General features: G+C 41.8%; 1 protein-coding gene across 2 annotated transcripts; it reads left to right on the top strand.

The window, feature by feature from the left end:
• The first annotated feature begins 3,624 nt into the window (after positions 1-3,624).
• On the top strand, positions 3,625-112,151 carry PRDM6 (PR/SET domain 6). 2 transcript variants are annotated; one of them, XM_027546978.1, is made up of 8 exons: positions 3,625-4,164; positions 4,681-5,272; positions 14,355-14,662; positions 79,956-80,083; positions 83,623-83,747; positions 94,752-95,094; positions 103,964-104,140; positions 111,146-112,151. In XM_027546978.1, the coding sequence occupies exons 2-8, from the start codon at positions 4,696-4,698 to the stop codon at positions 111,258-111,260; spliced, it is 1,773 nt and encodes a 590-aa protein (XP_027402779.1). In that variant the 5' UTR covers positions 3,625-4,164; positions 4,681-4,695; the 3' UTR covers positions 111,261-112,151. The 2 variants fall into 2 exon arrangements, with proteins under 2 accessions (XP_027402779.1, XP_027402780.1); XM_027546979.1 differs by lacking the exon at positions 3,625-4,164 and having other exon boundaries at positions 4,303-5,272.
• The last annotated feature ends 32,028 nt before the right edge of the window (positions 112,152-144,179 follow it).

A 144,179-nucleotide genomic window follows, 5' to 3' on the forward strand; every position in this document is an offset into this window, starting at 1 on the left:
AGAAGCTGCTTGTTCCCTTAGGAGTGGGGAGCCTCCTTGGGACCCCAGGTCTGGGCAAGTTGCAAAGCTCCTCTTTGGGAACGTCATAGGGGTTGGAGGTGGGGTGGGAGGTGGGTAGTCTCCTTTCAGAGGTTCCCCTCTTTTGCCTGCACTCCCAAGTCCTCAGTTAGGTGGCTCCCCCCTTCCGAAAGAATGGAGGGATGGCGTTTTCAGAACGAATGTGAATGAACAGATGTAAAAGTAGGGAAAAGCACTGCTAGAGGCAGAGTCCCTGTGCAGTTTGGATGCCACGTTTTCAGCCAGGTGTTTAACAGCAGGGTAGAGGCATCTGTCCACTAATCTGGCTAAATATACAAAGATCCTTCCTGGGTCCAGCCTCCTTTTTCCTTTTTTTCCTCCCCTTTTTTCACCTGCAGTCCCTCCCACCCCCATTCATTTCCCAGGAAAATAAATCTCTGGGAGGAGGCCAGGAGAGTGGATCTCAGAGAACCTTTCTGAATAAATGTCTGTATTAATGAATTATTAACTCAGTCACCCATGACCTTAAACCTGGAAGAGGGAGCATGGAGGGCAGAGAGGAGAGCTGCTGAATTCTTTATTGGAGTCCTGTCAAAGGCAACCGACCATTTGTTCCCCTCCTCCATTAGGAAAAAAAAATTTTTATATAAAAGGCAAACTTTAAAACTGTATGTCAAACGAAATCAGATAGGGAGTCCCCGGGAAAGAATTCTCTTTTTGCTTTTCTGCCCCTTCTTGCCTCTCCCTCTCTGCCCTTTCCCCATCCCCACCCACCAGTTCCCCCTCCAAGCTTAAGGGTCCAATGGCTTCCCAAGGATAATTTTCTGGGGGAAAAAAAATGCTCGAGAAAATGATGAATTTGGGTAGTTAATTTATCGATCCTGGCTCCTCTTCCCACTTGTTTTATTTTAGAGGTCATTAATCAATGAAGAAAAACACCACCGTGTCCCCCGTTTGCATTTAATACACTCACGCTCCTTATTTATTCCTCTGGAACAAATTCCCAGCAAATATTCACCCATCGATTTGGGAGCGATGGATTTTTATAAAGGTTTGATCGCTTCCTAAGTGATCGAAGTGATTTGTTTCATTGGTCTTCTAAATAATGAAGACCAGGGGTGCGGATTTGAGGGGGTGCAGGCCGGTGGGCTCACTTTTTTAAAACTTCCCAGACATGACAGGGTGGTCTGAGACAAAGAAGTCCGCGGAAAACGGCCCGGAGAGCCTGCTGTCCCCGGGTAGCAGCAAGTAGGCAGCGACGGTGCGCCCCGGGGTGGGACTGCGCTGACCCTCTGCCCCAGCTAAGCCCCTGCCGACCTCGCGCAGATCACGGTGGGAGCTAGGGCCCCGCCCCACCTCACGGGCCTGCTGGGGAGGCTCGGATCCCTGCGACCCTTCCCTCGAGAGCTTTTCGTGCGCTCCTGGACTTCCCGACCTTCTGAGCGCCCCCTTTAACGTTAACCCACTCCTTTAGCTAACCCTTGGTTCCCTAAGACCTTTGGGCCCTGGGTCCCTTTGTCTCAAGACGCGAGCACGCTGGGGCCGCTGCGGGTGGAGGGTGGTACTCAAATCTGGCAGGTCAGGAATACCGCAGGGGAGAGGAGAAGGAGAAATGGGCTCGGCTAGTTTCTACTTCTCCCCGTGCCCCCAACCCCCGCGCAGCAAGAGGAGCCAAATCTCCCCCCATGGTGTCCCAGTACACATCTGGCGTCAGTCCTTCCGGACTAGTGTGGTCAGGAAGATGCACTTTGTGTCTCACTGACTGGGGTTTGAATCTGCCTCCATCACTCATTAATGTGACCTCAGGCAATCTACCTTACTAAGCCTCAGTGTCCCCATCTGTAATATGGGGTGAATGATAAAGCTTTCTCCGCGTGGTTGCAGGGCGGACTTGAAGCTTCTTCCCGCGCCTGGCCTGTCGAAAGCTCTCACAGACGGTCAGCTAGTCTTATTAGGAAGGGAACTCTCGGGCTTCCCAGAGTGTGGGCGGCAAGAGGCCTTGGGAGTAGTTGCCAGTAGTTGCCAGTTCCCAAATCCTGAGATTTTGAAGTGTGTTTGGAGGGCAGTTTTAGGAGGAGTTCTTCGGGACGGCTAGTTCTGGGGACCGAGCACTTGTTAAGTAGCGGGTTTGCTCAGAAACAAGGAGGCGGCAGGACCGCTGCTGCAGTGTCCGGGCGCGGAGCCTCGGTGCTGTCTTTGTTCCAGAGAACAGAGGAAAAGAATATGAGAAAGACAGTATGACTCTTCTCCCTTGGCCCAACGGAGGCTGCTCTTCGGCAGTCCGCGGGCAGATGAATTAAAGGGGCCTGGCCCTTCCCCCTCTCCTCCCGATGGAGTCGTTCAAAGTCGGTGGAGACTGAGTGACTCGCCTCGGGGGTCCACAGCACCGTGGGTTTTCCCTAGCGGTGTTTGCCTTAAACTTGGGTACTATCAATCTATTCAGGGATGACTGATGACCTTGTCACGGCGACGCCAGTCAAAATATTTTCGGTCCAACTCCGTACCAACCAGCACCGAGGCATCCTGCGTGAGACCGGACAGAGTCTAAACAGCGCGTTTCCCAGGCTCAGAAGAAATGAGTGGTGGGAAGACAAAAAGAAACAAGCGGAAATCAGGAAAGAATGGCTATTAATTGTTCAGAGTGGCAGGTGCTAAATAAATTGGTTTGTTTTTGCGGGGTGGGGGAGATGAATGTTATTTCTTCTCTGTGAGGTATGGACAGAACTCCGGTGATGGGAAAGCGCCCGAGCCGGTCCGGTGCCCTCTGCCTACCTGACTTCTGTGAATGCCTTATAGAGCTGGGGGTGGCGGGTGTCTAATCCTTGGATGTGAAACCATGCCTGGAAGGGCTGCCACGGTCTGAGGCGCGGGGAGGAGGTAAGATGGGGGTGGGGTTGCGCTCCCACCCCGTACCTCGAACACCAGGTTTTGGGGGGCGAGGGTCCCCTCCGGGGCAACCCCGGGCAGCCAAAGGCAAATAAGCCTCGCCTGTGTCCGGAGCACTTGTACCACCAGACGTAGCTCGGGATACTTGCCTTGCATGCCAAAAGGGAGAAGGAGCCAGCCTCCCAGGAAGAGCACTCGAGAGCGGGTGGGCTGAGGGCTGGGCCCTGTGAGACTCCACTGCAGCCTCCTTTCAGCCCCGCGGCCAGGCCTGAGTCCCGCCAGGACCGGTGCCCTTTAGAGACCCTCTCGGTCTCACGCCTTCCACCTCTCAAAGACAGCCTTCTCGATTGCCGACTGAATTTCATTCCAGCTTGCAACCCACCCCACCCCGGACTCCCCCTTCACGCCCACCTCCACCAAGATTTATGTTAGAGATTGCGTGGCGGGCTAGTCGACTCTGGCACCCAGCAGTACTCCTGAGAAAAACTGAGCCCGGCAAAAGCGCAAACCCACTGCCGGGACTTGGTCCCACTCGCCCGGCCGCGCGCGCTCGCCCGGATGCCGACACCCGAGCGAGTGCCGAGATGCGTTCCGGTTTCCGCGTTTCCACTGCTTCCAGGACCAGGGCAGTGAGCCGGCACCTAGAAAAGATATATCATGGGCAGAAAGAGACAACAGGCGAACCGGAGACGTCACGCCAAAAAAAAAAAAAAAAAAAGTGGGGGGTGGGAGGGCAGAGGGGGTATTTGTGCGAGAGAGGCGCAAGATCTGTGTGTGGATACACTCGAGTTAGAACTTCCTTCTTCCCTCTCCCCTCCCCTTGGTTCTTCTGGCCTGCCTCCCGCCTCCCCCCACCCCCATCTCTCCTCTCTCTCTTTCTCTCTCTCACACACACATGCACACACACTTGTATTTTGTGCTGTCGTAAAACCCACGTGTCCAGCCGGGAGGCTGCCAGAGCGTGGAGCGGAGGAGCCGGGACGCGGCAGCGGCCAAGAGCCCGCCGCCGCTGCTCGGTCCGGCGCCTTGGACCGCCCCGCACTCCCGCACTCGGAGTAACTGCTCTCACGCCGTCCGCAGGCCTCCACCACATCCCTGGCTTGTGGCCCCGGAGGGTCCCGGGGAGCCGGATCTCTAGCGCTTTGCTCCTGCGCTGCCCAGGGGCATGTAGCGTACCGGGGGCACATACTCTCCTGCACGCTCGCCAAGACAGACACACGCACGCACGCACAAACCCGCCAGGCAGCTCCGAGTTTTCCGGTAAGCGTGGCTCGTCTAGGGCTGAGGGTCTTGGGCCGCGGAAATAGGAGGCTGGAGGTCTCGCGCTGGGGGCGGGGGGGCGGTGGTGGGGCGAGACTGTCCCGCCTCCTGGCGCCGGAGGCCAGCGCGGCTCAGGCTCAGGCGCTGCGCCACTCGGGCTCGGGCTCGGGTCGGCTTCGAGCGCCGGCAGAGGGCGGGGGCTGAGTCCTGCCGCGGAATTCCGCGGGGAAGCGCCCTCTCGCCGGGCTTCGACAGCGCAGGGTGGGCGCTGGGCGCCTCGGGCCGGGAGGCAAGGCAGGGTGCACACAGCTACCCCCGCGCGACGCCGCGGCTTCAGAGTAAACTTTGCGCCCCAACCGAGTTGGGAAGAGGGAGCCGCCAAACTCGGCTGCCGCCGGCGGAGCCAAGGACTCAAACTCTTCGCTCCAGGGTCTTGGCTGAGGTCCTCCCCTCCCCTCTCGCACCAGGCCCTGAGTCCGGCTCACGCGCACCCATCTCTTTGCCCTCTGTCCCCAGCTTGAATCGTTGGACATGCTGAAGCCCGGAGACCCCGGCGGCTCGGCCTTCCTCAAAGTGGACCCAGCTTATCTGCAACACTGGCAGCAACTCTTCCCGCACGGGGGCGGAGGCCCGCTCAAGGGCGGCGGTGCCGCGGGTCCCCTGGGCGCACCACAGCCTCTCCAGCCACCGCCACCACCGGAGCGCGCTGAGCCCCAGCCAGACAGCCTGCGGCCGCGGCCGGCCTCGCTCTCCTCCGCCTCGTCCACTCCGGCTTCCTCCTCCACCTCGGCCTCCTCTGCCTCCTCCTGCGCTGCTGCTGCCGCCGCTGCCGCCGCCGCCGCGCTGGCCGGTCTCTCGGCCCTGCCGGTGGCGCAGCTGCCGGTGTTCGCGCCTCTGGCCACCGTCGCCGCGGAGCCTCTGCCCCCCAAGGACCTGTGCCTCGGCGCCACCTCGGGCCCGGGGCCCTCCAAGTGCGGAGGCAGTGGCGGGGACGGCCGGGGTGTCCCGCGCTTCCGCTGCAGCGCGGAGGAGCTGGACTATTACCTGTACGGCCAGCAGCGCATGGAGATCATCCCGCTCAACCAGCACACCAGCGACCCCAACAACCGTACGTAGCAGCAGCCCGCGCGCTCTCTTTCGGGGAGCTGGCTCCGTCGAGCGCGGGCGCCCGTCCAGGAGGCGCATCAGATGAAGGGGACCCCGGGTGGTTGGCTGTCCGGACCGCGGGCCTGCACCTCCCTGACCACTGTGACCAAAGTTTTCTGGATTAGAGAAGGAAGGAGAACGGCTAGAATGGCGGGGTGGCCCCCATGGGTGTCCTCTTCCCCCTACTCTCATTCCCTGCTTCCCAGTCCCGAGTCTTTAAACCCAGGTTTCCCGCGGACCGAGCAGTACAGATCGCCTCCCTGCCGCGGCATATTGCGCCCGGCGCCGGGCGGGTTCTAGCAGCGCGCGATGGGAGTGTCCCGGGACCGGCCTGGTCTGGCCTTCGGAGGGACAAGACAGGAACTCTCAGCGGTTCTAGGGAGCGTGGATACCAGGGCTGATTTCTCCTCCTCTCTATCTTACCTCTGGGGTTAACTGTGTCAGTTCATTTTCCTACCGTGGGGTTGTCCGGGGGACCAGCCGGGAGCTGCTGGCTGGCCGAACCTCTAGTAGGAGTTTTGGATGGCACTGGATCAGTCTCTCCCTGCAGGCAGGCATTATTCTTAAGTTTACTATTTATTTTAGGAAAGAAAGAAAAGAAAAAGAAATGGCAGTTACTTAGTGAGAAAACATTTCTGATTTCAGGCCAGAGTCGTTTCCTGCGGATCCCGCATTCTCCGTGCACCTTGATCCTGCAAACATTTACAGTCCGTAGCCACGCTTGTGGGCTCACACATTGTTTTTTGTTTTTTTTTTTAATGAGGGTAATAGTAATTTAGTATAAGAAGCGTATTCTTCTTGTCCCCACGTAAACGGAAAATGCCTAAATTAGCATCCGTTTTCTTCTAGCGTCCCTTCCTGTATTCACAATTTCAAACCCTTATCACAAGTGTAGTTCCATTTTGAGGCTTTGAAGTAAAACTCTAAATGAGCACCAAAAATGTATTATTTATGTTTTATATCCGATTCTTTTTGGTCATTTCAGAAGTTATGCTATGTTTACACTTTCTGTGTTGGGATAAGTTGCAAATACACTTCCAGAGACCCCCAGGAGAGAACATTAAAGCAGGTTAAGAAAGTGAGGCTGAAAGCAGTTCAGGATTTGAAAGAGCAACACTCAGCTACTTTCTTCATCTCATTCCTTCACCTAGCTTCTCTGTCAGCAAAGTTGCTTACAAATGTGTATGGTCATTCTATTTTGATCATGTCCCTTCTTACAGAATGTATACTAACCTGCAATCTTCTTAATTCGTTGTAAAAACAAAATAACTACAGGTTTTGGTTAGTGAAAGGACTCCCAAATTTATTACTTTGATTTAAAACACTGGGAATGACCCTAGTGATTGAGATGTATTAACCTTTTCATAATAGTTGGAGATAATTGTTTCAATGGAGATAATTATTGTTAATAAGATGAGCAGTTGTATTTACTTTTTTCCTTTCTAGGGTCTGAGGCTAAAGTATTGGGTTTACAATGAGGGTTTCGATTCAAATTTGTTCTGCAGTTAAGGAAATTCTTGTATTTCAGAGTTCCAGAAAATGCTACAAAGCTATGTTGTCTGAATGGACTTAAAAAAACAAAAAACAAAAAAAACTTATCGACTACTGAATTCCTTGATGGTGTTGTTTTCAAAGCATTTCTATAAAAAAATATTAAAAGCTAATACTTTAGTAAAAAGGTATTTCTTTCAGTGAAGTATAGTCACTGTGGGCTGAGAGTGCTTCATCAAACTTGCAGACTTTCTTCTGAATTAAGTCAGTGCTGGAAAAGACACCAGCAGTGCACCCCCAAAGCCCTGTCTGTACGCTGAGCTCCCCATAGTGTTTACAATGCAATCTTGAGGTTTAATGCATTCTCATCAGAGAAAAACCTGGACTTATCAGAGAAAGAACTGGGACAGAGTCCTAATTAATAATATGACTGTTAAACCAGTTTATTGTCTCGGTACCATTTTTCCTGGTTGGAGGAAATGAATTGTAATTTATTTAAATTATTCCTATTGTGTTAATATTCTGATATCTCCTTTTGAGTGGACTGGACTGCTCCAGTGGGCAAAGTGCAGAGGCAAAGACAGGAAAGAAAGGAAGTCAGATTCCCCTATTAGAGTTACACTTCATGTTGCTCTCTAATTAAAAGGCAATTGAGAAAGAAAATAGAAAGCTGAGGTGGGTGGCTGTGTCATGCCAGGAGACCAGGTGTGCCATGCTTCCAGGAACTTCTCTGGGCAAGAGTAAGCACTCATTTGAAACCAGGAGATGTGTTTTACAAAGACAAAGTGAGAAGCAATTGAGTTTAATCTAACTAGAGGATCAAAACACATCAGAAATGCATAGAGTGGGAAACTTTTTTTTACTTGGCAGGGGAAGTTGATATATCACTTGAAAGATGGTGAAAAACAGTTTCACCCCATTCCCAAGTTGTATGTGGGTGGGGGTGGGGTGAGAGATGGACAGAAGGGAATCACCTATTAATTTATCATGCACAGATCTTTGTAGTTTTCCTTTTAGTCTATTGCCCTTTCCCTCTAAAAGAATTCTGTGAAGTGACCACTCAGCATTGCGTCGTTTTTATTACTTTGTATGTAAAAGGGTATTGAGTCGTTTTGTCTTTGTTTTTTTTTTTTTTTTTTTTACAAGGCAAAGGTGCCTCTAGACTTGTCTTTTCCCTTTAGAAGAGTTACTTGCCTGGGATCACCAACGCAGTAACTCCTGCAAATCCATCAGTAGCACTCCTTTCACTTGAAACTGTATTGGCATCTATGAGAACTGCCATAGGGAAGGCATAGTGAAGGGTGTTGCAGCTCTGTTTCACACATAAAAAGACTGAAAAACAGCAGAAACTATACAGCCTAGCCCGGTGAGCTCTTCTAGTATATATCTAACTCTGTGTATGAAGTTATTCTATAATTGAAGTACACTTTCCACTGAACCTCTCAATGCTTAGTTGCCTCTTCTTGCATCTGTTTAAAGTCAGGTGGGACTTGTGTAAGGTAAATGGGAGATGGGGGATCTTCCGTCCTCTTCCTGTATTACTGCCCTCATTCGCTGACAATTTGCTTGACGCCATTGATTCCGTCAGGCTCTGTTGCAGCGGCAGCCTCTTCTTGGATTCTGGGAGCTCAGTGCGTTTGAGACCCTGTCACTTTTCTTGGAAGGTATTGAGCAGCAGCCAAGCGGCGCGCTGAATGCTTGTGGTTGTTCAGAAACGGCTGGCCGAGCCACTTTGCTCTTCATATCTTTTTAATTTTTGATTAAGATCATCCTCCTTTCTACCTGGGAGAGAGGTGGGGGTTAAGCCTGTCCCGGGTCTCTCTGCGGAGAATTGAGTCGGGGCATTCCGCAACTTCCCCAGCAGGAGGTCTCTCTCTCTTCAGATATTTCGGGTAGCCCTGCTGTGCAAGGAACAGCGCTGGGAACAGCACTGGCTGGAGCACAGGTGTAGGAGTTGGGGCCCCTGTTGAGTTGAGGCTCCCCTGTTGGTAGCGCCATCCTTTCCGAGGGTTTGGGGAGAGATACTGGAGGGAGAAGGAAAGCTGGGGTTTGTTTAGTTGAGAGGTCAGGGCGAAGAGATAAAAGGAGAGTGAGTGTTTTCTGACCTTCCCTAATCTCTTCCCACCCAGTTGGAAAACGCAGGTCCTGTTTGGGAAGCTCCCGAGCCCAGTAACCCAACCAGTGGGATTTTCCTGACACCAAGACACACTCGCTGTGATGGCCTCACTGTCAATGGCCCTCGAGCGACTTAGATTTCAGACCCGGTCCTCGGTGGGAGGGAGGCGGCTCGGCGTCAGTGTGTGGGCTTTTGTGTCGTTCTCTTTTGCTGTCTTTTTGTGTGCAGGCCCAAGCCCCATCCCGGAACACACATGATTTAGCTATTTTACATCATCCGTTATCTAGTGCTCTGAAACTGAGCATAGAGCCATATATTAGATTGAGGTTAGGAGAGGTGGCGACTGTTTATTTAAGGTGATAAAATGGTCCATCAGCAGTAATCTCCATCGATATGTGCCACCAGGAGATGAAGGATGAGGGGACAAGCCACAATTAATTGCCCTATAGTTTTGTAGGAGAGAGTGGAGCCGGCCCAGACCCGCTTCGATCTCCTCTTGCGCCTCCTATTCATCATCTTCGCATTGTATATGGCGGCCTCGCAGGGGCAGGGGCCGGTGAGGTTTATCTCTGCGCAATATTCTCTCGCCCTCACACACTGGCTCTCCCATTTAATTTATTAATACAGTCATTGGGAGACAAAAAAAAAAAAAAAAATCACATTTCCTCTTTCTTTCCCTCCCCCTTTTGTCTCTCCCTCTTGGTCCCAGGGCCAAGCCGGCAGCCAGGCCGAGCAGGGGAAGCCTGACGCGGCTGTGATTCGCCGGGAAAGCTTTAAACCCGCCTAGGAAGAGTCCCGCAGAAGGCTCCCCGAGAGCTGGGCCACCCCGCGGAGGCCGAGACCACGCTTGGCGGCTCCCCTCCCTGGCCTGCCTCGCCTCTGGATCCGCTCGCTCCTAGTCCCGGTTCCGGAAGCCTAGAAGACCCCTTCCCAGGGGAGGAAGGGGGCCGGGCGGGTGGTAGGAGCTCCAGAGTACGGGTGGTGGCGATCACGTCTGGTCTTGTAAGAAAGCCGTTCGCTGGCAGCCAGGGGGGCGAGGACTTCCACATTCCGGTTAAGTGTTGAGGGGCCCGGCGTCCACCCCGCTCAAGGTCCATCACCATCCCAGCCAGCCGGCGGCTGGGCGCGGAGAGGGCTGAGAGGAGAGTGCGCGCTGGAATCGGGCGTCGAACCCACGTGCGGGAGACTCCCGGCCTCTGCACTCCACCGGCCCCAGGCCCCTGTCGGCTGACCCCCTCGGCGACCCTGAGGGTCCGCGCCACCCCCCGGCCCACTCCTGCCACGAAGCAGGCGGAGCTGCCAGCAGGCGGCACTCCCGGGGCCGCGTCGCCGTCGCCGGGCAGGGATCGATGGGCGCCAGCCCCGCGGGGCTTGGCCTCAGGACAGAGGGCGGCGACCTCGGCGGTGGTCGCAGAGAATTTATAGCTCAGCAGTTACCACGGTCCGGGCGGGGAGGCAGGGTTTTCAGCTGCTCCCCGGTTCCCTGTCCCGAGCACGCGTGATGGCAGGAGAAAGCGGCGGGGAGGCTCTGGGGAGCGAAGGCCCAGCGTGGCGGGCGCGTCCCCAGGGGCCCCGCTCCGCCTGCGCCCACACGCGCCTGTCGAAGGGCCCTGGAACGCTGTATATTTCACGTTTCCTAGAATGAGAAATGAGATACCAGAGGACTCTGGCCTCCTTTGCCCCTTTTGCCTTAAAAGAGATCCATTTTCAATTACAGGAGCCCCACGTGCTCTTGTAAAAACATCCAAACAGTACAGAAGGATAAGGAGCGAAGAGTGAAAGTCGGTTCTTCACTCCACTTGGTCTGGCCTTTTGAAGTCAGTGGGTGAACAAGTCTTTAACTTAGTGATACCTCCTCCTCATTCAGAGACCAATAAACAGGAGCTTTAAAAGATCTGTTCAAGATAGAGACCATGATCTCATATTCCCCAGTGCTATAGTGGCATTTCCAAATATCTTGCTTGGAGAGTATACTATCTCTCACGATCCTAAGAGACAGTAGGAACATTTGTTTGCCTCTTCTTTATGAATACAAGTGGACATATTATGTATTGTTTGGCCTAGAATGCTGTAACATGTATTATATATATATAATACCTATGTATTTTTTATATGTAGTTTAGGCATCTAGCCCACTTCTCCCTCAAATCTTTTCATGTAGGTGTTGGTGGCTTGCTATCTAGAAGACACTAGAAGGTGTTGCTGGCTTGCTATCTAGAATGTTTGTCCACTTGGGCCACATTTGTCAACCCCAGGTAATCAGTTACTTGTTTTAGCCATTCTTAGGCTCCTTTGGGACTCTTGAGACATAAGTCAGAAGTCACGTATTTTCAGTGACAGAAGCTGTTTGTATTAAGAAACAGTATTGTTAGGATTAACATGTATTTTGACGTAATTGGTCAGCTTTTGGGGTGGAATATTTTGAAATAGCATGAAGTCATTTATAAATGATGATAACTTCTATTGGATGGACTAACGACAGTGGACTGGGATTGCCTATCCTGCAAGTATTCTTCTACATATTGGCAGAGCCTCTGCTTGTCACTCTGCGGAGTGCTACTATTGTTTTAACACTTCACGGAGACAAATGAAAGTTCCTAAGTTGAAGAAGTGCTTTAGAGGACATCTTTGAGAAAGGACTAGACACGCTCTATCATGCATAACAAAAAACTGGAATATGCTTGTTGTCTGTGTGGGTGGTGGCTGAAGTTGCCACCTTTGCTCCTTATTTTATTGCTGATGTAGTTGGTATGATGTTACAGGTTGTGGTTATCTTGCAGGTTGACAGAATCTCTGGTATGGACTGTCAGGGAGTGAATACCAAATGCTCTTTCTTCTCACACTTTGTTTCATTGAGCCAACTAGAAAGGAAAGGTCTGTTAATCAAATCCCTGGGGTGATTTATTTTTACTTTTACGGGCATATTGCCTTTGCTTATTGTCATTTGTTTTAAGCTATTTTTGCTAAGGTGCTGAAAGGCCATTTCTGAAGTTAGGCACTAAAATTCAAAATTATGGACATTATCATCTTACTTTTCAAATCATCCTAAGTTAAACTCCCCAAACCCCAGAGTGTGGAAAAGGGAGAAATCTGTTTAATTCCATCATGCTACAACAGTTTTGTAGCACCCCCACCCCCCTGCTGCCAAATAGTGAATTCAGTGAAATATTTCAATTCTATTGACTGAGTTATAAGTTTGAATATAAAATTCTCCTGGCTTTCCTTAATCTTAGATCTCTAGATTTGGAGGCTTTTAGAGTCAGGTGGACCTGCTGGTGAATCTTTATCTGCCCCTTTCTAAGTTTCTGGTCCTTGGTTAAGTTAGATTGCTCATAAAGCCTCACTTGCCTCATCTGCAAAATTGGAATCGTGATATTACAATAATATAGTGGCTGTTTGGTTGAAGATGGGTGCCTGGCACATAGTAGGCAATTGGTAATTGTGAGTTTTTATTGTCTTTCTTTCCATGCCCTCTTCCTCTTAAAGTTTTTGTTTTCACAATCAGGAACTTGAGAAGGTGTGAGAAATGAGTACATTCTGGAGGAGTTGAGAGTACCTCCCTCCATCTAGGCCCCAGGGTCAAAAGCATAGCCTGGCACAGTTTTGATGGTTAGTTTGTGTTGCTGAAAGAGGGGTCCTTTGTGTGACGGCAGTCCAAGGGGCATGGTCACTTCACTACCTGCAGAAAGAGGTTGCTGCGTTCCACTTGAGAGGCCTGGGGACACCCTCAAGAAGCTCCAAAGGTCCCCTCATTCTCTGGGCTCTTTGGGGAGAAGTGTAGGAGGAGCCGGCTGAGGGGAGGGCATGGAGGGCTGGAGCCCTTCTTCACTGAGATAGGATGCTCAGGTAGTCAACCTTCAGTTCACTGTGAAGCAATTGAGGAAAACAGGGGCTCACTCACCAAGCTGGGTTGCCATCAGATGTTCCTCGAAGGTTGCTCCATGACTTACTTGTCACGAGTTCTTTGGGCATTTCAGTTGTTCTAGCATGGATAGAGTACACCCAGGGCCATCCACCAGGACTGGCTGTGATCAAGGCTGGGCACAAATGTCCAGAGGGTGATCCGTCGCCCAGTGCTGGCGCATCCGCTGGTGCCCAGCTCTTGCCATTTCTGCCAGTCGGGGCTCGCCCTACATCAGGCCCAGTGCCACAGGGCTCTGCTGCTCAGGGGCGCCGCGGCTCCCCAGGGAGGCTGGGCCAGAGAGGCCGGTGTCGTCGGCGGGCGCCGAGACCGCGTCCCAGAGGCAGGTCCGCCGAGCCGGGGCGCAGACACGGCGGCTCCGCCAGGCCCATTAATAACCCGGAGGGCGCTGCGATCCGACAGCATGGTCGCCGCAGGCCTGCTTCCCGCGGCTGCCGGGCCTGTTCCTGCCGGGTTTGAGTCGAGGGATACCGGGCGTTCACGGCCGGCCGCCCCAGAGGGTGTGGTGTGTGTGTGTGAGGCCGCGGGTGTTGGGGGAGGGGGTTGGGAGAGGGGTGGTCCCCTCATGCGCCGGCTGCTCTGAAAGCTTCACTAAAGCTCTCACTTAGTTTATAACGTAAGGAAAAAAAATCGCATTTAGCCTCGGTATTAACCGTCTGGGAGGGATTTGGGGCCCTCTCCAAGGAAACTTTATCTTCATCATTAAAGACCCATTATTTTGATCATTACATTTGCTGTTTGTTTTTTTCTCGGGGGGGGGGGCTTTGGAGAAGAGCTTGCACGCAAGCACAGGGCACCCCAAACCCGCCAGAGCATCCCCCCTGTCTCCCACCGGCTCCAGCAGAGCCGGGGACACCGCGCCAGGGCGCCCTCTGTGGCTGGGGTGTGGGACTGCGGCTCCACGGGGCCACGGCCGGCTCCGCCCCTCGCATGGACCTTCTCGCGGGAGCAGAGCGTGTATCGAGGACCCGGGGGTGGCGGGTAGGGTCGCCCGCCTGCTCTGGTGATTTTGAAAATCTCTTCGTAAAGAAAGGAAAACCAAACATAGCCAAGATTCCACCAAGGTAGAATCTCTCCGCGATTCCAGATGGGTCGAGAGACACTTTCCTCCTGGTACAATGATAAACACACCTCGAAACACGACGCAGAGCGAGAGTAGAGAAGAGGGTGAGAAGGAGAATAGGGAGGGAAGCGGGGCAGAGGCCGGGAGGAGAAGCCGCCAGCTGTCCCGTCGGTTCCTTGGAGACGACGACGCCATCCGAAGGCTGGAAGACGGCTCCGGAGGCTTGTGGAGGGCGCGCGGGGTCTCGACCCGGTACCAGGCGGGTTTGGCACGGTGAATTCCAAGGGAGAGCGTCTAGTCCACCTCTCCCCCTGCTCCCAGTGGCCTCGGCGCCCTCGCGGCGTCACCTCCCTCGCAGGTGGCTCACCCGGGCGGGGAGGCTTGTTGTCTCGGGGTTTACCAGGGGTTAACCCTCTCCCTTTCCTCCCCTCCCTCTCGCGTGTCTCCGGCAGGTTGCGACATGTGCGCGGACAACCGCAACGGCGAGTGCCCCATGCACGGGCCGCTGCACTCGCTGCGCCGGCTCGTGGGCACCAGCAGCGCCGCGGCCGCCGCGCCCCCGCCGGAGCTACCCGAGTGGCTGCGGGACCTGCCCAGGGAGGTGTGCCTGTGCACCAGCACCGTGCCCGGCCTGGCCTACGGCATCTGCGCGGCGCAGAGGATCCAGCAGGGCACCTGGATCGGGCCCTTCCAGGGCGTGCTCCTGCCCCCGGAAAAGGTGCAGGCCGGCGCCGTGAGGAACACGCAGCATCTCTGGGAGGTAAGTCTCCTGGCCACCCAGGACCTTGCCACCCGGCAGAATCTAGGCCCATATAGAGCCTCCCTTGTTCCCCAGAGGGCAGTGGAGACACGATTTCTCTGGTCATGCAAATATCTGGTATTTGCAGCTCCTGCAGAGAAAGAGGTGCCCATAGCAGCCCAGCCAGGAAGCAGCCTAGACTTACAGGTTTCTGAAGATGGAATCACCTTAACAAGCTTCCAGTCCAGCTGCGATAGATTTGACCCTTGGTCTCCCTTGATCTTGAGAAAAAGAGAAAACACCTGAGGAAATAACAGAGGAGGTTGGGCATTGGGATGTGAACTAGGCGAATTTTGTGTCTTATTTTTAAGCTCTTCCAACACGTTTTTGTGTTTGTCCACTGGGCAAGAAGGAACATAAGCATAAACAGGAAGAAGGAGAGTCAGGCTTATTTTCTCCAATACAGACAATTAGGTAAACACCGAATGTGAGAGACTGTAACACATTCCACAACTTTCAAAGTGCCCAAAGTAAAGCAAGACTATATTGTGAATCAGAAATCACAAATTCTGCTTCTTCTCTGAAAAGGTACAATTGTTCAGATAGAAAATCATACTGTTCGAAAACTCTGAAGTGGTTCAGTGTAATGCAATTGATAGAACTTCAACGGTACAGTCTTACCTGATGCTATTACTTAAAAATCAACAATGTATTTGAAAAATATTAACCTGAGATTTGTCTCAGAGCTTCATAGTTGATTACCAAGGTCCATTCTGAAAGAGACACCCCCACCAATTTTGGATATTCCTACCATGGAGAGTTGTTCGTGAAAATAAGGTGCCATAAGTCTTACCCTTAAGCGATATGTAAATCTGACCGAGACCAGGGAATATAATGGAATAGGATTAGCCAGAAAATAAACATTTTTAAATGCCAGGGGCCAAGTTGGCATGGACCTTAGGGCTCCATTAATGGGTCATTTCTGCAACAGCCTGAACCCCACACTTGGCTCAGTATCCTGCAAGATGACTGTTTTCATTGCAAGCTGCCCTTTAGTCACTAAATAAACTCATGGGATTCAACAATCTGCTCAGATTTTTGCTGAGCACCTTCTCTGGCCGGCACAATGACTTGGTCTCCGGAACACTTATATGACTGTTGGCAGTGGGCTACTATGGCTTGTGTCTTCAGAGCCACCTTTGATGGAGGAGGAGCTAAATCGATGAGCTCATAGAGAAACAGCCCAAGATGACTTGATGGTGGCTGTTGGGCTATGTACCATACAGTTTCCACTGGTGCACTGGGCCCAGGCTCCCAGGTTCCAATTCACACCTAAATTGTTATTGGAAAACAGTTACATTTTCAGTCTTTCAGATTAGGATTCTTGAATGAGGGGAACATAGAGACATATTTCTGTTACTAAATAGTGCTTTTTTAAAAACAGTTTTATATAGGGAAATGGGGCAGGAGAAAATGGTTGATACATTGAGGCAAGTTAGACATTAGCATTTTGGGGTAGGAAAAACTGAGAAGTGGGAAATAAAGCCTCTGGTTCTGAAATGTTTCCTAGTTGGTTTTTGTTTCTGACTAATTAGTTGTAACCTCCAGTGTGGTTTAAAGTTTGCAAAACAATTCCAGGCACTTTTCATGTTCCAGTGGTGTTATTAGGAACACTGTACCATACAATTGAAGGTCTGCCAGTACTTTTCTGAGGAAATTGTAAAGCAATTGTTTAGTGTACAGATTTATTCTATCTGAAGTGTTAAAAGTGAGAGCTATTATATTGCCCTCTGATGCCTTGAGTTCAGTGCCTGTCTATTTTTAGAGTGTTGGGGACAAAGCCACAATCATGTAAAAAATCCCATAGTTTATTGTCGTTGTTGGTTTTCGTTTTCCTCAAAGGCTTTGAATGATTGAGATGTTGGCAGGAAACCACTCTATAGGTAGAATGTGATGATTTTTATCAATATTGAAAACTATGGAGTCTTTTTTCTGTACCTTTACTTGTACTTGATGAAGTTAAAATTCTGTTGCAGTGGAGGCCAGGGAATTTCATTTGCTGTTGGTGGTGATGCTTGGGTAGATAGAGTGAGTTTCGTCTGTTGCTTGAGGTATGTGAGTTGAGTGTGTTGGGGATTGGTGCATAGACTTGGTTCTGTGTTTAAAAATAATACTTGTTGGGTTTATGCTCGAATGGTCTACTTCTAAAAAGGACATAATCTGTTTATTTTTATCATCTGTAAGAATAGTTATAATGACAGTCCTTTACAGGACTGAAGAAATATTAAAACTGTGACCACATAAAATGTATCAGACTTCTGGGAGATCATATAAAATGTGACTGGCTGAGGTCAGGTAACAGTGCCAATGTCCATTTGTAAGATGAAATACTTTAACAGGTTTCAGATTTTTACTAGTATAATTACTTTTTAAAATATGAAGTATAAGTTTATTTTTAATTTTTAAGCATTATGATTTATTACTTTTATGAAATGTGACTATTTGGATTAAGTTACATTTATAACAAAATTCTAAATGTTGATTTGTTCCTCAGGCTTTAGTCTTTCCTTTCAAATCTAGATTTTATTGTGAAAAAAAAATTTTAATTGCTATATTTTTTATATCAGAAAGAATCAGTAATTGGAATACACTGTAGGTCTATAGAAACTCTTGGCAATAATTGTTTAATGACTCATGTAGTAATTATCCATTTTGAAAACATACTTTTAAAGATATCTTCTAGAATACAGATCGACATAAAGCAGATCTTGAAAAAATTAAAAGAATTGAATCATGACTATTGCATTGTAAATGTTAACTGGAATCGTTTCTCACATTTTTTCGTCCCTTGCTGATGAAGAAATGTCTTTATATTTAGAGTTCAATACTCAGGTCCTGATGGATCTTACTAAGGTTACTTATCTTTATTTCAGTACAATAAATGGACTGCTAATCTTTTCCCATCACTGTTTCCAAGTAGATGATGGATTTTTGTTTCAGTTTACAGTTCGTTGTTTTTAGTGTGGTTGTACTTTATTATACACATGAAGGCTTATTACAGAAACAGATTCACCTTAGTTACTCCTTTTGTTTAATTTTTGAAAGCTCTATTTCTTGTAGAAAAATGACTCTTTTTTAATATTTAAAGTATATCAGCTATGAAGAGCTTGATTGGTTTGTAAGTGTGATGTCATCTTTTAGTTAATATTTTCTTTGGGTATAATACTGGTTCATAAAAATATAATTTTATGAAAGTTAAATATCATACCACTACCTTCATTATGTTTTGACTCTTTGGGGTACCATGGGAAATTCTAAGAATTTTTCTTTTTTAGCAATAATCCAAGGTAAAATTTTTTTGTGTGCCTTGAAGAGGTTAACAAGCTAAAAGTCAAATTTATCATTTTGGGGGGCCAATTTCTTTTAGAATCAGAATTTTAATGTATTTTACAAAAATAGCAAATTTAGATATCTTAAAATAGAAATATAACTGGATAGATTAAATAATCACTTGCCTTGCTTGTATACATTTATTCCAGCAAGACTTGGATGCATGATATATTTCTAGCTATTTGGCCATAATGGGAAAAATCTTTCTAAATGTTTTGCAAAGAAAACATAGTCTTTCTCAGCAACTAGGTCTTAGTGATGAGAGTGAGATAATTTTGTCCTAATGTGTTTTCTAATAAAGAAGTGAAAAGGCACATTTAATTCCAACATTTATGAAAACATTATCTCCATTATTAATGTGCCCCTTTTCCCTTGAGATAAATTAATCTAGTCTGCACATGGTTTCTCCTTTCTGCTTAACATCAGAATTTAATATGACTGGACCTGAGGAATGTACACAGTGTATACTTTAAATTCTACTGGAAGAAAATACGGAAGTTTAAAATAAAGTTACAGTTTAAGATAGGTTAGAATTACTCAGGCCTTTCAACTCAAAGTCTGATCTGACAAGTTTTAACAACATTGACAAAATAAATTGCACTTATTTTCACCCTAGAAAAGTTACTCTGTTAATTGAAATAATGTAGTAACCTGTTAGGATAACAGTCAAGGTATTAGAAATTACACTAACTTGGAGTACTCTGCAATACTTTGGAGTTAATTTTATAGAATTTCTCTTTGCCTAGGTTAATTTGGGTGTCTTATTTTCATTCTTACTATGTAGAGACTTTAATTATTTTTCTTCAGAAAATCAAGGGGGATAATATACAGTGGTCCTTTTTGTGGTTTGATTTTGTGCCATAATATTTTAGATTTAATAAGAGGTTTACTTTGAAGCAAATAGTCTATTTTTCATCATTACTATTTAGCTTAGGTCAAAAGACATTAATGAAAACCAATATTAAAAATATATTGCATGCAACTAAATGTTTATATTTCAAAGCCATCACAGGTAATTGGTACTAGAAGGAAATGAATTGATCTCATATTTTAAATGTATTATGTATGTTTTAATAAGTGACCCAGTTCCATATGTAGTACTGTACACATTTGTATATATTTAGATAGTAAAAAAGTCACTTGAAAAGAATAATTTTAAATTGAATAAAAGTAATTTAAAAATTCAATTAAAATTATTTAAATTTTTTCCAGTGATTGTACTGTAACTGTATATTCCATATTTTGCTCTATAGACATGGGTTCATTTTGGTCTGATTCACCAAAGTACCAGGGGACAGGATTATATAGCTATCACAGCTGTATTGAAGTAAAAGTTATGTTTCTCAGCAATTTATCATTTAATATAGCAGACTGTCATTTCAGTTTTGAACGTATTGACTTCATGAAATCCAAATATTCTCCTTCAAAACAAATCATAGTAATGTTACTATTATGTTTTTAATTATGCAGAGGAACAGCTGGTGTATCTCGTTGACTTTGCCTCATTTGATTTGAAGATGTCTTTTATAGTGGTGCCCATTTGATCGAGTGTGAGCATTTTGTAGTTTTACATAAACTGTAAAACCATCTGCCGCCTCTTGGAATGGTTTCCAGCATTGTGTTAAAAATAAAAACTTAGTACTTAAAGCTGGCTTTGAAAAGGTCATATAAAGTCCCAATACTCTTGGTTTATGTACCAAATGCCACCCTTGGTTTCTAAGTTCAAAAATGACTCTGTTAAAAAAAATTATAACAGCCATTTGGAAATTCTCATGTTAGTGAAGTTTAATCCAAATATACATGTGACTCTACAGTGTTTTACTTTTTTAGTTGCAAATGCTTTATAAAGAATGATGTATTCTATATCTGAAGGACTGCTTTTCTGATCAGTCAGTTCAGTTTATCTATTGTTTATAGATTGCTTCTTTTGATAGCATTTTGTCCACATGAAGAAAATAATTCCTAAGTTTTTTGTGGTTCACTGCATATTTTCTTACATTGTATGATTTTTTTTCCCACACTGGGAAAAATAGAGAATGGAGATTAAAATAGAGAATGGAAATTAAAATCAGAATTGCGGAGGTTACTGGACAGATGAAATCTGCTCTCCCCAGTCACTCTGTGGCAGCAAGTGATTTGATGAAAATGTGATTTAGGTAACACTGCATCAGAGAAACCTGCAGGGGAGCCTTTTAATTTTATGTGTCAATTAAGGCAGTTTTACTTATTCAGGGAAATCTATTGTGTTACCCAGAAACCATTTATAGTTGTTGTATAATGTTGTGAGTTTTAAAAAATTTTGATTGAATATGAAAATCTTATCTTTTACTCAGCTGAGAGATCGTGTCTACAGTATCAAAATCCTCTTTTCTCAGAGGGTAGATGTGATACTTTGGTGTTTGGCCATTCTAAAAAAAATGCAGTGCATGAAACCACTATGAGACCGCCTTGCTCCCCCTTCTTTCTTTCTTTCTTTTTTAGACTCATATATACTCCCAGATTTCGTGAGTTCAGACATTCCTTGTGTATTTACACAAGAAATACAGACTCTGGTATAACTACTTAGCATAAAAGCCAGAGCAGCCAGAGCAGAATATACTTTTCCTTGTAAGCATTTGCCACCTCACTCAGATAAGTTACAGAATTCCATTATCCAAATTGTTACACATGTGTGACAGAGGTTGACCTTTCGTCATGTCAATCCTTTTTGTGTAGGCCCCAGGCTCCAGCCTAATGGCTCAAACCCTGATTTACTCACTGTAATAAGGGCAGGAGGTCGAGCAATTGTCAGGCTGCCTGTTCGTACTCTTCTTGGAGCCTGGTTGAAGGCTGTTAACACAAAGCTTTTCAAAGTGAATTTACAACCAGCACCACTGACAGAGGCCAATCAGTGCACCATAAATGTCAGGTTAGTGAGATTGAGCAGTAAGTAAAGTACTGACAGCACACTATTGGCTGGAATCAATTGACCAAGGTTTAACTGAGAAGAGCAATCTCCTTGTGGTGCTCTTAGGGAAAGAGCTAAGTGTGCAGCCAGGGTTTCCAGGTAGGATCCGTAGGTTTACCTGTAAGGGTTGGGGTGTCATCCATTTGCCACAGAGCATCCAGCATCCTGGTGTTGATATGCTGCACAATCTGGGAGTTCAGAGTGGTGGAGCCTGCTGACTCTGAGTTGGGTGGTTAAAAAAAAAAGTCCCAGCATTAGAAAGGAGAGAGAGGAAAAAACCATTAAAATATGGGGCTGTCAAAATTGGGAGACACATCCAGTGTGTTACAATTCAGTGAAAGGTAATTTGTTCAAATTGCAAACTGTACCAGGGAATTTCCACCAAGGCACAGACATAAATAAGTCCACTCTTCCTGGGGCTTAGCAGGGTGAGACTTTCATGGAAGTCACTAATGAGTGATTATGGGTTGAGGGTCTGAATATCCATGAGATGTGGTTTCTCTACCAGACGAATGTTTTTATCATTTTGTGTAATGACAGCCTGGACAACAATTCATTGAGCTCAGAAGGCATCAGCATTAAAATGGAGGAATCCATTAAAATGCTGTATGCAAGGATTTATAAATTAGGCAATTTCCTTGATTATTGCAATCATTTACAAAATTGATTGTTCCAGTGTGGTATAGACAGATTTCAGCACTGATCATTGACAACAAGCACATTCTCTGATATCTGTAGCTACTGGTCACTAAACCAGGTCACTATTCCTCACCCCTCTGCTGTTCTTGATCTCAAGGTCAGGCAGACTGATTTTAAAGCAGCTTATAATTATGAAGTTTTTATTTGTCTTCAGAGGAGACTCACCTAGGCTGTGAGAGTAGGTAGGTCCAGGTTGCTCTAAAGGTTGTTACATTGTTTTTATATTTTAATTCTGAGTTGGGGGGAAGATATGAATAATCGTGATATGCTTCAGATCAGCAGCACAGATTTTGAGATGTTGCCAACTTAAATGAAAATAATTTTTGCAAATTGCAGCTGTAAATATTTGTTTGATTGAAGATCTTAAAGTCAATAATGTGTTTTATGTGTTGGTCCTTAGAGTTCTAATTATCCAATAGATATATTGTAGAGTCACTGGATTTTAGGTCAGTTAATTCTGGAAGGTATAATAAAGACATTGTTACAAGTGCGAAACACTCAAAATGCTGCAGATTTTCCTATATATGAACACACAGAAGTTCACTTGGTGCTTAATCACTAACCACAAACCACAGAGTTGTCTTGATTCCTGAAATATCAGAGATGGGCATGCCAAATGTGTCTGCAGAGCTCTGTCCAATGAAAGCTAGCCGTGCAGTTTATGCTTAGTACAAAATAACTTTAGCCATTTGTTTTCAATCATTTTGTTTTTAATCATAATTTTCCCCTTTTGGAACTCTAACACAAACTGGGGTTTGTAAAAGAATAACACTTTATAAAATTGTTTAACACTGTGGGGAAGGCAAAAAATTGTTCAGTTTGTCCTGATTTGAATATATAATAATTTGATCTCGAGGTAGTTCCTTGTTTTAAAGTGAAGATGTTACGTTGTGGGAAGGCCTGTGGCTTGTGGACACTTTGTACTTACTTAGGTACTGTCACTTAATACTGTAAATAAGAAGTTCATTTTCACTTTTAATTAGTTGTAAAATTCACTGCTTAAAAATTCAGTACAAAAGGCAGTGTTTTCAGTATTGTGTCTTGATATGATCTCTTCATTTTTATTTAAATATTTCTCTACACAGTATTCTGGTTTCTGTTAAGAATTAGAGGCCGTGTCACTAGATCTGTCTTGGGAGATCTTTGAATGAGGCACTCGGTTTTATAGATGTTTTTGCTTGTCCCTTTGCACATTCATTTGATAAACCAACACCTCATGCACATGTTTGTCAAATAATGATATGGGATTAAGCCCATTTTATTAAAATGAACAGTATTTTTCCCTCTCTGTGATCATTTTAAATTAAAGCTGCCTCAGATAATGAAGTGTCGTCTATAGAAACATTCAGTGTAATCTAATTCACTAGAAAGTTCTTAAGTGCTTTTTAATTGGAATCAAATTAAATGTAATCAAGTCATGTTTTCGGTATCTTGTAAAGCACTGGGGCCTTAAGTGTTGTTAGCACACTTGGGAATATTCATGTTTAGTGCAAAAGCAGCAGTACTAAATTCTGAGATATGCTTGCAAACTCCAAAATGGTAGATAACCCATAAATAAATTATATGTTAGAGTGTAATGTTTTTAGAACCTGTTGTGTTTGTCCCAGACTAATATTCAAATTCATTTTTGATATGCGAAATGCACAAATAGTTCCTGGGGCAGAGAATCCTGAAAAGTATTGGTCTATTGAGGAAAGCACTTAATTTCAATTTATTAAGATTAATTGCAATTTAAAATTTGGCCTGGGTAATCTACAAAAAAAAAAATTAATTATAAAACTTTAGTAGAAATGAGCTTTTCTATTAAAAATAATTTTTATCATAAGAAATTTAAACTATAAAAGTATAAACTAAAGGTAGCCATTAATGATGATTTTTATAATAGCCTTTTGAGAGATAATTATATAATGTGATATAATATACATTTGTTTGTGTATGCATTGTATATACATTGAATCACAGTTTGAGTAAAGATACGTTATTTCCTTAATACCACAAAACACATTTTTAAAGCAGCAACTAATGACACTATTTTCATGGAAGTTCCTGCAGATGTTTAAATTTGGCTCACCCATGAATAGATTTTGTGTCTAGTTCCATCCTCTGATCTCTGTATCTTTCCTGGTGGGAAATTTCAATCTGTAGACCCCACTGATACTATAGATGCATTTCTACTGGTATATTCATATGTTTGATAGCCCATCTTAATAAGACCAGAGCTTTTCTGGGATCTAAAGGAAGATTTTAATGGTCCTCAGGAAGAAGGAAAAAAATTTATTTCTTTTAATAGATCAAGGTGTTAACAAAAAAGAATCGGATCTCTTTGAAATGCTTTTCTAAGTAATAATACTATATTTATGTAGCTGTATATGAGACTTCAGGGAACATACTTAATTTCTTTGTATCTCTTATTTTTCCATATGGAAAAAAGAGCCATATTTGACTACTATGTAATTAGACGGGCAATATTTGTGATGTTTGTGTAATAAAAGAGATCTTTCTCTTTTCAGTTAGGGTTTTAACGATACTTTTTAAGACTAGTGGACTCTGCATAGAGTTATAAAGAATCACGTTATTTGTTAAACCAAAAGATTGTACATGGTAGACCATGATACATAGCTTGGATTTAATTACTATAAAATCAGGCTTAAAAAATATTTAAATACAAATTTATTTAGCACTGCTCTCAGGTAACAAAGGATTATGTGTTAAAGGGATACCATACAGTGTGGGGGACTTCCCTGGGGATGCAATGGTAAAGAACACGCTTGCCAGTGCAGGAGACACAAGAGCCGTGGTTTTGATCCCTGGGTGGGGAAGATCCCCTGGAGAAGGAAGTGGCAACCCACTCCCACTTCTTGCCTGGAGAATTGCATGGACAGAGGAGCTTGGCGGGCTGCAGTCCGCGGGGTTGCACGGAGTTGGATGCGACTGAGCGTGTGTGATTCACTTCTCACAACTGAGAATTGACTCCTGATGTGGAAGGGGATGGACTCAGTAAAATCACAAAGGGCCCTAAACCTGAAGGTGTTTTGACTCTGATCAGGAGCAAGTTGTTAGGTAGGTGTGCCCCCACATACTGAATTCTGAATAGAAAAACATCTCCATGCCCAGCGTATTGTGATTTGTCAATAAATATTAAATAGCAGCAAGTCAACATCATGGCACCTTTGCCACTGTCCATTAAAATGTGTGTGTAGCTGCTTGTGTACCAGTGAATACTGACATAATAGTGCATTGTACAACTCCTGAATATGTGTCAGTGTTAACCATAAAATGTATGTAAAGCGAGAATTCCAAGTGACAGAACAAGTTTTAATGAAAAAAGTAAGCATAAATGCTGAAACATGTCCTGGAGAGCAAAAACTACTCTGAAATTTGTATTTTTTCTAACATATGTTTACTGAATACTAACCATGTCTTTTATGGTATCTGGAGTTTTTCCTTTGGTAATCCAATGAAGGTGATAGTCAAACTATTTGACAACACCAGCTTAGACCTTGGAGAAGGAAATGGCAACGCACTCCACTACTCTTGCCTGGAGAATCCCATGGACAGAGGAGCCTGGTGGGCTACAGTCCATGGGGTCGCAAAGAGTCGGACACGACTGAACGACTTCACTTTGGCACTTTTCACTTAGCTTATACCTTGCGCATAAACCTGAATGCCTGTGATTGTATCTGTGCTCCATGGGCTGATATCAGCTCCAAAGCTAGACTAGCTAGCAGAGCTTTAGCAAAGCCACTAAACAGATAATCCATCATGGGTGTAAAGTTTCAGTTTTGAAAGATGAAAAAGCTCTGGAAATTGATTGTACGACATAGTGGATATTCTTCACTCTACTAAACTATGGTAACTTTTATAACATGTGCATTTTACCATAATAAGAAAGGAAAAATAACTCTATTTCCAGTGATTTTTCTTCTAGCTCACTGATTATTAAACTCTAACATCCATAAGAATCTCCAGGTACAGGGAGCTCAGCAAAGTTCAGTCTGGGAACCTGCTCCCCAAAGATTCTGATTCAGTCCTGCAGAAGGACTTAGGAACCTATTTTCTGAACCAGTGTCTAATGTGGTGCTGGGACTACACTTGAAGAAATGAAATGCCAGGCTCTACCTTTCTCTGCCTTACTCCTTGGTTGTCCGCTTCCCTTTCTGCTTCCTTCTTTGTCTTGGCTGCTCTTGAGCAAATCCAGTATCTCTTCAGCTTCCCTTCCATACCTGGTCTCATCTGTTCCTGTGTGAATTCTAGTCTTACCCTTGCTTTCATTTCTGCTACACCTTGGCTAATCTATGGGCATTTCCATTCTTCTCCCTTACCACCCACCCCCAAAATAGATAGATAAGTAGATAGATTAAAAAAAAGATATAAATATTACAGAGCTACTAACAGACAACCCTGGTAGCTCAGCTGGTAAAGAATCTGCCTGCAGTGCAGGAGACCCTGGTTTGATCCCTGGTTTTGGGAAAATCCCCTGGAGAAGGGAACGCTACCCACTCCGGTATTCTGGCCTGGAGAATTATGGACTGTATAGTCGATGGGGTCGCAAAGAGTCAGACATGACTGAGCAACTTTCACCTCACTTCAACAGACAGGAAAATGGACTTCCCTGATTTTCATCTTTTCTGTCTTTCTGAAGTCCACCTGACCAGGTATAAGGAAGCAGCCAAAAAGGAGAAGGCTCTCCACAGCATGCCGACTGCAGTGTATAATTAGCACCTCAGCAATCAGAGTGTGCTTCAGGAGGAGGTGGCCTGCTGAAAGGCGTTCGGTAGCTTCACAGGTCCTGAGTTCCAGCTCTCACCGGGTCTCAGCTATGTGACTGCAAGCAGATACCTTCCCTCCCTTGGCTCTTACCAGTGCTACATCCAATGGCACTGTCCTTTCTGTTTCTCCTGCCAGCCCCTTCTGTGCATCCAAGATCATAGAGAGAGGCCATATGCTTGCATAATATTTGCAGTTTGCAGCCAACTTTATCTGCAAATGTGCTGGTTGTTTTCGGTCTTCTTCAGGTTTGCATTTCTGCCGGTTGAGGGAGCATGCAGCCTGTATTCTGATCAGAGCTTACCTGCTCTTGTTGTTTCAAATGGTGCCACTTCCCACACTCATCTCTCTTGGATTGTCTATCCTCACTTGTCTGTGGGAAGTTTCCATTTAGATATCCAGATTGTTTCAAAATGAGTTCACTAATCATCCTCACCTCACATCTCCTCAAATAAGTATCTCCTTATGGCACCCCACTCCAGTACTCTTGCCTAGAAAATCCCATGGATGGAGGAACCTGGTAGGCTGCAGTCCATGGGGTCGCAAAGAGTTGGACACAACAGAGTGACTTCACTTTCACTTTTCACTTTCATGCATTGGAGAAGGAAATGGCAACCCACTCCAGTGTTCTTGCCTGGAGAATCCCAGGGACGGGGAGCCTGGTGGGCTGCTGTCTGTGGGGTCGCACAGAGTCGGACACGACTGAAGCGACTTAGCAGCAGCAGCAGCATTCCTAACTTACAGTGCTCTGGTTGTCCTGTTTGACCTATGAGCCCAACATTTTGGAGTTACTATAATGGCTTTTTTTTAAGATTTTTTTTTTTTGATGTGGACTATTTTTAAAATCTTTATTGACTTTTTTTTTTTTACAATATTGCTTCTGTTTTTATGTTTTGGTTTCTTGGCTGTGAGGCATGTGGGATCTCATCTCCCCGACCAGGGATCAAACCTGCACCCCCTGCCTTCAAAGGGAAAGTCTTGACCACTGGACTGCCAGGGAAGTCCCTGTAATAGCTTTGTAAAATATTTTTATTCCTGGCAACTAACAGAGTATCTGGCACATACAAGGCACTTAATAAGCACTTTTGATCTTTTTCTATTTTTTAGAGTTGGAGTTTTTATATGAACAAACTGGAGGATCACTCAAGTAAAAGTTAATGGTGCATACAAATTATTTTGTAAAAAAAATAATCAGTCTAAATATGAATCCTAAATTGTATCCTAGCTTCTGGCCAGAAATATCCATTACTGAAAGCCAAATATCCTCTGTTGCTAATAACAAATAAAAGAAGATTTCTTTTTATTCTTGAACTTTGTGACTCATTTGACAGTACTAAAATGTCTAAACAAATCTTATCTGTGACACTTTTATAAACAAGGTATTAAAAATTGCAGTGGGACATCTTAGACACAAGCTGCAGTTGGTGCTAAGATCCACTTTTAGAGTCTACTTCTGTAAAAAGTAAGGGGGTCATGATCTGACACGGGAAACACTGTTGATCTGACCACAGTACTAAGAGCTAATACATTTAAGCTGAGACTTTGTGCGAGGCGTTCTGCTAGGAGCTTTATAGGAACTATCTCAATTAGCCCTCAGAATCACCCAATAAGGTAAAGACTATTACAGTATTTTTCAGATGAAGACGCTTTTCAGATGAAGGAGAAGTAACTCGCCCAAGGTTTAGGTAGTCAAGGTAGGGTTTCCAGAGGGTGTGGGGTGCAGAGTTTTTGTGGCACCCCACTCCAGTACTCTTGCCTGGAAAATCTCATGGATGGAGGAGCCTGGTGGGCTGCAGTCCATGGGGTCGCTAAGAGTCAGACACAGCTGAGCGACTTCACTTTCATGCATTGGAGAAGGAAATGGCAACCCACTCCAGTGTTCTTGCCTGGAGAATCCCAGGGACAGGGGGAGCCTGATGGGCTGCCGTCTATGGGGTCACAGAGAGTCGGACACGACTGACTCGACTTAGCAGCAGCAGCAGCAGCAGTCTATAGCTATGTCTCCTGCCCCCTCCCGCTCTCAGACCTGAACTCCCATCATATCACACAGGGCTCCAGTCTCTACCCCAGACTTTGCCTCTGGACCTGGCTGGGAACACTCCCTCCCTGGTGGTCACTGCTTTGGTTTGTCAAATGCAGCCCAGCTATCTTCCCAGAGACCCCATAGCTCAGACCTTTGGCATACTTAGCCCAGGACTAACATACTTAGTCCATGTTCCAGGACCATGGACTTCACATTTATCATCCCCAGAAAATTTAACCTCCCCAGCATTCAGAGAAGTGCATTTATGGAGAAACTGCTGTGCATGGCACAGATATCATGAGTAATTCCAGTTGAGAACAGTGTCCAAAAAGTGCTGTTTGAAAGGAGAAGTTCCTGCTGGGAAGACCAGGGAAAGGAGGAGGAATTTGACCCTGGGACATAAATAGTTAATGCTCAGGAGTTAGAGGTTGGGAGAAAGGATGCTCCAAGGGGAGCGTCAGCCAGCCCCTGACAGTACTTACAAGTCCAGCTCTCCTCCCTCTGTCTGCTGCTGCTTTTTAAGTGGACTGCTTCCTATTCTGTGTCCTTGTGTTGCTAATTTCCACTACTGTGATTTTGCCTAGGCTGTTATTTCACCCAGAAGGCTTTTGCTTCTTATTCTGGTCAACCTGTACCTTTTACTTTTTTCCAGTTGTATCTTCATTGGGTGTGAATCCCACATCTGCACCACCCTTTCCACATTCTTTTTCCTTCAGTCCTCTCCTTGACAGTTAAAGCTTTGCTCTTTGCCTAATATTGCCCGCAGCCTCAGTTTGGTAAGCTCACACTTGGGACATACTTGGACTAAACCATTGCTTGTTGTTCATCTGTGATTCAGCTTTGACTGGGTGTCCTGTATTTTTATTTGTGAAAGTTCAGTTCAGTTGTCACTCAGTCGTGTCTGACTCTTTGCAACCCCATAGACTGCAGCATGCCAGGCTTCCCTGTCTATCACCAACTCCTGGAGCTTACTCAAACTCATGTCCATCGAGTTGGTGATGTCATCCAACCATCTCATCCTCTGTCATCCCCTTCTCCTCCTGTCTTCAATGTTTCCCAGCATCAGGGTCTTTTCCAATGAGTCAGTTCTTCACATCATGTGGCCAAAATATTGGAGTTTCAGCTTCAGCATCAATCCTTCCAATGAATATTCAGGACTGATTTCCTTTAGGATGGACTGGTTGGATCTCCTTGCAGTCCAAGGGACTCAAGAGTCTTCTCCAACACCACAGTTCAAAAGCATCAATTCTTTGGCACTCAGCTTTCTTTGGCACCCAACTCTCACATCTATACCAGACTACTGGAAAAACCACAGCTTTGATTAGATGGACCTTGGTTGGCAAAGTAATATTTCTGGTTTTTATTATGCTGTCTAGGTTGGTCACAGCTTTTCTTCCAAGGAGCAAGTGTCTTTTAATTACATGGCTGCAGTCACCATCTGCAGTGATTTTGGAGCCTAAGAATATAAAGTCTCTCACTGTTTCCATTGTTTCCCCATCTATTTGCCATGAAGTGATGGGACCAGATGCCATCATCTTAGTTTTCTGAATGTTGACTTTTAGGCCAACTTTTTCATTCTCCTCTTTCACTTTCATCAAGAGGCTCTTTAGTTCTTCTTCACTTTCTGCCATAAGGGTGGTGTCATCTGCATATCTGAGGTTATTGATATTTCTCCCGGCAATCTTGATTCCAGTTTGTGCTTCATCCAACCTGGCATTTTGCATTATGTACTCTGCATATAAGTTAAATAAGCAGGGTGACAATATACAGCTTTGATATACTCCTTTCCCGATTTGGAACCAGTATGTTGTTCCATGTCCAGTTCTAACTGTTGCTTCTTGACTTGCATATAGATTTCTCAGGAGGCAGGTCAAGTGGTCTAGTATTCCCATCTCTTTAAGAATTTTCCAGTTTGTCGTGATCCACATAGTCAAAGGCCTTGGTATAGTCAATAAAGTAGAAGTAGATATTTTTCTGGAACTCTCTTGCTATTTTTAATTTGTGAAATGTAGGATCCTATTAAGATGACAACTGGGGAGACACCTGATGGAGAAAGGAATGAACTGCCAGGGAGGCCGGTATGCCAATAGCATGGTGAGTTCAGAGGAGTGTGATGGGAGAGAAGGTCAGAGGTACCTGGGTTCAGGTAAATGAGACCATGGCAAAGACTTTGCATTTAATCCTGAGTGAGGAGTAGCGCAGGCTTGCTGTGTTTTAAAAGGATCACACTGGGTACCGTTTGGAGAACAGTCTTGTGGGATAAGGGTGTATGCCGGCAGGAGAAACTGAGAGGACAGGATTTGGCTGGAGAAATAAATTAGGAGTTGTGAGCATATGGCTGTTTAAATCTGTAGGGCCACTTGAGTTCAGCTGGGCAGTGTGGGAAGGCAGAGCTTTGCCTAGAGGAGGGCTATGACCTCTCTAGTTCTAGAAACCTCTGTGGATTGGATCTGCAGGTTGGCTGTGGATGAGGAGCCATGAGGTTGGGCACAACTGTGGATGCATCACCTTGTGTTCTTCCTGTGCCATTAATGGGGACTGTCCTTACTTTGCCTCTGTGATTGAGTGGCAGTGAGACAATAATATAGTGACTTAGAATGATGCTGCTGCTCTTAAATGTGTTGGAGTCTGTGAACCATGAGGCCACTATATAATACGTCCTAAATGCAGTCTCTACCAGGATCCTTCCTCAAGGAGATGCTTAACCTGACTTACCTACACATTCTGTGGAAAATGTCGTGTATGTCCTCTCCTCATCGTGAGGCATCCCCGTTCTCTCTTGTAATTTTAACCACGTGGTTTAGTTGCTAGGTCACGTCCGACTCTTTTGAGACCCCATGGACTGTAGCTCTCCAGGCTCTTCTGTCCATGGGATTTCCCAAGCAAGAATCGTGGAGTGGGTTGCCGTTTCCTTCTCCAAGGGATCTTCCCGACCCAGGGATATAACCTACATCTCCTGCATTGCAGGTGGGTTCTTTACCAACTGAGCCACCAGGGAAGCCCAGTTTTAACCATGCTTCTTGTGAAATCTTTATTTTTTTTATGGTTATAAGAGCTAAAAATTTATGAAGAGTTATTTGGAAAAATGCAGAAAAATATTTTTAAAAGGAAAGAAAAATGAGCTGAAATTAATTTGGTGTCATTCTTTCTTATTGCAGTTAGTTTTTTCTTTTATTATACAGAAGGAAGCATGCTGTTTGCCTTTTATCATCAAATCAATAATCATTTTCCCCATATTGAAAATTCTTTGAGTATACAGCCAGTAATGTTGATTGGTTATATACTGTTTAATATGGTTGTATCCAGTTGTTGAACTTTCCCTTTCTCCTTCTCACTCTCCTTTTCTCCTTCCCTCCCTTCCTTCTACCTTCTCTTTTTACTTTGAAAATATTTCTAATCATTTGATATCCCGAGTGTGTTGAATCATGTTTGCCAAAATACCTGCAGGAAAAACACACACACAGAGAAAAATTCCCTTTGTATACTCACAAAAATAATATTAACAATAGGAAACATTTGTCCTGCACTTTCTAGTTTATACGAGGTTTAGCCACCCCACCGGCTCACTGATTTTGTTGCTGCTGCCTCACGGAGGAGGCAGAGAGCTCTCTGTCCTGCCTGGTGGGAGTGGGGTGGGGAAGCTGGGGCCTGCGGGCTGCCTGCTCTGCTCCTCAGAAGGCCGGGCTGGTGGGGCTGGCTCTTTGACCCGAATGCTCCAGGGGAGCTTTCCATCTGTCCAAATGTTAGCCTAGAACTAGACGCCTCCACACAGTGATGAAATCCTTAACAAATGTAGTGAGAACACTGAACATAAGGGCTTCATTTTTTTTTTTCAAATTGCTTGCATTTACAGTTAATTCAATTTGAATTATAAATCACCTCCACGCGAATGACTCATGCGCTCATAATTATGAGCTTTGTTTTCGAAAATGTACAAAACAGAGAAAAGTTGGTTTGCATGCTCTGCCTTGCCAAGGTAGGATGGAACCAGTTTCCAACTGAGAAAAGGGTTTCTCATCTTTGTACATCTTGTATTCCAGGCCTAGAGTTTTATAGGAAAACAGAAATATCTTTTAAAAACACACTTGGATCACTGTCCACACTGGCTCTTGCAAGGGATCAATATGCAAATCAAACTTAACTGTGTAGCAAAGTGAAAAAAGTTTTTTCTATTTCAGGACATTTCTCTTCAGGCCACTTGAAACCCTTTTTCCAAGTTCTGACCTCTGGGATCCACAGAGGCAAATAGGTTAGGCCTTATAGGTTATGATGAAAGTGAGGAAATGGTTTCAGAAGTGAATCACTTTCATTCTCTTTAAAGGACTGGAGAGAAACAGTAAGGATATATTCAGAAAACAACCATATAAATAGATAATTGCTGAAATATTTGGATAATTTTGAGAATAAATGCAGGCTAACATTTTTGGACAGTTACATCAGCTTTTCATAATAACCCTGTCTCCCGGCCAGTAATTTCCTTGTTCTCCCTAATTTACTTCACTTTTCTGTAGCTGACTAATTCCTCGTTCCGTACCTCAAATAAACCTACTTTCCAGCCACCAAGTTCTGTTTGGAGACTCTTGTATAAGTTACCTCCTGTTTTTATGCACAAGCTGGTTCCCACCCCTCTGCCAGGGTGCTCCTGAGCCCTGATCTAGCTTTGGGCTTTCTGATGACTTTCCCCATGGGGCATCGAAGGATGCCTGATATCCCAACAGTTCGCTTAATTTTGGACCCAGGTCCAGAGTAATTCTAGAGTTATGCAACTTTTAAGAGTCTTAAGGTTTCTAATAAGGGGTGTGGGTACTGGGAGAGGGCAGTAAACACACCCAGCAGTCTCTGCTAGGGGGCTGATGGCTACGTGGTCACAGCCAAGGTTGGACTGCCCTAGAAGGCATGGGTCATTTGAGGTACCGTGGGTTTTTGACTTTTTTTTTTTTTTCCTGGCCGAGGGAGAGGAACGTCAGTGACTTCTACTTCTGAAAACTGTTTAGTAGCCTGGCAGGATGGAACTGTCCACGCTCTTAACTTTGGATCACAGCAAGTTTGTGTCTGGAAAGTGTGAAATGGGTGTTTTACAAATACATTCTAAAGGACTAGATAACCAGCAGGAAACAGGGTGGTTTCATTTTGGTGTCTCATCATCTCTCCTGTTTGGCTAGAGTCACCAATGGATTTTGCTTAGCTTTACCCTGCTGGCATAAGATATCTAATGGTGGAAGTTCTATTTAAATCTTGCCGAAGTTTCCAGAGCAGAGAGCTTCTCTCAAAGCAGCTGAAGAGAGTGTCGTGTAGGAATGAGTGTAAAGTCCAAGCAACATTTGCTTTGCATGCGTGATGATTAACCTACTGAGAAGTGGAGTGGGAGTTGTGGAGGTGCAGAAAGTGTTAACAGAGGCAAAGTTGGAAGAGTTCACAGTGTGACAGAGGAGAGCCACTTAGTTAGTCTATATATTTGATAGGCACCTGCCATGTGCCAGGTACTCACTATTCAGGGTTGTTGGAGGGTAGTGTTGTCTTAGAAAGACATAGTCTGTGCCTACAAAGTCATCAAATAACCTAGAAAGATATTTAAATGAAGCAACACACTGATTGTGAACAGTACAACAGATTGTGAACTGATTGTGAAAATCCAGAGTGCTAACTCAAGAGGGGAATGAAGGGCAGTTGGGGAAGAGAGTCATCTAAAGCCTCTGAAGGTGAAGCTGCTGTCAAGGCTTTCAGGGACAGGTGTAAGTGGAATAGTAACCAAGAGGAGAGGTGGCATTTCAGGTAGGCAGGAAAAGGGGTGCAAAAGGCTTGAGGAGGAATAAACTACTTAAAAAATTTTTTTCCAACTGCAGTATAGTTGATTAACAATGTTGTGTTAATTTTTGTTGTACAGCAAAGTGGTCCAGTTATACATATATATTTCCCATTGTGGTTTATCACAGGGTATTAAATTTAGTTCCCTGTGCTATACAGTAGGGTCTTGCTGTTTATCCATCCTATATATAATTGCCTGTGTTAATTCCAAACTCCCAGGATTCCCTCCTCCACCAGTCCCCTGGCAACCAGAAGTCTGTTCTCTGTGAGCCTGTGCAAGTTGCTTTTGTCAGAAAGGATCCCTTGATCTGTTGGTGTCTCTCAGTGGGGTGCTAGTAAGAAACAAAGCTGAACAAAGCTAGTAAGAAACAAAAAGGCATATCAGTGGGATTCTTGAAAACTGGTTGGAGAGTTGAGATTGAGGTGCAAATAGGAAACTCTAGCATTATCTTTAGAAGCTTCACTTGAGGAGGGCCAGTTGCAGATGAAGAGGATATGAGTTGGACTCTGCAGATAGTATTTTGACTTCTATGACTGTAGGTGATGAAAGTTTCACCAGCATTTGAGATCTTACCTTCAGTCAGACTGATAAAGATTTTAACAAAGCTAGGCACATCCCTGAATCCCAGAGAATTTCAAAGACTAAAGCACAGTTCATCATACACATGAGCTGTGGGTCAAGGTGCATAGCTCTCTCAGGGCAGTTGAATGTTGTAGTGTCCTAAATTTGGTATTTAACTCCAAGTGAATCCCAGGGACGGGGGAGCCTGGTGGGCTGCCGTCTATGGGGTCGCACAGAGTCGGCCACGACTGAAGCGACTTAGCAGCAGCAGCAGCAGCAGCAGCATCGAATTAGATGGACAAAGGAGTAGTTCAGTTCAATCGCTCAGTCGTGTCCGACTCTTTGCAACCCTGTGGACTGTAGCACACCAGGCTTCCCTGTCCATCACCAACTCCTGGAGCTTGCTCAAACTCATGTCCATGGAGTCAGTGATGCCATCCAACCATCGCATCCTCTGTCGTCCCCTTCTCCTCTTCCTCCAAGAGTGAGCAATAAGTAGAAGGATGCTTGGAAGGGGATTAGGAGCTTCTCTAAAACAGCAATTTTCTGTGTTAGAACCTTTTTCCCCCCCTTGCTGATAGTGTTCATGGTTGGGCCACACAGCTGGGGTGTGCTCTTCTGTTGAAACAAGGAGGTGTATCTTATGCTTTGTGACAAATGAATGCATCTCATTAGACTCACGATCTAATTATTTCTACCTTTATGATGTTCTTCAACAGACAGCACTGAGCTGTACAAATAGAAACAACAACAACAACAACTAGAAACCCAGCTGTTTAGGAATACTGGGTTGAAAGAGGGAGGGGCTGTTCACATGACACTTGAAAAAAAAATCTGTGTGATGTATTAAGTGGCTGATGTGTAGCAGGTAGCATTAACTGTTAGTACTTTCTACTTACCAAGAAACAAAAAGGAGAAAGAAACTAACCTAAACCATCCTCCAAACTAGTAAGAGTACTAAGGAATGCAGTTTTTAAAAATTAATTAATTTTAACTGGAGGATAATTAACTTTACAGTATTGTCATGGTTTTTGCCATACGTCGACATGAATCAGCCACGGGTACACATGTGTCCCCCCATCAAGATTAGGGTAGGGAAAAGCAAGATGATAGATTTTTTAAAATGAAGGAATGAGAATGAAATTGGTGATAAAGAATGAGGCGAAAAAAGAGGGCCTGGGCAACAAGATGATAGTCTGTGAGAAATAAAGAAGGAATTGAGAGCGCGGAAAAACGCCCATAAAACCCTAACGTGCACTTTCCAGGCTGGGCCAGGCTTACAGGCTTGTCACCTTCAGGGCCACAGCCAGCAGCTTCTGCTGTAATGGCAAGCCCTGCCCCCTCTTGGAATTAGAGGAATGCATCTGTTTGTGGCTGGAGATTAGAGTTCTGAGTGGGCGACTACCAAGGAAAGCTGTCTTTTTGGGTGGCCTCACAAGACATGCTTCAGACCCCAAACTGATACTTCTAAACTTCCTTCTCTGATGATCTATAATTTTCTGTTTTTAAAACCACATTGTTGGCGATGTCAGGGAGACCCCTCTCAGATGATCCATCCATTTCAGGCTAGCAGTAATATCTCTTATTTGAAAATTAAGCAACAGAAAGGAATTCAAGGGGGCAAGCTAAACGAGACATTTTAAATTAAAATATGTCTCAGCTTCTACAACAAAGTTAAGTCAGGTCTGTTTTATTCCAGAGCTTTAAACAAGGTGGAAAGATTATATTTTAATTCATATGTTAACATTTTTTAATCTGAAAATATTAAGTTAAAAATTATTTTTACAGGTTTTCCCCTCATCATGTCTTCTACAATGCCCGGCACACCTTAGCTATCTTGTGAAGAGTTATTGCTCAGTTTTTCGTTATCTTTCATTTTATTCAAGGCGTTTTTTGTTTGTTCTCAGTTTACCTTGTTCCAAAAAGATCTAAAATGACTCAGAGAGTCTACGTTTAGAGACAAATGTATTAGGGAGATGAAGATGGAAAATAGCAACAAATGTGAGTAATTTAAAAATATTCAAGGTACTCTTTTGGTGCTGGTATGTGTTGTATCCAGATAGTGTTGTTATGACATGATTAGCTGGTTTACCATCCCCGCCTCAGGTGCTCTGTTGTTTACTTGTTTATCGGATGGATATGATGTTACCAGGATGTGATGTTTTACTCCGTCATCTGGAGGCAATGTCCTACCCAGGACAGAGAGACACTTGCAGAGTTGGGCAGCTGGAAGTCTGTCTGTGGGGATCTGTCTGTGGGCTGTAGTTGACTGTACCTGTGCAATACTTTTTTTTATTAAATTGCTTTTTTTTCTCTTATAGAACAAGTAATTGATGTTAATTATCAAAAAATTTTTAAAAAACAGGAAAAAAATTCACTTCTCATAGCCCATCACCTGATAATGAACTCTGAATTTTATTTTATTTTTTTACAAACTCTAAATTTTAAATGTATTTTAAAGAAAATTATATATATATGTTTGTGTGTTTTATGTAAAAAATGTTTTGCTTAAAATTATTACCTAAACATGTCTGAGTATAATTAATGTTCTTTATCACTTTATTCAATATATTGTCCAGCAAATGGAGTCAGGATTAGTTTAACTGTTTCCTCATTATTAGGCATTTAGCTGTGTTGTTTACAGGTTTTCATTATTTTTGTAAACATATTAATATTTGTTACCATGGTTTGGACTTTGGTGTATTGGGAAATGACTTCTCTCCTACAGGGTTATTGATAATAATGAATAAGGTAATATAGGATAAATAGGTTCTTATTAAATATGGACCACATTTTCTTTACTTTTGACATAAATAGAGCTGTCTTAAGATCTGTGAGTTGATGTTTATAAGCATTAACTTACTGATGTTTTGAAAATGATAATTACAAAAATGTAATTTTCTTAACTTTATATTCTACAAGAGAGAGAGTTCCGAAAAGTTCTGAAAATTAGGTTCAATTTTGCAGATTTAGTCATTTTTAAATCACTAGGCCAGTGGGTTTCCAACCCACGGGGAAACTTTTACCCTAACTTTTCATAGAAGTTTAAACTCTACCCAAAGGAAGAGAGAACTCGTATAAGTCCTCTTGTACACAGCATCTGTTTTGAATAATTTTTCTTTCCATCCTTTTCCATTTGTTCTATGCCGCTTTTTTTTGGCTTTGTTTTAATTTTGCTTTGTATTTTTTGTTATTGTTCGGCTATTTTAATGCAAATCCCAGACACCATAGCATCTGACCTACAGATATTTTCTCTAAAAGATATAGATTTTAGAAACCCACATAACCATAATACAATCATTACACTCAGCAATATTAACAATAATTTCTTAATATTATTTAATTTCCATTTTCCCTCATTTCTTCCCACTTTTTTTTTGTTTTTTTTTAAACAACTGGTTTGTTTGAGTAACAGTGAAACCAAGATCTTCACATTGCACTTTGTTGAAATTTCTCTTAGGTCTATTTTGATTGTAACTGTTGAATAGTTGTGGGGTTTTGGTTTTGTTTTTTAATGAGAATTCTTGAATCTTCCCCTCTAGAAGACCCTAGAGTCTTCCCCTCCTGCATTGTGATCATCAGGGAGGTGGTTTAATGGTCTGCATTTTGTAGAAGCTCTAGCAGTGGTTCTGATGGAGAAACAACTTTGAGACTCTTGTACAAAAGAGTATCCTTAAGATACCTTTGGAGTTAATTTTTAGTAAAGGAGGAAACGTTTTGAAATATTAAAATAATCACCCCTAATTCTGTGCTTTATTATATAAATGTTAACTCTTTATTTATTGGATTTTCCCCAAATGAAAATTACTTTTTGTATGGATGATGATGATTGGGGTGGTTTATGATTCTTTTCTGGCATCACTGACTCAATGGATGTGAGTCTCAGTGAACTCCGGGAGTTGGTGTTGGACAGGGAGGCCTGGTGTGCTGCGATTCATGGGGTCACAAAGAGTCGGACACGACTGAGCGACTGATCTGATCTGATCTGATGATTCTTTTCATAATAAATTCTTTTTCTCTTGATTATTCCTCCTGATGGGTGTTTTTACTGTTTCCTGTTTAAAAATCAATACTAAAAATTTCTCAGTCTATTTGCATTATATCCTTGGTTATGTATCTTTGTGAAAAGTTTTTAAATGCGGATATATAGGGCAGTAAGAAGAAAATAAAAATTACCTATACTCTATTTAGAGCTAATCAGTGGTAGTAATTTCACTGTATTTCATTCCAGTCTTTTCCTATGGCAGTAGACTTTTTAAAAAGCAAAGTCTTAAGTTCTATTATGAACATTTTGGTAGCTTTCTAACATATGTTGTGATTTTTTTTTCAATATCTAAACATTCTATACTATAAATTTAATGACTGGTATTTAAGCATATGGGTGTGGTCTAATATATTTGTCTTGTTAATTTTTTCACTGGAATAGGTAATATTCTGTTAGAATTGTTATAGTTTTTTTTTTAATTATACATGATTGTTTTACTGGTTTAACTTTTTATTCTTCTAAGCTAAAATGTTTTTACCTTTGAAAGGCTTTTAATTTTGCCTAATTTGCCTTCAGGAGGCTTGTGTCAGTTTACATTCTTCTTTGTGAATGAGACAATATTTGTCCCCCTAACCCCTTATCTACATTGTCTTTATAAGACAATGCTGTTTGTCTATTATAAATCAATTATGTGTTCTTCCCTCATTGTATCAGTGGTTTTTAATACAGTACCTCATTTACACTCGGTTATGCTTTCTGAAGCACCTCATACCTAATGATTCAATATTAGGTCCTTTTGACTCTTGGAGTGTTAGGAAAGTATATTTTGGAGGTCAAAGATGCCACCTGTGGTCAGTTCAAAGCCCTCTGCTCTCATTTCAGGAATGAAGGATGATAGAACCATGCAGCTGGCTGTTGAAATTTTTTTTTTTTTGTCTAGGTTGATCATTTTAAATATTGCATTGTGACAGAGATAATGGAGTACCCTACTTCTAGAGGTGGGCTTCCCTGGTGGCTCTGCAGTAAAGAAAATGTAGGAGACTCAGGTTTGATACCTGGGTCAGGAAGATCCCCTGGAGGAGGGCATGACAGCCCACTCCCATTATTCTTACCTGGGAAATCCCATGAACAGAGGAGCCTGGCAGGCTGCAGTCCATGGGGTCTCAAAGAATCGGATATGATCTAACGACCAAACAAGAACAGCTTCTAGAAGTAGCTGTGTTTTGTGGATAAGCAAAATGAATCCAAAATAAATGAACGTTGTCAGATATCTTTAGGATCTTAGAGTCCAAGTTTACAGGAAACAATTTTTACAATTGATAGTATAGTTTTCATTTTTATTGCCTTCAATCTCCTTGCATATTTGTACCGATGCTATGATAGACATATGCTCTCTCTCTCCTCCCATGCAAACTCTCATACCACACTGATGTAGTTTGAAATATCAGCCCTGGATGACGTGGACTCTTAATATACCTTATCTAGCTTTTTTGGCTGCCATCAGTGCAATCTCTTGTGTCAGATGGGAGCTCTGTGGGCTATCATTACAGGGTGACTGAAAAAGGAATAACATGGAGAGACTGCTGAGGCTTGGATAGGGAAAGAGAGATCTGGGATCTTTGAATATTTAAAAATACTGGAGAAATCTATGGTTTGGAGTAGATGACAGTCTTTATTATTATTATTTTTTTTAAATGAAGCTCATCAGAGTGGAAAGAGCCAAGCCAGGGAAGACAGGATCCCCTGCAAATTTCAACTTGGCTCAGGGCAGGCCAGTCTTGGAGACTGACCTGCCAGGCTGGGCTGCTGCTCCTTCTGTGTTGCAGGCGAGTTGGGTTGTGCATCTCCATAGTGTGAGGCAATTGTTCTGAGCAATTTTGAACTGTGGTGTTGGAGAAGACTCTTGAGATTCCCTTGGACCGCAAGGAGATCAAACCAGTCAATTCTAAAGCAAATCAACCCTGAATATTCATTGGAAGGACTGATGCTGAAGCTCCAATACTTTGGCCACCTGATGTGAAAAACTTACTCCTTGGAAAAGTCCCTGATGCTGGGAAAGATTGAAGGCAGGAGGAGAAGGAGATGACAGAGGATGAGATGGCTGGATGGCATTACTGACTTAATAGACATGCGTTTGAGCGAGCTCTGGGAGTTGGTGATGGACAGAGAAACCTGACGTGGTGCAGTCCATGGGGTTGCAAAGAGTCAGACACTACTGAGTGACTTAACTGATTCAACTGAATCACACCAGAATACTTTTCATTTGTGACTGTTTATGCAGCACAACAGGAAGAATCAATCTGGTGATTTTCTAAATAATTATTTCCGTCTAGATGGCCAGCAGGATAACTCAGACGCCAATGAAAATGATTTTATCTTTAATTGTCTAGTGTAGCCACTCACATTGGTACAATGAATGTTGCCAAATTTTAGTTTACTTTTGTGCTGTTTAGACACACTTCATATGGTGCTCTGTTTTAAAAGACCTCAAAGTATTTTTATGGAAGTATTTACAGGAAGTTTGGTTTTCAAGGGCTAAGGCAAAAATATTATTACTCCATTGGTAAATACATTTATCCAAATCTGCTTTTTAAGACAATAGCCTAACATAGAGCTGGCATTAAATGAAATGATTCTGGTCTTTCACAGTTACAGTGTCTAATTCAGAAACTTTGCTGTTTTTGGCAGTCACACTGCCTTGATTTAGGTGGGGCAGGGATCAGGGGATAAAATGATTCCACCTAGGAGCAAAGTATACAAATTTGACAGCAGTGAAAACTAAGACATTGCCACATCCAGAACATTTATGGTTAAGACCAGGGAAGTCTGGAAAGTTAGGCAACTGTCATTTATTAATTTATTACCTTTGCAGCATACTTTACTTTAGAAGACTGACCTCTGAAGGGCTATATCTTCAAGCTCTGTATTTCTTCTCATCTAAAATACAGATACTTTACTTTGAGTTTTCTAAAAAAGGTAAAATAAAGGGGAAAACCATGCATGCTTTTGCATCCAGATCTGTTGAAAAAACTTTTTCCTCTAGTCACATATGTGTATCCCAAAGATTTGATGCTAGAACCTCATCATTACAAATATTTCCCTGGTGACTTGTGTGGACAACTTATAAAGCTTTTTTTTTTGAAACCTTGCATTGCAAGTACTGCCAGTACTCTACTCAGTGTATATAAACACACACACATGCACACACACATATACACATATACCCAGGGACTCTTAGCTGTGGGTGGGTGCCTTTTGTGCTGCTAACCCAGCTAGCTTATAGTACATTTTAAGTCTGATGACTCACAGTCTATTTGTTTTGTTGCCTCATTTAAATTGTGGTATCATAAATCACTCCATTTTTTTTAATCATTTGAGTAGCAAACACCCCAAAGCATTAAAATTAAACAATGTTAATGGGGATTTACTTTGGATGCTATTGTTTTAATATGACAAATGGCCATGCATCAAGCTGCGTAGCACAGTTTATTTATGCAGACATAATTGGGCCTTTGAAATGAAATATACAACGAGCCATTTGCCAAAAATTCAAAGTTGACTTGACATGGTCCCTCCTCCAATCTTACTCCTCCAGTGTGCCTATTGAGTTTATAGCAAAATGTAAGCCAGATGAATACTCCTGGGTGGGGGACATTATAATTAGGCAAGAAGCTACCTGATACTCAAAATGGAACATTTCCTCCTGCATTTATTTCTTTGACATATATATATATATATATATAATATATATATACATATATATATATAGATTGTGTGTGTGTGTGTGTATGTGACTTCTGGTGGGAGAAACTTGAAAGTCAGAAAATAATGCTTTTGGTTTCAGATGTCTGAAACAGATGCAATTTCCCAGAGTGTTCTCCATTGAAGAGTTCTGTGGTCTGAAGGATACTGGGCAGCCCTAACACACAGACGTTGGAAAAAAACTGTAGAATGATGTTTCTCAGAGATCGTGGGGAACAGGGTACATATGATTGTTTCCAAGTCCTTGTCAAGGACTTCTCTGTGTCCCTCTCTCTGTATGTTCATTCTGCTGTGCTTAGCTGTATGTTGGGAGGGGTAGAGATTTAGTCCTTCATTTATGGCTGGACACATGTTACTTTAAGGTCTTAATTACTTATGTTTTAACAGTTAGGAAGTAGGCACTAAGTTGGCAAAGGAGACGAATTCTGGGAATGAGGAAAGTGAAAGTGAAAGTTGCTCAGTCATGTCTGACTCTTTGTGACCCCATGGACTATACAGTCCATGGAATTCTCCAGGCCAGAATACTGGAGTGTGTGGCCTTTCCCTTCTCCAGGAGATCTTCCCAACCCAGGGATTGAACCCAGGTCTACTGCATTGCAGGTGGATTCTTTACCAGCTGAGCCACCAGGGAAGCCCAAGAATACTGGAGTGGGTAGCCTATCCCTTCCTGTAGCCTATCAGGAAGATCTCCAGCAGATCTTCCTGACCCAGAAGTCGAAACAGGGTCTCCCGTGTCACAGGCAGATTCTTTACCAGCTGAGCTACCAGGAAAGCCCCGAAATGAGGAACCAGCCTGCAAAGAATTCTCCCTAGTTTGTTTCAGCTTCTCACTCTTGTTCATGTGTAACTAGGCCCAGTCTTCCTCATTAATCTGAGAGGGATAGGATCAACAAAGGCAAAGAGAAGGAACAGGATTCTATGAGTTATGCCATGTTTGTGACAGTCTGTCTCTTGCTGGGAATGAAATGTCAAAGGACACCTCCTTTGTTCTTAGGTGACTGCTTAGAAGTCTGAAAGGAAGGGTTGTTGGCTATAATTGATAGTGATTTTCCTAGTGAAGATTCAAATATAGCATTTCTGTAGTAACAGAGATCTGAGACCTTTGGCAGTGAGCAGGGGGTTCTGTTTGGGAAGAGCATTTTCTCTGGGCTTAGCTAATTAGTTGCAGAAATGGTCTCATGCCAGCCAACACTATACCTGGGTTCTGGCACATTCTCAGAACTGGTCCAGTTCTTTTTAAGATATTACCAGTTTCTTGGATTCTGTTTTAACCAAGTTTTGTTTAGTTAAGCAAGATAAATTTCCTAGACAACAGGTGGTATATATTCCTACATTTTCTTAGAATGTAGAGAATGAGATTAATTTTAAGGAGAATATTCCTAGCCCATGACAGGAATATCCAAGTATTACAGCAAAGAAACATTGCAGATATTCAGCTGAGAAAGATTTTTAAAATTATACTCATAGTTATTAATAAGATTTTTGTGTTTAATATTGTAATACGAAGTGCTTTCTTCTGTTGGTGTAAGGAAAGTTACATGTTAAATGTTTGTTGTTTTGTACAGATGACTTAGCAGTAAATTTAACTGAAAAGCCAGGCTCCCCAAACATAGACAAAGATCCCCCCTGACTCCCAACACTTACGTTCCTGTTCATCAGAAGCACTGGGAAAATCTGACAGTTGAAGTGGAAAGAAAAAATAAAATCAAGAGGTTGGGAGAAAGTTCTCATTTCTAATCCTTGGAACTATATGTTTGAGGGCAAACAATCTGGTCTCTTTATGTAGCACCATTCAAAGAAGTAACTGGAGAAGTGACTGTACATTTGGGGTTGAAAGAATGAAAACATTGCTGGTAATGAGACTTAACCCTTTTCAAGGTTTGTTAACTTTTAAATCCATGCCAGAAAGGATCTATGGATGAAAATAAAGTGAAGAATTTTGATCCTAAAACAGAACTTTTAAAGAACTGATAGACTAAGGTATTTACCAAATAATATGTTAGTATTATGAAGCCTTTTAGGATCATATCAATTCCGGGATAGGGCTTCCCTGGTGGCTCAGATGGTAAAGAATCTGCCTGCAGTACAGGAGACCTGGGTTTAATCCCTGCGATGGGGAGAAGGAAATGGCAACTCACTCCAGTATTCTTGCCTGGAGAATTCCTTGGACAGAGGAGCTTGGTGGGCTACAGTCCATGGGGTCCTGAAGAGTTGGACATGAATGAGCGACTTTCACTTGGTATGTAAATAATCATTAAAAAAAAACAAAGTCCTCAAATTCTAGGCACAGTAAAAATATCTTAGGTTTTCGTGAAGTTTTACTGCTGCTGCTAAGGTGCTTCAGTTGTGTCCAACTCTGTGCGACCCCATAGACAGCAGCCCACTAGGCTCCTCTGTCCCTGGCATTCTCTAGGCAAGAATACTTGAGTGGATTGCCGTTTCCCCTAAATCTACTGAAATGTCTGGAAAAGACCTTGCATTGTAAACAAGCGCAACAACATTTGAGAATATTAAATAAAGGTTGTTGTGTGATCTGCCTAGGCATTTTTCTTCCAGTGCTGTATGAAGAGTGAGCCTTTATGTGAAAGGAGCTACGTGGGGTGGTGGACATAATGAATAAGGCCTTGGTAATTATGCAGGTTGTTCAAATCCTGACTCCACTTCGTGTGATTTTGGGCAAGTCATTTTTAATTTTTCTTAGCCTCAGGTTTCTCATTTGTCAAATGCGGAATACCAGTCTTATCTAACTTTGGTAAGAATTAAATATAACTAATTTATATAAATGAAGCATGTTGCTTGTCACATAATAGGTTCTCAGTAAATGTTTCCTTCCCTTTATTGCACTTTCAAAAAAAAATTTATGAAGTTCTGCTTCACTTTACATTTAAGCCGGAGAGAATCAGCAAATCTAGTATTTCAGACCTAAGCAATTCCTCTTCTTTCCTTCCTTCCTTCCTTGCTTCTTCCCTCCCTCCTTCTTTCCCTCCTCCTTTCCTCCATCCCTCCCTCCCTGCTTCCTTTCTTCCCTTCCCTTCTCCCCTCTGTCTTTCTCTCAATGGCCGTTAGCCCTGAAACATATCTTAAAGAATCAGGAAATCTTCAAGCATGGCAAATAACTCATTTCTTAATACATGCAGCAATGGACGTACGTTTTTGGATCAGACTCAGACACAGAGGGTCTTTTCTGTAATGAGTTTATTTAAATACTCTCTATTTATTTAGAGATTTTTCTTTAAAATGATTAAGTCCATGTGTTCCAGTATTAAGAGTAAAAATTGCATTTGAATCAAATGATAGTCAATAAGCAGTTACAAGGAGAAGGTGATGGCACCCCACTCCAGTGCTCTTGCCTGGAAAATCCCATGGACGGAGGAGCCTGGTGGGCTGCAGTCCATGGGGTCGCTGGGAGTCAGACACAACTGAGCGACTTCACTTTCACTTTTCACTTTCATGCATTGGAGAAGGAAATGGCAACACACTCCAGTGTTCTTGCCTGGAGAATCCCAGGGACGGGGGAGCCTGTTGGGCTGCCATCTATGGAGTCGCACAGAGTCGGACACGACTGAAGCAACTTAGCAGCAGCAGCAGCAGCAGCAGTTACAAATTCTCTCAAGAGATGGTCTGAGAAGTTGATACCACTGTAGTTCCACTTGTATTTCCTTGTTCTTGACAGCACGCAGTATTCCAGGCTACTACAGTCTATTCATTACGTTAAAAATTACCGTTATTAGTATTAACAGCATTTACCATATACCAGGCATTATTCTGTACACTTTGCACACGTTATGCATCTTAATCCTTGAGTCATCCCTCTGAGGGTGGTTTAATTGTGCCCATTTAAAGATTTTTTATTCATTATATTTTTGACTGTGCTGGATCTTTGTTGCTATGTGGGCTTTTCTTAGTTGTGGCAAGCGAGGGTCAACTCTAATTGCAGTGCATGTGCTTCTCATTGCGATGACTTCTCTTTTTGCAAAGCTTAGGCTCTAGAGAAGGTCATTCGGGCTTCAGCAGTTGCAGCACTTGGGATCAGTAGTTGCGGCTCACAGGTTCTGGAGCACAGGCTCAATAGTTGTGGCACGTGGACGTAGTTTCTCTGGGCATGTAGGATCTTCCTGGATCAGGGATCCTACCCATGTCTCCTACATTGGCAGGTGAATTCTTAGCACTGAGCTACCAGGGAAGCCCTAAGTATGTCCATTTTATACATCAAAAACAGGTATTAGGAAGCTATATCTATCACAATATGGTGGGGCATTGTAGTCATAAATTTTAATATCTGTATTTCTCAGTAGATTGAATAAAAGCAACTTGAGGTTACAGATCACATCTGACTCAAATGTCCAGCTGACCCTTGAGCATCATGGGGGTTAGGGATGCTGACTATGCTGATGTCTATCCAATTGAAAACCCACATATAACTTATATTCAGCCCTCTGTATCCATGGTTCTTCCCCATCTGTGATTTTGCATAGGGATTTCAACCAACCTTGGATATGTGGTACTGTAGGATTTACTATCACAAAATTCGTGTCTAAATGGACCTGCACAATTCAAACTGATGCTGCTCAAGGGTCAAGTGTATAACCTCAATATTTGATAAATATTTGCTGGATGAACAATGGTGGTAAGAGTTATTTATTATTCTGAGTGCTTACTATGTGCCTAGATGTTTTGCATCTAGAATAATCTAGCTTTGCATCTCAGCTTTGTCCTCCACTAGGTAGATTGCTTAGCCTTTCTGTGCCTCATGTGCATCAGAGGCAAACTGGGCATAATAACAGTGTCTTTTATGTAAGGCAGTTTGAGGATTATATGAGTTAACATATAAAGCTCTTAATGCCTGACACAGAGCAGGCAGGCTATAAATATTAACTATATCATTATTATTTCCAACCCAGGTGTGTCTCATTCCAAAGTATGCACTCTTTTCATAAAAGAACCTATATTTCTTTTTAAAATTATATACATATCTTTAAATAAAAATTGTGTACATTTAAGGTGTACAGCAGAGCTTCCCTTGTGGCTCAGCAGTAAAGAATCCACCTGCCAATGCAGGAGACATGGGTTTGATCCCTGGATGGGGAAGATCCCCTGGAGGAGAGCATGGCAACCCACTCCAGTATTCTTGCCTGGAGAATCCCATGGATAGAGGAGCCTACAGTCCATGGGGTTGCAAAGAGTCAGACACAACTTAGCAACTAAACAACAACAACAAAGGTGTGCGGCATGATTTATATATACATATGAATAGTGAAATGATTATATACTCAAGCTAATTAGCATGTCATCTCACGTAGTATTTTTTTGTGTGTATTATGTGCACTTGAAATCTGTATTTTAAGATATTTGTAGTGCTCAGTATGGTATTATTGAGTATAGTTATCATGCCTGTAGATTAACTTTCATGAGGTTATACTTAGAAAGCTTGGGGCTGGTGCACTGGGATGACCCAGAGGGATGGCATGGGGAGGGAGGTGGGTGGGGGGTTCAGGATGGGGAACACGTGTACACCCGTGGTGGATGCATGTTGATGTATGGCAAAACCAATACAATATTGTAAAAAAAAAAAAAAAAAAAAGAAGTGTTCACGTAGAGAGACCCAGACTTCCTTTGTCTGAGTAAGGAAGACCCTACTTACTCAAGCCAAATTCCTACCTTGCGGGCTTTTTAGGGCTGAGAAGCCCATTCATTAACACACGGGGTACATAAATGTAGAGAAACACCTCAGGCCTTCCAAAATAAGAATTATTGCTGGCTCAACCTTCACATAGGCTTCCCTGGTAGCTCATGTGGTAAAGAATCCACCCGCAATGTGAAAGACCTGGGTTCCATCCCTGAGTTGGGAAGATCCCCTGGAGAAGGGAATGGCTTCAGTATTCTGGTCTGGAGAATTCCTCAGACTGTATAGTCCATGAGGTTGCAAAGAGTCAGACATGCCTGAGTGACTTTCACTTCACTTCAATCTTCACATAAGTGGGATAAACAAATTCCTCTTCCAAGAAACAACAAGTTATGTGAGGTTTTTTGTTTGTTTCCTCTTCCTAACTTATCAAAGAGAAGTTTCCGAATCCTGGATGTTCTGTAAGTACTTTCTAATGGGTTTCCTTGTTTAGTTTTTCACAAGAGCAGGTATCTCATTCGCATATCTCCGGTGGAGCACTCTTAAAGTGTGTTGACATTTCAGGAAGCTTTGAATGTTTCTAAATGCATTGGTGTTTGGGGTTGAGTGGTTGGCCCAGACCCAGAGAAATGTGCTTGCATAAGATAGTTTCCAAGGATGATTGCTAATATGGTAAAATTGTGGTTGTACACATGTATGTATAGGTATCTTTTCCAGACCCCTGCCTTTCTCTCAACATCATTATTTTAGAGGTTTTAATTATTTATTAAGCATTTTCTCTCTCAGACATGTTAGATTTTGCTCATTTTTTTTTTTTTTTTTAATTTTGCCAACATGTAGATACTAACACTTTGGGCTTCCCTGCTGGCTTAGATGGTAAACAGTCTGCCTGCAGTGCAAGAGACCTGGGTTCAATCCCTGATTAGGAAGATTCCCTGGAGAAGGGAATAGCTACCCACATTACAGAATACCCACAGTATTCTTGCCTGGAAAATCCCGTGGACAGCAGAGCCTGGCGGGCTACGGTTCATGGGGTCGCAAAGAGTCAGACATGACTGAGCAGCTAACACTTTCACTTTCAGATATTTTATCTTTACAGTTGTTGAGCGTTGATAAACTCTTACGTATTATCTTTGGAAAATATTAGCCTGAAGGCTATTTTCTGACAAATAGGACATGCTGTCTATCCAATTCTGTAAGCCCTAGAAATGTACAATATCTCCCTAGTGAAGGGCCTTGTAAGGAGAGAGGACACGTTGATATTGATAACACATTTTCTGTTTTGGAAAGAAGATACAAAGGCAACGACACTAGTATGAGATGGCTATATATATGAAAGTAAAAAGAAAGTAATGACTTGATAGCAGAAATCGTGTTAATTACCTTTGCCATAATCCGCTTTTCCATTTAAAAAGAAGTATTTTTATAATCATAGGTTATGCATTTTGCCAAAGTAAAGAAAAAGTAGGAATCTCATATATATTCTCCCTGTTCAAACATGTAAGTTTCTCCTATAACTGAGAGAAATAACCACCTCTGATAGTCCTGGTAGTTTTCTCCTTTTAAAATAGAATCAGAGTCAGAGCTTCCATCATAGAAAAGGCAAAAAAAAAAAAAAAGTTCTGATAGCATATTACACCTTTTAAAGAAAAGGACAAAAGAACAAGACACAACCAAAATATCTTTTTTCATTAAAAGTCATAATTAGCATTGCAAATACAACCCAGAACTTAAGAGCTGTCACGTAAGGTGAACCTTTTGATAAATTGGATCTTGATATTTACAAAATCTATTAAAACACAACCAATAATGTGTTTGTTTATATGTTGACAAGATGATATACACCCTGAAGGTCAAGGGTGATGTGAACTGTTATGGTGTTCCTGTCAAAGTGGCTAAGAAAGGGGGGCGATTTAAAGAGTTTTGATGGAATAATGGCTTCACCAGAAGGGTGACAGCACAGGCAAACACCATCTTAAAAAAGTTCAATTGACTTGAAACAAAAATCTGTGATGTTTACCAATCAAAAAAATAAAAGGGAAAGTTTCTCTTCCTTCTGTAGCATGTTAAAAAAAATTGGCGGCTCAAATGGAAAACAAATAGTGAAATTAAACAGAAAAATATTGATTTAACTTCTTGGGTGGTTTATCAAATGCCACAACGAACTTTTCATTCTGTCTTGTCATTTATTAATTACCCTCTTTTAATCAAGCCAGTTAAGGATCACTTTACAAATTTTTGGGTTACTTCTGTATAAATAGTTTCAGCAATTCAAAATCACTTTGTCTTTTCACAAAGATCTTTCTCTCATTGTCAGCCAAGTTGTAGTTGTTATCTTCTTGTAGAAAACTCAGAATGTCTCTAAAAAATAAATGTGAGATTTACATAATGTTTTTCCTACCGTGATTTTATCACTGCATTTGTTAAAATCTTTTTACTTTTTATTAGTAGTTGTAATGGCCTTAGTTATGGGAAATACTAGCTCTAAAATGTAACACCAAAAAGAATGTGGATGCATTCAAAATCAGTTAAGTTTTTAAAGAGGTCTTTATTTTGATACTTCAAAGTAGCATCTAGAAGAAACTTGGGAAAAAATTATACATGTTAATTTCAAAGTAATATGTTAAACTTACTTTAATGAGGAGGGTTGGTACAGTCTGTTAATAAAATATGAATTTGGTATAAAGAGATAGATGTTTGCTCTCCTCCATCTCTTTAGAAAGGTTTTTAATTTTCATGTATTTTAAATTATAGTAGCATATAAAAAGTAATTTATGGGCATGTTTTAATTTATGTTTTGAAAGGACCTGAACCTGTTTGTGTTTGTCATGAAATGGATTCATTAAATGAAATTAAGCCAGAATAACTGTAAACAGACATAAACATTACTAACCTCACATCTCCACCAATCATTTTCAGTTAGGATTTCTGCAGAATAGTCATATGGTTTAGCTCCCAAGAATTAATTATCTGAGTACATTTCAATAGGTTGGTTCATCTCCAGTTACTGTTTAGCACGTGGAGATGTACGATGTTTGAAAAGATGTCAGGGTTTTAAGAAACTGATCACAAGTGCTGGGACATTCAACCTGCAGTGGTTGACACATTCAACCTCTGCAGGATTTGAGGACACCCAGATCATACCAAATAAATGCATGAAAAAAGCCAGAATATTCTTTCAGCAAGGCTCATCGATTCCTGTTCTCCTTAAGTAATTAGAAACTGTGACTGAAAACAAATCTCTATGGTTGTCTTGATTTAAAAGATCATGGGCATCCCAGAGGTAGCAATTATTGAATGGTTTATACAGGCTGGAAACCATAGTGAGGTAAAATGTATGAGAGTTTTTTGAAAACAATAAAGTTCTACACAAATGCACAGTGATGCTGGATGAACTTGGATGAAACTGTAAGCATTGAAAACATTTACTCATCCTAACAGAAGACGGGATAGAAGTCAGCAGTTTAGATAAAGTGTTCGTAGAACATCTTGAAGGCAGCGTGTGATTGTGAAACTCTCCATGCTGAAAAAGCTAAGGCCATTCGCCCGAACAAAACAAACCAAACCGGAAAGCCATCCCTGGCTCCAAGAGTGAATGCAAGAGTTTCTCCAATGATGTGGCTCCGCTCTGTGTTCATATCTGACAGCTGTATGTCAGCTTTGCATTAAAGACCTGTGGATTTAATAAAACTTTAAGGTGTATCCTTGAATGGTTGCTATAGAAAGGATGTTGGTAATGCAGCATTACCCCAAACCAACCTCATCTCCCTAGCTCAGAGCCCCAGAAACTATACATCTAAGCCACTAAACTATTACTAAAATTGATTAATCACCTCTGACTGCTTTGAAATAAAACAAATGATTTAAGAATTAAAGTTTCTGTATCCTATTATCAAACTCATTAAGTCATCTCAAACTGCTGGGTTTTGGATGAATTTCTAAATTCCTTAGAATCTATTCATGCACCATCACCCCACAACACACACACATACACACACATATTTATCCATGTTACACAAATATTGTAATAACCAGACCAATCCATTTGGGCAACAAAGTTCAACATAATTATTTTTGAGTTTTGTTACTTTTTTTTTTTTTTAACTGTCACATTGCCCTGGGATATTTTTTTTTTTTCAATTTTTTAAAATTACTTTTTCACTCTCACTAAGTGAAGGAAATTAAAGTATTAAAATTAAATTGCAGATAGTCTAAAATCTTACAATAAAAACGAAACTTCCTCGTTGGGCCAAGTCTCACTGTTCTGCTTACATTCATGGTTTTTAGAGGTCTCTGTGATGTGATAGCAACCAGGTTTCTTGTGAAAAATTTTGGGGAAGAGTTAAATTATAAGGCTGTGTTTTCAGTCTCTTCATACTCTGAAGTCAGACCTTTATCTCCTTTTGGAAATCATCCCTTTTAAGTTTTAAGGCAGTGATCGTATGACTACAACTCTGAATGTATTCCTTGGCACGTCGCATAGTGTAATGTGAACTAAGCAGGCCTTAAATGAACCACTTCTATTTTATTTCTGCTCTAATTGTTGTAATGTGTTTATAGGGTTCGTGTTGGCCAGGAATGACAGTGAAATATATAACATTGTTCGCCTAATACAGTAGACTGTTTCACGAAGTAGATACCCAAGAGGCCAGTCAAAGTGTTTCCGATTGTTATTATTTTCTGTTCTTCTGTAGAAAAAACGAACATGTAAAAAGAAAAAAAAAATAACCTAACTGCAAACTATTTTAAATAGCCAGTAAATCAAAGAGGCTGCGCATTAGACTCTACTTTGGAATATTTCAACCACAGTCTTTCTTTTTAATAAAAATCCTTTAGGGGGCAGGGCAGACAGAGATTGGGTATGGATTATTTGGGTTTTTTCTTTTTTTCAATTGATTGTAGTACTATTGAAAGATTTAATATTACTGATGTCATTTAAGCTAAATTTAGTGTAAATAATACATTTTGCAGCGTATTTCTTTTCAGTTTCCTTTTCATTTTCCAACTGTTGTTCGCTTTCCATTCAGTTCAGTTTGGTGGCTCAGTCGTGTTCAACTCTTTGCAGCCCACCAGGCTTTCTTGTCCATCACCTACTCCCTGAGTTTGCTCAAACTCATGTCCATCCAGTCAGTGATGCCATCTAACCATCTCTTTCTCTGTCGTCCCCTTCTCCTCCTGTCTTCGATCTTTCCCAGCATTAGGGTCTTTTCCAAGGAGTCAGTTCTTCGCATCAGGTGGCCAAAGTATTGGAGTTTCAGCTTCAGCATCAGTTCTTCAATGAATATTCAGGACTGATTTCCTTTAGGGTTGACTGGTTTGATCTTGCAGTCCAAGAGACTCTCAAGAGTCTTCTCCAACACCACAGTTCAAAAACATCAATTCTTTGGCACTCAGCTTTCTTTATGTTCCCACTCTCACATCCATATATGACTACTGGAAAAACCGTGGCTTTGATTAGATGGACCTTGGTTGGCAAAGTAATGTCTCTGCTTTTTAATATGCTGTCTAGGTTGGTCACAGCTTTTCTTCCAAGCAGCAAGTATCTTAATTTCATGGCTGCAGTCACCATCTGCAGTGATTTTGGAGCCCCCCAAAATAAAGTCTCTCACAGTTTCCATTGTTTCCCCATCTATTTGCCATGAAGTGATGGGACCAGATGCTATGATCTTAGTTTTTTGAATGTTGACTTTTAAGCCAACTTTTTCATTCTCCTCTTTCACTTTCATCAAGAGGCTCTTTAGTTCTTCACTCTCTGTCATAAGAGTGGTGTCATCTGCATGTCTGAGGTTATTGATATTTCTCCCGGCAGTCTTGATTCCAGCTTGTACTTCATCCAGCCTAGCATTTTGCATGATGTACTCTGCATACAGGTTAAATAAGCAGGATTACAATATACAGCCTTGATGTACTCCTTTCGCAATTTGGAACCAGTCTGTTTTTCCATGTCCAGTTCTAACTGTTGCTTCTTGACTTGCATACAGATTTCTCAGGAGGTAGGTAAGGTGGTCTAGTATTCCCATCTCTTCAAGAATTTTCCACAATTTGTTGTGATCCACAGAGTCAAAGGCTTTGGCGTAGTCAATAAAACAGAAGCAGGTGTTTTCCTGAAACTCTCTTGGTTTTTCTATGATTCAATGGATTTTGGCAATTTGATCTCTGGTTAGTCTGCCTTTTCTAAATCCAGCTTGAATACCTGGAAGTTCACAGTTCATGTACTGTTGAAGTCCTGGAGAACTTTGAGTATTACTTTGCTAGCATGTGAGATGAGTGCAATTGTGTGGTAGTTTAAACATTCTTTGGCATTGTCGTTCTTTGGGATTGGAATGAAAACTGACCTTTTCCAGTTACTTTTTAATTTAATTGCTTTCCATATTACTTTTAAATTCTCTCTCTGCCCCTCCTATCTGCTCTCCTTACATCTTCTGACGTTATCCTCAGCAAAGTGTGCATGGGAACCTAAAAGCCCACACTGCCGCCAGGCTCATGGGCTCCAATTCCCAGCTATCTCACCTCCTTCATCTCTTCATGCCTCAGTTTCCTATCTGTAAAATGGGCTAAAGAATGGCTATGAGGATCAAGTGAGATAATATATGGTGTATCCATGGCACCATCCTTGGCACAAGGTAGGCACTGGGTAGGTGTTTGTTGTCATTTCCCAATACACTCATTTCCAAGCCACTTGCAAATTTGTTTGCAAGGTAGGATGAGGATGAAGGTGCATTCAATTGGGAGTCAAGAAGCCTGAGGTCTGGATTTGGTTCTCCTCTAGCTTTCTTGAGCTCAGTGATGGTGCAAATCACTCCAGGAGTCCCGTGATTATCACCTTTTAGAATTTAGAAGAGCCTTGAGGTTGCCCTAATGTTTTACTTATGACTGAACAAAAGAGGGGATCCGTAGAATTTACAGTTGCTTGCCCCAAGTCACAAGGGCAGAGCTGACCTTGGAAGCCAATGCTGTGTTCTTATTTCTAAAGTTGATATTTGCCAAAGTGAGCATGTTGTTGTAGATAAAAAGAATTCTAGGCAGTATACAGAAAAATGTTTTCAATACTACCATATTAGTAGTATTAAGGTAGTATTACAGTTGTTACAGGATTAGTAGTATTAAAGTAGTAACAGCAGTAATATACAAACAAACCCACAGTTTTATAAATAGTATTGTTTACACTGAGGCTAAATAATATGAATAAATAGAATTAAAGTCATTTTAAAATGGGACATCAGGTAGGTAATGGTATAGATATTGTAAAGATAAAGCAAAAATCATCAACGTGCAAGCTGAGGTCTGGGAAATCCTGCTTTTCCATATCAGTTTCAGACACTGAACTCTGTGACAGCTCACATGGTTTTCTATGATCTAAGATGTTTGTTTTTTAATTCACGAGTATATGCCCAAAGAGATTTTTTTTTAGACCTGAGGAGTTTTTCCTATTCTACTAAGTTAAAAAGTGAATAAATGGTTATTGGTTAATCAAATGACATCCTGTTCTAGAATCCTAAGTGCAAAGGGAAGCAGTGGTCATTGGCAGTGGCACTGAGCAGAGCGAAGTGTGAGATGCACTTTAGAGGAAAAAGGCAGATATGAAAACCCAAATGTCAGGAATGGTTCTGATAGAGGGTTATCTTATCACACACAGATGTACATTTACCCACTCATGTTCCACATGATTGTGACGTACCCTTATCATCTCTTCTCTGTGGCTGTGTGGACTCACAGGTAAACCCTCTCTCACACAGTAACTGTAGTTTTGCAATGGTATGAGTCCTTTGAATTTGTTTCGTTCAGGTTAACCTTTAGGGCTCTGCTGAAGTCGAACATTCTAAGGAAAACTAGTAAAGTTTTTACTAGTCAAACAAAATCACCCCGTAAGTCTTATAAATTCAGTTATTTATTTATCACATTTTTAAAAACAAAGCAGACAGAAGTAGAATGTTCAGGATTTGGGCATATTAGGCAACAAATGCTTGGTTTCGTTTCAGTTGTTTGTGCTGTTTGTTGATGCTTTTTGAAAGCATGGAGGGAAGCCCTTGGAAATGTCAGTCAAACTCATGGAGAGGAATGACAGGTCCCTTATCCACCCTTGTTTTTTTTTTTTTTTACTTTTTATTTTATATTGAAGTATGGTGATTAACAATGTTTTCATAGTTTTGGCTGTACAGCAGAGTGATTCAGTTATACATGTATCTGAGAAGGAAATGGCAACCCACTCCAGTGTTCTTGCCTGGAGAATCCCAGGGACGGAGGAGCTGCCTGGTGGGCTGCCGTCTATGGGGTCGCACAGAGTCTGACACGACTGAAGCGACTTAGCAGCAGCATCCGCATTCTTTTTCAAATTCTTTTCCTGTTTAGATTGTTTCAATAGTGAGCAGAATTCCATGTGCCATATAGTAAGTCCTTGTTGGTTATCTATTTTAAATATAGCAGTGTGTACATACCCATCCCAACACCCTAACCATCCCTCCCCACCAGCCTTTCCTCCTGGTAACCATAAATTTGTTTTCTAAGTCTGTGAATCTGTTTTGTAAATAAGTTGATTTGTGTAATTTTTAAAAAAAGATTTTGTATATAAGTGCAATCATGCAATATTTCTCTTTCTTTGTCTGGCTTCCTCAGTATGACAATCTCTGGGTCCATCCATGATGCTTCACCCACCTTTGTTAAGCACCATCTCTCTCTCTCTCTCTCTCCATGAAAGTATACTTGGTCATTTGTTAAATGAATGAAATTTTAATATTAAAAAGGCAGTTCTGTGACCAAAAAATGGGGAAGTTTCTTATTATCTTTCCAACTAGGGAGCTAGTCTGGTTTAAATCAGCTTTAAAGCAGAACTTGGAATCTTGGTAGATTCTGAAAGCCAGTTCTTTTTTAGGTGATCCGTGAGCTAATCTCCTCATATGGATGATTCAGAAACACAGCCAATCATTTAGAGATTATATATAGTGAAAGTCAGGTTTTGCTGCGGTGTTAAAATTAGCATCCATTTTGGAGTAATTTCTTTTGTGCATAGTTTGGGATGGTGATCTTGAGAGAGAGGAGGATACAGGACAGTATGGACCATGGGGTCCTTTCCATTCTTGAAAAGGTCTTTGGAGAGTCATTTCCTTACTGGTATATGCTGAGCCCATCCTTGCGGACATAGGCTTCCCTCAGTGTTGACTCTGGTGACTTATTTCTATAAAGTCACTGTGTCTACTGTTTTGATTCCATTGACTGATCCAACCAATGTTTAAAATGTGGAAATTGAGGGACTTTGGGTTTATTCCACGGTCAAAGTTGGATTGAAAGAGTGCAGAGATTCTGAAACCCCTTGCTCAGTGAGTTGAACTAAATTAAGAGAGAGAAGAGCACGAGGACTGGGCTGAGTAATGGGGGAGGATGACCTGGAACGAATGGGGAAGGATGGGTGGCAAAAAAGATGCTTCAGGAATGGCCTCTATTTGATGTACATGTTTTTGTAATTTGTTTGTGAAAAGATGCTGACAGAATTGTACCCTTTATTTCAAACAGCAGTGATCCCTGCATTTGATTTTTTTTTTAAATAAAAGAGCTGTGTCATTGGTAGTCACAGTTTATATCAAGCTGTTCAAAACATATCCTAAGTACAGTTGTAAGCTCATAGATTTCCTCAGTTCATTTCAGTTCAGTCGCTCAGTCGTGTCTGACTCTGCGACCCCGTGAATTGCAGCACACCAGGCCTCCCTGTCTATCACCATCTCCCAGAGTTCACTCAAACTTATGTCCATTGAGTCAGTGATGCCATCCAGCCATCTCATCCTCTGTCGTCCCCTTCTCCTCCTGCCCCCAATCCCTCCCAGCATTAGAGTCTTTTCCAATGAGTCAGCTCTTCGCATGAGGTGGCCCAAGTACTGGAGTTTCAGCTTTAGCATCATTCCTTCCAAAGAAATCCCAGGGCTGATCTCCTTCAGAATGGACTGGTTGGATCTCTTTGCAGTCCAAGGGACTCTCAAGAGTCTTCTCCAACACCACAGTTCAAAAGCATCAATTCTTCGGCCCTCAGCTTTCTTCACAGTCCAACTCTCACATCCATACATGACCACTGAAAAAACCATAGCCTTGACTAGACGGACCTTCGTTGGCAATTAAGTGACGTCAAAATTTCAGATCATAATTATAATTTTCATGCTTATGAAAAAAATGGATTAAGTTCTAAGATATAAGAACACCTTACATGTAAAATTATCTCTGCTTGGCCAAATCGGCTTGCCTGTATTTTCTTTCACAAAACATTTGGTCTCAATTGTAGATTTCTTTCTTAAAAAATAGGTCAGAAAAAGTTCAAAATGACATGATGGAATATATATTTGTTTGGAAAAATGATCTGGTTATTGCCATGGCAGCTATATTAAATTTTTAGGGTTATGTGATATAGTTTTTATATTAATACCATCTTTGAAATTTATTGACATGATGTAACAGCTTCAATGGTCACATTACATCCTTGAAAGCAAAAATGTACAGACTAGTCAAGATTTATGCAGTTTCTAAGCAGGACAAAATTATTCAACTTAAAGGAAAAATATACATGTGTTGAATTTTAATTATGCCATTTAGAATACGATGTGTGTTGAATTTATGACAAGAGAAATGTAAAGATGGTTTATAGAAAAGAGTCTTAAATAATGACACATATCTTGGTAAGATTATTTAATTTTGCTTTCTAAGGAAAGCAAAGGTCAGAAGCAGGAGTTATGAATGAGAGAATCTTTGTCTTCAGTCTTCCCTCTGGTGTGTGAAATTGTTATATATATTTACTCTTGCTGGGAGTCTGGTTTATAAATGGTTTACTGATCAAGTTGTTAATTATTAAATAAATTATAGGTATTATTGTTTCTAATGTTTTTATTGAACAATTATTTCATCAGTTGCATTCCTTCCCCCTTTAAATTGAACCACAGATTCTAATGTTAAATTTTTTTTCAAATGAAGTCAAATTTTTTTTTTAAGGGTTAATATGGTAGTTGTTACAAGGGTAATTATGGAAACTAAATATTTCTATTTAGATAGAGAAAAAAATAAAGTCTGTGACTCTTCTTGTGATTATACTTCCTTGGTTTTATAAGCCAGTTTTGAGTAATTATGTCCCAAGCTCAGAATTGTTCTGTAAAATAAATATATCAAATTCTGATTCTTTTGAGGATATAGTAGTAGTAGTATTTTCCCTCTTTAAACTATTATTTTAACATAAAAATATAATGTGGTTCAGTAAAATGAGATAAAAATGAAATGATGTGGAAGTATATTTTCAAGTTGAAATGTGCCTCAGTTAATATTTTAAACATTGAGTACTTTGGCATTTATGTTTTTGATTAAAAATAGTTGTATAGAGGATTTTCAGAATTAGTTCTTCTTTGGTGTTCTTTGTATTTAAGATTACGGGGCCACTGAACTACAGAAAAAGAAAGTTTAATTTTTCTAATAGTTATCTTTTGTAGCTGCATGTCCGACACTATTCTCAGCTCTTGTTTTATGCCTTATTTTTCTCAATCCTAGCACAGGGTGTTATTCTCTTCTTACACATGAGACAATGAACTTGGGAATATTAAGCAGTTTGCTCAGAGGTACCCACAGTTCAGAGTCACACAGCTGAGATTTGATTCCTGCTCTGCCCAATTCCATTAAATACTGAAACACCCTGGAGTTGAAAATTCTTTATCATTTTCTTCTGTAATTAGTTTTTCAGCAATACTAAAGTAGAGGGAAATTTGTTTGGAAAGGAAAACTTAAACCCATCAGTTAAAAAGCAACAATAATGGCGCTATTAACATTTAGGGTTTTCCTAGTGGCGCAGTGGTAAAGAATCCGCCTGCCAATGAAGGAGACACAAAAGAAGCTGGTTCGATCTCTGGGTTGGGAAGATCCTCTCAAGGAGGGTGTGGCAACCTGTCCCAGTATTCTTGCCTGGAACATTCCATGACAGAGGAGCCTGGTGGGCTAATAGTCCATGGGGTTGCAAAGAGTCGGACACTACTGAGCAAAGCATAGCAGCAGTGATGCTATTTATTGAGCACTTGCGATGATTCATGCACTTACATGAATCATCTCATTTCATCCTCACAAAACCCTTTTGCAGTTGCATTCACATCTTCCTCATCTTACAAATGAGAGACGTGTTTTGCGTAGGATGATTACACAGCTCCTAATCGCTGAATCCAAGACTCAGTCTGTCTGATTATCTTCCATGACTGTGTCTCCTTTTCATTGAAATCTGAATGTAACCATTACATATCTACATAATTGAATTCACTTTCAATTACATGCTGTTTAAAAATATATTAACTGTTGAAGAGTTTATTCTTGACTTAGGTCTGTTCTGCAGCTTGGTAGGTATGAATTTGTACAGATGAATTTGTACAGATTTGTAATTGAATTTGTACAGATCTAATGAAAAAGTATGTGACTTATAGTTGTTATTCTAAGCATGTCCCCCCCACCCCGTAATTAGATATCAGAATATTTTTATAGGTACTCAAAACTGTTGTTATGGCTTTTATCCTTCTAGGTTCCAGCAACCAAGTTTTTATATTTAAAACATGTTTACATAGTCATCAATTCATAGGGTCATAGAAGTTGATCTGGAGGATCCCCAAAATTATCTAATTTAACATCCATACTTCATGTTGTAGAACTTATGAAGTCAGGTTAAGTGACTTATTTATCTACATCACAGAGTTAGTACTGGCTAAGCAGAGTTAGAATCCAGGATTCCTATTTTGTAGCTCATGTGCCAATGAATTAATTAGGAGATACGAAGGCATATGCCTGAAGAAAGTAAATAATGCCTTAATTTATAAAAACGTTACCATTTACAAAGCAAGTGGTTCTACCTGGTGAGTTGATTTAGTGTGACAGTATACTTTCCTTTTAGTAGTAAAAAATGGTGGCATCAGGGTTTGATCAAAGCTGAAAAGAAACACTTTAGAGTATTAATAACCATTGACTCACTAAATCCAGAATGTTTAATGTCCACCGAACTGAAACACTCAGCTATCCAATGTAATCTGGCCCACATAATCTCTAAGCTAAAAATATCTGTCTTATGAAATAAACAAACTGAAGGTTTACTATTCCAGTTTACTTTTCTAGTGGTCATGAAAATGTGGTCAGAGATATAGGCAAAACCAATACAACAAAACACAGTTGCAATCAAATATAAAATCAAAGTCCCGTAAAGGGGTCACAGGAAACTCAGGGTCCTTGGTTTCAGAGAAGAGGAAATAAGAATGAGATCAGATAATTCAGAGACCCAGAGAAGCCTATCAGTCTTTAAAGAGAACCTCAACAGAAGTATATAAAACACCTCAAGGATTCTAGCTCATCATCCACAGATGGGTCTCATCTTTTCTTCATTCAGTACTCTCCTATCTGAATGTATAGAATTCTGGCAGTAGTTCCGTGTGTGTGTGTGTGTGTGTGTGTGTAAACACACCCCATTTGAGACTCCAGTAAATCTGCAGACTTTCTTCCCAGAAGATTACTCACATGCTCATCCATCATTTTCTTGAGATTCAAGGTGTTTGTAGCCTTGCCTGGAACTTCACTATGCACCCTGGTGTGAAAGATCTCTTTCCGTTCTTTCCTTTCAGCTCACAGATGCTTCCTGTGGAAAGAAAGGAATCCCGAGTCTTGTCTAAAACGAAGTGTGCGTGTTCTAACAGTGTGATAATTAGGTGGTTGCTTTGCTTTGGGTGTTGACATATGTCACACCCCCACTAGCCAGAGGATTTGCAAACCTGGGGCCCTAGACGTCCAGGTTTACTCCATGTCTTGGTTGGATTTCCGGGGAGTCCTGCCTTAAGGACTTGACTGCCTTACCAGGAACACAGGACTGTCTCTGGGGGGAAGGCAGCGCACCTCAGTGCCGGCTCCAAGCTTGCCAGTCCTTTGACCCAACTGTGTAAAAGGAGCTTTATTAACAAGCCCTAAAGAAGGCTTCGGAGAAGGCAATGGCACCCCACTCCAGTACTCTTGCCTGGAAAATCCCATGGACAGAGGAGCCTGGTGGGCTGCAGTCCATGGGGTCGCTAGGAGTCGGACGAGACTGAGTGGCTTCACTTTCACTTTTCACTTTCATGCATTGGAGAAGGAAATGGCAACCCACTCCAGTGTTCTTGCCTGGAAAATCCCAGGGACGGGGGAGCCTGCTGGGCTGCTGTCTGTGGGATCGCACAGAGTCAGACACGACTGAAGCGACTTAGCAGCAGCAGCAGCAAAGAAGGCTTAACAGACATGGGCTACTTCCATTTTTCTGAGGTCCTTGATATATGGAAAAATGAAAAAATGCTGAAACAGGGTTACAAAAACAGTGGTATACTTTAAAATGTTTACCTTTAACAACTTAATGCTTTTAATACCAGCAACATATAATTGTGCTATTCATAAGATAATTACAGGATTTATAAAAATGTTAATTTATGACTCACTTCAGGCAGTGTGGTCTGGTCAAAGGACCCAAGATCAGAGAGTGCGAAGGCTGCTTCCTTTTAATCCTGTGGGTCTGTCTCTGTGATTGCATGTGTAACTTCATTTGGAAATGACTTCAGAGGTCTCAATTTGAGGCTCTTTACATAAATGAGGCGGAATGGCCCTGTTGGCACCACCTGGAGGGGATCTGCAGGGAACTCTTCTGCAGGAGTAACTGGGATTGCCCAGAGTCCCTGACCTTCTCCTCCGAGCCCCTACCCTTCACAAGACGCCTGTGCCCTTGACTGGAGCTACAGGAGTACAGTCAGTGGCCTTACCCTGCCTCTCTTCCAAGGATCAAAATGGACTGTCTGTGCCATGCCAGGGTTCCAGGGATGGTCATCTGTTCTCCCCAGGATGACTTCAGCCCTTATTATGGTACTTCAAGTTCCTTTTGAGGGCAGACCCCCTTCCAAGCCTCACTTGAAGATGAAGTTCTAGATGCAAATATTCCTTCTAGGAGCAGCACCTTGACCTACATTCACTAGGTGTAAATCTCAGCTTCTGGGAGCCTGATGAGGGCAACACTGGGCCCAGGAGAGAGGGCTGGAAGCATGATGGAAGGTAGAAAAAGTGCCACCTTAAGGAAAGACTCTGGGCTTCCCCAGTGGCTCAGATGGTAAAGGGTCTGCCTGCAATGCAGGAGAACTGTGCTCAATCCCTGGGTCAGAAAGATCTACTGGAGAAGGGAATGGCTATCCACACCAGTATTCTTGCCTAAAAAGCTCCATGGACAGAGGAGCCTGGTGGGCTGCAGTCCATGGGGTTGCAAAGAGTCAAGGGATAGTAACAGTGACCCCCAGCTAGGGGTAGATTTGGGGAGTGGGATGGGAGGAGGGGCCAACAGCAGAAAGTTAGGTATCTGCCAGGTTCTGAGTAACTTCTGGCCTTGCTGTTGACTGAAGTCTATATCCATCTGCTTTTCACTGACCTCAGCTCTGCAGAGACAATTAGGCATTTGTAAAGGAACTTAAATGTTCTTACCAAAAAAAAAAAAGATGAAGTGATGAATGTGTGTTAAGTAACTAGATGGGGAGGAAATCCTTTCACAGTATATATCAAGTTACCACCATGTATACTTTAAGTATCTTACAATTTTATTTATCAGTTATACCTCAGTAAAACTGAAATTTAAAAAAGAAACAAAAGACTATGGGAAAAATAATAAAAGTAGTGTCAGTTTTTTTTAAGGGCTTCCCTGGTGGCTCAGATGGTAAAGAATCTGCCTCCTATATACAGGAGACCTGAGTTTGATCCCTGGGTTGGGAAGATTCTGGAGAAGGAAATGGCAACCCACTCCAGTATTCTTTCCATAGAGAGAGGAGCCTCTCAGGGGGCTACAGTCCATGGGGTCCCAAAGAGTTGGACACAACTGAGCTATGGATCATATCGTGAAATCGTGAGTGTCCATTTTAACTAGTGAGGAAAAGCATTTCCTTTTTGGAAATGCTGCTTTCCTTAAAATTTTCCAGAATATTCAGCCCTGCCTGAGATGTGTGGACCTGCCCAGAGGGCAGAGTGACATGGTCCAGCCATTAGTGTTTGGGTACCTAGAAGGTATCTGTATCCTTCTAACTGTCCATCTATTCATCCAACCAGCCATGCACTCAACCACCCATCCATCCACCCACCAAACCAACTAACCAACAGACATTGATTGAACTGAGCTCTCTATTAACCACTAGGGAATTAATAGGCAACATGACAGATTTTATCTTTGTCCTCATTGAGGTTATAGCCTAGCAGATTTTAATTAAACATCTGTTTAATGCTGCCTTCACAGTCCACAAGTTGTTTAAACAATTGAGATGACTTAAAGAGCTTTAACTTTAGCTCTTTAAGTCTTCATGTCTTTTTTACGCTGTAAAAAATTGTAATGGATTACTCTTCGTACACTTAGGAACCCCATTCTAGACATCAAATGTGCAAAGACTGGATAGGAAAATCTACAGAGAGTCATGCCAGGATGAACGTCTTCTGATTTGTTTAAGTGTTTATCTCTTCTGCATGCTGTGCTGTGATCAGTCACTCAGTTGTGTCCGACTCTCTGCAATGCTGTGGACCATATCCAGCCAGGCTCCTCTGTCCATGGGGATTCTCCAGGCAAGAATACTGGAGTGGGTTGCCATCTTTCTTCAGGGGACCTTCCCGACCCAAGGATCGAATCTGTATCTCCTGAATTGGCAGATTATTTACCACGGTGCCACCTGTATCTCTCCTGCTACTGCTGCTGCTGCTAAGTCGCTTCAGTCGTGTCCAACTCTGTGGGACCCCATAGACGGCAGCCCACCAGGTTCCCCCATCCCTGGGATTCTCCAGGCAAGAACACTGGAGTGGGTTGCCATTGCCTTCTCCAATGCATGAAAGTGAAAAGTGAAGTTGCTTAGTTGTGTCCGACTCTTCGCGACCCCATGGACTGCAGCCTACCAGGCTCCTCTGTCCATGGGATTTTCCAGGCAAGAGTATTGGAGTGTGGTGCCATCGCCTTCTTCGTGTATCTCTCCTATTGAATGGTAAATTGCTTGAAGGTAGGGCCTGGGTCTTCAGTTTTTTTTAAACCTGCACTAAGCACAGTGGCTGGCACATAGTGGATACTTTCTAAATGTTTGTTAAAAGAATGCCGTCTGGGGAGTCAGAAGTCTCATATCGAGGCTCGCCACTGCTGCTATGATATTCTGTTCTTGGCTGCATCATCTCCTGGGTCTTGATGGGGAGGAGCTCTGTGTAAACCAGTGTGTTCATTCAGTCCTCTGCACAACTGTGCAAACCTTCCTTCAAGAACGGTTCCAAGAAGCCAAAATTCATCCCTCTACCATGTTTCTTGCTCCAGGACAAACCTGGAATTTCACTCAGGTTTTCCTGCAAGCAGTTACTTGTTCAGTTGCTCAGTCGTGTCTAACTCTTTGTGACCCCATGGACTGCAGCATGCCAGTCTTCCCTGTCCATCACTATCTCCTGGAGTTTTCTCAAACTCATGTCCATTGAGTCAGTAATGCCATTCAGTCATCTCATCCTCTGTTTTCCCCTTCTCCTCCTGCCTTCAGTCTCTCCCAGCATCAGAGTCTTTTCCAATGAGTCAGTTCTTCACATCAAATGGCCAAAGTTTTGGAGCTTCAGCTTCGGCATCAGCCCTTCCAATGAATATGCAGAGTTGATTTCATTTAGGATTAACTGGTTTGATCTCCTTGCAGTCCAAGGGACTCCCAAGAGTCTTTTCCAACTTGGAAAAACAGCAAACTCCCCTCAGGACCACTTGATCTAGGCCTGTGTTAGCCTCCACACTCTCACTTTCTTGAGCGCCCTGAATCTAGGGTTTATTTTGTTTCCTTGTTTCTCCTGTGATCCAGGGCATGATGGTGTAAATTGGGAATTGAGGGCATGTTTGGTACTGTCCCAACTTGACATAAGGAATGTCACCTAAATTATTTAAGATCTGAAAATATGTTTTCTACCCTCTACAGATGGTCACTTTCCCCTTAATAAAGCATGTCTGACAGTCACACTTTATTGGTGTGGCTAGGAAGAAAATGTCATAGACTTGAGAAAACATAATAATTCAGAGAGTGACACATTTCAGAGAAGAAATAAAGCTGTAGGCTACTTTGAAAAGAAGTAAAAAAAAAGAAGTAAAACCATAGGAAACCATGATTTCATTGGAACAAACATTCTGCGTCTTCAGAAAGTTTTTACTTAAAAAAAGAGGGTGACCTCTAGGGCATGGTACATGTGTGTCTATACATTCGTGGAAGTCGCCTCTTTCTGATTTTTTAGGGACCTTCTCTTTGCAAACACTCCCCACTTAGTACCTTGTAAGTTTTTAATACAGTTGCTAACATAGCAGTTTGCACGTAGGCTTTGGTCAGGCTACTTCTTGCAAATCGTAGCTACCATGCTGAAGTATAAAATCACTAACCATTTTCATCAAGGTCTAAAGGTCTGCATAGTATCATACCACGTGGAATTTTTAAACCAGAAATTTCTACCGCAATAAGGGTTAAATAGCACCCCGTGAGATACCATATGGAGAATTCAAGTGCTTGCCACAGTGCAGTCACTTTACTGTGTTTTTTTTATAGCTTTCAATCATAGAACTATTTAGTACACTGTCATAGATAATTTGCACATCCCAGAAGTTCCCATTGGTAATAATCTAGGATTATTTTAACAAAACAATGGTCCCCTTTCCTGTTTGGTAGATAACTAAGGCTTTGTTTTTCCAAGTATGTTCATTCAAATTTCCCTGTGGTTTAATTTTCCAAAATTGATGCTTTCTCACATGGAATACATTATTGTTTTGTTTTGTTTTGTTTTAATCTACCTCTCATGGATTGAATAAAGGATGGTGAGTGCTGTGCGTGTTCGCTAGTCAGAGTCTGAGATCAGTATCAAGGCAGGATTCTCTGAGGCTCAGTGCTGAGATCTGGTTCCACCGATTCTTTTTCTTCTCAACAAAAGTGAAAGTGAGAAAGGAAAGAAAGGCCAGAATGGGAGGGTGGCTGGAAACTGCGGTGTTTTACTTGTTCATCTCAGTAGATGGAGAAAAACGTGGTAATGCTGAAAGCTGCCCTTTGTTTATAACACACAATTCATGGCAGCAGTCTTTATAGGCTTCCCTGGTGGCTCAGATGGTAAAGCGTCTGTCTATAATGCAGGAGACCTGAGTTCGATCCCTGGGTCAGGAAGATTCCCTGGAGAAGGAAATGGCAACCCACTCCAGTACTCTTGCCTAGAAAATCCGTTGGATGGAGGAGCTTGGTGCAGGCTACCGTCCATGGGGTTGCAAAGAGTCAGGCACGACTGAGCGACTTCACTTCACTTCACTTCACTTCAATGGCATTTAGCAAATGTGAGAAGATACAAGCTTTCTTGATTACTTAGATCTAAATGTTTATTCAAGCTTCCCTGAGAGCTTTTCTTCATTTATACAGAGTTCTCTCCACTGGACAAATGTCCATTTTTAAGTGTGGACTCAGTGTATATGAAACAAGTTTTCACAGCATCCAAATTCATTTCATTTGGTCAGGACTTCTTGTTGGTGAATTTAATTAAAACTGGATTTTTAAAAAACTGAGTTGAAGCAATATTTAAATGGATGGCTTATATCAAAAAATTTTATAGTTTATGAAAGACATTAGTGCTGATATAAAAAAAAAAAGAAAAGGAATGGAAAACAAATTGCCACTTGAAAATATTTCCAAGACTGTTCTTAGCAGTATAGGATTAGCAGTATTTTCCTTTTCAGTGTCGATGTTGTATGGACACTGGAGACAGTTGTGCACTGTGAATATTACTGCTGCGACGAAGGAGAAGGGAAAAGATATAGGTTTGCAGCCGAGCCTGAGGATGGCACCAAGCCAGTGCCCTGAAAAATGGCAAACATGTCACAGCTAACAGCTGGACGCAGAAATATTTCCCTTTAATTTGGATGGATAAAATTTTTTTCACAGCAGGGCACTCTCAGAAGAGGACAACATCAAAGAGGGCGGGTCTCTTCAGTCAGACATCAGCTGGCTCCAGGATGGAGCAAAATGAATGAACTGTCAGGACTTTTCCAGCATGTAGGCTTCTGCCAAGTGAAAAGTTGAAGGTTCAGTGGCTTGTTCGGATCACAGACAAAGTCCTGATAATGCAAGCCTGATTCCCCAAGTCTCCCCTCCGATCAGCAGACAGGATGTCTGAAGAAGCTTCTGGGTTGATGGATGGCAGACTTTGTATGGATGACCACTGCTGTCCTCGGAGATAAGGGAGATTCACCAAGTGCTCAGTGGCTCTCAGGAGCTCTCAGTCTCTGTGCTGGAATCCTCAGTCACCCACTCTCCTCTGCCAGGCTGCAGCATAGCAGCCACTGCCCCAGAGTGTGACAGAAACACCCATTTCATCTCTGTCCGTGCCCAGCTCTCTGAGGCAGACTTCACAAATACCACCACCGGTGTTTTATGGTTTATTGACACTTTTCAACTGTTTTTCTGATTACCATATTTCAGTCTTGACTTATATGTTAGTATTATCTGCAAACTCAACATAAACCTCTAATGATTTTCTAATATTTCTGGAACTTGATGAATGTGAATTGACAAAGTACAGTATATAGCTTTATATCAGCATTACTGAAAATACGGCAACGGTGTATATAACCATTACTCATTTCTTTTATGGGGCATTTATTACTTGACCTTTGAAACCTCAACTCAAAACCTTGGCATTCCAATGTACTCCAAACCAGAAGGAGAGGGAAGAGTTTTCTTATGAAAAATAGCAATGAAACAACTTAATTCTAATGGAGAGAGAAAATATTGAAATAAAAAAAAGTGTAGTATTACATATTTGAGAAAAAAAAGTGGGAAAACTGAACACAAATAACTCTGGTCACACTAGCCAATATTTGCTTTAAGGAAGAAGCTTTCATTTTAAAATGTGTATCTTCCTCCATAGATTTATACCCTAGCCATTTTTTGATGGTCCTTGTCATAGCGCATGGTCAGCAGGAGGAGAGTGGTGTCTTTATCCAGTAGTGCATGCTTGCTTTGTGTAAATTTGACTAATGGGTTAAGTAATTCTCACTAAATTGGTATTTTCTCTGAATGATAGGAGTTTGTTTTATAAATGACGTTGTTAATTATTATGAACATGTTTTATAGCCCTCATTCTTACATATTAAGAGTTTTAAGCAGTTTTAATGAAAGAGTTCTACTAGTTCTCCTTGATAGGATGAGTGGGATGTGATGAAAGCAATAGTCACATGGTGGCCTATGATTCAGGAACATTTCCTCCTTGTCACACAGACCTGCTATGTGACTGTGGGCAACTCATCTCCCCTTTCTCAGCCCAAAGTATCAGATCTGTAAAATGGAATAAATGTTCCAGTCTACCTTCTAGGTCAGTTATAAGGATCACTGAAGGTTGGGAAAGTATTTTATAAATCAAAATACCACCAGATGCATATGACCTGGTCATTAGCTGCTGTTCTTTCTTTGTGTTTAGGTGGTGGCAGATGCTTCACTCCTTTGAGAGTATTGCTTTGTGGTCTCTATTCTCAAGGCTGGATTTAGCTGGAGTTGAGAGTTTACAAGTAAAAAGGTTAGGAGACCACACTGGTGTGGTCCTTGCTGTCCTCCTCTCTGGATTGGGAAGCAGTGCCCAGAAGCCATGGCTGACAGTGCTCCCTGTTGATCTGATTCCCCAGGCTGCCATCCACAAATGTCCCCTGCCCCTCATCCAGGTACATTTGACTGCACAGATAGCTCATGTACCTGGACCTTGTTCAAGGTTCATGTGCATATGAGATACTGTGAGTTGGGGCCTCTTCTAGCTAGAAATGTCAGTGTCTTCAGAAGTCAAGCAGTTCTACATGGTAGGTATTGTTCAGTAAGAGGGCTGAAGCCACAGCAAATTAAAACACTTCCTAGCGGGCGACAGTCCCATGGGTTGCAAAGAGTCAGACATGACTGAGTGACTGAGCATGAACAACCTGTTAGTTACAGAAGCTCCAGGAGTGCTCTTAAAGGTGTGGTAGGTACCTGTGTTTGTGTTAACTTTAGCAAATGGAAAATGTAGGACTGGAAAAATGCTTCCTTACTGTTTTTTCTAGAGAATATTCACATTTATCCAGCATTTTCAGTATTTTATTTTTTGATAGACTCATCAGAGGAACAAAAACATAAATGACTGGCTTATTGCTACACCCCATCTATGTTATTTCCAACTTTTTTTTTTTCTCTCTCTCTTTGAACAAAAGTTGATTTCCTGATGTGTACAAAGCTTTGTGTAAGATACTGATGGGTAAAAGCTTAAAATATTAAAAATGCATTCCTGCCCTCAGTGAGCTTGCAATCTTCTGGTCTTATAGTCTTAGCAATAATGAGTTTCCAAACGCTGCACATATTATCCTGTGGTCACGGTCCATGAGCAGGTTAGTAGATGAAGCCTGGGCTGACGTGTCCCATCTAATGTGATGGCCTCAGAATAAGCTAATGCTTTTTGGACTCTTACTGTCTGCCCAGCACTGATTTAAGTCCTTCACCTACACTAGCTCATTTGATTTTCATATGAGCCCTATGACTGGGACTGTCAGTAGCATCATTTTTTCAAAGAAGGTCTCACCTTCCTGAAGAGTTAAGTAACTGCCCAGAGTCACTTGGCCAGCAGACATGAAGCTGTGATTGTAACTCACACACATTGGAGCTGACACCCACAGGCGTGCTCTTAACCTCTGCCCTCCACCCCCTCTCCAGTTCCTATTGACTAGGATGACTTCTATTGCATATTTTCATTAGTAATACTTTAGAAATTCCCCTCTAACAATTATAATATTAAAAGTAAAGTCTTTTATTGAGCAATAAAGGTATTGGGTTTTTTAACTTTTCACAGTTCAGTCAGGAATTATTCTTGTGTAAATAGTTGCAAAACAGATTCTTACCTCTTATCTTCTGATACAAAGAAATCTCACAGTAAAACATTTTTATCTATCTTTGCAAACTATAGTTTTCAATTGAGTTTCTCAAATTACTAATACACTTGATTATTGAAGCCCTCATTTTCTGAATTTAACAGAAAGATGGGGCCATCTAAGGTAGTGTGTGGAGAATAGGTAGAGAAGATCTGAGAAACCATCTTTGTGTCTATTCTTCCCTGGATTCTCCAAGTGCTGTGAGAGGTCTTAAAACAGTGCTGGGTTCTCAGGTCTAAACTGGGAAACTCCCTAAGACCTCTCCTCAACCCTTTTCTGAGGGCTTCCCTGCTGGCTCAGATAGTAAAGAATCTGTCTGCAGTGTGGGAGACCTGGCTTGATCCCTGGCTTGGAAAGAGCCCCTGGAGGAGGGCATGGCTACACACTCCAGTATTCTTGCCTGGAAAATCGCTATGGACAGAAGAGCCTGGTAGGCTACAGTCCATGGAGTTTCAAAGAGTCGGGCATGACTGAGCGACTAAGTACAGCACATGGACATAGACACAACTGTTTATTACATTTTAATCATCTTATGAAAACCACCTTTGCATTTCATAGACTTGAAAGAACTTAAGTTCAAAAAGATGTAATATTTTCTTTAAAAAGCCCTGGTGGTTAGCGCTTAGAATGGATTTTTAATCGCATTTAGTGGTGGTTTCTTCTCAAGTTTTGAATAAAATTTGAGATCTTTAAGAAGCTATTTAATTATTGTGAGAATTCAGTTCACTTCAGCGTATTTTGAGTTCCTCCAATGTGTTAGGCCTTGTTTTAGATGTTTGGGTATAAAATGTGCACCCTCACCTTAGCTTTTTGGGGGGAAAGCTGAAGGATACCGGTGTTTCAGTATAGGACCAAATGCTGCTGTCTGGGTCCTTGGCGTAGGGACCTGGCACGGTGTGGAATCACAGGAGAGGGAGCCTGAGACATCTCCCTGCTAGCTGAAAACTGGCTAAGCCTTTCAAATACAACCTTTGGTCTTTTCTTTTTCCTCTGTTTCATGCCAAGATTCAGAGAACCAGGTTCTGGGAGGAGTGGATTAATGTTTAATGTTATAATAATTTAAGTTTCTTTTGTTTAAGGTTCTTGGCTCTCTTTATTTGTAGTATTGAATGAGGTGTGAGGAGGCCTCATTGTGCCTCTGACTAGAGTCTGTTTGTTGAAGTCCCTAATTTCTGGGCTTCCCTGGTATCTCAGATGGTAAAGAATCTGCCTGCAATGCAAGAGACCTGGGTTCAGTCCCTGGGTTGGGAAGATCCCCTGGAGAAGGGAATGGCTACTCACATCAGTATTCTTGCTTGGAGAATCCTCATGGACAGACAAGCCTGGCAGGCTATAGTCCATGGGATCACAAAGAGTTGGATACGACCGAGCAACTAACACAGCACTATACAGCTAACTTTTGGAGACCCCTTTTTCTTATGTATATAATTGCTCCTGGGTTTCCTCGTGGTGTCAGTTCCAGCACCCACCGTGGATACCCTACTCTTCATCATTCAAGATCCCTTATACAAGCTGGACTAGTGCATTTGGCCCTGAGCTGTCCTCCGTGATTGGTTGAATCCAATCTGAGGGTGCAAACTCCCAAGAGAAACTTGCGAGAAACAAAACTCGCAAGAGAAACAAAAGCTGACTGTAAGCTGATGAGGTTAGAACTGGTGCTCTCTTCCCTATCTCATTTTCCTGACCTCTCAATGTGGCTGTGGTACTCAATGGTCTAACAGAAGAAATGGAAGCTTATCTGGCAGAGGAAGTGCTCTGTCTGCCATTTTTCCAACAAGGTCCCCCCTTCCCTGCCAGCCCTTGGTGATGTCCCAGCGCCTGCATCAGAGAGCAAAGGTAAGGTTTGTTGAGGTGGTGGGTGCTTCCTGATGAGCTTTCTTTGTATCTGTTTTTAAAGTAGACTCAGGCAACTTTTATCTGATTTTATAGTGTAATTACATTTATGACGTCTTTGAATTAAAATGGACCCCTTGCTTTAAAAGACTATTGAAAGCCCTTCTGGTAAAAATAAATGAACGCTCTGCTCTGCTCTCCCACTCCCTGGAAAACTATAGCACAAAATGCCTGCATCCCAGTCATATGATGGCTTCTGGGCTGCGAAGGAGTGATGGACATTTGCAATGTTTCCAGGCCATCAGATCAGATGATTTTTCTTGAAAGTGCCCCCAGCTGTAGCAGATTGATTTTCAGGGGTAGAAAAATTCCTTTACAGCAGGGTTTACCAACTTAGGTGCTTCATGAGGCTGAGCAGCTAAGTAAATGAGTGAAGTAAGGAACAGCTAAGAATAGGGGAGGGTAGGGAGGATAGGGAAGGAGAAAAGCCCATGGCTGATCTCAGGGTGCCACTTTGAAGGCGACCTAAGTTTCCGTGGATTAGTCCTAGAGATTGAGGACCTATCTTCTGATTTTTTTCCTCAGGAAAAATTAAAAATTAGATAGAATTTCCAAAATTTTAAAACACTTGTGGAAAAGCAAAATTGGTCAAGCATTCAACCCAAGAGTCACCAGTTTGCAGATCTTGTTTTAGAGATACAGATTGCTCAGAGCCACCCATATACGTAAATTTCTATCATTCAGAAGATGTTTTTCTCTGTATTACGTTAAAATGGGCCCAAGTCAGTCACCGCTGCTGCTGCTGCTAAGTCACTTCAGTCGTGTCCGACTCTGTGCGACCCCATAGATGGCAGCCCATCAGGCTCCCCCGTCCCTGGGATTCTCCAGGCAAGAACGCTGGAGTGGGTTGCCATTTCCTTCTCCAATGCATGAAAGTGAAAAGTGAAAGTGAAGTCGCTCAGTCGTGTCCAACCCTTAGCGACTCCATGGACTTCAGCCCACCAGGCTCCTCCGTCCATGGGATTTTCCAGGCAAGAGTACTGGAGTGGGGTGCCATTGCCTTCTCCTAGCTTACACTATTTCTGTGATGATTATTGTTGTTAATGTAAGTTGGCAGCATTCATAAATGACAAAGCCGTGGATAAACCTCTCATGACCAGCTTATTTAAGACACAACACTGGTGCGGTTTTCACTCATGTTCTCATTTTTTAACAATTTATTTATTCTTGGCTGCACTGGGTCTTTGTTGCTGTGCAGGCTTTTCTCTAATTGTGATGAGCGGGGGCTACTCTCTAGTTGCAGTGTTTGGGTTTCTCGTTGCAGTGGCTTCTCTTGTTATGGAGCACAGGCTCTAGGCTCATGAGCTCAGTAGCTTTAGCTCCCAAGCTCTAGAGCACAGGCTCAAGAATTGTGGCACACAGGCTGGGTTGCTCCTAGGCATGTGGGATCGTCCCTGATCAGGGATCGAATCCATGTCTCTCTTGCCTGGAAAATCCCATGGATGAAGGAGCCTGGAAGGCTGCAGTCCATGGGGTCGCTGAGGGTCGGACACAACTGAGCGACTTCACTTTCACTTTTCACTTTCATGCATCGGAGAAGGAAATGGCAACCCACTCCAGTGTTCTTGCCTGGAGAATCCCAGGGACAGGGGAGCCTGGTGGGCTGCCGTCTATGGGGTCGCACAGAGTTGGACACGACTGAAGTGATTTAGCAGCAGCAGCAGCACTGGCAGGCAGCTTCTTTACCACTGGGCCACCAGGGAAGCCCTGCTGTTCTCATTTAAAGTGGTTTAGTGTTCTAGGAAAGTAAGATTGTAGCAAAGAGTGCAGTTCCCTGATCTTCAGGATTGCAGTGAAGTCTTTCACATAGTGGTTTTCAGTTAATGGCATGCATGGTTTATAATGAGTGACAGTTTGTGTGATCATTATCTCAACCACATGTGTGGCATTTCAGTAAATATTATTGGTTTGTAAACTATAAAAATATCCTTAAAAAGGTAAGAATGAGCTCTCCCCTTATCTTTCTCGTCCTGTTGATACAGGATAAAAGAAAAAGTACAGACCACAACCAGGGGTTTTAAAATAGCAACAAAGCAATCAGAAAGGCAATCAGTGGGTGCATATTACTGAGAGTTTTCCAGGAGGATAACACAGATAGTTTCTAACTTTGGGTAAGATAATCTGCTCCTCTATTTTAACAACCCATGCCAAAATTGATGTACACAGAAATAGATGACTAGACTTTTCATTTATTGCTTCACTTTGATTTAAAAAACCGGAATAAGTTCAAAGTATAATATATAAATGCCAAAAAAGAGAATGTTAACACTTTGTCATATTTGCTTCAGAAACTTTTTTTTCTTTAAAGAAAAATAAAGCATTTCAGATATATGTGTGTTCCCTTTGTTATCCTTCCATCCCCTTCTTTCCCAAGGCCAGGACTCTGATGAAGTTAATGGTGAATCCTTCCAGCATGTTTATTGTAAACAGATACAGATAGATAGACATATTGCTATCTGTATATTACAATATACACTATATTAAAATATACAATTGCGTTATTTTGTATATTTTGAAATGTTAACAAATGATATCATATGCATTAATCTGCAACTGATTTTCTCAATCAACGTTATGTTTTTGATGTTTTGATCTATATCAACTAGATCTGAATACAAACAGGTTTTGTTCATTCATTTTAAGTGTTTAGTACTTTTTTGTTGAATACATAAACCACAGTTAGTTTATTCTTCTGATATGGATATTTCTCTTTTTTATACTTATTTGCTATTAAAAGTTGTGTTCCAGTGAACACCCTTGAACTTTTCTCCTTAGGCACAGGTATCAGAATTATATTGGAGTAGTTTCCTAGAAGTGAACTTGCTGAGTCACAGGAAATATGCATTGTCAAGTTTATTTCAGCATTGCCAAAATGTTCTCCAATATGACTGTGCCATTTTATACTCCCTTTCAGCAATGCTAGGACTAGCTTTGTAAAACAAATATGCTTTCTACAGTTTCGAGGGGTTCGCGTTACAAAATTTAACCCTTTTCCTTCCAGGTGTCCTGTGTGTTTCTTTACGTGTGTTTCCCCTACCTCTAGCTTCCTTAGAAAAAAACAGAGCAAGTATAAAACTATGGTGGTTCATATTCATGGAGAATAAAGTGCACAGTTTTCAGCAAAACTATGCTTGACTCAAGGATTCTTTCAAGGAATTTTTTCCTAAATTTGACTCTTACTTTCATTCTTACCATTTGAACGAATTCAATTTCTGACCTCTTTGACATTTTCATTGGTCCTGAGGAGATTATCTAAACATTGTGTAAGATTTTTTATATTTTTCTTCTTATTTTAAATCTTTTGAAAGGTAATGAAAACAAAATAACTCTTGGTCTTGGCATTAATAAATCTCCTCAAATTCCTTAACATTTTTAGACCTGTTAGGTATCTATCTTACAGTTACATTTTAGCGTCACACAAATGTAGATGTTGGTGCAGCCTCCAATAACAGCTTCTCGACCTTGAAATTGTTGCAGCTGCTGTGGACTGAAATCTGCTGAAGCATTTCCCCACTTGTGGTTGCTTGTCTCCCAGAAGGACAAATGTCAGCCCGTCTGGGCACAGGGACAGTGTCCTTGTATAGTTCAGATGCATGTGGAATTTTATCTCCCTCTTTTTTAAAAAATTCTTTTACTGAACTCTGAAATGAAAACAAAGTTGAGCTAATGATGGAGATTAATAACAACACACAAATTGGGATGCAGAACTTTTTTGAAAAGTTCCTCTTTAGAGCTTACATGTGGATATAGTGGTTTTTCCAATTTTATTCTACTTTTATTAGGAAAATGAACAGAAATAGGCATCACTGACTGCTGGGCCCTTGTTACTTTTTCAAGAAACACAGTTTAAATGTTTAACAACACAGGCTAGAAAGGGCCCCAAGATGGCCTTGAGCCAAATGCAAAGGTTCATGTTTTTGGCCAGCCTCCCTAAATAACTTCGGCTCGAGGTGCTGCCCATATTAGCATGATGGATCCCATTGAGGAAATCTCACATGCTGAGAATGTATGTTGTTATGACTTGACATTTTATGGCATTTATGAAACTCTTATTTTGGCAGGGGGGATAAAAGCAATCATTACATTTGGATTTTGAAAGATCCCTCTGGCTGTACTTGAGAGACTAGGTTGGAAGGGCCTGAAGCAGCAGCAGGGAAATCTGTCAAGGGACTTTTGTAGTCCTTCAGGCGAGAGAGGAAGCTGGTTCAGGTAGGATGGTGATGGTGGAGAGGGAGAGATGGATGCATGTGAAAAAGTTTTAGGAGGTAAATTCAGCTGGATTTGGTGATGGCTGGGCTCTGGGTGCTAAGGGAAAGAACAGTATCAAGCCTGATTGAGTTTCCTCATTTCTGATGGGGTGCACACTTACGGGATCTAACTTGGTAAGTGGGATTTTTGTCAGGTTTCATGTGAAACAGTGTAATACTGGTATCAGGCTGGAGCAGGGGAGGCTCAGCTTCAGGCTATGTGCTCAGTGTTTGATACTTTGGGGAAGCCTGGCAAATAACCATCTACTTTTCCTCAAAGCAAGTAGCATTTTCACCAGGCAGGCAAGAATTGTAGGATTCCTGTAATCACAATATACTTAGTTTAAGGAGGTTATTGCTGAAACAGTGTGGGAGAAAACACTTTTTTATACTTATTTTGGAGACTGACTGGCTAATGTCTGGTGTTCAGATGAGCTAACACTCAGCGACACCCGTGATGTGTAAACGTTAGAGAGTTTAACTTGCTGTTGAGGACATTGGCTGGAAGCATGAAGGAGAACTGCACTTCTCCAAGTGCTTCATAAGTATTTTCACCAGCAGCTGTCATGGAAGGTTTGTTCATGGGAGAGGGACAGGGCAGAGGGCTGGGTCCTCAACATTTTGGGCTCCATTATAGATAGATAGGGAGAAGGCAATGGCACCCCACTCCAGTACTCTTGCCTGGAAAATCCCATGGACAGAGGAGCCTGGTGGGCTGAAGTCCATGGGGTCGCTAAGAGTGGGACACGACTGAGCGACTTCACTTTCACTTTTCACTTTCATGCATTGGAGAAGGAAATGACAACCCACTCCAGTGTTCTTGCCTGGAGAATCCCAGGGACGGGGGAGCCTGGTGGGCTGCCGTCTATGGGGTCACACAGAGTCGGACACAACTGAAGTGACTTAGCTTAGCTGCATAGATAGATAGTGGTATTCAAAGAACTGATGGCTTTGTACAGTGTCACATGGGCTGTTGACAGCAGACTCAAGATTGCGACTTTGAGCCTTTGAACCAATTTCCTAAAACGAAAATAAGAGCAACAAAATAAGTACCGTGTAATAATCTTACCTAAATAGGAAATCTGTCATCAGGTTGCTTACGGAGCAGATGTATCTACCACATGAAATGCTCCCATTTCCTGCTATCATCCCTAAACTAAGATTTTAAAGTCATTATCTTAAATATAATCTAGGACTCTCTTCATTCTTCTCAGGCTACATTGATTATCAACTATAATCATTCTAGCCTGCTACCCAGTCATAGCTTCTCCAACCATTATATTGATTAGGTTGGCTTCATCTCTAGTTTTATTTGTGGGGGTTAGTGGAAAGATTGGGGGTGAAGACGAATGAGTTCAAGAAAAGCCAAAAAAAAAAAAAAAAAAAACCAAAACCAAAAAACAAATCAACTGTTTTAAAATGACTGATGATGATAAAAAGAACTGTCATCACTAAGTCTTTTGGCCCCCAGAATAGAAATGCTGAGCTAAATTAATATGAATGACCTTACTAATTTTAGGGCTGAAATGTAACCAGTGAGGCGCTCCAGGAGACGTGTTCTCTGTGTCTGTTTGGAAAAGAAAAGCGGAAAGGCTGATTAGCAAGAATGAGACTTAATTTCTCAGGATGCTCTGCGGAACACAATCTTACTGCTGATTTTTCTTTAAAAGGCCCAGTTTTGCCATGATCCTTCTGAGAACTGTACCCCTTGCTTCCTGGCTGCCCCTAGGACTGAGGATGGCCTTCCAGAATTGCTGCCCATATATAACTCCCCAATCCACCCTTCCAGATACCCCAGCCTCCAAGGTGCTCAGGGCTGGCCTGGTTTCTGGAAGTGGGGGCTGATTGTCTCTGCTGTTAGCCCTGATTCCAACATCCTGGGCTGGCCAGTTGTTTAGCAGAAGGTTTTTGGTCCCATGCTCATTGCCTGGGATTCCATTACCTTGGATGTGATCTTGAAAGAAAATCTGCTTGAGGTGATCTAAGGCAATAATGATTAGACCGACCTCAGTTAAGACATTTTAAATCCATAGGAAACTTTTATTATTTTTTTCTTTCCCTTTGCGAGGGTCCCTCTTTTTTGATGACTCCTCTCCTAATAGTTTCAGGTCCTGACAGCTGAAGTCCTACATCTTCTGCGAGGTGAGAGTCCATTTCTTTCAATCCAAATCAGAGTCTAATTTTATCAGTCTGAAACAGCTCCATAATGCGCCAACCCCTGCTAGGTGTCACCCGGCTTGTTGAGCCGACAGTCCCTGCCTCCCAGATGCCTTCGACCAGTTACGTGTTTGAGACGAGGGCCTCTCATGTGGATGTTCCAGCCATGTCAGCGTGGCCTCGCCTCTCAGCTTGCTTTGTTTATCCAGCAGCTCATTACTAAAGAGTAGCCTGTCAAAAAGAGGTTAAATATTCTTTGGGAAACATGGTCACTCACATCCTTGAGATGCCACAAATATGTTTAATAAAGGGAAGATTGGCTTGATAAGAAAAACGTGATTGACTTGCATCACCAGAAAATGTTTTTCTACTGTTATTCTAGTTGAGTTTCCACAAGCATTCCTGAGCACTAGCAAACCTATGGGCAATAAATTGCTGCAGCCAACACATAAAGACACCAAGGGAAGCAGGGGAAATGATTGCTGATGATTCGTTCTAACTACTTGACCTTCTGACCTCTTCTCTAGATATATGACCAAGATGGGACACTACAGCACTTTATTGATGGTGGGGAACCTAGTAAGTCGAGCTGGATGAGGTATATCCGATGTGCAAGGCACTGCGGAGAACAGAATCTAACAGTAGTTCAGTACAGGTAAAGTATACCTTGATTTACCACTTACAAAGCCGAAGCCCTTTGCCTTGCATATATAAATTCAGGCTTGCTGCTAGTTTTGAAAAAATCCTGCAGAGTCCTGAAGAACTCTGCAGGGCTGGCAGGAATTTCTTTCTTTTTTTTTTTTTTCTGCTAGGTTTGTGATATCTCTCTAGTTCTTGTAACAGTCATTTCTTGAGAATTCAGGAATAAGGATGCTAGGAGAAGGCCTTTTTCACTCACTGCACATGAAAAAGTTACTTCCACATCATCACATGAATGTTCACCATGGCCTGAGTGAGCCCAGCGAACTCACTGACTTGCAGTGATTTCCTCCCCAGCAGATGTGTCCACACGCAAACAGGAGTTCACAGATTCAGCCCAAGTCACTTGCTTTCAGTCACCTTCAGTCTGGCTGTCTCTCAGAGGAAACAGTTTGAGTTGCACAAAGGCATGGGAAGTCAAGAAGTCTCAACCCTCCCCAGGCTGCTTTCCTAAAACCATTGTGCTCAACAGCCTTGACTGAGTCATAGTAACCTCTCCTGATCCCTTGAAAGGTGCCAAAGCATTTGGCTCTGGTCCTGCGGCCATTCAGAGAATGTTTCAGGGGGATGGGGTGGTTCCAGAGCACAGAGAAGGCACCAGTCCCCTGAGATATTTTGGCAAATCCCAAAGGTGAGTGGAGATGAGGTGAAGCCTCCCCAGTTCCCAGAGTCTCATAGGGAGGCCTAGAGTGGGGGAGGGGCAGAAAAGCCAGTGGGCATCCCAGATCTAAAGCCACACCTGCCTGATGCACCTGTTGGTCAAGCATTTCTATCAAGTACTAAAGGCTAGAGTGGCAACCCAAAGGCAAACACAGATCCCATAGGAAAAAAGCCCTGCCACGAAGCCTTCTTTTCTCAGAATCCCTCGAAAACATGTGCCATGTAAATATATGACCTCAGTTATAAACAGCCACGTTCCCTTTAGAATCAGAAGCAACTGTTTAACTTTATCAGGCACCACAGACACATCAAAGCAGAAGGAGCCTTGCTCGGCAACTTGGAGTCCTGCTGATGACAATTTCTTTTTTTTTTTTTTTTTTTTAAATGAAGCCTTAAAAAAAGAAGCAAACTTTATTCCCCTTATAGGTTAAAGGCTGCACAAATCTGGCTTGCTCTCCGAAGGCCTCCAAATTCAAAGGGAACATATTTGGACAGCATGTGACTCACTGCCTTGGTTTCCTAGGCAGTTATCTTTCATTACATAAGGGTTTATATGAACTTGCACACGATGGTATCTGGTTACACTCTGTATATGGGCTTCACCCACCTTCCCTGCAGCTGCATCTCTGTTGTGAAGTTTTTATAAAACTCGGAGCTAGTAAAGTAGTAAAGATTGTGTTTGTCTACTCGGCAAGAGATAGTTTGGCTGGTTCCGTCATGGGCACCCTGGGAGCTCTTGAGGAGACTTCTGACTTTGGGTAAATAAGAAACCCCTGCAAGAAAGGTGGGCATGAGAAAGTCGTTACCTTTCTGTCAATATTAAGTGGGTTTTATTGCTCCCTTCCTTATGGTGCTTCCACACTGAATTCTCTCTGCCGATCTGTTTTCGATTACCTCAGATCTTTATAAAATGAACTACAAAAACACAATTTAAAAACTGGCATCCATCACCAGTGACCACGTCCAAGAGTAAGAAAATAGAAAAGTTGGACCCTGAAGAGCCAGCCTAATTTTTATTGTACATGAATGTCCTCTTCACAAAAAGTCAGCTGGTTTAGATTCATTCTGTTATGATTTGTAATATCTAAATGGAATTTTCTTCAAAGCGCCCTTGATTGATTGACCCTTAGCTGAACGTTTTGTTTTTATTTTGAGGCTGACAATAATGTTTGTTGGCGTGTGTTCCGCTTCAGCTGCGTTGGGACGCCATGAAGCTATCTTTATGAGTCATCCAACCACAATCCTAAATACATGTCAGCAAAGGAAATATTATCTGAAAAGGGAAAAATCCCTTTGATGTGCTTCAACATGCAGAGATTTCTGCGAGTTTTGGAAGCTCTGCCCGCTTGTAAGGAACGGTGTACGCTTACACTTTTCTTTTTCCCCTTTTGGCCTACTCTGTGCCTCAAAAGACCACCCATCGCTCGAAAACAGTTCTGCTCTTTCAGCGGCAAAGTGTGTCATTTGGTTTTAGCACATTCATTTGCCGGCGCTGTGTTTATATTAAGGGAAGCCAAACCGAGAGATGAAATGTTACAAGGGTGAAGTACAAAGTCGACTCAATTTTTCTCAAGTTAGGAGATGCCAGTGATTTATATCCCAGCTCCAATTTTGATTTTTTTATGTAGCAGTGGAAAGAATTAATAAAATGCACAGCTCTTGGAGATGCGGAGGGAGGAAGGGGAGTGAGGTCTGGACAACTGGCTGGAGTTTTTGTCAGATATTCATAGAATGTTGGGGAAAAACATTCTGCTTAGCTAGCAGTGCCCTCATGAGACAGAATGGCAGCAAGTAAGGAAAATAACAAGATAAATGAAATTTTTGCAGCTGCAAGTAAAATATTGAGAATCTGCACTTTTTTATTGATCTTTATGATCCTATTGCCAAGAGCCACTTTGTGGTGACAAAATATGTTGACAAGTGCATATCTCACCGCCGTGAAAAATGTGGTGAAGGATTCGCCTTATGTCTACAGTGTTGTACAAGGAACAGATTGCCCTGCTATGGCCAGTTCCTTACAGAAAGGCTAAATTTAAGGTTCACCAACCCTGAACCTTTTTATCTTGAACTTGAGGCTAATGTTTGTAGCAATTCTTCACTGAGAAAACCGATCACAGGCTCCTCTTTTTTCTTTTTTTTTTAAATCTGTAGGTTTTTATTCACTGTGCCACGGCTGTTTAGTTCTTGGTACCTTCACTCTGTCATTTCATAGTGTAATCTTTCAGCCAGAGTAAAGTGCCCCTCTTGTATTTATTGAATTTCCATCCACTTCACATAAGAGGGTTATTTTCCTTCTTCTTCTGTATCAAATTTTAGAGGAAAAAAAAGCTATGGGGAAGATTTTTATTTCTCTTAGCCCTTATATCACAAAGCTGCTTAATTTTATTACAAATTTGAGAACTCCCATGCCAAGTTGTAAGAATACACCTAACGCTTTTCCTTCAAATAAGAAATCAATGGTGTTAATTTGTATGTGGGGTCGACGTACCAGAGTCTGCAGTTTACCAAGAAAGAGAATTTTCTCGTTAGTGTGAGATGAAATTTTTTCTTTAAATGAACTCTTCCTTTCTGCTGACTCTCCGGGGCCAAATATCTGTCTCTTTGGCCAGGATGTTCCATGGAAGGACACTGTGGAAATAAACTGTGAGCTATTTATTGTACTGGGTTACAGGCTCTAATTGGTTGCTGGGAACGATAAGGTGGGTGCAGATTTTATTACAAACAGAAATTGTTTAGGCGGGAAACTGGGCAGAACTTTTTTGGGGCAATAACAATGTGGATGGAGCATGTGAGTCCTACCGATTACTAAGCTGGGTTTTCTTTTGTTTTGAATAGGTCGAATATATTCTACCGAGCCTGTATAGATATTCCCAGGGGTACCGAGCTTCTCGTGTGGTACAATGACAGCTATACGTCTTTCTTTGGGATCCCTTTACAATGCATTGCCCAGGATGAAAACTGTAAGAATTTATTTTAGCTCTGAATTCACATTTCCAAATACCTATTTCAAAGCTAACTTTTAAAATAAGAGTGTTGTTTGAAACTCCTGAAATGTGGTTCACTCTGCTGTGTAACACAAATGTGCACAAGTCTGTTCCATCATTTTATTTTTCCTGTATATCCTGTGCTTTTTCCAAGGATGTCTTGACCTATACAGCTCAATGTTTTTTCACCCATTTATGATTTCAAAACCTTTGTCCTAGTTTAAATCATTGCCAGCAGCGGTGTTAAGGCAGCTGGTATCTACTGAGTACCAACTATGTGTCTGGTTCCAAGAGCAGCATAAGTTATAACTTCTGCTCTGAAGGATTGCACAGTCTTGCTGGAGTCACACTGTTTGCAAAAACGAAGTAAGGAGACAACACTTTCTTTAATCAGGAACAACACCCCTCCAGTCAATTGGCTTTTCTTCCTCTTAAGTAGTTGTTGGAGTAAGAAATGGTAGTCAAAACCATAGACATATGATTGAGGAATTTGTCTCTAAACATCTTAGTCTAAAATGAACCGTGTAATTTTCTTCTATCTTTATTACTGTTACTATCATTATGTTTGAAAAAATAATTTAATGCAAACCTTTGCAGTAGTTTTCATATAAACTTTATATATTTGTTTTTATCAATTTTGGGGAAAATGTTATAAGGTGATTTCTAGTATTTGGAATAGATTTAGATTTGGGTGATTTTGATGTGCTTCAGTGAGAAACACTGGTTTGAATGATGCAATTTTTTTCTTGTCATCCAACTGACTGATCTGTGAACTGATAAATTTGGATTATGCAGTAGAAAAAGAAGCAGAGAGAACAGATTTATGTAAGAAACTTAATTTTGGGGAAAAAAAGTGTTATTTTAATTTTTCCTTCTCCACTTACTTTCTCTCACACACATATGAACTGAAAAAAATATTTATAATATTACTGATCAAAATGCTGATGATCAGATATTTCTTTTCCATGTTATCTTTGTTTTCTTTGTAAAAAAAAAATAGAATCCTCAAAAAGCATATTATGCTCAACTTTCTTTTTCTATTTTACCCTAACCCCAAACCAATCTCAAATCAAAAAAATGAATCTTTGGACATATAAGTACATTCCTCTTACTTACCAAGTTTCCATTGGAAAGTTTTTTTTTCTGCAGTAATGCTCCTATTTGAGGGAGTGTCTGTTTTCACAGGGGAAAATCTCCGTGTTGGACATGAGTGTGTGGTTGGTGTTAGAAGCAGAAATGGCCATGGCGGCCAGTATGCTCTGTCTTCCCAGGATGGCTCCATGCTCAGCTCTCCCAAGACTGGGTGTAGGTACACATGTGGAAAAGCACTGTTATCAGCTCCCCTGGTTAGAACCTCGGTGTAGCTTCACCTTCTAAAAGATGGAATCTGATCCAGAAAGATTCCATAAATCCTATACGGCCTTCTATTTCCTTCTTCAGTACAGCCTACTACAGACTGAAGATATTCTGGTGTGCATGTCAAGGAATGTCTGGAAGTAAACACATCAAAGTCTAGAGTTCTAAAGTACGTAGCACATAGTCCAAAAATTCATTCATTCATTAGATAGTTGTTGAATACATACTAAGGACCAGTGTCATTGCTGCATACTGTAAGTACAGCAGGAACAAGACATACAGGAAGTCCTGCCCTCATGGAGCGTATAGTCTAATGGAGGGAGACAGATTATCAACCAATAAATAAGTAAGTTAGTTTGTCGTGTGATGATAAGTGTCATAGAGATAACAAAGCAGAGAAGGGGCGAGGAGTGCTAGGAATTGGGAGTTGCGGGTTTAGAGATGACCAATGTGGGCCCTATGAGGAAGGTGGCCTTTGGGCAAAGACTTAAGGAAGTGAAAGAACAAGCCACATGTTCTTTGGGAGCAGAGTGTTGCAGGCAGCTGGACTCCAAGCATAAAGGCTCAAGATGGAGATGCTACTGGCCTGTAGGAAGGGCATCACAATGGTTAGCATAGGTATGTCAGCTGGAGAGAGTGGGTTGGGGGGAGTTAACTTAGATCTGGGGACAAGAATCTTATAAAGTCCAGAAGGTCACTGTCAAGACTCTGGATTTTACTCTGTTTGCATTGGACAAATGCAGTATTGTAGAGTTTCAAGCAGAAGAGTGATATGATCTGACTGAAGTTGTTACAGGTTTACTCTGGCCACTTAGTGGAGATCTGACAGTGAGGGTGAGGATGGAGCAGGATCCAGCTAGAGGCTCTTGCTGGAATCCAGGGAGGAGGGGTGATGGTGGTTTGGACCAGGGTAAAAGTGGTGGAGGTGGTGAGAAGCGCTTGGATTCTGGATACATTTTGAAGGTAAAGTCAACAGCCTTTGCTGACACGTTGGATGCCGAGTAAGAGAAAGGAGTCAAGGATAACTCCAGGGCTTTGGTCTGAAGAGCTGGGTGGATGGAGTGGCCACTTAACTGGATTACGAGTCACTCATGGGAAGCGTGAAGTGACTGCTCAGGGAATGCTCTTCTTCCCTTTGACGTGGATCTCTGGGGTGGAAGTCTCACATCTGCAACATTGCTTCTACCTTGTGATGCTGTTACAAAGATGAGAGGGATTTAGGGCCTGGGCTGGATGATTTGGGTTTTATGTGCCATTCACAGCCACCTGACTGTGGTGTCTGGGAGTGTACCAGCTGGTCTCCAGGTTGTATGCTAGTGCCATCCAAAATGTGCTTGGTGGCAACCCCAGGGGCATTGCTTCTCAGACCTTCTTTCTCCCATAGTTCAGCCTTTGTGAAGCATTCTTGAGGTTGCTGATTAGAGTATTGAATAAACTCTACCAGGGCACATGTTATGCATCATTTAGCACCTGAAATCCTTGGAAGGAAATTCGCAAAACTTCAGCACTTTCAAGTATTATGGATTCAGTAGACAAACCATGTAGCTCTTTTGGGTTGAGTTCAGAGCTCTAAGTAAGGGTGGAGGGAAGTTGAAAGATAATTAAGTCATTGACTAAAATGTTCAACAGTGACAATCCCCCATCCCCCTAAGGGTATTATAGGAATTTTATTTCAGTTCCTGTCTCAAAGTCGTATATCTATCATGGGATTGGCCACCCAAGAAACCAGTAGAAAGCTTCATCAGATGGCGTGGGGGTAGATATACAGCTTTGACTCTAACTGGAAGATGGATTCTCATTCCATATGATTCACAGAGGTACCTAGGGAGGCTTTATAATGAGGGCTCTTTTTTCTGTACCGAGAAAATACTCGGTGTGATTTAAAAGAGCAAATGTGTGAAAGGGCATGGACAGATAATTTAACAGATAGCCTTTCACAGCCCTGAGTAATTTAAATCATCTCACCAGGATTAGCAATTTGAAGACAATTTTTATTCTACCAAGCTAGCCACAAAATAAATTAGGTACCTTATAAAGAAGCTTCTTGAGATCAAAGACTTATTTGACAAAATGCCTCCACAGAGCCTCCTTCTAGTGCTGTGCACACAGTAAACAATACACGCTCACTGGATACATATTGAGGATTTTACTGCCATTATTAGAAGCGATGGATACAAAGTTCAGCCAGCTGTTTTTTCTTGGTTAATGAAATTGTTACATGATCCAAGACATTCAAGGAAAATATGATTTTGCTTAGTGAATAATACTTATTAAGCACTTTCATTTATAAAAATACCACTTTCTTCCCATGGTTCTTTCAACAGTGAAAGTACACATTTCCTATTGAGCGTGTGGGGTGGGTTCAGGCTTCAGGCACTGGCCCCTCTGGCAGCGGCCACGAAGCAGTGGGACACGCTCCCTGCCCGGACAAGCCATTGAAAGCCGCCTTGCCTCAAAGAGAGGGCAGCGTTTCACACAGGCATTTGGGCTCTGGAAGCAATTCGTATGTTATTTTCTTTAAGAAAGAAAAAAGAAAAAAACCCATAGTTCTAAATGTAATAGAGCTGCAAAGAGAGCACGGCTGCGTCCACTGTGGGCCTTTCAGAAGAGCCTGAAGGAACGCCTGTGTCGACAGATTGTATCCGCAAGGAGGAATGAGGTTCCCCAAAGCTTCCAGTGGGGGATTAGCTCCTGCAGAGTGTAAAGACCATAGTGTATTCATATTCATTTCAGAGGAAATTAAAAAAAAAAACCTGGGAATAAATGTTAAACAAGTCTTCCTGCTGCTTTTTCTGTCTTGGCATATGAAGCTGAGGTGGTGGAATGTGAAACTTGATGGCAACACAGAGGTTGTTACACTGGACTAAACTCTGTCTGAGAGAGGCCTGCCTTTTCGTTTTGATTTTAAAGAGCAGAAAATAAAGACGGGCACCTCTGCATGGTGCCCTGGCCCCACCATCCCACCAACAGTGTGGAACTAGGCCCTGGGTAGAGAAGGCTCCATCAAGCCTTCTGTCTGTGAACATTGAGGAGATGATGGTATAGTTCAGTCCAACAAGAACATCGGTCTGCAAGACCCTATGGGGAGCATCGTGATGGGGAACAAAACCTCAGACCCTGTCCTCGAAGGGCTCAGTGTAGGAGAAGGCACATAAGCAAAAACTACACTGTAGAACCTAATACGGGTGCCTTGTGACATGGCCATAGCAGGGAGCTGGCCTCGGTGGTGTCAGTGATAGTCAGTCAGTTCTGGCTGACTCTTTGCGACCCCATGGACTGTAGCCCGCCAGGCTCCTCTGTCCATGGAATTCTCCCAGGCAAGAATACTGGAGTTGGTAGCCATTCCATTCTCTAGGGGATCTTCCCAACCCAGGGGTCAAACCTAGGTCTCTTGCATTGCAGGCAGATTCTCCACTCTCTGAGCCACCAGGCCGGTAGGCTCGGTGTTAATGCAGTTGGGACAAGTCCAGTTCCAGGCCCTCGTGCACAGTGGGCAGCTGAGATTGGACCCCTCCCATAAATCCTGGAATCAGAAATCACTGTCCCTGAATGGGGACTAGAAAGTGCTACCCTCAGGCCCATAGTCCAAGGAGCTCTCCATTTGGGGCCATTGATGAAAGCAGTATGTCGCATTCCAAAACCGGCCCCAGCTATGGGAGGGTATGGAGTTGGGTTTTGCATTACCTGCCAGTTGTGGAAACCTTAAGCCAAGAAGCTGATATAAAACTTGGCCCAGAACTGGAGGAACATGGGGGGTCCTAGAACAAGCAGAGAAGAGTTCCACCCCAGAGGTATCTGCTCAGGACTCCAATAGAAGGCAGTGGCCACTGAAAAACACCTTCATTGAAGGAAGCGGCAAAAGACACAGAGGAGCCCGCTGTCATGAGAGTTTTGACCTCTTGGATGCCTCAGTCCTTGGCGCCTTGCGAGCCTTGCTTTAGGATTGAGGCCCGCATCCCTCCGCTTTCTGAGGGTGTAGAGGGCTGAGAGCTGAATTGTCTTCAGCCTACAGAGCCACTTTACCCGTGGTCGTGTTCCCTCCCCGTGTAGCCTGTGTCCAGGGACTGGTCAGTGTGGGTGGGTATTAAGGACTGCTCCCGTTATTCCAAAGCCAGATGACTCGAAAGGTTAATTAAGTGCTTAGTTAAGTGCTTTTAATTGCTCTTGACACCATCCTCTCTCCTCGTTCTGCAGTAAACCTCTTGTACACAAAACGCAGATCTCCATTTCAGACTGTTTCCCAGGGGACCTGAATTCAGACAGGTGCTACCAGATTTATATTGCCAGCTCAGACTTCTCACTGGAGACCCAGGCTCCTGTCAACCTGTTGAATTCCCACCTGCACTTGCCTGTCTCACAGATGTCTCAAACTCAACATATTGAACTGAAACCATCCTACTCTGTCCCCCAAGCTGTCTCTCTCCCAATTCAGTACCTCACTCCCATTCACTCAGCTGTTCTTTCTAGAAACCTTGACACCTTGTTCTTTCTCAGCCCATCTGTCTAGTCATTCATAAATCCCTGTTGATTATATATTCTTAAATGCTTTTCTTTCCATTTTTGCTGCCACCTCCCGATCAGCCTCACAGACAGCTTTGGCCTGGACCTCTGCATTTTTCTTTTTAGTATCACAGCAGCCAAAGTGAAGTCTCATTGATTTTGTTGTTTCAGTTTAATCACTTATTTGGTTAAAAGTTAGTTTTTAACTAACTTTTGGTTCCGTTGATCAGAATTCAGAAGATAATATGGACATGTAATTCTTCTTCCAGAGGCAGTGAGTTGACACATTCTAAGGTGTCCTTCCAGATGTATTTTTTTGCCCATTCTCTCATTTGTGCACATTCTCCCTCTTTTTCTCTGCCTCTCTGTTCCTGGTGGCTTAGATGGTAAAGAATCTGCCTGCAATGCAGGAGACCTGGGTTCAACCCCTGGGTCGGGAAGATCCCCTAGAGAATGGAATGGCAACCCCCTCCAGTATTCTTGCCTGGAGAATCCCATGGACAGAGGAGCCTGGAAGGCTAGAGACTATAAGGTCACAAAGAGTCGGACATGACTGAACAACTAACACTACTACTATTAGATTTTTTGTACTGCAGCTCACTTTTTCATTTAATGATATAGGGTGATGATGCATTTAAAGTATAAGTGCAATCACCTTACACCCTAGCTTCATCCCCTTTTTTGGATTGCCGTTACTCTTATAATCAATCCCCAGCTCTTTAAAATGATAGCCCATGGACTACATATAGTCTTCAGAAATGTTTTGTATGGCTCACTTAGTGTTTTGTAAAATTCTAATTCAAGCATCATCAGACTGCCTATGCTCTATTTGGTTTGCTACAGATCCCACCGTCCTCTGTTGTACTAACTTACTTCACATTCAAGGTATCTGTCTCAAGGAAACTATCTTTCCTACCTCAAGTTTCCAGCCCTGATAGATGTTTTCCTGACTCCTTTTCTTCTCTGTCACAGCAGTTATACTTGTAGAGACTATATATTGTCAATTCTAAGATTTGCATATTTTTTTGCATTTTAATCTTTCTGAACCTGGTCTTACAATGCACAGTGACTTAAAATTAATGACAGTGACTTAAAATTAATGGTGCAGCTTGCAATTCATGGAACTTTAAATTTGATGAAACCAAGTAAATAATTGTGAAGACGTTTGTATATCTGTCTCTCTCATGAGAGTTTAAATGGTCTGAGAGTCGGGCTATTACTGTCCTGTTCCTCTATATCTGCAGCGCTTGCAGTGTCTGGCTTGTCACCAATGCTCTGTAAGCACTCATGGGCTGAATGAATGACTGAGGGTGTAAAATAGGACTTTGTTATACAGATCCTGTATTGCTCTCTCTCAGAATTTTAATTTCGCAGGATTTGGTGAGTTCACGTTATTTCTTGAGTATATCCTTTAGAGCTTCCAGAGTTTTCCCTCTCCCCCTCAATCTTTGTCTTATAGACTGAAGACAAAGTCTTCTTTGCTTACCATGTCTTCATGGAGAAACCCCTTTATCCTTTGGAGGAATTTCCTTAGTTGTCTCTGGGCATTTTGCAGTTGTCTGGACTGTCTTGGCTTGGGATAGCATAGTCTTTTCTGATTCATTTCTTGTCCTCTTATAATTCCCTGTTTTTCATTAACACTTTTGTTTATTGGCCCCATCAAAGTGGTATTCAGAAAGAATGATCCTCTGCGTCCTTTAAGTCCTGCTTAAAGTTCTAGACCTTTAAGGGTATCTAGACCTCTAGGGTCTGTGGGCATGTGCAGGCACTCTGCAGAACAACTTTGAGAGCAAATACAGTTCTTTTGTGAAAATTATCCATTCCTAGCTTTACTTTTTTCTCTCTCTAAATTATATGCCCATTTCGTTCAGTAAGATTGAATTTATTCACAAGTACAAGAAAAGGTGATGCCAAAAGCAGAATATAGAGTGTAAGCATTGCTGGTATATCTTGAAAACATGTTTGTTTTGAGGACCCTGTAAGAGAAAATAAGACAGAGAATAAGCATCCCAACTCCTATTACCTCAATGCTCTTATTATCATTAACTTAGATCCCTGTTTATCCCAAATCATCCTAAAAGCTAATATAAACTTTTCTTTGTTACTATTTTGACTTTGGTTATTAAACTTAGAAAAATCTATTGGCCCACACATTCTTTTCTTTAATAAAAAGGTGATGTGACCTTAACAATTTTTGAAAATGAGTTTCTTGAGTTACTTTCCAAGAGCTTAAGTGAGAAGTCAGCCTTTATAATCTATACTCAGAGTATTATTTGTATGATTTCCCCCAGAGACATCATATTCCTCTTTCCAGCAGTGAGCTTCTGGCTGGCTTTCCTGCTCTCTTGCATGTTGATGACATCTTCATTCCACAGTCTCCCCACCCTGCCTTCCTTCCTGCTAGTCTGGCCTTCCCAACCCACCAGAGCTCTGTGTTGCCTGAAGACCTGCGGGTTTCCCTTTGCTTTATCTCTTCCGGATTAGTTATAAATGGGCTAAGTAAGAGGAGTTTTACCTTAATCTCTTGACAGTACTGGTGTTTTGTTTTTTAAGAAAGAGCCAAAACATAAAACATTTCTCTTATCTTTCAGTATGTAGTTTAGAAGTCACAGCCTCTGTGCAATCAAAGGTTTTTTTGAAAGTCTAAAATGTGTGCACACATTTCATATTGGTGATACACTTTTGCCCCAGAAGTTGAAATTATACACAAATTTTATACATGAAATATAGACATAAATATGTATATGCATGGGTTTGTAGGTGCATTTATAACTTTTATGTTTATTTATGGGTTTGTATACACACACAAAAAACCTCTGTACTAGCTGTGAAATGTCCTTTTTTATTTTTGCAACACAGCTATTGAGTAGACACAGAATTGGATTGTGGTCAGGAAAAAAAAAATCACCCTGGAAATCAGAGAGCTAAAACTTCCAGCTTAGCTGTGTCCTTAACCAAATGTGTGACCATGGCCAGTTATTAGACCATGAGCAAATTATTAGACCTTCAGCTTTTTTTTTTTTTTTTTCTTTTTTTGGTTATAAGAGAGGGTAGAACTGGATCAGTTGTTCTCATATCTATATATTATAAGTATTTGGGGGGAATTTTTAAAAATGCAGATGCCCAGGCCCTACCAAGAGATTCTGGTATTTTTAAGAAAATCTCCCCTGTGAGTCTATTATGCATTCAGGGTAAAGAACTGCCAACTAGACAAACTCTCCCTTGGTCTGTGAGTCTCTTTTTTAAGTTGATAGTTCTCCTTCCTAAGACAGGACGGGCCAGGCCAACTGCATGGGCCAATCCAGAGCCCTGCAAGATAAGCTGTTCCTTTGTTGAATTCACCTTATACATGTGATTATTACAACACTCAGAGGTAAAGCGTCCTTGTTGTTGATGTTCAGTCACTCAGTCATGTCCGACTCTTTGCGACCCATGGACTGCAGCATGCTAGGCTTCTGTGTCCTCCATCTCCTGGAATTTGCTCAGACTTCTATCCATTGAGTTGATGATGTCATCCAACCATCTCATCCTCTATTGCCCCCTTTTCCTCCTGCCCTCAGTCTTTCTCAGCATCACAGGGTCTTCTCCAGTGAGTCAGCCCTTCACTTCAGGGGCCCACAGTATTGGAGCTGCAGCATCAGCCCAATGAAGAGTTCTTGCACTATCTCATTCAGTCCTTCTGATGACCGTTTTACATTTTACCAAGGACTAAATTGTGGATTTAGATGTCCTATACTTGCCCACAGTCAAAAGTAATACAGTCAGCCCTCTGTATCCGTGGGTTCCATCTGCAGATTCAACCAACCACAGATGAAACATATTGGAAGAAAAATTCTAGAAAGTGCCAAAAAGCAAAACTTGAATTTGCTGTATGTTGGCAACTATTTACATAGCACTTAAATGGTATTAAGTGTTATAACTAATCTAGAGATGACTTTAAGTATCCAGCACGGTGTGAGTAGATTATATGCAAATACTGTGCCATTTTATATAAGGGACTTGCGCATCAGCAGATTTGGGGATCTGCAAGGGTTCTGGAACCAAACCCCTCTGGATACCAAGGGACGGCTGTAGATAGTGGAGTTTAAATCTTGGCCATCTGAATCACTAAGCCATGCTGCTATTACTGTGAAGATTGTTGTTTCCACTGCCCTCATTTTACAGATGAGGAAACAGAGACAGAGAGATTGTGTAACTTGCCTTAGGTGACCAAGCTAATAAAAGGCAGAGTTAGGATCTGAACATAGCTCTTTGTGATTCGAAAGCCCAACTTTCAAGCTCCATGACTGCTACTCTGTTGCCTCCCACTTCACCTTATCCACTGCACCCTGTCTGTGCATTGTGCCTCTCTCGGGCCCTCCCTGAACACTAATTCTTTCTTTTTTCTTGCTGTTCCTATGCTCAAAAACAGTCAGTGTCTGTTTCTTAGGCCCAAGGTCTTTTGTTTATTTATTTATTTGGACGTTAAAGGCCCACTGAGGTCTGCCCCCTGCCGCCCTTTTATTCCCCCAGTGCCGAAAACCCATGCTGTGTTCTGTCGGCCTGATTCCCCGCCATCCCACCAGCGTGCCAGACTTCTGTCTCCAGGCATCTTTCATAGGGTTGCCTTCATCCTTCAGCCAGTTTTCCTTGAAAACCTGTTTTGTGCTGACAGGATCGAGCGGAAGGCCTGAAATCCAGAGGGCCTGAATCTCCCTTCTCTGCTCAAAGCCCCCTTCTCGGGGAGCCCTCCTTCCTCTCCCTGTCCCCTGCTGCACCTCCCATCTCAACGGTCTCCACATCTGGGCTGCAGTGTGGAGCCTCATTATGGAGTCTTTTATCTCAGGTCATAAGTAACTCTGTGAGGGCAAAGACCATCTATGAAAATCTTGAGCAGATAATCATTGCTTAATAAATAGACATTGAATGAGTTCATTTTGGATAATTGTGCTTTCCCCCTCAAATCAAACTGTCTGCTCTTACATTTATTCTGAGACCAGAAAAGCCAATTTTTAAAATACAGACTTACAGGAATTTTTTTAGATGTTGTTTGTTATTATGACTTCTAGGAATTTTTTAGAAGCCTGTGCTTTGCTTATTTGAAGGGCAAATAAAACTGATCTCAAACTTTTGCTGTTCTCCCAGTAAATGTCCCCTCGACAGTCATGGAAGCCATGTGCAGACAGGACGCCCTGCAGCCCTTCAACAAGAGCAGCAAACTCTCCCAGGCTCCCCAGCAGCGCTCTGTTGTCTTCCCCCAGACTCCGTGCGGCAGGAACTTCTCCCTCCTGGATAAGTCAGGGCCCCTGGAATCTGGATTTAATCAAATCAGCGTGAAGAACCAGCGCGTCCTGGCGAGCCCCACCTCCACCAGCCAGCTCCACTCGGAGTTCAGTGACTGGCACCTCTGGAAATGTGGGCAGTGCTTTAAGACTTTTACGCAGCGGATCCTGCTACAGATGCACGTGTGCACACAGAACCCTGACAGGTAACCCCACCTCTCGTCGTTCCCAGGGTGTGCGTGCTTGTGAGACTCACTGCTTGCCTTCCTGTCGCCTCTTCCGGCCACACCTGGGGGAAAATCCTGCAATCAGAGGTCTGGAAAGTTGAGAGTCATGTGAGGTGCTTCTTTGGCTTTATTGTGTAGAAGGGCTGCATGAACGGGGGCTGCAGAAAGGAATCTGTCACTTTCCAAAGAGCTCTGCCTGGGTCTAAAGGGAGGCAAAATAGAAGGTGCAAACTTATGAATATCATAGGTGGAAAAATGAGGTCAGGATAATTAGAATCCTCTCTGTCTTCCAAAGATAATATAGCTGCCCGCTCCGCTGCTGTCACAGTCGTCTCAGGGTTCACCTCCAGTGTACCGTGGGTATGAACTTAATTAAGTACTAAGAGGTAATGAATTGGAATTTTTTGCTTAGTACTATTTTTCTTCAGAGCATGCAAACCCATAAATCCTGCAAAGCTGTCAAAAGGAAATACCTACTCTGCTAGTGATGTGGAGGAAAACAGATGCCACTTATTCAATAAACTAATATCCACACAGAAGAAAAATGTTGACTAGATACCTCGGAGTCAAAGTTGGTTTGAAAGTTTGTCAATAAAGAATTTTATGGCCATGAACTGAAGATGAAATTTAGCTGAACAAGTGAATTAAAATTTCAGGTACTTTGATGAGTGGCACAGTAGACATAATGGAACTATTATTTATGAATCAAAACGGGTTTATTCGACAGTCTTGATAGCTGGGAGCGCAAAAGACAAAAATCAAATTAATTCAGTAAGAAAGGACAGTGTTTTATCTCTCCTTCACATCCTATGAAAATTTGATTAAATGCAAACTACCTAAAAAACTTTTTAATATAAAGGCAGAAAGTAAATTTTGGAAGTAGAATAGGAGACTCCAAAGCAGGACTCCTGAATTAATTTTCTTAATTTAGCCACTGATTAACCTTAAGCCACTCAGCACTCCTTGCCCTAAGATATATGCACCCAACTGTCCCCTCCTTAGCTCTGCAGGATACAGCAGTGTGCTGGAACCCAAGCAGGCAGGGAGGATGTTGGAGAGGGGGCAGATCTTTTTTATTTTTTTAATTTATTTTATTTCCATTTAATTTATATTTTTTATCTTTTTATTTCAGATAATGATCCATTTTTAGGGTACACATGCATTTTTATGTGTGTATATGTTTTCTTTTGTGCCATGCTAGACACCACTTGCTTGGCATCAAAGCATTGCTGTAACTGATTGATGTTGAAACATTCATATTAAGGCCATTAAGGCAGCTGTGTCTGTATCATCTTTTACCTTCAGTAGGAGAGCCTCCTGGTGAAAATACCAACAGACTTCTGCATATCTTTGTAGTGTTGGCTTTAAGGGAACACAAAAGTTTTGGAAATGTTTTTCTTACTCCAGAAGGATTTTTTTTTTTTTTTTTAATTTGCTTTCCTTGCAAGTATACAGATAGCCTAAAGATATATCTTTTCAAAGTTTGCAAAGCATTTTGGTTGTTTTTTTTTTAATATAAGAAGTGCATTACAATTTGTTATTATAAACTTGCTTTTTAAATTGAGGGACTTTAGGTATGCATGAGTTTAGGTGTATCCTGAGAGATTCATTGTGATCATCACAACTGAATACACTAGGTAAGATGAAATGATAGTTGAAAATTTCTGGATGGAGGAACCGAAAGCTTAGCTTTGAGTATGACGACTTCACACTGAATGTCATATGAAACAATGAAATATATCATGGTAAATAAAAAGATAGCAAAACAGACTGTTTTGTCTGACCTCAGTTTCGCTTCGAAAACCCTGTGTGTATTCTGGTTTAAGTTCCTGTGAAGTCTGTTCTGTCAGATAATAGTGTTAGAATTTGTAAAGCATCTATGTAATCTGTCAGACAAGTGCCCGACAAATTAGAAAACTTACGAAGTGTACAAAATACACTTCCACGAGAGACTGTTAGGTTATTGCCAATTCCAAGCTAATCTAGAGCTACTGGCAAAAATCCAGGTGGCTTGAGACTCCTATCCTGTGTGAGACCCCACTGGGCTTGTTTGATGCAGATGTCCAGGCGTGGTTTGGCCAGGCCCTCCCAGATGGGGTGAAGTAATGTACTTGATATGCAGGTAGATCACCTCATCTCCTTCTCCTTTCCCTGTACTTTGTTGGTGAAGACTTGAGAGGGGGTCACCATCATTCATGAATAAGTTAAAAGTAAGAATTATGACTTCAATGAAGGAGTCCTTTTATAGGCAGAGTAATAAAGTACAGTGTTTCTTATTAATAACAGGGAGATGCTTGAATTATTCCATCACATTTGAGTTGGTTAGTGGGGGTAAGGGAAATAGAGATGCTCAGTCTCCTTGACCCACTAGTTTCACTGAGATACATAATGTGCTTTCAGGATATAGGCTTGGAAGAGCTGTATGGCTGGTGTTCCACACTCTCACAAGCTTTCCTGTACCAGCACATTTGGGGGTAGAAGACGTTCTCTCCATAATTCTTAACCACATGAGTGAATTTCTGCAGAGGAGAAATATATAGAACTGAAGTGGAGCATCACTTTGTGCATAGTTGTGAGATTTGGAGTCTTTTATTATCCACGTGGAGACTTTGAACTGCTGAATAGACGTATTTTCTTTAGTGATTGACTCCATAAATTAACTGACTTTTAGTCCTTGGCAGTTTGTGCCCATTCAGCCCTAAACAGTGAAAAAACTTAGAACCTGCCAGTCAGAAACCATTTCCCTTCTATTTGAAAAACACAAATGCTTTTATTTTGATAGGAAAATCTTGCTACAACTAGAGGCAAGAAAGGGAGACTCAGAAGACAAAGTCAAAAAGTAAACAAGCTAGAGTTTAGTTTCAGATGTGTCCAAGTTTTGAAACAGTCCCCCGAATCTTAGGTCCAAAAGATTTTTCACTCAACAGACTGAATATTTGGCCATGAAACCCAAGACATTTGAACTTTCATCAAAGAGACTGTGTGTGTCTTTATTTGTAAGCTTTTTCATGTGAGGGACCATCAGTAAGTCTATGCCTTGATACAAAGGAAAGAGATCCGAGGATACCCAGGATTGGCAGCCTTACCGATTTTCACTGCCATATTATTTACATTGAACACAAGAGGAAAATTCATTTGACCTGGCAAAGTAGCAGTTAGCATTAAAGATAAAAATATACCCATAATAGGGTCCAGAAGCCACAGGATTGTTATTTCTTAATTTTGTGTTAATGTCACGTCAGACTCTGTGACCCCATGGACTGTAGCCCACCAGGCTCCTCCATCCATGGGATTCTCCAGGCAAAAGTACTGGAGGGGGTTGCCATTTCCTTCTCCAGGGGATCTTCCCAACCCAGGGATCGAACCCAGGTCTCCCACATTGTAGGCAGACACTTTACCATCTGAGCCACCAGGGATGTCCTAATATTAAACATACCTCCCCACCGCTCCAAATTTCTTCTTCCCTTTTCTCAAGCTACTGACTTTTTCTTTCATGAGTAAATTCAAAGGGAGGAAGCTATAGGAATCTAGATCAACCTAGATATTATTTAGGGATTTCAAAAAACATTTATGGTTTAGCATAAGTTTATTCCAGGTGGTGCAGTGGTAAAGAATCTGCCTAACAATGCATGTGATGCAATCCCTGGGTTGGGAATATCTCCTGGAGAAGGGAATAGCAACCCACTCCAGTATTCCTGCTTGGGAAATTCCATGGACAGAGGAACTTGGTGAGCTACAGTCCATGGGGTCGCAAAGAGTCAGACATGACAGAGTGACCAAGTGTACACACAGGCACATAAGCTTATCATCCAGGCCAGGGCAGCTTGACAGACTTGTGCTTGAACCAGGAATTAGAAATCCCTTTCCCTTCTGTTTTTTGCTGCAGAGACTCTCCAAGGTCCCACTGGGGGTAGTGGCAGTGGTCGTGGCGCTCCAGAAAGGAGTAAGCAAAGCCTTCAATCACAGTGGGTTATTTTCTGATGAATATGTTCTATTTTATTCTCTGCAGAATGTCTCTACAGTGCTTATCTTTATTTTGCATCATTTTCCTTTCCTTCTTGATTGTGCCACATGGGGAAAGCTTGCCTTTACACTCGTGGACACACTCACATTTGACACACTCACAAATATCAGCCACTCACATTTGTGTTTTGAGCGTCCTTGTTTATATAATTGTATGTGGAAGTACCAGAGGGGAAGATAACTCTAGAAAGAGCTGTGTGATGGGAGGAACCTGAAGATAATCCATCACCATAATAGTTGCTTTGGAATGCATCGGTGTTTCTGTTCCATTGTTTCCCCCTCCCCTACGTGTGAAGGTTATCTTCTCCCTAGCTCTCCATGTTCTCCGAGTGTCTTGGCTCTGTACTTCTGCCAGTCTCCTGAAATCTTTTCCTTCTTACATAGAGCTTAGTTCTTTTCTCACTCAATACAGCCTGCAGTGACCTAAACGGCGCCCCGTTTGAAGTCTCTGGGGATGGGCTCTAGGGCTTGACTGACGGGGAGCACGGAGGGAACGTGGGCCCAACTGAACAGCTTTTGTCCTGGAGGCTTTCATGCCATGAAAGAAAAATCAAGGAAGGATTAATAATATTTTAAACCAAACCACACTTAATTTTGTTAAACCTTTCATCCTTTTCCTGTGTGTACACCAAACCAATTACAGACGCAGAGTAAATGAATTGCACATTTTACTCGTCATCTTTGGCAGAGGAGCCACCAGTTGCAGAGAATGCCAGGGGATGCAGAAAACCATCCTGCTGCTTTCTTTCTGCGTAGAAATTTACCGGCATTGATATATGCTAACTAAATCGACCCAGGCTTTGTCTGTTTTTTTAGATATTTCATTGTTGAGGACGGAGCACCTCCTACTTTTTCTTGAAACTTGATATTTCTGTGTTGGAACAAGCCACACAAGGTTATTTAAATTAATCCAAATTAAGTAAAATAATATTTTAGTTTCTTAGTCACCCTAGCCGCGTTTCCAGTGTTCAGTGGCTGTGTGTGTCTCGTGGTTCCCCTACTGAATAGTGTAGATACAGAACATTCCATCAGCACTGCTAGGTATCTCAAGTAGTGTTTAGAAAAAACCAAACAGCCAAAAGCTTTTTCTGGTTACTAGATGTGATTGCTTTGTGAGGAATGCTCATTGCATTTGTCTGGAGAATAATAAAATGATATATGTGTATGATAACTTGAAGAGAATCCAAGTGCTTTAGAAAGGAGAGTCTATTTAGTTGCCCAGTGACCTGCGATCCTATCAAGAGTGAAGCTGAACACGGCACATGACAATGCCAGTCTTCCTGAGCTGCTTCTGCATCAAAGGGATGCAGACTTTGGGAATTGAAATGGATCGTATCCAAGAGTTTAATAAATTAAGACTTACTTTTTTGTTGTTGATAGTTTCATTTTTTTCACTTAAAAAAATTCTATTTGTAGAACTTTTCAAACCCTACCCTCTATTCTATGAGTCTTTTTTTAAAATGTACAATTTTTAAAGGTTACTTTCCATTTATAGTTACAACACAATATTGAATGTATTCCCCTTGTGCAAGACATCCTTAAGCCTATCTTACACCCAAGAGTTTGCATCTCCCACTCTTCCATCCCTATATTGCCCCTATACAACCAGACCTTGAAAAGTTAATGGGAATGTTAGTCATCAGAATAAAAAGCTGAGAAATGGCAAGTGATTCTGTGCCCTCAAAGCCGTTTAGATGTAAACTGAGAGGTGAGGAGTCAGGGTGTGCTAATAAAAACATACCTACAGAGTCTTAAATCCTGAGGTCAATTGTTTCCAAACAAGTTGTGACATCTGAGATTCTGTAGTAACCATGATGTTTTCTAAGCGCTGCTCTTGGGCATGAAGATTTTATTCTGTCTTAAAGGTATTCCTGTGTGCTTAGGTCAACACTGGGATGCAATCAATGTTAAATTGACTTTTTGATCATTTCCTTTTATTCATTCTTGAGAAATATTGAAAATCCAGAGAAAGAAAGATCTTGTCTATATTTCCTGAGGGCTCACTTTCCATATATTTCTAGGCTGAAAGAGAGGATCTGTTATTATAATGGCAAATAGAGTACACATTTTGGTACTAAAGTCTACATAATATAAGTATCTGCAAAGGTGAATATGACAATATGGTCTAAAATCTTACTCTTCAGGGTACCAGAATTAAAGGGATATCACTTTGTTTTTTGAGATCAGCTAAAGTTTGTTCCTGTATTTCAGTTCTAGATTTTCTTGTTGCTTGGAAGTCTCAATGGTTTACCAAGTTAGTTTAAATAGTCCATATTTTAATTAGCAGGATTAGAGACAAAACTGTGGAAGCCTGGGTACAGGGCACTGGCTGGACGGTGGAGGGTGGAGGTCACATGGTTGATGCTGTCTCCCATGAGGCTGCGTCTTGGCCAGATCCTTAGGTGGCACATGTTTGTTGATTATCTAAAAGCAGGAGCAGAACAGGATGGGATGTGAGAGGGCAACTAGTTCAGTCCATCCTGCTTACCAGAGCGATGAGGGACAGGGAAGTTGGGCGACTTGTCAAGTCCCACAGCTGATTAGGTTCAGAGGCTGAAGCAGGACTCATCTCCATTTCCCTCATTTGAGGCCATTCCATTCATTCAGCTGAATTGTGCAGAGTTTTAAAAGCTGTGCCATAGGTCACGGGATACCTAGCAAACCTCTCTCAGGCTAGTACTGGCCAAGGTGATGTTTTAGAATCCAGTTTGCCTTTCATTGTTGTTACCTTGATATAAGAATTCAGCATAAACCCCTCTGTGGTCATTTTTTCTCTTTGGTGTGTAAATCTTTGCCACCTTGATTATTAGTATAAGAAGGCTGGAATGACTTCTGACTACAGGAGATAAATCACTCCAACTTTTGACAGAAGAATTAGAAAAAAAGAAGAAAAGATTAATTGGTTTTATTTAGTGGCTTATTTTTTATTGTGATAGCTATTAAAAATAGATAACCAGAGGCTAATAAATGTTAATGGTCCTTCACTATTAGAAAAATCAATTGTCAGTGGATATAGCATATATTAATACATTATTTTGTTTATGATCTTCAGTAACATTAAAGAAATTCACCCCGAGAGAATGATTTCTGGAGGACCCCTCTAAGGCTAATGGTTACTACAAAGAATAGATTTGGCAAAAGGACATTCTCATCTACATATAATTTTAATGACATCAAAGCTTTATTTTATCATTGTAATAAAATGCATGTGCAATTTGTCAAGTTTGATAAACTCCTTACCAAGGACTCTTATATATTTCTTGGAAACTTGTTTGAAAGCAGATAGATTTCTAAATGTAAGTAATTAAAATTGTATAGTATTGAGTTATTGACCAATCCTGGACTATTAATCAAGCTAAAAAATTCTACAATCAGTGCTCAGTGTGCTGAAGCCTGGTAAAATAATAGTATTTGTGTTCAGTGAGGCAAGTAGCCACAATTAAGCACTTCACTTGACAAATGAGAGGGTACACTTTATTTTGCACTTAATTGAGTTGTTGTACATGCTCGGTCACCGTTGTCTCCTGGCCCTACATTTTGGTTTCCAGTCATTGGAACGTATGCATTTGCTAAAGGTAGAGCAGTTAAGACTGTTTTAGTCACTGGCTTTCTAAACACAGCCAGAAATGTTTGCGCCACAAGCCAGGGCTTCCTGAGCTCTCTTGATATCTCTCATGACAGATTATTAATTTTCTTAACAAAAATTTTGATAAACAAATTAGAGCCCTGTCAAGGAATGATATAAAATAGCCTCAAATAGGGAAAACTCCCCAGGTTTTATATCACTCACCAGATTCTGCTTAAGTAAGCAGAAGAGCTTCTGTAGAGAAGACAGAATTTTAATCTATTTTATGAAAACCAAAAATTGATTTCCTTCTCAGGAGCTGAAAAGAACGTGCTCTGATAATCTTGCTAATTATCAGGTATTTGTCACAACTTCCTTCCATTTGCTTTTGCATCCCAGTCTTCCTCCTGCAAACATAGTGATATCCTGTCATTTCTGGGCTACTATAAATCATCGCTTGCTACCAGATTAAACTGGGGAGCTGAAGTTTCAGAAAAAGACCCAGTGGATAAATATAAGTCAGGGTTGTGGGTGGGGAGAGAGTAAATTGAAATCAGGATGTCTTTTTCAAAGAAGCAAATCTTAGTGCATGACCGTGTTGATCTGTGCGCTACCAGATAGCCACAAGTTGGGGATGTGCTGTAGACAGAGCCCAGGACCACCTAGTATCTTTTAAAACACACATGCAGCTTGTCAACTTGCCTGCCTGTTTGCCTGGGACTTAGAATAAAGTCCAATCACTCTTGAGTGACCTTGGCATCAAGAGCTTATTTCCTTTGAGGACAGTTTATCTTCCATTTTCTGAACTGACAGAGATAATAATAACTGCTTTCCTTGAGGATTATTGTAAAGATTAAACCAGATAATTGATTTTAACGCACTTTGTAAAGTTAAAGTGCCACAGAATTACGAGAGACAATTACATATTTTCTCTTATACCATTCTGCTTCATCAAGTCTGTACTCTCAAAGCTCCCATATTTGCCTGGGGGTGGGGATCAAAGTAGGAAATAGAAGTTGTGGAAATGGTGTGGTTAATATTGGAAAGGAATATTCGTGGGGGTATTGAATGTGTCTCATCAGCTTTGTGAATTTTGTTCCTGTGGCAACAAGTATAGTAATGAGAACCCAGTGGCCCCAGCTCTATGCTTTGTTACAAAAACTGAATGTTACCATAACATTTTGGCCCTAGCCTCGTGATGCTAACTTCTACTGACTAATGTAGAATATAATGACCAGGTAGTGTCTTCATTTGTTGCAGACCTTACCAATGCGGCCACTGCTCCCAGTCCTTTTCCCAGCCTTCAGAACTGAGGAACCACGTGGTCACTCACTCCAGTGACCGGCCTTTCAAATGCGGCTACTGTGGTCGTGCCTTTGCTGGGGCCACCACTCTCAACAACCACATCCGAACCCACACTGGAGAAAAGCCCTTCAAGTAAGTAGTGGCTCGTGCTGCCTCCTTCCTTTCTCCTCGCCTTTCCTGAGAGCCGGCAGACAAGGTGGGCAGCAGTGCCCACCTCAGCCAGCTGCTGGAGAAGGCTGGGTATAAAGTCAGCGTCCAGACTGCAGAATTACCTGCTTGTGTAGTAGCTGATGCTGGGAAAATGAATTCAGAATATTTATATACTGAGCCTGGCTTGAGCTGTGCAGCCTTGAACATGAGACATTCTTTGTGATCTGTTTTCTCATAAGTAAAATAATGAAGTAGGAATGAGTAATTTAGAGATTCTTTCTAGTTTCTCAGGGTCTGTGCCTCTGGAATTTGAACTGGGAGCCTCGCAGAGTGCCATCTGTGGCCATCTGCAAGGTGGCCACAGTTGAGAACAGCTGAATAATTGTCTCTTGGGAAATTTGAACCCTTTAAAATTCTGATGAATGATTTCCTCCTCTTTTATATGTAAGGAGGTTTGAATCTATTACAGCAGCTAACTGGTAGCTTCTCAATGTGCCCCTTTGGATTTCAGACTTACCATGGTAATGAAAGAAAGAAAAACAAAACCAAACACAGGACATGTTTGAGTTCTTGAGGATTCAAGGAATGTGGAAAGAGGTAGACAAGGGCTTTGGCTAAGGCAAGGACACCTGAGCAGGAAATGATGTTTCTAGATACAGCACAGTCATGAAAACAGCGGACGTTTGAATCCTGTAAGATGGCCTTTTCATTCTCTCACCCATTCGTTCATGTATGTGTGTGTTCATTCATGCAGCAAATATTTATTGAGCACCTTCTTTTGTGCTAGGCACACTGCTAGGCATAAGAGATAAAAAGGTGAATGAGACTCAGCCCCCTAATCTTTGACGACCTCATAGTTTTGGGGGAAGCCCAATTAATAAGCAAGTATTACCACATAGGGGAAGGCGCAAAATTGAAAAACAGTAAGGCGTGTGTATACAGCGTTTCGGGTAGCACGGAAGTGGAGTAATCAATGCTGTCTGGAGGAGATGAGGTTTAAGGTATGTTTTGAATGCTGAGTAGGAGTTTTCCAGACTTACAAGGGAAGAAGGCTTTCTGGAAGCCCATGTGGGATATGGAAAGGCTTGGGAGTGTGAACCAGCTTGTGTGAACAATTGGTCATCTCAGAACAGGTTTTACTGTCTGTGTGATAGGCTCTTCTTTGTTCAGCCCTCTTACCTCTCTCTTTGCTCATTTGCCATGATGACTGTACTTCATTAAGAAGGAGCATGAAAAGGGCATGGATGTACACTCTGTTTACCTTCTGTTCAGTTCAGTTCAGTCACTTAGTTGTGTCTGACTCTTTGTGACCCCATGGACTGCAGAAAGCCAGGCTTCCCTGTCTTTCACTATCTCCCGGAGTTTCCTCAAACTCATGTTCATTGAATCAGTGATGCTATCCAACCATCTCATCCTCTGTCATCCCCTTCTCCTCTTGCCTTCAGTCTTTCCCAGCATCAGGGTCTTTTCCAGTGAGTCAGCTCTTTGCATCAGATGGTGAAAGTATTGGGGCTTCAGCATCAGTGCTTCCAGTGAATATTCAGGGTTGATTTCCTTTAGGATTGACTGGTTTGATCTCCTTGCTTCTATAGGATAAGATCAAGCAAGAAAGGAAATGATTCAGGCAGTAGGAGGCGAATCCCCTTGCTGGTCTCAGCCAAGGAGTCTCCGCAGAGTGTCAGTCCGCATGCTTTTCCCTCCGGACCTGCCGGGTGGAGCATGTGGTTGCCATGGTGCTCAGCCGGAGGCGGGGCTTGGCTCACAGTGGCAGAGTCCTGTTGGTCTGCATCCCGCATGCCTCAGTGTCCGCAGCTGAGGGAAAGGTCATAAACACTCATCTTCACCCACTTCCTCACGAATTAGTAACCTTTATTCATTATTCTTAACTATTTTCCATTGTGGTTTAATTTACGACATTAATTAATAATTGCAAGTTTTCATTTTTGTCTATGTTTGGTGGGTGGAGCTTGTTTGTTGCATAAGACATCTGGTGAGGGGACTGGATGAGGTCTAAAAATCCAGCCTGCACCACACCAGGCAGGCGTGTTCTCTGGGGCTGCCATAGCCCTGAGCAGCCCCTTTCTTTCTAGTCCACTGTGAGAACCAAGTGGGTTAGCACAGCCCTGGAGTTCCCTAGGGCAGGTGTCTGTGTCCTGCACAGTGGGCTTTGTCATTGCCCCAGGTCCTCAGGGGGTTCACAATCTCTGGTTTCACCACTGCTCTGGATGTGGGAGATAACAATGGCACACTCCCTGTGCCTATGAGCAGGAGAGCTCTTCAAAAGCAGAGATGCAAGAGGGCCAACGATCCTCCTGGCCCCTTAGAGAAGGTAGCCAGACAGACACAGTGCCAGGCATCAGATTGATTTTTATCTTGTTGCTGTGTAAATAGATTTTAGTAATTAATTGAAGAGGTTTCAGGGTCAGAATGGGAAATAGATTTCTGTTAATGTTAAGGTGTTACTTAAGTGTAACCTCGTTGACTCCACTCAATTTTTTTCCTCTAACATCCCGTTTTTGTCATGTTTCCAATAAAGGTGCCATTTTAACTTACTTTTAATTCATGAGATTAGTAGTTCCAGGACTTTAGTATTTGTATGTTTTTCCTTTATCAAAGTATTTTTAGGGACCGTAACCTAATTTCATCTGGAAAAACAAAGAAACCCCAGAGTTGGTTGGATCAGATTCTTTGTGCATGGTTTAGTTCCTTCTGCTGCTTCTTGTATTAAGATAGCCACATGCTGCGGGGTTTTTAAAATTTTTTCAAATATATATTGCCAGGGGAGACCTGAGTGAACACTTACTTTTTGAGTGCAAGATATAAACGTCTTCTAGGAAATGGAAAGCTAAATCCTTCAGTGTATACAACTGGATCGTTCAGGATTGAACTATCCCAGGGGAATTTTGGGAATCTTCCAACTATAGCTCATGGATATCCATCCCATGGACATTTGTAAATATTTTGAAGATATCCTTTTACAAGCCTATAAAACAAACATTCAAAAAAAAAAAAGTTTGTTGCAGATTAGTCAATAAAATGGGTTTTGCCACAACAGTTAATTTTACTACTTCAACTAATGGGTATTGACTTAAACAATTTTGCAAAGAAGGAAAAGAATCTTGTAAAGAAGCACAACCCTAAACTATACACCTTGGGCAGCTTCCAAATAGATGCCGCAAAGGATTCAGTCCCCAAACTGTCCCACCCCAGGGCCTGGGAGGCCTTTGCAGGATTCTCGGGGGCCAGGCCCCAGCAGGGGAAAGCCCTTTATAACTTCTAAAATCTTCCGCTGAAAAGTGGTTTTTCAAGGCAAATCAAGATTGGTGCCGTACAAGCAGTCCGGAGAAGATCTGGTATTGAGAAGAGAGTTTCATTCCAGGCTTTGTCTCATGGTGTGATTGGCTGAAATCCCACTGAAAAACTCCCCTCTCCCCCCTCCCCCCATGCTCTAGGTAGACCTTGAGCTTGTCAACGGCTAACCTGGGCTGTGGACTCCGAATGTGTAAGGTGAAGGAGATCATAGGAAAAGCACATTTCAAAGGATCAGGTACTTTCAGTTTGTACTGTGAGACTGGAAGTTGTGGAGAACAAGGGATGAAGATAAGACTTCATTTCATCTCACAGTAATTGCCAAGCGCTTTATCAAAAAGAGGAGGGAAGGAAGGAAGTTGTCAGTCTCCAACTTACTCTTTACAATAAGATCTCCTCCTCCTTCTCTGTTATTAAACATAAACTCTCAAGATTTCAGGGAGGCTGCTCTGCCTGGAATCCATGTGAGCTGCTTGATGCCTGGCTTCTGGGCCTGGGAAGACCAGGAGTTTCCATAGAGTTTCTTTTCCTCATCGTTAGAAGCAGGGGAAATGCTCATCACTACGTTTTTGCCTTAAGACAATTTGACTTAGTATAGAAAATAATCAAAGGATATTCCAAAAAGCATCTTATATTTTAACAAGATCTAGTCAAAATCAAAGCAAATCAAAAAAGCACATCAGTAAATATGCATAATATGCAATGAATGTGCATTGCATCATAAGTATGAAGCAATCTGATTTAATTCAGGAAGTATTTGGTGACAGGCCATCGAGGACCAGAAAGAAAGTTTCCTGCATATTTTCTGTGTGACAGAACTTGACATCATTTTACACTTCAGTCAGTTTCAGATGACAATTGTTAAGCTCCCTCTGAACCTATAAGCCAGTCAACTATCATGTTAAGTAAAGAACGATCTCAAATCTAAAAGGAACTCAAGTGTAATTATATAAGATGCCCACATTGGTACAAAGCTGGGGACTTGCTCTTTGCTGAAATATTTGGACAACTTTCCCTTCGTTGTTCCTGCGACATTTCCTTCAAGGTTGTGACATCAGCACCGTGAGAAGGACCCTGTGCCCGAGCAGGTCTTTTCCTCCTGGATCATTACCCATGTCTTTCCTTCTTTTTTTTTCTGCTAAGTAGCATGAAATCCAAGCTTGGAGGGTCCCATGCCCAGGCACTTGTCTGGGATTGTAATTCAGGATTAGTTCAATCCCAGTCCAGCTGAAGTCCAGCTCTGACCTGCCAGAGCTGTCAGTCTGTCCTGATGAGTTCTTATGGTCTATGAAAATGATTTGTGAAGAGATTTGTTTCTAAAATTAAAGATGATGAACATAAAACCAAGGCTCTTCCTTTATTAAAAAATGGTTTTCTATCAAGCTTTTTTTACTTCCTTAATTATATAAACGGTATTCTTATAATTACCAACACACATAAGTATTAATTCTGGTAGCCCACTTTTCTCCAGAAGGGGAAATTCCTAGGTAAAGGATCTAAGTTAACTGTCTACACATCTGCGTACGTTTTCACTCACACTTGGTGAGCAGATGGCCCTAGAGAAGATTTTTCAGTGATGATCTCAGGAGCCCGATAGATTTAGTAAATCTCCCGACTATGACAACAACAAATGGTTCCATGAGTGTAAATATCTGGGAGGCATTTAGGCAAACACATGAGAAAAGTGTCAACCCAGCTTGTACTGTCTGATGCTTATATATAGACATGCACCCTTGCCGTACGCGAAGCACTGCACTTCCCACTTCTGAACTGTTTATATTCTGATACACAAGACCACAGGTACAAAAGCACAACCTACGTGACTGGTCATTCCTTACAATTGTTCAAACTCTTCTGCTCTCTTTGAAATTGATTCTCAAGCTTAAAAATTTTTAATTATTTCAAATAATAATTTGAAAGTTTATCAGGCAGTGAAAGGTAGTATATTTTGACACACCAATCCAGTAACTAATCAGTTTTCTAATAAACAATCAGCAGTTCGCTGGCATGTCATCAGCACTTCAGGAGCTCTGGAGAGGGGATAAGCTGCCCATGGACGTTAATGAATACACCAAAAATCATTAACTGATCAATACTTCTGAGTTATTTTCATTGAGCTGATAGGTCTGATACATTAAAGCTGACATTATACATTTGTCAAGATCACAGTGCAGTTTTTAACAGTGGAACAGGCTGCTAAGAATATTCCCTGAAAGACAATCAAAGAAACACAACTTCCTCATCCTGACCATCCAGCTGGCACAGGAGCCCTGAAAAATCCAAGTGTGATGGTCAAGCTCCAGCCTCCCAATGTTAAAAAAAAATTGGTGGGACTCCCTAATATGGATAGAGGCGCTTTATTTTTATAGGTAATTGTCTTCCTAGCAAAGCACTTTGTGTACTTTACTCAAAAGGAAAATGAGAGACCCTCCGACTGGATAATGGGGCTCACAGCACGTGTGATGCAATGTGGACTTTCTGCTGAGGGCTTTCCCTCAGCCCCACCAGTGACCAGGATGGCCTCATTTAAAAGAAGACACGTGTCTGCAGCTCTCCCCAGTATCTTTTCCTTCAAAAGTTTGAGGAGAGGACATTAGGGGGAGAGCTAAGGTGGCTGCTGTGCCCTAGTGGGTGCTTGCCCAGTGCTCCAGGTAGCCCAGACAAGCAGCCTGAGTGACAGGGAAGCCACTGTCTGCAGAGCTTGCTTCTGCAGTGTGTGTGTGTGCACGCATGTGTATACACACACAATCATCGATAACCAGCCAGGAACCACCACCACCATAGAAAAACCAGAGGACACCGTTGGATGTGTGTATGTGTGTGTGTGTGTGTGTGTGTTTTGAAGATTGTGTAGCCATCAAGCGAGTTGGTATGTGTTGCATGGAAGATGGGTTAGGCCCAAGGTCTCTAGATTAGCTATTTTATTTTTTAAGTTAAGGAGACGAGATATTCTTGAAACGTGATGCCAGTTTTGTTCTTAATGGACACACCGACTCTTAAGTATGGCCCACATGTACATTCTTTCTTCTGTGTCTGGTAGAGAGGTGAACTTGAAACACACAAATATTGATTGAATTTGAGTTTTTCCCTATCCCTCTGCAAACATTTTTTAACCCTAACTTTGGTTGAGGTGCAATACTCTAGCTTTTGCACAAAAGCGGCCACTCATACCCACCTCCCACACTCACCACAGACTAATGCATTGCTTCCTCCAGTTTCCAGATTCAGGGCTGATGGCTCTCTGGCCACTGTGCTGAGGGGAGTAGAATTCCCGATTTCAAATCAGCAGCAGGTGAAATTCTATTTGTCATCCATTTCTCTTTGGGGTTACAGAGCAGAAAACTGCAGACAAGCTGCTGCTTTGATGGCTCACTCCTAAAAATCTCTTTTTGTTCTTTATCTATTTGAACTGACAGTGATCAGAGCTGCAGCAGGACAGGGCCCTCTGGAGAAATCACCTTCCCCCTGCCTATTGACAGATCCCTCTGTTCTGCATCAGCCGGGCTTTGTCCCATCACGGGCGTCCGGGCCTTGGAAGGAGCCACCAATTAAACCTCTTGAGCCGGTAAAATCTGAAGCCACTTTGGAGTGTCTGTTCTGATTAGGCAGGATGAGAGGAAGCCCATCACCCTGCGGGCCCTGCTCCCTGGTCTCAATTTTCTCTCTTGCCTCCTCCAGGTGTGAGAGGTGTGAGAGGAGCTTCACGCAGGCCACCCAGCTGAGCCGACACCAGCGGATGCCCAATGAGTGCAAGCCAATAACCGAGAGCCCAGAATCAATCGAAGTGGATTAACTGATTGACTGCTTGGAATTAAACTGCAAGGAAAGTCATGATTAAATGTCACGGACACTTAAGCAAAACCAAAGATTTCCTCGAAGCAACTTTCAATCAGTCCCAGAAAACCAAAAGCAGTAATAAAATAAGTAAGATGTTAGGAGATATTGATCCTGGCGTGGAAGTCAGACCAGGAGAGAGATTATTTATTTATGACTAGGGATGAGACTCATTTCAGTGGACAACCAACCTGGGATGGCTTACATTTCCAGGCCCACCGTGTATTTGCTTTGTTTCTAAAAAGCTTTTTTTAAAAAAACTGTTATTTAATACCAAAGGGAGGAATCGGATGGGCTCTTCTGCCCACAGTTGTGACTGAGAATGCACAGGGACTTGTTTCTCATTGCACCTTTTTTAGTAGCATGAATTCAAGGGGACCCGTTGTACAACCCTTCTTCCTGCTGTTGCAGTTTGGCCTGGCCTCTGCCTCGGGCCGCCCAGCGGGGACTACGGATGCAGTTGCTGGAGCCTTTGCTGAGTCTGGGCCATCTTCAGCCCTACAGGCGCTCCATGTCTGTGTTTTCCACGCTTACTTCTCATGCACTTTTCTCATGGCTCCTTCTATCCAGCAGCTGGTCTTGATGCAGAAGAGCCTGAAAGAGGAAGAAGATGGTTTAAAATTTAAAATTCAAGTGGAAAAGAAAAATGGGGACTTAACCGTGTCCTGTCAGGATTTCAGAAACATTTAAAATGTATGGAGCTTCATAATACAGTATATTATTGTTCCAAAGCAGGTAGTTGAGAAAATTTTGTTTTCATGTTTTCAGTAACATTTTAGCGTTAAAAAAAAAAAAAAAAAAAAAAAAAAACCCACGAAAATAAAGTACTTCAGTGAGAGGCTGAATATAAGATATTAAGCTTCCAGTGATTTTTTTGTTGTGTCTATGAAAGCATTGAATATGTGGCAAAAGTCATGCCAAGCCCCACCGTCAAGACCATTCTAGGCATCTTCATCTTTCTTCCTTGTACCTCCAAGGGGAAGCCTAGGATGCCCTCCTGAGTGTGGGGAAGCGTTTCTGCAAAAATAGGTGAAAATAGCCCAGACAAGGAAACCTTGAGAGGAGGAGCCATGCAGAGGGTTGTGGTTAAAACAGACTGCCCTGGAACAGCTAATTTTATCAAGAAGAGTTACCTTCTCATCCCCTCTGGCCCTTGATAATATTCTTCTTTCAGCATTGATCTACTGAGAGAGAAAGGAGTGTGTGCACAGTTTCACTGACCTTTGATTGAGTGCTAGGAGAGTGAGTGTCACTTCAGCTAGCCTTTCAGCAACGGTGCTCAATAAGATTGGGTCCTATTCCACGCAATGATCCAACATCGGGAAGAACTGACAGCCCTCGCTTATAGGCCTTTAGCTCCCAGCGACATTGGAGAGACTGAGTCTACCTTGATGACCAGTGTAAATCTGAACAGCTTAGAGCACACACCAGCAGCAGTCTTTGTAGGTTTCTTGGTCATGTGATATCAGGACACACCCTTTTAAGGAATTCCTTGTCTTTTTAGCCTTCCCATTGTCTTCCTGTAACAAAAATACAAGACACATAACTGAACTGGTCACCGATAGGCAAGGATATCTGTGGTTTGGTTTAATCTGTTATCATGTATTTTGTTCTAAGAAATCTTCCTTCCCTCTTCATTTCACTTTCGCCATCCCTTAGCACCCATTCTGCCACATTTAAAATGGAGGAAACAGGGCCTCACTAATTGTGTTTTAACTTATTTATATACGTCTCAAAATAATCTTTCATGGAGTTTTGCTAATTCTGACCTCCATTGTCCAATCTGAAGTCATTCACGTTTCCCCCCATTCTTTTTGGCCCCTTGTCATAAAAGTAGTAAGTAATCTGTGCAACTGTGTTGCTGTTTCTGATGGAAAATGCTTTCTCTGGTGGATTGGAATGTGTTGAACTTTTATAGTTTCTTGTCCTAAGTGATGGAGACATTTGACGAAAACATGTGCCATTGGGGAGGGTGGAAAGAATTATGTAGCGGTACTAACTGGAAATCTCCAAGACAGTGACACACTGGCTACACTGATGAGCAGGCTGTTCAATTTACTCAAGTTGAAACATTTGGTTATACTTTTTCAACATGATAAGGAACTCACCTGTTTGTTTCTAATATTGTTTTCCATGAGAAAAACGAGTTCTGCGTTTTGTCTCACTTCCTAAGTTTTATAGAGTGCACCCCAGCCAGTGCCTGTGAGCTCCCATGCGAGTATGGGAAGCCTTCTCTCTGCCCTGTAGTCATGTAGTCAGAGTTTCTGTGACAGTGACAGGGGTCTCTGCCAGTCTAGTGGCTTTGCCGACTGATCCCAAACTCCCACTTAATATGGTGATAACCTCAATACTGAAAGATTCTTCTAGCTTTCTGCTCATGTAAGCATCTTTTCCTCCTTTATAAGTAAGGGATAATTTTGCCATGTCATTTCCACCAAATTTAGCCTGAAAATATTTGCCACTTAATAAATAGAAATTTATAAGAGACATTCAGAATTTTCACACTGCTGAGCCATTGCTGGCTTCTAGCAGACTGGCCTTGGCCGTTGGTCTACTGGTTAAGACAGGCCTGCACCTGTGGATTGACTTGGAGCCCTGAAGCATATACTAGCATCGTTTGGGTCCTAAATGCTTTTAATCAAAGTATGTATTGGGCAGGAGGGTGGTGGAGGGAGTTTCTCCCTAAAACCTACCAACAATTGCTTTAGCCTTTTCTGTTTAAAATTAACAGATATTCTCTAGGAACACTGCAAATGGGTAGTAGATGCTGCAGTCATCAAGAGTCGCTAGTTTTCCTTATTTTCAACTTCCTAATCATTGTATAATGTAATGTAATGTTAGTCGCTCAGTCATGTCTGACTGTTTGTAACCCCATGGACTGTAGCCTGCCAGGCTCCTCTGTGCATGGAATTCTCCAGGCAGGAATACTGGAGTGGGTGGCCATTTCCTTCTCCAGTAATCCTTGTGTAGAGAGAAGAAAAACTCAGAGTCATTGTGGAGAGGGGAGGATATCTAAGATGAGAAAGGGAGACTCTCTAAACTGAATCTGTGTTTGGCTCTTGAAGCAACCCTTCTTGCCCCTTTCTATCATTGGAGATGGAATTTTTTTTTTCCAGAATAAGACATGCCATCCCAGCGTATGCCTGTTTGTGTGGCTAAGAGCCTAAGCTAACAAGTAATCCCAGGTGGGTATGCAGATTCCAGAAAAGTCTCAGTAACTTTAGATAAAGCCAAATACTTTCCCCAGGAAATGTGCATGATTTTTTTTTTTAAGATAAGCTTTGCGTTTTGGTTGTCTTTATCTTTAAAAATGACTTTTTTAAAAGAGGAGATATGCTTTTATAGAGTTCTTAGGATAATTAAGACTATAAAACTAAATCTTGTATAATTTATATAATTTGATTCAATTAGTAAATATTTATTGAATGTCCATTCAAATATAACCTTATAGGGGGGAAACTGTAATAGGGATTCACATGTGTCCTCACATGGCTTACGAGTTATTGGATTGTACTTTGGGAAAACTTCGTTCTAGTCAAGATAGACAAAGATTTACTAACATTTACCAACTCATCAAATTTTTTTCATCAGTTGGTTCGTTCATTGTTTCATTCATTTATTCGTCAAGTATTTACTGAAGTCTAATTTTGTATAAAGACCCCATTTTAGGTGTTTGCTGTAAGGAGTTTTGTTTGAATGACTATTGATGAGAAAATAGTATCTTCCTCCTAAGTGGCTGGCTAATAGCAATGGATCTTTTATTGCTTTAGACCAGTGTCTCTGAAGTTACAGAGATGGCTACAACTGGGAGAATCAGAGAGATGTAAATTCAGCTGGTGACCAGAAGGTAGCAAGTTTCAAAACAGATTAAGATATACAGCTTGGTTGTCTTTGTCTGATCAGCCCAGCTGTTGTTTCTTAGCAACAATCTCAAGATACCAGGATGAGGGTCTGGCTCTTAGATTTTTATGAGCCTCTTCCAGTGATAAGGCAACAAATGGGGACAGGGCTGGAGCTGCTCAGGACAGGAGCTCTGCAGACCCTGTGTGGGTCTGAGTGGCCTCGTTAGTGTCAAGCCTTGGCAGTGTGGTCCTTGTTCCCGGTGTGTGGCTGTGGTGCTCTCAGAGGTGGGGACTCCTGACTTGCACTCACAGGCTTCAGAGAGCCCTGTCAGGGTGAATATTCACTGCTGGTTAAAGATAGCAGTTGTTTCGATAACTTTATTTTTGAACCTCACTATCCAGCTCTTCTTAAAGCACTACAACTGGACTATCTTCCTCTGTAGTGACACCACCTCCTAGGCCCCAGGTATCTGGTACCTTATTGCAAAGCCGTTTGCTGATAATTGGCTCTGAGTTGTACATGTAAGAAACTAATGTTTCATTGCTTTTTGTAGTAAAAGTACTGTTACTTGTTTTGTGCTGATTCTGAAAATCAAATGTAGTGCCTGTTGAGCTGTTTAAAATGGGAAACGTGGCACATCTCATGAAGCAGGGTATTTCCAGAACAGTATGGGGTCATGGGTCCTCCGAGCAGGCCCAGTGGTAGCCTGTGTTGAAGAGCAGATTAGTCGTTCTCATATTAGGACTACATATGCCTCTAGAAACAAGGCCAAGAACAACAAACTAAATAAACACATTTTTGAAAAAGTGAGTTTCAGTTTTCCTTCCTTGATGTGAACTTAATTTTATTTCCCATAGCCTTTGCCGATTCTTGACACCAAATCCTGAAAGATACTGAGAGAGGTGCTTCTTTAAGTGATAACAGTAGGTTCCAGATATGTCACTCATTTATCAAATTCCTTTCAAGATGAAGAGGTTTGGAGACATTGTATGAAGTGGCTAGGTGGATGTTTAGGTCCTTATCCACCCAAGAACTGAGGCTTTCCCTATTGCTAGTGCTTATCTGAACTACCAGAAAATAACAACAAGATCCCAGGAAAAACCACATGTTTCAAGACCTTCTCAAGATTACATTCTACAAATCCAACAATCAGCTTTCCCAGACAACTGACCAAAGGGAGCCAAGCTGAAAAGGATATCACTTTATCTGGGGAAGCTGTGCCACAAATGTTTAGCCTGTAATCCATGGTCATGTTTAACATTTAAAATATTTATTTGGTTTGTTCTTTTAAGTAATGGATGTCAGATGTTTCATCAAATCAATATGAAAAATTATTTAGAAAAACAAAAATATGTCAGAAAACAGGAAGCCATTGGATTGTCTGCCCTATGAATTGAGATGCTAATCTGTTGAATAAATTTTAATGGAAAAATAAAATCTGAGCTGCTTATTCCCTCAAATGTTGATGAGGATAATAATGATAGCAATTTATTTTATGCAATCACTGTTAGGCACCGTTCTAACTGCCTAACATGGATGCAATCACTGTTAGGTGCCATTCTAACTGCCTAACATGGATTATCTAATTTAATCCTAGTAACAAAGATAAAATTATTATCCTTTTCTCTTATATTCTTAATCTTATCTTTGCAGGTCTACAATTTTCCCACTCCAAAACCATCTGAGAGTATTTTTTAAAAGGGAAAATATCTTTATTCCAACTCTCTTTAAGCATAAAAGCTTTTTAAACACAAATATAATTTGTCAAATGCGTTTGTGGAAAAAATGCTAAACTGTTCTCAAAATATGTATTATTGCAGTTGCTGATTTTGTCATCTCTCAACCTGTGCCTCTGGACAGCAGAATGTCAAATATCCCACTGCTAGCAGGTATTGTTTTGTTTTTCTAAACTTGCAAGTAAAACTCCACATTAAAAGAAAAAAATCCTCTCAAGCATATGATACACATTAGGACAAATAGCAACAGTCAGGAAGGCAAGTTATGTTGGACACTGGCCAAGAAAAAGTAGGCTTGAATGCTATTGACAAGTGAAAACACATCCTGAATGGGGCTAAGTGAAATCTAGTTTTCTTTCTTTGTTCTGACTGAATGCTAAGTGAGTTACTTTGCAGACATCAATGGAGTAATTATGCAGTTGTGTCCATTAAGAATATGAGCTTCTGTGGCTAGGCTGTTGGCTTAAAGCACTGAGGTAGAGACACTGGACTCATAGGTTTGGTTTGTCAAAGACACAGATAATGTAGTTCTATGCATGAGGTACTCAAGGAACCAGTTCATGTTCTTAGATACAATCTAGATGAGACTATTTATGAGAGGTATTTAAGAAGGAAGTTTATAAAACTTCATGAACTGAATTATAAGCCAGTTCTTTACTGTGGTCCTCAGAGTACAGTCTGTGTTGTTTTTCCACAGATTCTAACAGGCACAGTGATTGTCAAAACAATGAATGTGTTTTCCCCGTCAAACATGGTGGACTCCAGTTGGTGTTTCCTGCCTTACAAAACATCCCTGTTGCTGCTTTTCTCCCCCAGACTTGGCACATCACTCCTGACTGAAAATTCTTATCTTGATACAGACCTCAACAACTTGGGTATATTTTTCTACAGCAGAACTTGTTTAGGTTTTTAAGAAGTCCTATCCCACGGCAGGTGATCACCACATTTTGGGGAGAGCTGCCATTTTAGATCAGTTCTCCACCAGCTCATCATCCCTGTTGATCCCCATTCAAGCATCATCTTAACGCTAAAAATCAATCCTGTAGACTCACTTTTTCAAAATAGTTTAGTTCATATACTCAAGCTTCTCCCATCTTGGAGAGAATGAAATAGTGAAAAATAGGCGAGATTTCTCTCCTTGGAAGTTACAGGTACTCTGTGAAAGAGACTTCCTCAGATATGAATGCACATGCCAGGTTGGTGACTCAGATATTGAGGAAAACTTTGGCTCAGATCAGCAAAATTAATTTGGAAACCTGATGTTCCCTTAATTTATTTTGTTATCTCAAGGGAAGGACATCCAGCTTTGTAATATGCTAATAAAAGTGTGGTGTGATCACTCACCTAGAGTCAGACATCCTGGAACGTGAAGTCAGGTGGGCCTTAGGAAGCATCATGATGAATAAAGCTAGTTGAGGTGATGGAATTCCAGTTGAGCAATTTCAGATCCTAAAAGATGATGCTGTTAAAGTGCTGCACTCAATATGCCAACAAATTTGGAAAACTCAGCAGTGACCACAGGACTGGAAAAGGTCAATTTTCATTTCAATCCCAAAGAAAGGCTATGCCAAAGAATGTTCAAACTACCACACAGTTGCACTCATCTCACACGCTAGCAAAGTAATATTCAAAATTCTCCAAGCCAGGCTTCAACAGCACATGAACTGTGAACTTCCTGATGTTCAAGCTGGATTTAGAAAAATCAGAGGAACCAGAGATCAAATTACCAATATCTGTTGGATCATAGAAAAAGCAAGAGAACTCCAGAAAAACATCTACTTCTGGTTTATTGACCATGCCAAAGCCTTTGACTATGTGGATCACAACAAACTGTGGAAAATTCTTAAAGAGATGGGAATACCAGACCACCTGACCTGCCTCCTGAGAAACCTGTATTCAGGTCAAGAAGCAACAGTTAGAACTGGACATGGAACAACAGACTGGTTCCAAATCAGGAAAGAAGTAAATCAAGGCTGTATATTAGTACATCATGAGAAATGCTGGGCTGGATGAAGCACAAGCTGAAATCAAGATTGCCAGGAGAAATATCAATAACCTCAGATATGCAGATGACACCACCCTTATGGCAGAAAGCAAAGAGCTAAAGAGCCTCTTGATGAAAGTGAAAGAGGAGAGTGAGAAAGTTGACTTAAAACTCAACATTCAGAAAACTAAGATCATGGCATCCGGTCCCATCACTTCATGGCAAGTAGATGGGGAAACAATGGAAACAGTGAGAGACTTTATTTTAGGGGGCTCCAAAATCACTGCAGATGGTGACTGCAGCCATTAAATTAAGACACTTGCTGCTTGGAAGAAATGCTGTGACCTACCTAGACAGCATATTAAAAAGCAGAGACATTACTTTGCCAACAAAGGTCTGTCGTGTCAAGGCTATGGTTTTTCCAGTAGTCGTATATGGATGTGAGAGTTGGACTATAAAGAAAGCTAAGTGCCAAAGAATTGATGCTTTTGAACTGTGGTGTTGGAGAAGACTCTTGAGAGTCCCTTGGACTGCAAGGAGATCCAACCAGTCCATCCTAAAGGAAATCAGTCCTGAATATTCATTGGAAGGACTGATGCTGAAGCTGAAACTCCAATACTTTGGCCACCTGATGCAAAGAACTGACTCATTTGAAAAGACCCTGATACTGGGAAAGATTGAAGGTGGGAGGAGAAGGGGACAACAGAGGAAGAGATGGTTGGATGGCATCACCGACTCGATGGACTTGAGTTTGAGTAAGCTCCGGGAGTTGGTGATGGACAGGGAAGCCTGGCATGCTGCAGTCCATGCGGTTGCAAAGAGCCAGACACAACTGAGCAACTGAACTGAACTGAATAAAAGTGTGATATTTAGTTGCTATCAAGGCATTGTATAGATTTCCCTCATCTGCTAATTAAAATTTACTGTAAATGTTCTCGCTGAAATAAACATAAGTCTCTCTTCAGCTTCCCCACAAAGAAAATGCTAGAGTTAGGGCTCTATTTCAGTCTTGATTTTTGAGGTTTGAAAAGTTTTAACAAGTCAGTCAAGAGAATGACGAGAAGCTTACCGTGAATGATGAGAATCCCTTGCTCTAGAAGCCACTGATGTGACAAGAACAATCATCCTGGCATTAGAATGGTAAACAATTTGCTTGGTTTTTTTTTTAAAAAAAAAAACTTATTAAACTCACATCTTAAAAAACTACAAAGAACCAATGAACTCATGCATGCAACTGTACTCTTATGATAGAATCTACCAGGATTCAATTGTGTTTAAATGAAAAACACATTTGGAGATAATTGGCCAAGAAACATAAATATATTTGATAAATAAAACATTCCTATGATGACTTGATCTGCCCTTGGATTCTTTCTAGTCCCACATTGGTCCTTTTTCCAAGTGCGAATTGTTTAATTCTAGCATGCAGCTTAGGGCCTAGGCAGTCAACAAACTCTCTGGGGGGAAACATGAGCTAGAAAATGGAGTGAGAAAGCTTGTAGAGCTAGCTAGCAGAAAGGTGGCTAAAATTCATGCCTGTGATTTATCTGGTATACTTGAGATTGCTCTCATGCTCATCTGTTAATCCAAGTTGGGTCCCCTCTCAAGGAAACTCATGTACAGAGGTCCAGCCACAATTCTGTGGCTGGATGGATTTTATTTGATGTCTGGCCTCCATAAAACTTCAAGAAGGTTACTTGCTCTGAGAGGAACCTGGATCTGTGACTCTTCTCTATATCCAGGGCCATGGGGCCCTCAATCAGAAACCTCAAGTCAGCTATTTCATTTATCTGTGATTCTGTTAGATAATAAAATTCCACTTGTATCTGAAGAAAAAGAATAAATGAGCTTCAAGGATTAGCAAGTACACTGAGGCTGGAGCGGATGGAAAGAGGCAGAGATTGTAGAAGGTGAGGTTGGAGAGGTAAAGTGAGGTGGACCATTTAGAGCCTGGGAGGCTATTGTGAGAACCTGACTGCTTCCTCTGAGTGAGGTGGGGGAAAAAACTGGCTTTGAGCAGTTTGAAACTGCTCAAAAACTGAAATTGCTCACAAAACTGGCTTGAGCTGACTGAAAAGGATAATTCTGGGTGATTTGTTGTGTATAGACTGTGGGGGAATGTGGGCTGAAGATGGGAGATGATTAGGAGTGTATCTCAGTACAGATGGAGAGGGTGATGGTGTCTTCCACTTGGATGGGAGTGATCAGCATGGCAGGAAGTGGTTAACTTCTGGTTGTAATTTGAAGATTGTCAGGCTTTGCTGATGGGTTGGATGTGAGATGTTACATAAAGAGAGGAGTCAAGAATGACTACAAGGTGTTTTGGTCTAAGCAACTGAAAGATGCACTGTTTCTGTTTGGGAGTTTATTGTTGTTTTGTCGCCAAGTCATATCCGACTTACTACTGAGCCACCAGGGAAGCTCATTTGGGAGCTTACTCTCCATTTTTTGGTTGCTTTTTTTTTTCATAAGTGGGCTTCCCATGTGGCTTAGTGGTAAAAATAAAATAAAATAAAATCTGCCTGCTAATGCAAGAGATGCAGTTTCGATCCTTGGGTTGTGAAAATCCCCTGGAGAAGGAAACAGCAACCCACTCTAGTATTCTTGTCTGGGAGGAGCCTAGTGGGCTAAAGTCCATGGGGTCACTGAGTCAGACACCACTTAGCAACTAAACAACAACAGCTATTTTTTCATAAGCACCAGCATGATTCCAATATAATAAATGTGGAAACAATCCTGCCAACATGCTGCTGTCTGACAGGGTTGCTGGCTCTTCTGAGTGGCCAAGCTCAGCAGTGAGCCCCATCTGGGAAAAAAGGAGTTTCCAGGTTGCTTCTTCTGTTGCACCAAATGGAGATGCCATTGTCCAGGAACAACTTGCAAACATTTCTTGAGTAAAAGATTACAGCAGAAGTGAGGATCTACTTTCAAAGTAATAGTACTCAGCAGCCATGGGGCACCAGAGTCTCATTCTGGAGATCCTTTAAGGAAGGGTGCTCTGGAAATACACATGAGACTGTTTTCCTGTGGTGTTTGTTTCTCTGGCAATGCTGTCAGCTCTGTGCTTGGTGGCGGGAGGGCAGGGCAGGGCAGCCAGAGAGTCAGTTGTGGTTTTCAGCCTCCGGTTGGGACAGTTCTAAGCAGGTGTAGTGAAACTCATGCCCTTAGACAATTCGTGTTTGTCATTCATTCATCCATTCATTCATGTATCCACTTAAAAAGTATTTTTAAAAATCTATATGCTAAGATTCCATTTTGCTTAGTACAAATATCAGTAGGACATGGTGGGTAATAAAATTTGGAAGAGAGAGAAAAACACATAACTGAGTAAAATATACAGGTTGTTAGGAGGCTGTATAAGCAACTGGGGACAGATTTGAGAGAATAGTTTTCCCTTCAGGAGGAGTTCAGGCAAGTCCACAAAGTTGCTTTCTGAGATGGGAGTCAAAAGAAACAGAGACAAGTGTTTGTATTCCCTATTCAACAATTACCACCAAGAGCTGCCCGTCTGAGCTCTTTTGGAAAATTTGCCACCTATGTTGAAGGCAACCCAATGTGTGCTACCCTAGGACATTTATGCCATTTGAATCAAAGGGTTTTTGTTTTGTTTTCTTTTGTTTCATTGAAATTTTATAATTTCTGTCATCCCCTATGTTGATATGTTTGTACATGGAAATTAAAGAATTTGCCAAAGGTCAGCAATGAACTAATGCTTCATAGCATTGAGCCAATCTATGGATATTTTTTTTCTTTTATTGGCATGTTGCCTTTAGTTAATTAATTTTAAAACAAAGATGAATATTTTTAATGATAAAAGGTACAATTCACAAAGAAGACAGACATTATAAATCATTAGACACCTAACAACAAAGAAACAAAGATACATAAAGCAAAAACCAGAAGAAATATAAAGGAAAAGAAAAAGTATATAATCATAGTGAGACATATTAACATTTCTCTGAGAATATTTTATCAAGTGCAGGAAAAATAAGAATAGGAGCATCTTGAAGGATATTCTTACATTTTGGGGGTGATGGACTTCTTTGAGAATGTGACTGCTCCACAGAAAGCTTCACAAATACACTGAACTTTACGTTGAACTTCAGGGAAGGGTCCTGGATCTCAGCTTAAGACCCTGACTCTTAAGATCTTGCATTTTGAATGGTGCCCTTCAGTTGTTAGAGCTTCAAAAGTTTGAGTGGAAATGAAAATAATAGTAGATAGAGCAGTTAATCAAGAGATGTGTATTTCTTCATGCTCTCCATGAAGTTTCTAAGTAATGTGGAAGAGCAAGCAGAGCGGATTGACTCCCTCTTCTAGCAAGGCCGATAAGAGGCCTGGATACCTGCTTCTGAGACCAAGAGCACCTCTCCCTGTTTATGTTGCAGCATGAGGACCACAGAGACCCGGAAAACCAGGCCAAATCAACAGATTGGTCATTTTCTTATCCATTAAAAGGGAAACTCACAGCCAGGCAGAGATTTTCCCCACCTGTTATCCCAGATTATTCCTCTTTCCCATCCCCTTAAGCTGAAAGAAAATCTGAGTGTACAGAAATTATGCACAACATGCCTACAACTGTGAGAGAATACTAATTAGTTGGAATACTAGGGACAACCACAATCAGTTCTTTAGTACCTGTCAGAGTAGGTAAAATTGAACCTTTAGTCCCAAACTCACCATATGATAAAACAGAGCAAGTTCACAGAGCCTTTCTGTCAGTTTTTCCTGCTTTCAGGTGACTACCCCACACAACCATGCACACACACATTTTATAAGAGATTACAATCCATTTTATCTTTAGCATCCTTAACAAGACGTTCACACTTCCATTTGTATTGAATTTTGCCATCCCCTTTTCCTCTTTGCAGCAAGCTGAATGGTACCCACTCCCACCCAAACCCACAAAAAAGATATGTCTTCCCAGAACCTGTGAATGTGACCTTATTTTGTGAAAGGGTTATTGCATGTATAATTAAGGATCTTGAGATGATCCTGCATTATCCAGGTGGGTCCTAAAGCCCGTGCTGTGTCTTTATAAGAGACAGAAGAAGAGAAGACCCACAGAGGAGAAGGCTGTATGAAGACTGATTCAGACATTGGAGTGCTGCGGCCACAAGCCAAGGAAACCTGGAGCCACCAGAAGCTAAAAGAGGCAGGGAAAGATTTTCCCCTAGAGCCATTGCAGGGATCATGGGCCTGCTGACACTTTGATTTCAGACCCCTAGAGCCTCCAGATCTGTGACAGAATACATTTCTGTAATTTTAAGCCTCTCGGTGTGTAGTAATTTGTTATAGCAGCTGTAGGAAACTAATACACCATTGTGGTTCATAACCCAACATCTGGCAGATCAGATCAGATCAGTCGCTCAGTCGTGTCCGACTCTTTGCGACCCCATGAATCGCAGCACACCAGGCCTCCCTGTCCCTCTGGCAATCAAATTCACTTTTGGGAAATTCTCTCCATCAAGGTAATTTCATTTGCTCTTCTACCCATTGATCCATAAGACTTACCATGTCTCTTTTACAATGCAGAATGACAACCTCCTCTAATGATAAGTGTTCTTGACTCTAACTCCAAGTGTCTGGATAGATACAGAATCCATTCTGCTGATTTTCAGGGTTGGCAGGATCTTTTTCATGCACTTGCTGACCATTTTTTCTTTCAAACTTTTATCATCTGCAGAACATGTCATGGCAAAGAGCCTGTATGTAGTTGACCAATTTTAGGTATATTTAAAGCACTGATGGGGAAATAGTGGAAACAGTGTCAGACTTTATATTTTTGGGCTCCAAAATCACTGCAGATGGTGACTGCAGCCATGAAATTAAAAGACACTTACTCCTTGGAAGGAAAGTTATGACCAACCTAGATAGCATATTCAAAAGCAGATACATTACTTTGCCAACAAAGGTTCGTCTAGTCAAGGCTATGGTTTTTCCTGTGGTCATGTATGGATGTGAGAGTTGGACTGTGAAGAAGGCTGAGCGCTGAAGAATTGATGCTTTTGAACTGTGGTGTTGGAGAAGACTCTTGAGAGTCCCTTGGACTGCAGGGAGATCCAACCAGTCCATTCTGAAGGAGATCAGCCCTGGGATTTCTTTGGAAGGAATGATGCTAAAGCTGAAACTCCAGTACTTTGGCCACCTCATGCGAAGAGTTGACTCATTGGAAAAGACTCTGATGCTGGGAGGGATTGGGGGCAGGAGGAGAAGGGGACGACAGAGGATGAGATGGCTGGATGGCATCACTGACTCGATGGACATGAGTCTGAGTGAACTCCGGGAGCTGGTGATGGACAGGGAGGCCTGGCGTGCTGTGATTCATGGGGTCGCAAAGAGTCGGACACGACTGAGCGACTGAACTGAACTGAAAGTACTGTTACAAGTTTTTAAATAATAAAGCACTTAAAAATATATCATTTTTTTTTTTCATGTGAACAGTAGGAATGATAGCATCTGTAGCCTTTCCCCAAGTTATCTTCCTGAAAGGCAGTCTGGTCATCTAGTTCCATGAGAGGTAGCTTGAGCCATATGTCTGTCTCTGCAGCTTGGCAGTTTCTTTTCTTTCTCTTTGTTTCTTTTAATTTAGAAACACTTAATTCCCAATTATGTTATTGGCAATAGCAGCAGATATTTGCTGGTTCATTCAGAGTCGTCGACATTCAGGTTAGCCACAAGCCCAGGAATTAAGGAGAATTGTATCACTGAAAATTGCTTTCAGATGTGTGTCAGAGACTACCCTGAAGAATATATACTGTTTAAAAGCTGGAAATTTGGAATTTTGACCTGAGAGTTGAAGGCAAATGATTTCCTAATCCACTCTGGTTGCTTATGGCTGTGGAAAGTATTTCTTCCAGTTCTGTAGTATTTGTTTATGGTTTTAAAAAGTCTCCAGAATCACTGATTTTTTTTTTCCTAGCAAATAATAAAAATAATGAAGTATCAGAAAGCCCTTAGCAGTTAGACATTTGCATTCCAGTTTGGTCTTATAAGAAAATATAGTTTTAACTTAAAATCATGATATCTTAGGCCTGATTGTAGAATTGGTATGTTCTCAAACTGTAGAGTACATCATAAGCAGTTTAGAGATATAAAGCTCCCTGATTTTAGGTAAAATTTAAAAATACATCTGTTGGAAAATAAATTTTGAGAGGAGAACTTTTAGAATGTATTTGTTTTTAATTGAAGGATAATTGCTTTTCAATAGTGTGTTGGTTTCTGCCATACATCAACATAAATCAGCCATAGGTATACATACGTGCCCGCCCTCTGGAACCTCCCTTCCACCTGCCACCCCATCCCACCCCTCTAGGTTGTCACAGAGCTCCCTGGGCCATGCAGCAAATTCCCACTGGTGTTGTTTTACATGTGGTAGTGTGTATGTTTCCATGCTACTCTCTCCGTTCATCCCTTTCTCCCCTTCCCCACCACCGCCTCCTCAGGTCCATAAGTCTGTTCTTTATGTCTGTGTCTCCATTGCTGACCTGCGAATAGGAAAGAAGAACGTATTGAATCATTGAAATGGTCTTTCCATTTGCTTCTGTGGATTCGTTCCCTTTGCCAAGTCGAGCTTGTAGTTTTGGTCACTAAAACTATACTTTTCACCACACCTCAGATGGGGGTGGCTTTCAGCTTGTTGGTCTGTAGCGGGTGTAGAAGTGACTGTGGCCAGCTCTGAGCATGGCCCTTGAGAGGTTTTGTGTGTTTCTGCTCATGCTTTTATATTTCTTTGTTACCATGAGAACATGCCTGGGGTCATCTGCTGGAAGATGCCAGGCTCTAGGAACGGAGCCTCATTGACCCTGCTGATGGCCAGCAAACCCTTAGATTTGTGTGATCCCCACCAAATTCAACAGCACTGCCAAGAGAGTTCCCCAATGATTCTGACTTCATGAGCAATACATATATCAGTGCATGCCACAAAGAACTGGTGATTCTCAGTTACACGGGAAAACTGTAGCAATAGATAATCAATACAATAACCATCACAGCTCAGTGTAAAGAATCCAAGTGCCTGTGTTCCCCATTGCTTTTTCATACAGTACATCAAAGAGACTTTAAGTTGCTGTGAGTCAATTATATTTACAATTTTCATTATGTTCGCCAACATTTAATTAAGATTTGGAGGCAGACTTCTGGCCACCCGCTATTCTTTGTGAATAAAACTGGCTGTGAATTGGCACTTACTTAATAACTGACAATTATTTTACTCTTTCATTCTTAGTACACACATACTAAGTGCCCCGTCAATACTCACATTTTCCATTTATATCATAGCTCACAAAATTATTCTCAAGCTAACCCCCAAAGTCTCTTTTTCTGTAGTATTAGCTTTCAGTGTTGATTAGAAGAAAAGTCATCACACGTTCTCCCTTGTATACACACATGCTGAATGTGTACGCTGAACATCAGCGGTCTTGTCTGACTGCAGGGTGGGGTATCTGTGAGCACATGTTTTATTTACTTCTTTGACAAACATTTATATAGCAGGTACTCTGTGCCAGGCACTGTCCCAAGTGCTTTACGTTGTTGATTTACTTCATCCTCTTAGCAGCTCTGAGGCTATTACTGACCCTATTTTATACAGCAGGTCACTCAGGCTCGGGGAGGGTAAGGAACTTGTCCAAGGTCACAGGCAGGAAGTGGCAGAGTGGGGATGTGGACTGAAACAGTCTGAGTCTGGGTTTTTAATCACTACACATGATGGAAATTGCTCTTTATTTCACTGTTCGGAGAAGGCAATGGCACCCCACTCCAGTACTCTTGCCTGGAAAATCCCATGGATGGAGGAGCCTGGTGGCCTGCAGTCCATGGGGGCGCTAGGAGTCGGACATGACTGAGCGACTTCACTTTCACTTTTCACTTTCATGCATTGGAGAAGGAAATGGCAACCCACTCCAGTGTTCTTGCCTGGAGAATCCCAGAGATGGGGGAGCCTGGTGGGCTGCCGTTTATGGGGTCGAACAGAGTCGGACACGGCTGAAGCGACTTAGCAGCAGCAGCAGCAGCAGCAGCATTTCACTGTTATAACGTGGCGCCCACAGTGCCATCTGAAAAGGAAACTTCTCCAATGGCTTATTCTGCCTTCTTGCCAAACATGATACCAATCAGTAAGTATTGAGCCGGCTTTTGAAGCTTATGGGCAATAGTATGGCTTATGTTTCTATAGAGAATGACCTCTGTACTTTTGGTCTCTCAAATGCCTTAGCAGCATCATTTGTAAATTTCTTGCTGAAAAGTATTATTTTGAGCTTGTTCTAGAAAAACTGTTGGTTTATCAGGAAGGTTGTTGTATTTAAAAACAAGGGGAAGGCTCAAGTTGTTTTGTGACCCTAGAGGACAAAGTTTTTTAACAGACAGCATACTAGAGACCAGGGGTAAATGGAGAAAGAATCTTATAAATCTGTTTTTCAAATATCAAATACTAGGATTTACTCATTCCAATCTATGAGTTTGCATATACTCGCTTACATTCATGACATTATCCTGAGAAGTATAGTTTTAGTGCTATTTTTATTACTTCTTTTGCATTTCAGTGTGTCACTTTGGAATTCGTGTGTGTGTGTGTGTGAGAGTGGGGAATAAAATGATGTCTAAATGAGAGGCAGCAAAGGGTCAAAGTTTAAGAACTCAAGCTAGATTTCCTGGGGTCGTGTTTCAGATCAAACAGTTAAAAAGTATGTGACCATGAGTTGGATAGATAATGTCTCTGTAACTCTGTTCTCTCCTCCATAGAATGGGGATAGTAATAAGAATACTGACCATGTGGGATCAATCTGAAGATTGAATGTGTTCACTTGAAACAGTATCTGGTATATAATAAGTGGTTTGTAAACATCTAGCAAATAAAAATGGATAACAAGACTGAAAACTATAAATTTAACTATTATGAATAATAGCATGCAAATATAATGAAGAACTGTTGCCTGTTAATTGAAAGTTAGCTATGACAAACTGACTCCATGTAATCTTAATAGTGCATGCATAACTTTTAAGAATATAATGGTTACTGAGGACAGAATGGGATTTTTGTAAAAACCCTACTCAGCCATATATTGCAAATTTGTGGCATGTGTATAAACAAACTTGCCTCCTCGCCATTCCCACCGAAACCGCTGAAACCACCAAGGGACACATTCAGGCCACTATTGCTACATAACTTGTTACCCCAAAATTTAGCGACTTAAAACAACCTTTTTATTTTGCTCACAATTTTGTGGTTAAGGAGTTCAGAAAGGGCTCAGCTGGGCAATTCTTCTTTGGGCTCTCTCAAGCAGTTTCAACCAGCAGTTGAATGGGGCTGGATCATCTGAAAAGCTCTACTGGGTTGCAATCCAAGATGGCTGTCTGGTGTGGCTGTCAGATGGGAGCTCAGCTGGGGCGGTCGACAAGAACGCCTGGACAGGGCCTCCCTAGCATGGCAGTCTTAGGGGAGTTTGACGTGTTACATGGTGGCTGGCTTCCCCCAGAGTGGCATCCCAAGAGGACTAGCCGGGGAAGTCACAGAGCATCACTTTTGTCATGTTTAATTGGGTGAAGCTGTTAACAAACCTGCCCAGATTCAAGGGAGGAAACATTGACCCCAAACTTCTCTACACAAGGAATCTTGAAACCACTGCAGACCACTGAACAGAATTCCAGTAGCTGTTGAAGACCTTTAGAACCATTCATCTGCAATGCACATAGCTAGATTATTCAATACCAGTTTACTTTTTTCTTAAAGCTCTAACGTGTAAATCTTTGAGCCATTTGCAGAGATTTGTTCTGGGACTTTCATAACAGTAACAGCCCAAGGACAGGACAAAGAAAACTTGGAAATCAGCTAAAACTATGAAAGAGTGAGGAGAATCCCATGAAATTCCTTGAAAGTCATTCATAGGAATGCTCTTCTCTCTCAGAGCTTGGAGATCTCACTATTCTGCAACCAAGGGGCTTTTAAATAGCTCTCTTTATGGGCCAAGTCACATTGACTCAGCAGTGTCTAAGAGTCACTTTTCTTAAGGCTTGGGAAGTAAATCACTATTCCCTGGCCTTGCTGCTTCTCCAAGCAAATTTTGTACATGACTCTGGAAAAAAATCCCTTCTTCACACTCCACTCCATTTGTTCCCATTCACACATTGTCCAACCCTCCATGGGGGCATTTCCCAGGTGAAGAGATCCCCTGGCTCTGAGTCTTAAAGCACCCCTTGATCAGGCCATCCTCTTTAGGAGCAGGAAGGGACCTGATTCCCTGAGTCCCAGACATGAGGACCACATAAAACAGACTTGAAAGTAACTGCTCTACGAGAAATTACTCTTAGATGAATCCAAATGGAAATAGGCCAAATCCACAGCTGGATGAATTCTGTTTTCAGGTTTAGAAATAGTTTGCTTTCTAAAAGTTGATATTGTCTGTGGGACAAATATATTTAGTATCTCCCATTGCTACTCACTGGGGGCAACCTTGATAACATTTACTTTAGGCCAAATAACAAAAGGCCACTAGTCCTCAGATGAGGCAAATATACTGCATTCACTGTGGAGGTTCCTTAAGTCTCACAAAGTGAGGTTTGAGGAATCACTAATAAGTTTGGCTCATTTTTTTTTTTTTTTTTAAAGACCGTTTCCCACAGTTAAGAGCTTTCTGCTAGCACCCTGGTCTTCCTGCCCTTTTCTAGCTCATTTTCCATTCAAGTTGTAGTTCCTGGACTGAGTTATTTTCACATGCTCCCTGAGCCCTAGCCTGATGGGTTACTCTTCTGTGAAAGTGAAAGTTGCTCAGTCATGTCTAACTCTGCGACCCCATACAGTCCATGGAATTCTCCAGGCCAGCATACTGGAGTGGGTATCCTTTCCATTCTCCAGGGGATCTTCCCAAACCATGTCTCCCACATTGCAGGTGGATTCTTTACCAACTGAGCCACCAGGGAAGCCCAAGAATACTGGAGTGGGTAGCCTATCACTTCTCCAGTTGATCTTCCCAACCCAGGAATCAAACCGGGGTCTCCTGCATTACAGGCAGATTCTTTACCAGCTGAGCTACCAAGGCTGTGCCTATGTGAGCCAGGCAACTAAGAGGCAAGACCTGGGTCCTGGCCTCCTGCCATCCCCCTGCTTAAGGAGTTTGGGTCCACCCCAGCTCATTTTTCAGGTACCCAGCCTTCTACAGCTTTCCTCACAGCATGTCCTTCCAGCCCTTTTCTTTGGGTCAAGTTTTGAAAGTGCCCAAACTCCACAGGCCACAGCTCTGGATATGAATTTTGAGTCTTACTGGTTTTATGACCTTCTGGCCAATCACAGAGCCTCTTTCATTAAAAACAAAGGAGATAAGAAGAGGCTAAGGCTTTCTTGCACATCAGCAAGCTCTTCAAAGCAACATTTCAAGAAGTGCTAATGACTCAGACCAGATGGAGTCCATTTCCCTGAAAAAGACAAGAATGTCTAAAGAAGCAGGAAATGAAGAATGGGAAGATTGGTGTTTTTAGATTTTTCTAAATTCCACCCTCTTTTCAGATACCATCGGGTTTCATCCTGCCTTCTCTCCTCACCTGTTTGCTCAAATTGACACCACCCTTCATCCTTTCAAAGAAAACTTGAGCCATATGGAAAACACCCTCAGACTTCAAACCTGGGATGGAATGCTCAGACTCCTTTTATTACCAAACTGCTTTTAGTTCAAAGTAAATCTTTTATTTTATTTATAAATTGTAAAAAATACATAACATAGTATTTACCATTTTAACCATTTTTACATGTCCAGTTCAGAGACATTAAGTACATTTACATTGTTATACATCCATCGTTACCATCCATCTCCAGAACTTTTTCCATCTTCCCAAACTGACACCCTGTACCCATTGAACCTCCCCAAATTCCTCCTGTGGGACTCTGGAGAAGATTGTTCTTTCTATCTCTATGAATTTGACTACTCTAGGTATGAATGGGATCGTACAGTATTTGTCATTTTGTGACTGGCTTGTTTCACTTGGTTTAGAGTCAAGTTTCATTCATGTTGTATTGCGACAGAATTTCCTTCCTTTTTAAGACTAATAATGTTCATTGTATGTACATACTATATTTTCTTTATACAGTCCTTCATCAAGGGACATTTTGGTTGCTTCTACATTTTGGCTATTGTGGATAATGCTGATATGAACACGTGTGTATAATCATATCTTCAAGATTATGTTTTTTATTCTTTTGGGTATATCCCTGGAGTTGAAATTGCTGAATCATATGACAGTTCTCGTTTTAAGGTTTTGAGAAACTGTCATCCTGTTTTCCATAGTGGCTGTACTATTTTCCACTCCTACCAACAATGCACAAGCATCCCAATTTTCCACATCCTCATCAGCAGTTGTTGTCTTCTGTTTTTTGTTTGTTTGTTCATTTAACAGTAGTTATCTTAGTGGTATGAAGGAGTACCTCATGGTTCTTATTTGCACTTATTTCTCTAATGATTAGTGATGCTGAGTATCTTTTCATGTGCTTCTTGGCCATTTGTTGTGTCTTCTCTGAAGAAATGTCTATTCAAGTCCTTTGCTCATTTTATCTTGTTAACTATTTATTTGGCTGCAATGGATCTTAACTGAGGCGTGAGGGCTCTTTGTTGTGGTGTGGGCGTCTCTCTAGTTGTGGTATATGGGATCCTAGTTCCACAACCAGGGATCAAACCCATGTCCCCTGCACTGGAAGGCAGATTCTTAATCCCTGGACCACCAGAAGCCCCCCTTTGCCCATTTTAAAGTCAGGTTAGTTTTTTGTTGTGTTACTAGGTTGTAGGGGTTTAATATATTGTGGATATAAACCCCTTATCCAGGGGTTATATGATTTACAGATATTTTTTTCCATTCCTTGAGTCACTTTTCACTCTGTTGATTGTGTCCTTTGATGTACAAAGTGTTTAAATTTTCATGAAGTCCAATTTATCTATTTTTTCCTTGTTGGCTGTGACTTTGGTGTCATAACCAAGAAATCATTGTTAAATCTAACGTCCTAAAGCTTTTCCCTATATTTTTTCCTAAAAGTTTTAAGGTTTTCGTTCTTGCCTTTTGGTCTTTGATCCATTTTAAGTTAATTTTGATATAGGCTATATGGTGAGGGTCCAGTTTTACTCTTTCACACGTGGCTATTCAGTTTTCTCAATACAATCTGCTGAAAGACTGTCCTTTCCCCACGAATGGTCTTGGCACCCTTGCTAAAAGACCATCTATAAGAGGATTTATTTCTGAATTCTCAAAGTAATTCTTGACTCATTGGATTGTGTTCATGAGCACAGCATTGCCTCCAGGCCCTTCAGAACAGAATCTAGGCCCCCAGGATATCCTAGAAAGTTAATTCACCTGATAATTAGTTCTTTCATTCATGAGCCATTTTGGGCAGGGGGGAGGAAGAAGATTTATATTTTATATTTTATAAAATTTAAGATTTATATTTTATATTTATATTTTATGTGTGTAAAAGATTTATACTGCATTTTCCAAGTGAGTGAGTTTAACACAGGCCCTGAAAATGCTAGTAGACTGTGGTCATAGGGAGTGTAATGAACAAGTCATTGTGTGATGAGTGTTAGGAAATGGGAAACATAGACTGCCTTCATACTGTGTAGCAACTTGGAGTTCAGGAAAGCTTCTTTGACCAAGTGAAGTTTCAGTCTTAAAAATGAAGGACAATAGGAGTTACTTTGATGAAGCATTGGAAAAACATGTTTTAGGTAAGGGAACAGTATGTTATTGAGTGTCTTCTGATCTTCTGAATATGCTTTGAGAAAACCAAGAACCACAGAGAATTAAAATGATGTTTCCTTACATGTCTCCTTCCCTAGACTTGACCTTCTTTGAGGCAGGACTGTGTAATGTTCACTGCTGTGTCTTTAAAATCTAGCGTTGAAGCAGCTGCCCAGAGTGGGAGTTCAGTACATGCTTATTTTATCAGAGCAGTGAATGCTGAGCATGGATCTATGACTTCTGACAGTTTCTAAGCCAGACATCACCATCAAATGAAACATTTTCCTGTGTGGAGCCTCTGATTTTGTCCTTATAGCTACCTTGTGACATAAGCATTGTTATCCAGTTTAGAGAAGAAAACCGAGGCTCATATAAAGCAGTTTGTCCAAGATCACATAGCTAGTGAGTAGAGGAGTCAAGATTTGAATCCAGGTCTGACTGGTAATTACTTTGTGCTGCTTTATTTTGTATGTGCCCAGGTAATTCAGAATTTATAGGGAAACCAGCTTCCTTTGAGGGTCCAGAAACTGCATGAGGAACTTGACATGTGTTCTGATAATAGCTAACTTTTATTGAGCACTTACTACAAATCGGGCTCTTCTGAACACTTTGTCTGACTTTTCTGATTGAGTTCTCACAACAGCCCTATAAGGTAGAGACTAAAATTATCGCCATGTTACAGATGAGAAAGATTGAGGCACAAGGAGCCAGAATCAGACCTGAGCAGACTGACTGGTCAATTGAGCATCACCTCTGATGTCTCAGTGTTACTGGGGAGCAGTTCCTATTTTCTTTATTATCAAGAAGAAGAAACTCAGAGGGGTTGATACTTACTATCTTTGCTCTTGGTTTTAAATCGTTTGTATTATTTAGATTAATTTCTTCTTTCTCCCTTGTCAGCCCCTCTTCTGCCTCCAGATAATCAGAAAACCCACTTATGAGGGGGTTGAATCGCTAAGAAATTCTTTCTCTCGGGGAAAGGCTGAGTCATTTAAACCACCAATCCTTCTCCAAGGTCTTAGTTGTTTGATGTTCTTTCTGCCTTTGGAGGGTTGATTAAGAGCCTAGCAAAAAGAGAAGCTTCAGAGCGTCTAAGTTCTGAAAGGGTCCCGTGACCCCGGGCACCCCAGCGGCTGGGTCAGACTTGGTGACCATGATTTATAGACCAATAAACAAAGCCTTTCCAAACCACGCGTTTCGCCTCCTTTAAGGGAGCAAGCGGTGAACGCTTTGAGTATAAAGCCTACTTTTCGTAAAATATTTTTGTTTGTTATTGAGGAAAGCCTTAGTATTGAGCGGGTGGGGGGCAGATTAGTGAGAGTGAGGGATAACGTGAAGAAATTAGACAAAAAGACTGAAAATCCTCTCAGGCACAAACATTGTACATCCTGACTTAGGTGGTTGAAACCCAAATGCTTTTCATGTTCATTTTGTACCCCTACAAACCACATTTGCAGACAGTGACTGCTGGCTCGTGTGTTCCCCAAAGGAGAAAATTACATATGTGGGAAACGAGTTTCTCCGGCCCTTTGCTTTCCTCCCTGCTCCGCCACACCCCCCCACCCCCGACCCCCGCCACAATTCAATGCTATCTCCACCCTCCCCTCCCCTTGCACCAAAAAAAAAAAAAAAAAAAACCCACCAAACTTTTTGAGCTACATGATGCAATGTAATTTTTTTTTTTTTTTTCTGGACAGTGAAGCAGCGGTTGTTTCTCTCTCAACTAATTTTTGTTCCAAGACCTCACAAGGCGTGAGGAGAATAACTTCCTGAGTAAAGAAAGCATTGAGTGCCTGAATCTAAAGATACACAAATCCAAGAACTTAATGGGAGGAGGGAGGAGACTAGAGGGAATGAAAACAGAAGTAAGTCATTGCTGCTGCAGAGAAATTAGAAACCAAGACCTTTGTTTTGTTTTCTTTCTTCCTTTCTTTCTCTTTCTTTCTTTCACTGTCCCCTCTGTCTATAAATAACCATATGGACTTAAGTTCAGCTTTCTCCAGCTGGAAAAAAAAATCTAAAACATGCTTTCCTTTTCTTTTAAAGATCTAGGTCACTGATTGTGGAAGTTGGGATATGGAAGATTCTTAGGAAATGTTGCTCCAATAAATTCTAGTCTAACTTATTGGGTTGTTAAATTATAAATTCTATTAAGGCATATTTTCCTCTGCTTTTCAACTTCAGCAAGTTTTCCCAGTGTACAGTGCTCAGATTACACACTAGTGAGCACTAAAGTGGAGACGGTGGGAGGAGGGTAGATAAGAGTTAGGAGTCACATCCAGAAAATTCCTAGAGTCATGAACCTTAGGGGCGCACAATTAGCAGGCTTCCCGGGAAGGTTATACATCATGTCCAGGACTTTACATTAAAATGACTTTTTACTTGAGTCATTTGTTAGTCCATTACCAGTTCTCATATCAGATTGCATTTCATCTTGTATTAAATCAAGGTAATCTGGCATGTAAAAATAGTCTCCTTCATTTCACTTTCAGCTCTGGGCAAGACTGGAGATCCACAGCATTTTGCCTCACTCTCCTCCATGAGGCATGCAGAAGCACAGCATTTTGCGGAAAAGTACTCATTGTTGATTGAATCGCAGATTCTCCCATGAGACACGCAATGCTCAAATGAAGGCCGAACTGTGTGTACTAAAATGCTGCTTTTTCTCTTCAGGGTTCCTCTCGTTCTCCTTCTGCTACAGTCCTAAAAGGACCTGAAATCGAGTGACTCCTATTGCCAATCCTGCGATCATTACTCACCTCCCGAAACAGAGGAGAGATCCAGAACTAATTACAAAGGAGCAGAGGCAACCTACATAAGAAAGCCCGGTCCTTTCACTTGAGGCCAACTAGATCTTCCTTATACGATGACTAGCTCCATTTCCAAGCAGCCTGTCCTTTTATGGGGACGCAGGAGAGGGCTGGTTAATTACCAAGACTTCACTGGTAGGAAAACTGAGCCTCCGCATAATTCCCTCTATTTACTGCACGACGGTACTGTTAGGTTTTGTGCCACCCGGGACAGGAACGGCTCCAGTGTTGGAGTGAAATCCTGCCCTTCACAGGCCAGGACCACATCAATTACGTTCTAACGCGCTTCCCCGGTACCCCTGTGTTTCCAAACGCTTAATGCACCTATGAGTAAATGATTTCTTTCCACTACTTCTTAAAGTGCCAGAAGGCAAGAGAAATTTAAACAGACCTAAGATCAACACTGTGAGTTTACTTGGCTTCCCCATCTAGCAACACTGCCATAAATTTCTTCAGCTTCTTAGTTGGGAATTTAAAGGGCCTATAGTCTTGGCAAAGTTTATATAACAATGTTTCTTCTATATGGATTATAAACTTGCAAAATCCCAAGCAGTGGTGGGGTATCATATTTGGTCAGTGGGTCAACCTGAGAAGTCAACAGAAAAACTCAATACCATGTCCAGTCAAACCCTCTTTTCTGGGTTTGGCCTGGTGAGTGGAAACAGCTTGGTTGGCTCCCTCTCTGACAGGGTCAGGAGCTGGGTCTCGTGGGCTTTTCTTTTTTTTTTCATTTGAGGCTTTACTATTCTAAAGGTCTGTCTTCTGGGGCCCTTGCAAAGCCAGGGTCCCTAAGCAACACTCTAGCTGGCAGAGCCCTTGAAGAATGTTCCAGAGGGACATTATAAACTCCAGCTTGGTGAAGTTCTCTTAGACAGCCACTCCTTAGAGTGCAGAAATGCACAGAGAGCAGGAATCAGTGCTGGTTTGTGCTGAGGGTGGCCCTGGGAGGCCTGGGGTTCATCAACCAGTCAAGTGTGCTTGATTCTATCAAAGGAGGCTTTGTGATAAGGAGACGCCCCTCCTGCTCTGCCCGACTATGTTTTCCCTCTTCAGAATGACCTGCTGTGGAGTTATATGTGCCTCTTTTCCCAGGTACATGGTGGTTGGCAAGGAACATTCTCCCACAGGGCTATGGGGGGGTCTCATGAGCAACTTGGCTCCAAGGGGACTGCCAGCATCCCTCACTAAAACCAAAGAGTTTCCTTGATGAGAATTGGTCTCCTCCAAATGAAACTCTTCCCTCAAAACAAGTATCAAGTTTTTTTTGCCTCTTCTGGGGTCACTCAGTAGAACCAGAAATCTCAACATTGAACATGACTCCTCATATGCAAAAAGCAGTGTGTTCGGAGCTGAAGACCAAATGTGGTGTAAAAACTGGCCAGCAATTGATTAGCTCCAGTAAGCACGTGTCAGAGAGATGTATGCATGCATAGGAAACCTTTATCTTTCCCTGCTGCCCGGGAAAGTGCAAAACCGTGGGACTTTCCTCCGACTTTGGAAGGACATTTTGGTTTCAATGTTAGTTAGAAAAACTGTGAAGATTGTTCTTGTATCTCTAATTCACCATCCAAAGTGAGCCAAAAAAGAAGTTTGCAACCTGCAAGATTTGACCAGAAAGAAGAGGAGGGAAGGCTAAGAAATTCTGGGGTTGGAGAGCAGAAGGAGGCTAACTTTACATTTTACCAAGACTTATTAGAAGGAAACTAAATATAAAGATATGGAGATGATGCTGAAAACCATTTGGAAGTCACTGATGTACAGTATTTAGCCAGAATGAGGCATATCAGGGGAGAAATGGCAGACATCGAGATAATGCCTGGTCACACAAGTGTTTCTGGTTTGTTCTCTCGTAATTCAAGGCCCAGGCAGTATTCTATTAAACAAAGGCTTCTATTGAAAATTGATTCAAGGACATATTCTTTATGTCTGTGCACCATCAACCTACAAAACTCATCACCCGGAGGTATCCATTTGGTCCAAGTGGAGTAGAAAAACTTACTAGTTGGTAGTGCAGTTTAGATCAGTAATTTTTAAACTTTCTTTTTAAAACAATGGACTTAAAAAATGAAACCTTAAAATCCCAATATGTAGAACAGATAAAAGTGAAAATGTTTTATTTGGAGGAGGACCCACCAGTCTTCTTTTTGTCCCTTGAAACACCTGTGGCTTTCCTAGAAGAGTGTGAAAATGTGCATTTTAGGTAACTGTTTTGAAAACATAATCAGTAGGTAAACACTGAACCTTAACAAACGTATTCCCCAGGGGCCAGGGCTGGTGAAGCTTATAGCCCCAGCATTTCTGAATATGAAGTTTCTCAGCTTAGTTTTGCCATGAATGATGAGTGTAGGGGATCAAATTAATGCTGCTTGCTGGCATCATTTTCCACTTCCATACTCCTCTGAGTATGAAAACCACAGTGTATCCATCCTCTTGAGTCTCTGCTGAGCTGAGAATACTTGTTACAGTCACTCTCTAATTCCAGAATTTGCTGGTATTTAGAAGTAACCAGTCTGAAAGGCATCAGAAAAACAGATTTCATCACAATTTTGCCTATTGAAAAGGTCAATAGTAATTTTCTATCATTGCACTTGCAGAAATATTCTCACCAAAAATTCATGTAGCTCTCCAGAGACTGTTAGCAAAAGAGGACATTGAAGATTATTTTCTGATTTCCTGCCTGCACTACCCCTTCCCAAGGATTGCATGTCTGTCTTCCTAATTTGGAATGTGATTAAAATGGATTGATTTTCAAATCGGATACCTCTGCCCTATGTCAAGCCTTGGTTGTGTGTGTGATGCCTTACTCACCCTACCTTCTGTTCCACTTGTGAAGCCAGTACTCCTGTAAGCCAAGTTCCTGAGGATTTTGAAAATACAGTGTTAGCCCTGGAATTGGGTTAACTGGGAGTGAAATAAACCGATTAGCAGAGGAGGTACAAATCTTATCTAAAGGTCTGTAAGTTTAGCATGGATATTCACTTCCAAATAAATTTGGAATTAATTTTACTTCTCTAAAAGTAGGTAAATATGGTTGACTCTGCCTTAGAGAGTTGCACGATGCTTTCATGTTTAAAGTTTCGTCAATTGAGCGAGAATTGACTATTAAGCTATGAATGAAGTTCCATTTTATATGGAAATCATAATCAGTATTTAAGGCAAGGAATATGTATAGTCCAGTTATCCTTGAAAACTCCTTAAAATGCATGTAAAGTACAGTAATATGTATGTATAAAAGTTTCATTGTATAGTAAAGCAATATATAATAAATATTCCATGTGCAAGAAATAATTTTATAATATTTTGAATCGCACAGAAAGACAGGTCCGCCTGAATATGTGTGGCCACGCTGTAGTAAGTTAACTGAGTGTGTGTATGGCCTCTCACAGGCATCCGTGTGTGTGGGCCACACAGGCATTGGGGCACACGCTGAATAATTCCTCTGTATTCACCGACCACCACTCCCAGACTTTGTTTATCCATCACCCGGTCCTGTTTTTTATGGTCCCATTTCTTTTCAGTATCTCATAGCTTCTTGGCATCTGATTTACTTTCTTTGAGATGAAACATGAGAGGATTGACGTTTCTTATTTAGATTAGTTGTTAACTTTATAATACAGTCTTCTGATATGAAGAACTAGTGTGATACAGAGTCAGAAATCTGCCTTATAAAAAAAGAGGAACACATGTTTGGACCAAATCAATTTCCAGGGCTTTCTCTGTGGTGTGTTGGGTGTTGGTCAGGAAGGGAGATGTCATGCTTTCCACACTTACTGGATTTAGATGTCATGAAAATCGTAGTGTTGAAAAATAGTCAGACTACCAACCATTCTCCTAATATGCCAGTTAAGAATTATTTAAAATCTCAAGTGAGCTTTTGCCTCTTGGATCCTCAGGGCAGACCATCTGAATGACCTACATATACGCTGCCTCTTGGAGCTAATCTCCCCATGTTTCTGTTGCTTGGAAAGAAATAGTTGAAATATCTTTCATTTAAATTATTTTGTACCCTAAGAGGTACATTCACCCACTTTCTTATTTGACCTTCACCTTGACTGTGCAATTCGTCATGAGATAGAGCAGTGTCATTCATCCCCATTTTACAGATGAGAAAACAGAATCTGGGAAAGATGACTCACCCAATGCTAGTGAGGGCAGGGCTGAGACTGGAACCCCAGCCTTAGGGTGACTTTCCACTCACCAGAGAAACCTTATACATATGATTTTACTAAGGCAAAGTTTACTTGGCCTATCTTCCCTTCGGTATGTTGTTGCTGTTTATGTGGGCAATAGGGAGAATATTTGTTTCACACTACACTTGGCTCCATTCCTTACACTTAATTTCTGTCTTCATCTGACAGCCAAAATGCAGTCTAGTCAATTCTAATGTTTCATCCGTGATTTTAAGGGCAGATTCAGTCACTTAAAGGTTTCCTTTTTCTTTCCTTCTCCTGCGCGGGATTAGGGATTCAGAAGGCCTTACTCTCAACACATGATCTCAGTTGACTTGAGAGAGTCTTCCTTGGCAGTAGGGTGTCTGGGGTGAGTTTAGGGGGGTGCATAAGATTGTGGAGGTGAAAGGTGCCTGGGCCTCTCTGTGTCTATACCTTCTGGCTTCTGCTAAGAGGGGCTGTGTATTTTGATTCTTAGCTGGTCTTTTTAGTTGGCATCTGCTACCTTGAATGATGCCTCATTAGAGCCCTGGCTGGGAGCCCCAGGGGGCATCTCCTTTTACAGTGGCTGCTTGCTGGCCTCAGGACCTCCTGAGCACGGCCTCTCTCTTCCCTCTCTTCCCACTGCTGTACACCGTTAGCTTGCTTTCCAGATGCATGGTGACAAAGGAATTCTAAGGGGCTTGGCCACCTGTCAGTTTCCGTGGAAAATAGGCCCATTTCACTATCCCTCATTACCCACCCCCAACCTGGGCCAAGTATCCACCCCCATCTTATGGCCACTCAGAAATCTCAGCTCTGTTTTGCTCACCAGTCCTCAGGATCACTATTTTGGGTTAGGATGAGGAGTAGAACCCCAGAGAAATGAGGTAGGTCTGATTCTCATCACTTCCTCTGTCAGACTCAAGGATAAGCAGCTTTGGAATTTGAAAACTCATGATCTGCCCCCTTGTTCACCCATTCCCTCTGAAATTGCCCTCCAGTGGAGACCATATGGCTAATAGCCCTAATGGGAGACACTCACAGGGTCACAGGGCTAAAATAAATGCAAAGGAAAAAACCTCGCATAGTTAATATATCAAATTATTACCCCACCGCACTAAAAAGTATGTAGGGATTTGATACATGGCTATTAAATAGAAAACATATATGATCACATAACTTTAGTTCTCTTCTCCAAAGGCAAAGACAAATGGTCCATCAGAAGGTCTATAAAGTTACAGCTGAAACAGTCTTGCAAATCATATGTGCCCAAGGAACCATTAAAATGTGCATCATTTTAAAGAGCAATGTAAAAGTGGAACTCTCAGAAGTGAATTTCGCATTTGGTGAAACATCAGTGTTTTAAGTTGTAAAGTGGACAATTGCAATATTTAAGCTTCCTGGTAATCATTTTTGTAATAGCAGTGTCTAACAATTGTTAGGAGCTCATCAACCATTACAGTGGGTTTTTAAAGTTCTCTTTCTCCACACTTAGAGGTAAAAATTTATAATTTATGTATCACTAAAAAAATGCAGAATGGCATCTTTGAGGCATGATGATTGATGCAAAATTGAATCAAATAAATGTAGTTTATGGCTATCTTCCAGCAAGTGCTTTCCATGCTAAAGAGTTCCATACAATAGATTTCCATTTTAAAAATCACATCAATTTTTACTTAGAGCATTTCTGAAAACAGGTACAGCCACTTCCAATCAGCTGCCAGGTGATAATTTAAGATTCTCTTTCCATTAAGTTGTAAAAGTTCAACCAGTGCGTAGCAGAGCCTCACTGCATTGGTGTCTTAATCTGGAAATCACTGTTTCCAGGACTGCCAAGGATTGTGCCATCAGTTGCTGTGGGATGGAAAAAAAAAAAAAAAACACCCAGAACTTTTCCTGGAGTTGGGAGCCACATCATTTGGAGAAGATCGGTAGGTCTTGGGCCAAGCTCCCTTCCATGACTGCATGTTTGGAACAAGAAGCTTCCCTGTGCTGGAGAATTGATTGATTGCTTGATATTTATTGAAGACCCGTGGTGGGTTCAGTTCTCAGCATATATGAACACGTCCATAGTTTTCTTTCTCGACCAGAAACATGATGCCTTGAGACACTGTGTTAACGACTTCCCAGCCCAGAACAACACTACCTGGAGTCATTTCTATATCCTTTCAGGATGGGTATAAACAAAATTAAGTAAACCTAGTTTTAGCAGAAGTTACTTGCCCTTCCTCTGCTGACCCCCAGTATTTCCCAGTACCGAGTCTAAACTCTGACTGGATTTATCATGGCCTTCCAGCTTCAGTAAAGTCTGTGGGGAGCCAGTCCCTCTTGATCGTCTTTGGTAACCAGTGGTATATCTCAGAGCAAAGGTCACCTGGAATTGGGACGATTCTTACCATTTCTATCACAGGCAGGGATAAAAGCCCCAGCCTTGGCAAACCGAGTACATGGTCTGTGCTTCCAAAAGGACTGCCCAGGAGGATTGTTCTCCTCTGGGCTAGATGATTTCATTAATTGGTGTCTAACTCATAAGTCTGAGTTATTTATTGTAAAACCAAATAGGGACCATATGACTTTGAAGATCTGATCAGACCCAGGCTGTGTGGGCCAGACACTGAGCAGATCAAGCCGCCCAGCATTAATCTGTCACAGTCCATTTTTCACTTGCTAAATCAGCTTTATGCAAATATTCCCCTAGCAGAGCTCACCTCTTCAGAAACTCCTCTTCCTCATCTCTGACATCTGTGGATGCTTTAGGGATATGGGCAAATGAAATTAAGTCTTTAGACATACACGAAGCTAAGAGTGGAAAGAGATATTACCCAGCATCTTGCTTAAGCCCCAACTTAACATATGGTGAAGTTGAGGTGAAATGACTTGTCCAAGATCACAGGGCCAAAATGACACCAAAAGGAGAAAATTGTTATTACATAGATTCTGCCTCAGCAGTGCTAGAAAGAACCCAATGTCTTATCTAGCCTTTGAAAGACATCCTTCTGTTCCCAGAAGCTTGCCACATCCCTTCCCCTAAACCCACATTATTTAATAGGTTATTAAAGCAAAATGGGCTTCCATAGTGGCTCAGATGGTAAAGAGTCTGCCTGCAATGCAAGAGATCTGTGTTCGATTCCTGGGTCAAGAAGATCCTCTGGAGAGGGAAATGGAAACCCACTCCACTATTCATGCCTGGAGAATTCCATGGACAGAGAAATCTGGGAGATACAGTTCATTGGGTTGCAAAATATAATGTAAACAAATGAACTAGCAAACAAAAAGTAATATATATTTTAGAAAATTCCATCTCTTCTGCTCAGAAATAACTGTCGTTAATTTTTTTTGACAGTTGAACTTTATTATTTTTTCATGTACAGTTGTTTGTTTGTTTGTTTTGGCCGCACTGGGTCTTTGTTGTGGTGTGGGCTCTTCGTCGGCGCTGTGCACGGTCCTGTTTTAGTTGTGGCATGTGGGAGCTTCTCCAGTTGAAGAGCAGGCGGTCTAGTGTTTGTGGGCTCAGTAGTTGTGGCGTGCAGGCTTAGATGCTCTGCAGCCTGTGGGATCTTAGTTCCCCAACTAGGGATCGAACCTGTGTCCTCTGCATTGGAAGGTGGGTTCTTTACCACCAGACTACCAGGAAAGTCCCAACTA

Source organism: Bos indicus x Bos taurus, chromosome 7 (assembly GCF_003369695.1).
Source record: "Bos indicus x Bos taurus breed Angus x Brahman F1 hybrid chromosome 7, Bos_hybrid_MaternalHap_v2.0, whole genome shotgun sequence".
NCBI classification, from domain to species: Eukaryota; Metazoa; Chordata; class Mammalia; order Artiodactyla; family Bovidae; genus Bos; species Bos indicus x Bos taurus.

What these genes read in the sequence shown, in the direction of transcription:
- PRDM6 (XM_027546978.1), top strand. Translation starts at nt 4,696, where the DNA reads ATGCTGAAGCCCGGAGACCCCGGCGGCTCGGCCTTCCTCAAAGTGGAC. An exon ending in CTAACAGTAGTTCAGTACAG is followed by an intron (nt 80,084 to 83,622) that starts GTAAAGTATACC and finishes TGTTTTGAATAG; the next exon opens with GTCGAATATATTCTACCGAG. An exon ending in CATTGCCCAGGATGAAAACT is followed by an intron (nt 83,748 to 94,751) that starts GTAAGAATTTAT and finishes CTGTTCTCCCAG; the next exon opens with TAAATGTCCCCTCGACAGTC.